Here is a 144,179-nt window from a genome sequence, read left to right as displayed (position 1 = left end):
TGATCAAAGATATATACAGCATACACGGCACGTAACATAATACTCACAGCAACAGCATATACACAGGAGAGAAGGAAGAATACATTTTAACACTGGACTTATATACATTATACACCAAAAAGAGATGTTATTTTCATTACAGGAGACTGGAACGCCAAGGTGGGTAGTCAAATGACACCTGGAATTACAGGTAAGCATGGTCTAGGAGAACAAAATGAAGCGGGACACAGGCTGATAGAATTTTGCCAGGACAACTCACTGTGCATAACAAACACTCTCTTCCAACAACCTAAAAGACGGCTTTATACATGGACTTCACCAGATGGCTGACACCGAAATCAGATTGACTACATCCTTTGCAGACAAAGGTGGCGGACATCTATACAGACGGTAAAAACAAGACCTGGAGCTGACTGTAGTTCAGATCACGAACTTCTTATTGCACAATTTAGAATCAAACTAAAGAGAATAGGGAAGATCCACAGATCAGTTAGATATGAGCTCACTAATATTCCTAATGAATATGCAGTGGAAGTGAAGAATAGATTTAAGGGACTAGATTTAGTAGATAGGGTCCCGGAAGAACTATGGACAGAAGTTTGCAACATTGTCCAAGAGGTGGCAACAAAAAACATCCCAAAGAAAAAGAAAACCAAGAAGGCAAGATGGCTGTCTGCTGAGACACTGGAAGGAGCCCAAGAAAGAAGGAAAGCAAAAGGCAGTGATACGGTGAGATATGCCCAATTAAATGCAAAATTCCAGAGGTTAGCCAGAATAGATAAGGAATTATTTTAAACAAGCAATGTGCGGAAGTGGAAGAAGACAATAGAATAGGAAGGACAAGAGACCTCTTCCAGAAAATTAGAAACATCGGAGGTAAATTCCAGGCAAAAATGGGTATGATCAAAAACAAAGATGGCAAGGACCTAACAGAAACAGAAGAGATCAAGAAAAGGTGGCAAGAATATACGGAAGATCTGTATAGGAAGGATAATAATATTGGGGATAGCTCAGACGGTGTGGTCAGTGAGTTAGAGCCAGACATCCTGAAGAGTGAGGTTGAATGGGCCTTAAGAAGCATTGCTAATAACAAGGCAGCAGGAGACGACGGTATCCCAGCTGAACTGTTTAAAATATTGTAAGATGATGCTGTCAAGGTGATGCATGCCATATGCCAGCAAATTTGGAAAACACAAGGATAGCCATCAGACTGGAAAAAAATCAACTTATATCCCCATACCAAAAAAGGGAAACACTAAAGAATGTTCCAACTATCATACAGTGGCACTTATTTCACATGCCAGCAAGGGAATGCTCAAGATCCCGCAAGGTAGACTCCAGCAATTCATGGAGCAAGAATTGCCAGATGTACAAGCTGGGTTTAGAAAAGGCAGAGGAACTAGAGACCAAATTGCCAATATCCGCTGGATAATGGAGAAAGCCAGGGAGTTCCAGAAAAACATCTATTTCTGTTTTATTGACTATTCTAAAGCCTTTGACTGTGTGGATCATAACAAACTGTGGCAAGTTCTTGGTGGTATGGGGATACCAAGTCATCTTGTCTGCCTCCTGAGGAATCTGTATAACGAACAAGTAGCAACGGTAAGAACAGACCACGGAACAACGGACTGGTTTAAGATTGGGAAAAGAGTACATCAGGGTTATATACTCTCACCTTACCTATTCAACTTGTATGCAGAACACATCATGCGACGTGCTGGGCTGGACGAATCCAAGACTGGAGTTAAAATCGCAGGAAGAAACATAAACAATCTCAGATATGTAGATGACACCACATTGATGGCTGAAAGCGCAGAGGAGCTGAGGAGCCTTATGACGAAGGTGAAAGAAGAAAGTGCAAAAGCTGGGTTGTAGTTAAACCTCAAAAAAACCAAGATTATGGCAACCAGCTTGACTGATAACTGGCAAATAGAGGGAGAAAACGTGGAGGCAGTGACAGACTTTGTATTTCTGGGCGCAAAGGTTACTGCAGACACTGACTGCAGCCAGGAAATCAGAAGACGTTTACTTCTTGGAAGGAGAGCAATGACAAATCTTGATAAAATAGTTAAGAGCAGAGACACCACACTGACAACAAAGGTCTGCATAGTTAAAGCAATGGTATTCCCCATAGTAACCTATGGCTGCGAGAGCTGGACCATAAGGAAAGCTGAGCGAAGGAAGATAGATGCTTTTGAACTGTGGTGTTGGAGGAAAATTCTGAGAGTGCCATGGACTGCAAGAAGATCAAACCAGTCCATACTCCAGGAAATAAAGCCAGAGTGCTCACTTGAGGGAATGGTATTAAAGGCAAAACTGAAGTACTTTGGCCACATAATGAGAAGACAGGATACACTGGAGAAGAGGCTGATGCTAGGGAAAGTGGAAGGCAAAAGGAAGAGGGGCCGACCAAAGGCAAGATGGATGATATTCTGGAGGTGACAGACTTGACCTTGGGGGAGCTAGAGGTGGCGACAGCCGACAGAAAGCTCTGGCGTGGGCTGGTCCATGAAGTCACAAAGAGTCGGAAGCGACTGAATCCCGGACACCCCTTCATTTACATTTAGTCAACAGTTTTAACATTGTACAGACATTGTACCATTCAGACATTTCTCCCTGAAACCTAATGTTTCACACAACTCTGAATGCCTCACCATCCCTAATGGTTTTGTGAATAAATCTGCAACATTGTTCTTTGTTTCGCAGTACACCAATTTAATGGATTTATTGTTTATATGTTCCTTGACGTTTTGATATTTGATGGCAACATGTTTAGTTCTGGTTTTGAACATATCAGACTTTGCCAGAGCAATACACGATTGGGAATCACAATGAACAGGAACTGGCAAAGAAAAAGAAATTTCAAAATCCTTTAGTAGCTGTAAAAACCACGTTAATTCACTACAGAGCTCCGCTTCACATGAGGAAGTGGAAATAAAAGCTTGTTTCCTGGCTCTCCAGGTGATTAAAGATTTGCCATGCAACACTACTAGCCCTGTTGTTGATTTGCAATCGTCAATGCAGCCTGCCCAATCACTATCTGAGAAACACTGAATTTCTTCATTTTGCTCTGCTGACAAGGTTAGACAATAATCCTGAGTCCCCTTTAAATATCTTAGCACCCGCTTGATAGCCTGCCAAGCTGGCACGGTTGGTGCTGCAACAAACCTGCAAAGGATTGAAATTGTGTTTGCAATATCTGGGCGCATCCAAAAAGCTAAATAAAGCATCTTAAAAGACCAAGATAAATAGTTACTGTCCGTTAACTGCTCCATGGGAACATTCGTACTCATCTGGACTTGTGCCATCTTCCTGAGCTGAATTCCAACCTTCACTCCGCTTAACTCTTCCACGTTCTCCTCTGCCTTTATATTAAAGGAACACTCAGTTTGTATAGCTAGACAGAGTCTCTGAACAGGGTTTTTTTCTAAGCTGACAGAAAAGCTCTTTAATGAATATCATACTAAAGTATAAATTGTAAAATGTTTTACTGACCCATTTTTATTCTACTTTATAAGTCTCATGCCTATAAAAGATGAAATAAATCTCCAATACAGATATATATTTGAAATTGACAAAGTTACAAAAGGCTCTACAAAATATTCAAAGGATAAACATATTCTCTCTCTCTCAATTTAATATTTCTGTGGCTACTGTTTGGGGCAGGACATATGTAGCAGTATTTCCTGTTGATCATCACAAGACTGAAATATGATATTATGGCAATGTTCTTCAAACTTTTAATCATGTTCCTGTTCTAAACTTTCTCGCTTTCTTTCTTATGCCCACCTAATACCTTCAACCCCACACCCATCTAGCTTCTTCATTATCCTCTCTCCTTCTTCTCCCTACCCCAGGAGTGGGCAACTTGTGGCGATACACATGTCTTGGCCTACAACAACCATGATCCCTCACCATTGGCAATGATGGCTAGAACCAATGGAAGTTGTAGGCCCAAAACAACTGGAAGGCTACAAATTGACCAGCACTGGCCTAGCCCCTTTAAGGGATTTGTTGGGGTACAATGAATGTGTGGGGTGGGGACATGGTGGCAGGCTCCACTCCCAAGCCCCAGCTTATTCACATACATTAATTCTGCAGGGAGCCTCTTATGTGTACTAGAAGGAGGGCTTTCTCCGCTGTAGCACCCCAGTTGTGGAATGAGCTCCCCAGAGAGGTCCGCATGGCACCTACAATGTATTGCTTTCGTCGCCAGCTGAAGACCTTTTTATTCTCTCAGTATTTTAATACTTAATTTTAACTTAAATTTAAATTTTATTGTTCTAACTCTGTATTTTAATCTTATATCAATTTCTGCTGCATGGTTTTATCCTGGTTGTGCTTTTTATATTGTATTTTGTAATTGTGCTTTTAACCTGTTGGTTGTTTTATTGTGGTTTTAATTTTTGTGAACCGCCCAGAGAGCTTCGGCTATTGGGCGGTATAAAATGTAATAAATAAATAAATAAATAAATAAATAAATAAATAAATAAATGTGTACAGCTGTTAAAACTTCTTATCTACCACCAAAAGATATCCTCCTCACTCCCACATTGTCTAGTTCTCATTGTTTTCTCCATAACATCTAGTGAAACACACTGTGTGACATGACTCAGTGTGAGACATGACATCATCAAAGCTGTGAGTTTGCATGTGAGTGTGCATTTATTGACTGGCTAAACAGCTGAACTACTTTAGTATTTGCTTAAGCTCTCTGCTTCAGCTGTTTTCCATTCACTGCATAAGTTACATTGTGCAAATGGATTACACTTGTCATAGTATCACAGCTGATTCTTGGCTAGATGACAGCAAAAGGCTTTTACAATTACTCATGGCATAGTTTAAAACACACCAAGCTTGGGGATTTACTAACACATCTTGACAAATACCTAGCGCTTGTCTGGAGCGTTGAGTCTTACTAAACAAACATGACTGATTATTAATGAAGCAACTAATTACATTTTATCAGCTATGTTTATCAGCCATTTCTTCTCAGTTGAAGCATAAGCCTATTTCACATGGCCTTCCAACCATGTACACCAGGCCTGGGCAATGTCTGACAGTGCGAGGCAGCACTGACTCCCTGTACCCCACCGGCCTTCCCTGCCCACCCACCCCAAATTTGCCACTGAAATTCAGTGGCAGAGGATGGGAAAGCAGCAATATTTCTTGAGGATCAGTAGGGATGTTTGAATCAGCAAATCCCGAACTTGACAAAATTCTCTGAATTTCATCCCAAAGCTCATTCCGATCCGAGTCTTTGTCAAGTGCGAAGTTTGCTTTTTTCTTTTTGCATAATTTTTTCTTTTCTTTATTAAACTCTATTTAACAAAGCAGTTAAAAAAGTTAAATATATATAAACATACAAGTGCATGTTTTATACACATTTTTTTAATAATAATAAAAATCAATTGTGCATATCTTTGAAATGTATGCGTTCTTCTCCCTTTGATTAAAGTGTATTTGTGTGGATTTTTCAAAAGTATGTATTTTTTCTTGAACCTTGTTCAAATGTACCCATGCTGTCAAACACATTTTGCTTGGTCAACAGCACATTGCAAGCTTTGAAATGTACAGACTTCGACCACAGATTGTGTCTGAATCCACGTTCAAACTGGAAGGTGTGGCTGGGCATGGTTACAGGTGCTGATTTTAAAATACTGTCCTATTCTAAAATTTTGCTTCTTCCCAAGTAAATGTATTTCGCATCAGGGCAGGAGAAACAAACTCTTTTATTCCTGCAGTCATGACGGCCACACATTTTTAGAGAGTTTTTAATTTTATTTATTTATTTTTTCAATTTATATCCACCTATATACAAAATATTTTATGTGGCAAAACTGCACATGCTCAAAGTATTTCCTTCTCTCCCCCTTTTCCCCCTTCAAAATCAGGGTTGGCAAACAGTTTTGTTGTTGTGTTTTTGCTCTAGCGTATCAAGCATATAGAAGCAGTTGTAAAGCATGGAATGATTGTAGGAAGGGGCAAAGAGGAATGGTATGCTTCGTGACTGAAGTGACACACATGGCACAGGGGCATAAGACCATTAAGTCTAAATCTACCTCACTGTCCCACTGCGTAGGAGATGAATGTTCACTTGGAGACACATCGCTCATCCTTTCAAGAACCGAATCTGGATGTACCTTTACTGGGCCTGTCCATTTGTATGTAGCAGATCGCTGTTGGACCATTTGGGAATTCTTGATCTTATCTGGGCTATTCAGTAACCTGAACTGGCTGCACTCAATTCTGTGGTTTTAAGTGTCACTAACTTCAGTATAGCTAAGAAAAAGATTTATTCCACTACCACCCCTCCACACACACAGGGTTTCCCAGCTCTTTTGCATGACTGGATGTGAATGGTTTGACAAGTCACAGGAAACTTTAAGCTGCAATCCTATGTGTACTTTACTGGGAATAAGTCCCATTGAACCCCATGTATAGGATTGTGTTGCTAAAGTAAAAACAGGAGGAAATATTTACATCCCCTCTGGGGCATCTTTGGAGGTAAGGCTTTTTTTAAAAAAAAAATTGATAGGAAAAAGCAAAGACAATCTAGTACATCATGTACTTCTTTTCTTTAAAAAGTGCCATCTCAAAACTGAAAATCTAGGGGTCACCTTCCTGACTGCTGGCCAGTAAGAGAGTTCTCCTAGTACAGATTTTTCAAAGTTTATTTCCTCTGGCTAGATGAATCTGTGAGATTTCAATTGGAACTAGGCATGCTGTGATGTCTCCCTGTCTGCTTTCTGATTCATGTTATTAGCCAATCTAATTGGGACAAATATTCGACATTATCACTGACTGCTTTAGATTTATCTTGATTTATTGCCTAGGACACTGAAAAAGGCAAATGTCCATGTAGCTTTCTATGTAACCTAAATTTAGAGTTCTTTTGTGTCAGCATAGAGGAATGTAAAGAAAGTCTAGTCTGTATGTTTTTTAAAAATGATGTTCTGGGGGGGGGGTTGGTAGAGAATGTTTCTCCTGTCACTACTGTCACCTCACTGCCACCATGATTTTATATTTGCTAAAAAGAATAAAATTAATAAGAGCTCCAATCCAGAGAAATCTTCTCATGCTAAACTCTTACTGAAATTAATAAAACGTTAGTTGTGATTAACGTGTCTCAATTAAATTCAATGGGGGTTACACACAACTAACTTCTGCTGCATTTGAGACATCTCTCTTGGATGGCCAATTTGGATGGCTTTCAAAGAGGAGAAGACAAATTCATGGAATATAAGGCTCTCAATGGCTACTAGCCATGTTGGCTGCATCTGACCTTCAGGATCAGAGGTAGTATGCTTTTATATATCAATTGCTGGGGAACATGAATGGGAGGGTGCTACTGCAGTCATGTCCTACTTGTTGACTTCCCATAGGCCGCGGATTGTGCACTGTGTAACCAGAATGCTGGACTGGGCCATTGGCTTGATTCAGCATGGCTCTTTTTATTTTCACTTCCTAATGCTTCCATTAAAATGAAAAATGAAATCTATTTTCCTGATGCTGGTCCACTGGTAACAACTCCCAATTGTAATTGTGTTGCACTTGTGCCGCACAATGGCATTTGGATGAAAATAGCAGGGAAAGAGAAATGAAGCATAATCCTAAACCAGTTCAATGCCTCACTGATGAGCTTTTGGCTGAGCCTAGAGATAAGCATACCTCCAAAGTGAAAATTCAAAGGAAACCAGGATTGTGGCTTGCAAACATGGCATCTAGTTTCTTGGATGCTGCGTTAGCTAAAGGGAGAAATCTATGTTCCCAGGTTATTCATTGCTTCAGAATGCTTGGTGTGCTAATCATTGGTTTCATTTCGCAGTGAAGATATATGACCCGTTCACAAAGAGACAGGCTTTTTGCTCACAATTGGAGCCTACTGTTTGAATCTGGCAACAAAGACAAAGATAATAGAAATGAACAACTCTCTGGGCGGTTTTTTGTGAACCGCCCAGAGAGCTCCGGCGGTAAAGAAATGTAATAAATATAAATAAATAAATAAACTACATCTAGATACATGGAAGCTTCCAATTCTGTGATTTCAAAATGTAGTGGTGAATTGGAAGAACAGTAATACAGAGAGGGAGAGAGGGAGGAGGAAGAGGAAGAGGAAGAGGAAGAGGAAGAGAAGATGACATAGAATTTTTGTGCAACTGCATTTAGTGCAACCTGTGCTATCCATGCTGACCTTGCTGTTCCCTGAATGTGCTGTTTGGAGGTAATTAGCACTGGGATCAGTTCAATTTCTATGTCTTGTAGGTGGTGGATGTGACTAATATCTTTCTCCCCCACTTAATCACAATTTACTCAACAAATGCATGGACACATAATTGCTATTAACTGATCACCCACCATCACATCATGTTCATTTCTTTCAAAAATAGGCCAAAACAAATTTGCAAAACACAGCCTTTAAAATGTAATAAAAAACTACTCTGCCCAAAGCTTAAAATGTTAATAAGCAATCCATACAAACTTCATAAAAGGATGACTAGACATCGTTATTCAGATCAATCAATCAAATCTGAGCATATTTTAGCCAGCAAACGGTCATAAGTTCATACCCCTAGGTGTGGCCCACTGCTAAAGAAATCCATCTTTTGTAGGCTTCTCCAATGGTCAAAATCTTTCAGTAATTGAAAGAGCTGTTAGTTTACATCAGTGGATGTACTGACATTCAAGTAGCCTTTCAAAGTCCAAATGTCTGATAAAGATAAATGTGACAGTTATCAAATTTTGAAAGTACACAGAGGCTAAGTAAAAACCTCTTTGCTTTGGGCAAAGACCCGACAACTGTCAAATTAAATAATTACAAAAGTCTACAACGTTTCAATTAAATTTATAATCACAGACCACTATCAAAGAAACATCCCATTCTTTAAAAAAAATTTTTTTAAACTCTCATCCACCTAATTTGATGTGGTTTTGTAATCAGAGACACAAACCATTGAAGCTTTTGATTGAAGTTTATCCAGTTTGGTTCCAGCTCAGGCTGCAAAGGGTCTGTAACTGTAGTTCCAATATGGATGGGGAAGGGGATTCATGCCTTCCATTTATATTGCCAAATAGTGATCCACTACAGCAAATAAATTACTATTTGACCATATATATTGCAGCCATATTGCAGAGTTAAAGGTCCCCTATGCCTGGGTCCCAATCCAGATAGGGACCTTGTACTTACTCTAGATTAAAAAATGAAAAGTAATGTGTGTTTTGACCCTGTCTGCAATCAGTACTAACACCTTCAGTTTGACATATTGATTCATTATATGTATGGAATCAAACTTGAAATCTCTCCTTACAGAGTTCCCTTCTTCCCTACTCATGTTGGAAATGGAACGTGATGTTGAAAAGCCTAATCTACACCAAGCAGGGTATTGCAGAATGAAAGTGGTTTTTAAAAAACAGGCGCCACACTACAGTTCTATAGTGGTATTGAAATGCACTGACAACAGTTGGGGTCCATTGACACATACCATATCCTGCTATATCCTGCTTGGTGTGGCTCCTGCCTTTTATAAACCACTTTCATTCTGCAATACCCTGCTTGGTGTAGATTAGGCCTAGATTTTTTTACTGTAGTTGGAAGTGTTTTAATGCTGCATTTTAATGCTGTTTTTTAATGTTGCCTTTTTAATATTGTATTTTAATATTTGTTGTGAACCACTATGGGATTTTATTATATTCAGCGATAAAGCCCTCCTTGAACCCCACTGTATTAGATCATTACCAGCCACTCTCCAATACTCTATTTTTGGGCAAGGTATTGGAGCATGTGGTAGCCTCCCAACTCCAGGGATTCCTGGATGAGATGGATTCTCTAGCTCCATTTCAATCTGGCTTCAGGCCTGGTTATGGGACAGAAACAGCTTTGGTCGCCTTGGTGGATGATCTTCGCCGGGAACTGGACAGGTGGAGTGTGTCCCTGCTGGTTCTGCTGGACCTCTCAGTGGCGTTCGATACCATCGACTATGGTATCCTTCTGGGCCGCCTTGCTGGGATGAGACTTGGAGGCACTGTTTTACAGTGGCTCCATACCCTCCTGGAGGGGCAGACCCAGAAGGTGGTGCCTGGGGACCCCAGTTTTACTCCTTGGCCATTGGCCTGTGAAGTCCCTCAGGGTTCTGTTTTGTCCCCCATGCTATTTAACATATACATGAAACCATTGAGAGAGGTCATCCGGAGTTTTGGGGTGCGGTGCCACCAGTATGCTGATGACACCCAACTCTACTACTCCTTTCCACCCAATTCCAAGGAAGTGGTTTCTGTGCTAAATCGGTGTCTGTTGGCAGTAATGGATTGGATGAGGGCGAACAAATTGAAGCTTAACCCATACAAGGCAGAGGTGTTCCTGGTCAGCCAAAAGGCAAATCAGGGAATAGGGATTCAGATTGTGCTGGATGGGGTTACACTAGGGTGACCATATGAAAAGGAAGACAGGGCTCCTGTATCTTTAACAGTTGTATTGAAAAGGGCATTTCAGCAGGTGTCATTTGTATGCATGTCGCACCTGGTGAAATTTCTTCTTCATCACAACAGTTAAAGCTGCAGGAGCTATACTGCAGCTATACTGTGACCAGATTTAAAAGAGGGCAGGGCACCTGCACCTTTAGCTGTTGTGATGAAGAGGAAATTTCCCCAGATTCTCCATATATACAAATGACACTGGCTGAAATGCCCTTTTCAATACAACTGTTAAAGATACAGGAGCCCTGTCCTCCTTTTCATATGGTCACCCTAGGTTACACTCCCCCTGAAGACACAGGTCCGCAGATTGGGTGTACTTCAGGATTCAGCCCCGAGCCTGGATGCCCAGGTTTTGGCGGTGGCCAGGAGTGCATTTGCACAGTTAAAGCTAGTGTGCCAGCTGCACCCATTCCTAGAGATGTCGGACCTGGCCACGGTGACATATGCCTTAGTTACATCCCGATTGGATTACTGTAACACGCGCTACATGGGGCTGCCTTTAACGAGTGTTTGGAAACTTCAGCTGGTTCAAACAACTGCAGCCAGATTGGTAACCAGGGCTGATTACAGGGAGCATACAAATCCCCTGTTAAAACAGCTCCACCGCCTTCCAGTCTGTTTCCGGGCACAATTCAAAGTGTTGGTTATGACCCATAAAGCCCTATATGGCTCGGTTCCAGGTTATCTGAAAGACCGTATTCTCACTTATGAGCCTGGCCATCCTTTGAGATCTTCTGGAGAATCCCTTCTTTCAGTCCCACCATCTTCACAGCCGCGCCTGGTGGGAACATAGGAGAAGGCCTTCTCGGTGGCTGCTCCAGTGCTCTGGAACTCTTTTCCTGGGGAAGCTAAACTGGCTCCCTCCTTGATGTGCTTTCGGAAGCAGACAAAAACATATTTGTTCTGGCAGGCCTTTGGCAAATAATCTGGGCCTCCATCTATGCAAAGGACTTTTAAAATTGTCATGTATTTTAACTGTTTAATGTTTTAATATTGTAATGTATTTAATATATTTTTAATTTTTTTAAATACTATTTTATTGATTTTCAAGTAAGGACAAATACAATAAACACACAGAGTAAAAGAAAACACTCAACAACAATATAAATGTTCCCACAGCACCACTATAAAAAAGCATGGGTGTTCATTCCTTCAATAAGCACTTGGTACAGAAAAAGATGCAGGTTAAGTTAGAACCTCTGACCAAAAGGATTCCTGAGTCATTGGGGGTCTAGGTTCGCCAGGATTCATATTAATAAATGTGAAAAAGTCCAACCAGTTTTCCACAAATGTGTCTGATGTTATTTCTCCTCTTGCTAACCTGCTATGTTGTGCCAATTTATCATTTAAAGCTAGTTTCCAAATCTTATCAAACCGGAGTTGATGGTCAAAAGGTCTGTCGCTTTTCCAGAATTGGGCAAATTCCCACCTGGCTGCAACCAGTAAATGGGTGACCAAGGCTTTGGGAATAATGCTTCTATTAGCATTCCTAAAAATAGAAAGTAGAGCCAGCGCTGGATCAGTTTCTACTTCAACATGAATAATGTTTGTAATGGTTTGGAAAACCCTTGACCAAAAAGTTTTGACCTGTTGACATTCCCTCCAAAGATGAATATAAGTGCCAGGAACTGAGCAACCACGCCAACAGAGCGGGGATATATTACCACTAATATGGTTCAGTCTAACAGGGGTGATATACCACCTGTGAGTGATTTTCAGAGTGAGCTTTTTAACTTTTGCTGATATTGTTTTATAGGGTGCTGATTGCCATAAGCTTTTCCATTGACCTTCCGTGAAACTGGTGCACAGATCATGTTCCCAAATCATTTTTAACCCTCCCTTATCTGGGAATTGACAATTCAACATCATGTGATATATATCAGAAGCTCCCCCTTTAACCTTTCTAGAATAAGTCAGGCAAGCTTTCTCAAATATAGTAAGCGAGTGTTGAGGCAACTACTCAAAATAATTAGAAACGAGACAGCAATCCCGTGGGTGTCAATTGAAAGCGCCCCCTGCATCCCTATGATCAGGGCAATCCCATTCCTTCCAATACTGAAAAAACATATTCAAACAATAACCCGTTTTTGAAAGCAAATTTAAAGGTATGGGCAAAGTGGGCAAAATGGTTTGCACCATCCCCTTCCCCCCCTAACCCCGATTTTAGACCACCCCCGATTCAGAGATCAATTTAAGTATAGGCAATTTGCAGGTTGGGAAGAAAAAGGTTTTTTCCATATTCGTGATATCTTTATGCAAGGAAAAATCATATCAATGCAACAATTAGAGGCAAAACTGAGCCCACTCCCTTGTACCTGGCTCCAAAAAATGCAAATAGTCTCTTTTGCAAATGCTCTATATTAATTCCATAATATATTTTTAATTTTTGTATATTTCTTTTCATAGGTTTTAAAATGTATATGTTTTAAATTTTGTAAGGCTACCTTGGGGCCCAGTATTGGGCAAAAGGCGGGATACAAATTTATTATTATTATTATTATTATTATTATTATTATTATTATTATTATTATTATTATTATACAATGGCACAAACAAATAAATAAATAAAATATATACAATCTTATTCAGGACCAAAATTTTAAAATTTTGGATGTGGAAGAAACTGAAAATGACAGATCCATTCACTCTGCTGTCCAGGTGCTAGCTGTTGATGGACAACTTCAAGATCCTGCTGCTGTCCCTTCTGGTGGTGGTGGTGGTAGTGGTGATTTCATTTCTATACCACCCAGTACCCTATTTCTATACCACCCAATGATCAGTTTTCAACAATTCATAAAATAATAAAGTGCAACTTAAAATACATCATTAAATACAGCATAAAAATACGTATATAAAATTTAAAACAATTTAGACAGCTAAAAACAGTCTCAGTAAAATACCAGGCCCGTTTAGATTACTAGCATAAATGTGTCTCCTTTAGAAGAGGACACCTGGACACCCTAGAATCCCTGCCTGGAACTTCCCAGGCCCATCCCTGTTGAAGAGCATTATACAGAACTCTGGGCCAACCCATAACCTATAAGTCCTCCCACACATTGGTCTTATTTTATGTGCTGCTTATTCAGATCTGTTGTGGCTCTAGTGAAGCCAGTGTGTATTACTACAATAGGAGTTCTTGGCCAACAGTGTTTTCTAAACTGGGACCTATTTATTTATTTAATTAATTCGTGCATCTGTTCCAGTTCAATTCAACAGAGCTTTCAGATAATAGTTCTAGTTTTGTCTATGTTCAGAAAAAAAAAGGCTTGTTCTGTTTTTAGGTTAAGGTTTAGTTTGCCTTCTTATTTGTAATGTGATATAAGAAAATTTGTGATTTTCTCCACATAGCAAAATCCATTTCTTAAATGGTTGTCTGCATCTTACTGTTTGTGAAGCCCAAATGACTGATAAGTTTGTTGAACTTGATATCTGTGCAAAAGAAATAATTTCGTGTGAATGGCCTCTGATAGCTGGATCATCCAGGGAATAATTATTGCAATGTGTTTCGGTTGTGACAATTTAGTCTCTTTTCTTTGTACTTATCGTCTTTAGTGTTGATTTTTATGTCATTATTTTGCATGGTGACTGCTTCTGGGATATAAATACAGTATACAACTAGATCCTTAATGCATTAATTTTCATTCATATCATTAATCGGAATTCAGCTCATTGGGAATGTTTTTCTATATTAAGAATATGCACTACCACACTAATAAAATGGTTTGACTTATACACCAAGGAGCTGAAGCTAAAATACATAGATGTGAACTTGGGAAAATCCTGACACAAGTGGAAAGTGGCAAAAGCAAATTACCTTTAGGCCATTCCAATTAGATTTGTGCAGAATCAATGGTTGGATACAGTCCTATACAAAATTAGTAGTTGGATACATGTTTCATTATAGAACAAAACCATAGGTCTATGCTGTAGCAGGGAAGGGAAAACTGCACATATAAGTTCATGCTATCTCATCCTCAACAGATGTCATAGTTGTTGGTAAAGCAACATATCACTGAACAAATATTTAAAAATAAGTGCCTTTTTAAAATCAAATAACTCCTTTGGTTTGCTCTGCTTTGTGAATATAAGAGGGAATCCCAAAATATGGTTGTGCATACCTTCTTGTGTTCCTGATTGATCCTGGATTCCTCATTGATGGACTGCACCACATGTCAGTATAAACTCTGTAAACTGCAGTAACATTTTCTTTGAAGCTCTGATCATCAGAACACTTAAGACGTCAAGGGGGCTGTCTATATGCAGGGAAAACCCCGCAGTGGTTGCAGATCTATGCTGTATCAGTTACATGACACAGGTGCAGCTTTGCAGCCACCATGAAGCTTTCCCTGACACTTTCAATCAAAGCAACATCAGTGAGTCTCTTCTACTATCTGATTTTGCTCCGGGGGCTATCCAGGGATGGTGCTTGGTGGAAAGCGAGTGATGATTGGTCATCTTCCACCAGGAAGAATGGTTGCTCAGAAACCCTGCACTCCCTCTTCGGCATCAGGATTACCCAACACCACTCCTAGAGAGGGAAATCACAGAGTTTCAGAGGGAGGTGGTGCCAATCCAGCACTGTCAAGACAGCCCCAAGCAAGCCAGGAAGTTGTATTGTAGATTTCATCCCTTGTCAAGTGCTGCTGTTGGACTATTTTCATTCATTACAGAAAATGCCAAACTTGTGAATCAGCTAATGTAAATGTAGGCTACAGAGACACCAATGCAAAGTACAAATAATTTGTGCCAGCTATAAATAGTGTACTCACCTATAAATCAACAATTTTCTTGGGGAAAGATGTGGAAGCTATGGTTCTTTATTTTTCAAGTGTATATAATGACATTCTAGGCTCTCAACAGATTAAATTATCAGGAAAGATAGTCTCCCTTCTGTATATTTTGTAAATGGGGGGGGATGTTAAATGTGCATGTGCCATTCACAGCTGACACAAGACATATGTATTACTTTGTTGTCTGTACTCAAGTACAAAATGCATTGTAAAAATGACCTTGAGTCCATATTGATTAAAGCTTCAGATGATACCTTTATGACTTGGATCATGGATCTAAAGTTGCTCATAAAATATATTTGAGCTCTCATGTGCTCTTCCTGCACCACCTCCATCCATTAGTACTTAGCCTATATAGCTGTTCAACACAGCTGGTTTTATTTTGGTGTCCATAAGTATCAGAATAAACCAACTACTCTGTGTAAACCAACACTGCCATCTCATTAGAAGTACCAGCATGAGAATACATGTATAGTAACTATTTTACTATGGTCTTGGGGATTCTTGCACATTTTTTAAACACACACAAATGTATCAGCCATGATGCTTTGGGGAACACTATGTGACTTACTTTCCAGTTATCAGTTCTCAATGTATCCTCTGTTTGAAGTGTTGCCCAGCACAACTCCAGTTTAAGATAAAGAACCGTATGGAGAGAGAGGAGAACCTTGAAGTTGTCCATCAACAGCTAGGACTGGGACAGTTAAGCAGGCACACATGTCATCTGATCACAGTCTTCCCCACTATGGTTAGACGTATTGCATTTCTATTTCAATTATAATAATTATTTCTAAATCTACATCTATACAAATAAGTTAACACATATAGATTTCATGCAAATCTTTGTCATCTTTTGTGTGTGATTTATTCTTTTTGTGTGTGTTATATAAGTAGCCTTCCTACAATAGGAATTTGTGTCGATTAAAGATAATGGGGAGAGTAGCTGCAATGGCTCACAGAAAGAAGTGTGATCTTTGCTGTCTATAACTGCGGGAAAAGCGATGGTCCTAATCTTGACCCTAAATGTTATGTGTTTCCCATAAAACCAAATGGTCAGTTCATGCACGCAGAAGCTGGAGATCCTATACATGTAGTGTGGAAGTGGATCTTTATGCCGCCGCCACCCCCACCCCCTATGCACAAACACCGTGTAGGATAATTTATGGATAATAAATGTAATTAAGCAAATCTCCTGTCATCTTGACAAGCTCCTACTTCCTGACTATATGTGGGTCCGTAGAGAAGTGGGGGCGGGGTGGTTGGATTCTGACAAGGACTCTCATTTTACTCTTAACACAGTTACCTTATAAACAGATGATCAGAGACTATATTTTAAGCATTTATTAAAAACAAGTAAGTGTATTTAAGACAATTATAGAAAGAAATTGATATGGTATTTGTTGACAATACTTACAAATTAACTCCTAACAGAAGTGTTCAGGGTTTCTGCCCTCCTCCAAAGACAGTGTGTGATGTAAGGCAGTGGAAACTGGTGGTTCTGGTGTCAGTAGGGTGGTGAATCCACTACTCTGTGTTTCAGTCAGAACTCTAATGGAGCTGTACAAGGTGTGGAAGTTAGAACTCTTTTAGAGTTGTGACTGAAACCTGGAATCGATTGACCACCCCATCTGCCTCCACTGCTGTAAGGGACTGAAGTTAGGCATCACACACACACACACACTATTACCATCTTTGTTTTTTTCAACTGACATTCAACATTCTATGGGTACTGAGCATGCTCAGTCCTCATTGTGTTGTTTGGAGGATCCCTCCCCTTGAAGTGATGGTTGTTGTATAATGAAAACATCTGCAAACCTCAGGGCTTCCCTGAGCATGCTGAAGCTTCCTTCTTGTTTCCCAGGGGTGAGGGCATTTCAGCTCCAGTGTGTAGAGAAGTGGGGGTGGGGTGGTTGGATTCTGACAAGGACTCTCATTTTACTCTTAACACAGTTACCTTATAAACAGATGATCATAGACTATATTTTAAGCATTTATTAAAAACAAGTATGTGTATTTAAGACAATTATAGAAAGAAATTGATATGGTATTTGTTGACAATACTTACAGCAGGGGGAAAAACAAGACAAAGAACAGTGCATACATCACCAATTCAGATTTCTGCTAGCAGAGATTACTCCCTGCCAGGAACAACCCCTTTACTAGTATCTTCCCTTTACTTTTATAGTTTACACTTGAACATGATATGTGTTGTGATTGCTTACTGTACTCTGCTTGGTACTGTGCTCTTTTAATTGTGCCTTTACATATTAATACTTGATGGTGTTTTATTTGCTTCTACAGTTCTACAGAATTTTCTCACTTTGTTCTTTTTTGATCTGTCTGGAGTATGAATCTTATTGGGCAAGAAATTTTCTTGTAATGTTCTCTTTTCCCCAGGAGCCCGTCTACACTTGTCTAGATGAAACGTAACAAGTTGGCAGAGATGACGTCAGCAGTCACGTGATGCTGTTGTTGTTACATTTCTTCTGACTATTAAAACCGTTCCACTTTCTGTTAAAATCGTTTTAAAACTAACAATGTGCCCCAACCTTTCGTTGTATTCAATGCCGTCTTTCAAAGTCATGTCTCGTGACCATGGTCTTTGCTTCCTGATTAGGACAAGTGAGGGCTTTTCTAGGGGAGAGAGAGCTGGCACAACGCGACAAGGGGGAGGGGGAGGGAGGGCGGTGAAAGAGGGGACAGAGGCTTAATTTTTTAAAAAAACTGCTTATCTTTCAGGGCGCACGTGGCCCCTTTAAGACGCTGCAGGGCTTCCCTCGTCCCTACGCGTCGCCCCGCCTCCCTGCCGGCTTATCCCGGCAGGTCTAGCTCAGAGTCACCGGAAGAAGGAGGTTTACTTCAGAGCCGGTATGAAGAACGTTCTAAATAAGAGTGTGCCGGGGTAAAACAATAGAAGAAAAGGTATTTCGATTGACTGGGATCAAGTTGCATTTTGTAACGTAGCAAGGGAGGACGCAACAATGCACTTAAACAACGGTGTAATGAATAGTGTAGCTCCTGCCCAGGCCAAGCTGGGGAAAGCAAACTTTGGTTCAGACAGATATTTTAGCTATGCCTCTTTGATATGTCTGATATAACCCTTGCCTCAAAACTGCCTACAACAGTATATCTGAATCAATGAGAGCCTAGACAATATGCAGATAGATCCATCTGTATAAGTGTATAAATCTCCTCAATCTATCCCATCCCTCCTCCTGAAAAGTGTGTGTGTGTGTGTGTGTGTGTGTGTGTGTGTGTGGTGTAAGGCTTATTACTCAAGATCGGCCAGATCAATTTTCTTCATTTTTGTTTTAAACTGAAGCTTGAGCAGTGTAGATGTGCAGAAAAAATTGAAAATTCAAAGAAGTTCAAAGCTCAAGCTTTAATTGCAATTAATTTCCTCCACATGAAACAGGAAGGGCAGCCCCTCTGTCAGCAGGATGACAGACAGCCTTTTTTGGCTAGTAACAGTGGTGTGAAGGTAGGCCTCAGGTGCAGCTGCACGATTCGGCTATCCTCGCCAGTGGAAAGAGGAAGAGGATTGAGGAAGCCAATCAGGGCATGTAAGAGAGGTAAGGGGCCAGGCCGCATGCAAATTTTGGAGGGAAAATTCACTACACATGAGCCACATTTGCATTATTCATGAGACTCTCTGTGGTGAGAGGACTAATGGGCTGGCAACATGGGCTTTACATCATACACCTCTCATTTTACCTCTTGTTCATGATAGATGTATACACAGGTCTGCTACTCCATTGTACCTACAGGATCACAGCTGGTAAGCAAGTGAAGTGCACATTAGAAATAAACAATAAATTATCTAGCATTTACTACTAATAGAGCAATTCCAGTGGATAATACTATCATGGGAACATCTCCAGCTTACCATTACTATTTCAAATACAATAATTGTTTATTCATAAACAGAACAGATATTTTAAAGCTGCATTGTGGAAGTTAATTGTAGAAACTGGATGACTTTCAATTATACAGACCAATGATAGCATGGCAGCCATTATATAAATCAAGAGTAAGGATAAAACTGAGGACTTTAGCTGCTTCACTGGTTTTTATTGCAATATTAAATGACAATGTGAAACCTTATAGAGCAAAGCAAATTAAGAACTTATTGGAAAAATGCAATTGGAAGAGCTCTTTCCCCTTGAAGGTACATTGGCAAGCATAATGTCTTCCTAGACTTTATAGCAGTAAAACAGACGTGATGATATGGCTGTACTCAAACATGTTTAAATTTAATTTCTTTTTATCTGCACAAACAAACATTGCTGGTGAAGAGTTTAGAATTATGTTATATGATGGTAGACGTTGTACTGAAGATGAAAAATACAAGGACACCTTGATTCTTGTTCACATAGAACTATTTCCAAATGAGTTTCCATAACAACAAAAAGAAAGCACAGCTTTGAGAGAGCAAAATAGCTTAATTCAATTGCAAAAACTTATTTCAACCCAAGCATGGCTTCAAATAAGCTATTTTTCTAGAGTTACCTTTATCCTATTTATTTGTTACACTGTTATCCACCTTTCCAAAGTAGAGTATATGGTCCTCCTTATCTCCATTTTATCCTCACAAAACCCTGTGAGGTAAGCTAGGCTGAGTCAGTTACTGACCCAAAGTCACCCACTGAGCTTCATGGCTGAGTAGGGTCTAGAACCAGGGTCTCCTGAGACCCAGTCCAACATTCTAGCCACTATACCATTACATGTATGTAGGACTGCCTTTTAAAGTGCTATCATTAGCAAAGATGGATTTACCTCAGTAACATAAAATAAAAGTTTATTATTTACAAAATGTTGTTTCAGTGTTAATTACCTAGATGATTAATAATTAACCTAAGGCTGCCTCTCTACCCTAAATCCTCCCTCCCCAATTAAGATGGTGCTTCACCAAACGCCAAACCCTAAATTCCTCAAAACTCACTGCCAAAACAGAAAATACCTCCTTTGATATCACTCACTCCAGGTAGAACCAAACCAGCCAATCACACACAAGCCCCCTCCTGCCCACAGTTAATCCTTTCTTACCTGTATATACAGTTCCTCCAAAACTAAATACTTCCACAGAGCCTCTAGGTTACTGGAACTGGGCTGTTTGACCATATTACGCCTGTGCTTTGCCAGCTGCAAAGCTATCCCAATGGGTTTTAAAGTGATGATTTTAACCTTTAAAGTCCTAAATGGCTTGGGACCATGTTACCTGAAAGGCAGCCTTCTTCCATATGTAATATCTACCTAAACCTTTTTCTCAGAGGCCCTACTCCAAGATCCCTGCCAAATGATTCTTAGGAGGAGAAGCCTCCGATATTGGCTTCTCACAGACAGATGAAGATCTGTCCATAGAAGCACCCTCTTGATATCCCAAATTCCTCAAAAGAAAGCTTGGTTCCTTCATGCTATGTGTGGGAGGAGCTAACAGCCTCTAGGAAGACCTAGTCCTATGAGTCTCAGCCTGACTTTGCCAATTGTTGAACAATTTACCAGCTGAGGTCTGGCTTCTAGCCCAGTCCTACTTGGAGGTCTCCACTCATTGCTTTCCTTAAGTATCTGATCTTGGCTTTATCTGACTAAGCTTCTGGACTCTTTCCCATGCTGACTATCCTGGAATTCAGCCCTTGCTATATCTGACTTTATCTATTGGATCTGAAACCTTGGTTGCTAATCATCTCCTTAGGAAACTGGTTGAAGAAGTACCCTAAAGTGGGACTTCAAGGAGGCTGGAGCCAGGATGCAACTGAGGCAAGGACATAGCCTGGTGAGCAGAAAGCACAGGAGACACATCTTCTGTCACAGGCCCATGCTAGGTAGATCAGAGCACCTTAGGTGACAGTTTGGAAGTTCTTGACAAGCTGAAGCAGAAATTGGAAGCACAAGATAATTCTAAAACTGTTTCAAGTAGGAAAGCCCCTTGTTCTCTGTTTTAGTGCAGTTCATAGAAATGAGATTTGGTGAACAAGTGCTATATGCCAATGTATTAGCACCCTAGGGTGGATCTACACTGTTGCTTATGTTTTTTCCTACCACTGGAAATGTTATAATTTGAGTCATATTTTAACGTCACAGGGCACACTCATGAAATGTTGCATTGCTTACCTTTCACTTTGCCATGAATCATTCAGTAGAGCAGGAAACACAGTATCTTTACCCGCTGTTTCTTGGTTTTTCTCTCCGTCACTTGCGTCTTTGCTCCACCCACTTCGTGATCTCCTGGCTTCCCAAAGTTACCCACAAAAACCAGCAGTGGCAGCATTGAAGGAAATGAGGGAACGGAAAACCCAGCCTGTCTCTTTAATAATACTTCCCACCGTCTCTGTCTCTCCCCCCACCCTCCACCCCTCCTTCCTCTGGCACTGTAATATCTCATAATGTTTATTGAGAAACTATCAAGTGTTCCTCTAAAGCATGGGTTCTCAACAAGGGGGGAATTGGGACCACTATTCAGCAAAGTATGATGTCCTGTAGATTATGTCTTCCTACATATGTTATTAAAAACATCCCAGAAAAGTGTCCTCTGCAAAAGCCAGGCCTTTGCTCTCTTTTCCCTCCCTCCCATTCAATCCTAGAAGTCTCAAGCTTCCCATTTAAAGGGGCAACACAAAGCATGGGAGCTAAATAGTAAAGTTATTTACTATAAATAGTTTTATAGTAAAACTCTACTATAAAAATAATCCAAATAAACTAATATAGTAAAAAAATAAAAGATTTTCAATATTATATGCATATTATTTGGAATGCACCTTTTGAGTTAGACTATGATTCGGAAGTGACTGAACGAATAAACAACAAATCTTGGGAAGGGGGGAACTATATTCTGAACAATGGTGAAAGGGGGAATGGAACCACTGCTCTAAAGAGAGGATCTCTCACAATTAGCAGCAGCGGTACCTCGGAGTCAATCAAATAATGAGGGTCAGGGAGTCGACCCAGCCTGTCTCTTTAATTTTTTTAAATAAATAAATATTTTTGTGAACTGCCCAGAGAGCTTCGGCTATTGGGTGGTATAAAAATGTAATAAATAAATAAATAAATTGTTTTTCTAAAATAGATTCATCGGGAAAGTCATGATAGCCCATCCAAAGATACAAAAGATACAACAGGAAAGTGGGTTCCTGCAACAGAAATCCAAATAGGCACATAACTACAATACTATAAAAATGACACTTTTTGGGGGGGCGGAGCTTGGCAGCCTGAGCGATGGCGGGTTTCTTTTGAGGCTCTGAACGGCGCTTGCCGGAAAAGGCAATTATCTCTCTTCTAATGGGCATAAATCTTTGAGCAACCGACAGAAAATGATTATAAAACCAACAGGAGCTGGGAAAGTGGAGAAATTTGAAGAAGGGAGGTGAGACGAACTATGATTAATGCAATGTCTGTCTAAACGGCAACTCTATCAAAAGCGAAAGTAAAGTAAACGCTGACTCTGACGCAGTTTAAAAAGAAGGAATTTACGCTTGCTGGACATTGATTTGTGTTATAACCTTTCATCTTTATCTCACATGGGAACGATTGAAATGCTGGCTTTCTAAGGTGAAAGTGGTTGATTGGATTTATTGGCGTGGCGAGAAGGGGGGTGAAGGGGCGAAAAAAGCTGCATTTGGCATTCGGTGAGGGAGATGTGGGATGCTGAGAGACTGTGAATGATTAAATCTGATCCCCTCTAGTGAATGCTGTTGTGAATTGGATATTTCCCCCCTCCTCGTGAAGAAGGAGCTGTGAGTGCTACATAATAGAGAAGCCAGCATAAGTTGCTAAGGAAGAGAGTTGGACTCTAAGATTTATGCCCTACCCAGAAGGGACCCATGCCCAACGTTAAAAAAAAAGATCAAAAGTTGGGAAAAGCTTAATATACCAAAAAAGAAACCTTCAAATCATAATTTGGCTTACCTCTCCTTCCTGGAAAGTACAGCCCCTGGAGTTGAACAGGAAGAGGAAGATATAGACCCAGTCTCTTTGGATACAATACCAAATAAAGAAAAAAACATGGCTGAAGGGGGAAAAGAAAGTGGTAGTAACCCTCCCTCTTTAATGGAAATCAAGGCTATTATAGCAGAAAATAACATTATTATTTTTTAAAAAATGGATCAGCATATGAGTGAATTCAGAAAACAAATGCGTACTATTGCGGATAAAGCGATGGAAAATTCGGATAAGATCAAAGAGATAGAGGCTAAAGCGGATCTGGACCAGAAGAAACAAGAGGCTTTCGAAAAATCAATTAATATACAATTTAAAGAATGGGAATTGCGTTTGATTGCCTTGGAAGATCAATCTCGTAGATCTTCGCTTCGAATAAAGCAGCTGAAGGAGACGCAAGGAGAAGATCTTAGAGAAATTATCGTGAACTGGTTCAAGGAGCTGATGCCTGACATACCAATAGATGGATCGGATCTGGACCGAGTCCACCGTGTGGGGGGGCAAAACTACAAAGGGACTAGAGACATATTGGTGAAATTTGGTAACTATTACAAAAAAGAGCAAATTATGAAAGAATTGAGATCTAAGGTTCAGATACAGTGTAAAGGCAAACCAGTGCAAATTTACAATGATCTTTCTCAACACACATTAAATTGGAGACGTAGTCTTAAACCAATAACGGAAACATTAATGAAGAATAAAATTCCTTATGCATGGGGTTACCCGGTTTTTTTAAGATTTACATATGGGAGGAGGGAACACAGAGTAACCTCATTGGATCAAGGTAAAGATTTGCTGAAGAGGCTGGGTCTGGATGGGGAAGCAGATGGGGCTGGAGTGGGTGGGGGAGGGAATGAGGCTGGGACATCTGGAGAGTAAGAGAATTGTTAATTATGTTTGGAGATAATTGCAAATAGAAATGCTAATATAGAAACCTGCCGGCCAGGCACAGCACTGCCTCCCCCTCCCCCTTTAAAGTAGATGGCTGGAGTACTAGACTCACGGGGATATGGGGGGGATTAGAGTGGGGGGGTGGGGAGGGGGGGAAGGTAGGGGAGGAGGGGCTGGGGTAGGAGGGTGGGGGTTTTATGTATGGAGTTTGTGTTTTTATGTAAGCAAGTTTGAATTGCTGAGCACAAGGGATCGGAAGAGATTTCAAAAGGGTGATTATGGATAAAAAGATAAAGGTATCAACACTCAATGTTAAAGGTTTAGGGGCAGTCGTGAAAAGGAAGAGAATAGAACAAATGCTTAATAAAGAGGGATCAGATATTATAATGATCCAAGAGACACACCAAGGCTCCGAGAATTCGAATATGATAAAATTAAAGTGGTTAGCCTATTATGAAAAGTCATTAGGGACATCAAAAAAAAATGGAGTGGCCACTTTGATTTCAAAAAAAAGTGGGTTTACATTAGAAGAGGCAAAAAAGGATGATAAGGGTAGATATCTTATGTTAAAAGGTAAAATTGAGGGAAAGGTCTATACTTTGATTAATGTTTATGCCCCAAATGAGAGGCATAGAGAGTTTTTTATAAAGTTGTTTAAAGAAATAGAAGAATTTAAGGAGGGGTATGCTATATTAGCTGGGGATTTTAATATGGTTATGGATAATAAATGGGACAGGTCAAATCCCACTAATGCTGAAAAGAGGAACAATATGACTATATTGAATAAATTAGTAAAAGAAAATGATTATTTAGATTCGTGGCGTTTACTTAACGGGAATAGGCCTGGATTTTCATACTTTTCCCCAGTTCATCATACATACTCCAGGATAGATCATATATTTGTTTCAAAAGACTTTGCAACGAGGATTTGTAAAATGGAAATGGGGGTAATAAAAGTAACTGATCATGCCTTGTTAAGTTTAGAATTTACAGTTAAGAAAGATTATAAAGAGGCATATAGATGGAAGTTGAACACAAAGATATTGAAATACAATAAAATAGTAGATAAAATTTGGAAGGAACTGTCGGAGTCATGGGAAATTAATGAAAAAGGAGGAACAGCTGGGTCAGTCATTTGGGACACCATGAAGGCTGTAGCAAGAGGAATCTGTATTAGAGAAACATGTAGGTTAAAAAGACAACAACGTGCAGAACAGGAAAAGTTAGAGATAGAAATTAAAAACTTGGAGGAAAGATATTGGCGAAGTAAAGATAAATATAAATTAGTGGAAATACAAGCTAAGAAGAAACAATTAGAAAACTTAAATATAGAAGAGATTCAAAAGAATTTAATGTATATGAAAAGGGAATATTTTGAAAATAGTGATAAGAACTCGAGGTTGCTTGCCAAGCTCACACAAAAAGAAAAAGGGAGGAATGGGATAGAAACGTTGAAAGATAGCCGAGGGAATTATTGTCATGCAATGAAAGCTAAAATAAAAAATTTTCAGGAATTTTATCAGGAATTGTACAAGGGTAAAGAAATTCAACAAGAAAAGGTGGAGGAGTATATTGGAAGGTTTATAAAGAAGGAAATAAAATCAGAATATAAGGAGTTAATGGAGTCAGTAATAACTCAAAGAGAAGTTGAAGAGGTTATTGATAAGTTAAAAGTGGGTAAATCACCAGGAGCAGATGGTTTGGGTCCAGAATATTATAAGGTCTTCAAAGATTGTTTAGTTCCAAAATTAATGGAACTTTATAATAGGATATTATCAGGAGAGAAGATACCTGAATCATGGGAACATTCAGTGATAATTCTGATCCCAAAACCAGATAAAGACTTGACTAATCCCGATTCTTATAGACCTATTTCTTTAATAAATCAGGATGCTAAAATTTTTACATCTATTATGGCCAAACGACTAAATAAATTTTTGGCAGAATATATAGGAGCAGATCAATGTGGGTTTGTGGTAGGAAGGCATATGCATAATTTAGTGGGTAGAGTTTTAAATGTAATAAATGTAATAAAAAAAGCAAATATTAAGGCAGGTATTATGGCATTAGATATTTTTAAAGCTTTTGATTGTGTGAGCTGGCAGGCACTAAAGAGTATTATAGATAAATTGGGATTTGGAAATAAATTTAAAAATGTAATAGAACAGCTATATTCCCAAAATACGGCGGTAGTGGTGGTAAATGACGGACTTACTGAAAAGATACGACTAGCCAGAGGAACAAGACAAGGATGTCCGCTCTCGCCGGTCCTTTTTGTAATGGTTATGGAAGTTTTGGCGAAGGCACTAAGGGAGGATAAAGAGTTAGAAGGAATTGGAGAGGTAAGGGAAATAAAGCTAAACATGTTTGCGGATGATACTTTATTGACCATTAAGAATCCATTAAGAAAATTAGAAAGAATTAAATATCAGTTGAGGGAATTTGAGGAAATTACAGGGTTAAAAATAAATTGGTCTAAATCAGAGATGATGTTGTTTAACTATACTAAGAAGGAAGAAAAGGATTGGGAATTTAAGGGAATGGAATTGAAAGTTAAGAACGAGATTAAATATTTGGGAATTAAAATTACAAAAAATCTAGAGAATTTAGAAAGGGAAAATTTAACGAGGTTAAAGAAGGAGGTACTAGAGAAATTGGAGAAATATAAAAGATTAAATTTATCTTGGTTTGGGAGAATAGCTTTGATAAAAATGAAGATATTAGCTAAAATTAATTTTGTATTTAGGATGTTACCTATAAAAATATCAGAAACCGAGATAAAAAGTTGGCAAAATATTATTAATAAATATTGTAATGGAGAAAAGAGAGCAAGAGTGAATAAAAATAATTGGTACCTAAGCCAAAAAAAGGGGGGAATGGGTCTCCCAAACATAAAATTATACTACGTAGCAAATAGATTAAGACATGTTGTAGAAGCAATTATGGGAGTAGGAGATTTATATTGGATGGAAGAAAAAATCATAAGTAAGGTAGAGATGAATTTGGAGAATGTTTTTTTTAAAGATGGAGGAAGAAAGTGGGTTGGAAGTATAGATAATCCACTCCTGAGGACTCAATGGGAAATTTGGAGTAAATTTAAAGGGAAGCTGCTTCCGAGCAACTCTCCCTTAGCACCGATAATAATGTTAAAGAATTTCCCAGAGGATCTAAAGGGCAGATTATGTAAAATATTAAAAGAGAAAAATAAAATAAAATTGAAGGATTGGGTAAGAGATATTAAAACAAGAGAGGATATGGAAAATTTGTTAAAGGAGAAGAAGCTATCTTGGCTAGAATATGGTCAATTAGAACAATGGAATAAAAAGTGGATTAAAGATAATAGAATGTGCAGAAAGATGACGAGGTTTGAAGAATTAGTAGTAAGTAAGGAGAAAGGAAAAGGAGGTAGTATAGCTTCAAAAGGATTAATGAGTGAAATATATAAAATATTGCTAGAGAAGGAGTTTAGAGAGAATACAGAGAAAATGGTTTGGGAATCAGATTTGAAGATACAAATAGGGCGACAGAGCTGGGAGGGACTATGGAAACAAAGAGTGTTGAGAAGTTTATCAGTAAGAATAAAGGAGAATTATTTTAAAATTTTATGGAGGTGGTACCTAACGCCGGTTAGATTGAATAAGATAAGTGATCAACACTCAGCAAATTGTTGGAGAGGATGTGGGGAAAAAGGAACGTATTTACATATGTGGTGGCAATGCAAATATGTACAAAGATTATGGAAGATGGTGTTCTCAGAAATTGAAGAAATAGTGGGAATGAAAATAGAACAAACACCAAAAATAGCATTGCTGTCACTATTTGAAGATATAAAGTGTGGAAAAGGAACTATAGAGCTGATATCGAGTTTGTTGGTTGCAGCACGATTGATGATAGCTAGGAACTGGAAGATCCAAGGGGAATATTCTATTGAGGAATGGTATAAAGTAGTATGGGACATAGCCATTAATGATAAACTGACATGCAATATTAAGTGGAGAAAAGGCGTAACTAAAATAAATGAGTTCGAAGGAATTTGGAAACAGTTCCTAGTGTTCATGTTTACTAAGGGAAGTGGGAAACCACCAGCAGAAGAAACGATTAGATTTTGGACTCAAGAATGATCCCGAGGTGGGGGGTGCACTTTTATGTTAAGAATGAAGATGTTGTAGTGTGATAAGGCATATGTAATAGTTTTTGATATTTGTACTCAACAATTATTCAATATGTATGCAGCAGATATTTGATGTATTTTTTTTCTTATTGTGTTTGTTTCAGTTATATTTTGGAAATGTTTATCTATGTTTATATAGTGTTGAAAATGAATAAAAATTATTATATAAAAAAAATGACACTTTTTGATTTTGATGCACCAACAACAGTTGGTTTAGGTGCCAACAGGAAGTATAGGAAGGAACACGATTGGCTGAACATCAACTTTTGAGATATCACTGAAAGAGAACAATAACGAAGTAAGGGGGCACATACGATGTCGTACAATGCTATTAGAAGGTAATCATGTAAGAAGGAAGGAAATACAATAGAAGGAAGGAAAATACAACAGTGAAAAAATGGTAAAAAGTTAATGTCATGTGACTCAATAAGTTATCGTAACCCTTACTTAATGTTTTAAACCATAAGTGTAGATCCTGCCCCAGTGATACAACTCACAGTTCCTGGAATCTCTGTGCAAACTGATAGGATCTCATAAAATGCTCCAAAATGCATTCTGTTTGGGTTGAGGAAATTGCAGTCGTTTATAATACTCTTGGGGTGGATCTGCCAAAGTTATTTAAAGGTCAAGAAGAAAGAACCTCTTCCATTCACTCTGGGGTTTTCATCAGAAGCTAAGCGATTACAGTGGGAAAAGATGGATTAAATGTCCTCAAATTAAAAGCAATTGTACCAAAAGTGAAGCAGGTAGGCAGGGAGAACCATTCCCTACTAGTCTTTTCCATCCAGGTCTATTAACATGAGTCTCAGCAACCCCAGGCATGTCTCTCTTTGTGGGAATAGAGACCTGAAACCCTTAATGTCACCATTTCTGTGATTTGACCTCTTTTATGTTAATAGCCTAAACTGCAGCAATAATCAGGCAATAATTGTGTGATGAAGAGCTAATGACTCTAGTTTCATTTTCCCCCTCCTTTTTTATTGTCCTTCAAAATAGAAAAAAGGACTTGCTTTTAAAGAAGATATCCAAGAGATACATGTTCTTATGAAGCCTGACTGAGAGAGAGAAATAAGGAATTGTTAAGTGCTTCCCATTTTCCTAAATGGCGAGAAGTCCAAGGACCATGTTCAGGGTTTAGTTTTAGTTGGATGATTGAGAGCACTGGAGAGAAGACTCATGGCATTTATTTGGGCAAGTAGGACTTGCAATAAAATGCTGCAGTGTATCATTAACTCCTAACAGAAGTGTTCAGGGTTTCTGCCCTCCTCCAAAGACAGTGTGTGATGTAAGGCAGTGGAAACTGGTGGTTCTGGTGTCAGTAGGGTGGTGAATCCACTACTCTGTGTTTCAGTCAGAACTCTAATGGAGCTGTACAAGGTGTGGAAGTTAGAACTCTTTTAGAGTTGTGACTGAAACCTGGAATCGATTGACCACCCCATCTGCCTCCACTGCTGTAAGGGACTGAAGTTAGGCATCACACACACACACACTATTACCATCTTTGTTTTTTTCAACTGACATTCAACATTCTATGGGTACTGAGCATGCTCAGTCCTCATTGTGTTGTTTGGAGGATCCCTCCCCTTGAAGTGATGGTTGTTGTATAATGAAAACATCTGCAAACCTCAGGGCTTCCCTGAGCATGCTGAAGCTTCCTTCTTGTTTCCCAGGGGTGAGGGCATTTCAGCTCCAGTGTGTCTACCAGATGTATGTAGATCAGGACGGGTCTGCCACCATAGTCTTGCCTTATACAATTAGGACCAGTATCTGCACTGCATTCTGAGCTTTCCACCAGATGAATCATGAAGGCAAGAGGCAAGTGTTGCTTTGTATTAGGGGAAGGGGTCATGGCTCAATGGGTAGACCACCTGCTTTGCATGCAGAATGTCCCTGGTTCAATCCCTGGCATCTCTAGGTAGGGCTGGGGAAATTCCTGCCTGAAACCCTGGAGAATGGCTGTCAACAATACTGTTCTAGATGGACAAAGGGTCTGACTCAGGCCTTTGCTAGACCTAGGGGAAACCCTGGGGAGAGGAGGTAGACCTCGCGTTATGAATAACGTGAGATCTCACCCTTGTTTACACGCGAGGCGCGACAATCTCAAGAAGTGAGCCCACACCTTCTGTGGTCCCGGGCACCCGGGAATGCAAAAAAACCAGGCCCAAAAGGCTAGCCTATATCTCAGGGCCAGGCAGGGTTGATCCCTGCCTGAGCTCGGGATCCCCTATCTGGATGCACAGGAGCAATCCCAGGTATCAGCCCGGGACATAGGCTGGTCTAGCAAGGCCTCAGTCTGAGGCTGCTTCCACCAGGTTCAATCCCTGGTGTCTCCAGGTAAGGCTAGGAAGGAATCCTGCCTGAAACCATGGAGAGTTGCTGCCAGTCAGTGTTGACAATACTGGACTAGATGGACCAAGAGTCTGAGGCAGCTTATGTTCTTTTGATATCAGAGCTTTTTCATTTCTCTTCTGTCAGAGGGTTTCATTATGAGACAAAACATAGTCTTTTGTATCTATAGTCCCTATACTCAGTAATTTTTCAAGTTGATTTTTTTTATATAAAGGGAATTTGCATTGCTTGTTATGGTTGTTTGGAAGATAGCTGATTAAGCTATCTACCCACTTACATTTAACCCAGTCAAGGATGCTGCTTTTCCATTGACAAAGATGGAAAAGCTACCCAATCAATTACTGAATAGTGTGTGCATTCAAAACTAACTGTAATAAAGTATTCCAGAGATGTTTGGTGTATTTCTTAGTCCTGTGAGGGAATTTCTGAAACATAGTAAATTTGAGCATGGACAAGTAACTCCAGATGAGACAACCCATCTTAGAAAGGGTTCATATTTTGTTGCCATTGCTTTACTTAACTGAAGATATTTCAAAGGCCTTACACCAAAGAAGAATACTACAACTAAATAATTAAATAAATAACCCCAGTAGACGTATAATCCATATCATTAGAATTTGAGCAACATGCAAAACCTAAATTCCTTTTAGTAAGTGAATTATGAAATCACCACCTGAATAACTTCATAAAGTTCACATCCTATGTGTACTGTTAACCCATCTTCACCCCCTCACCCCTAGATATTGAGCAACAGTGATTTCACCTGTTACTGTGATGTGTCTGTGGCTGGCTATGCTGAGGAAATGAGGAGCCATTAAAAATGATAATAGAATAAAATGTGCAGTGAAAAGTCCAAGGAAGCCATCAATAAAAGGGAAGAAAGCAATTGCTAAAGACAAGCCACTCTAAATGTGGCTTTTATAGCTAGGGGGCAGAAAATTGAGCAAGAAGTTTGCAAACAATTGAATTTATAGTAATAGAATGTAAACATATTGCAGCCCGCAGTGCAAAGTGCTGAACAGATGCAAGAGAAGATCAGTACACCAATACCTGTTGGAAATGTATGTTTTCTTGTTAAGTCTTCATACTGGGAATTTATATGGTTAGATTCTCAGGTCTGATGTATTATCTTGTAGTGCCAGGGGGCTCACCTGTACTGGCAGAAGGTTAAAGATGGGACGAAAGTTCCCTTCAGATGGCCGTGTTTGGGAGTGAAGATTAAGTGTGTACTCAATTGAACCTTTGATGCTCCTTTTTTAAAAGAAGAAGAAGAAGAAGCTGTGCTAGTCTTCAGTGGCATTTTCTTCAAAGGGCCGTGGTGCCTTTGCACTGTTAAACTTTGCACTGTTTTATTGCACTGTGAGTTTTCACAGATGAAAGTCTACTTTACTAGATGCAAGAAGTAAATGGAGAAGATTGCCTGTGTGCACAGTGGAGATGATGATGGTGGATAACAGCCTACATGGAATTTATGTCCCATGTAATTCTGGGAGTTTGTTATTGAAATCCATCTCTTGAAAAGTAATGCATATTTATTTATTTATTAGATTTATATTCCGCCCCATAGCCAAAGCTCTCTGGGTGGTTTACAAAAGTTAAAAACAGTGAACATATCAAGTATTATGTGTAGTACATGTTATGCAAGGCTTGTAATCTATGGGTTGGACCCAGACTTAGTCATACTTAAGGTAGACCCACTAAAATCAATGGGTCCTAAACTAGTCGTAATTAATTTAAGGCAACTTGATTTCAATGGGTCTATTCAATGGATTTGGACTCAGTCATACTTTAGACTGAGTCTGAATCCAACCCAACGTGTAGAACATATCATGTCAAAGTGTAGGTGGACTAATTCTCATTTCAGTCTATCTGTGGGGAGTTAAACAGCCACACAGTTATCCTTCCTTGACGTAACTCTAGACGTGAAATGTTTCTCCACGTATCACAAAAAGGAAATTAATGTTGCCCTCCAGGTTAATGGTCATGATGCTCAGTGAATTTTAGAACCAAGCAATGTTAAAATCTGCACACAATGGTGGGGGGGAATCGTAGGCAGACTGATGCAACCATCTCAGGCTGCTGGTTTGTGATGACATGAAAAGGCAGCAGTTTATTAGTTTTTATTTTGTTGTTGTGTTTCCACACCGAGTAGAGGTGATTGTGGGATTTTCTGCCTCAGGTGCCAAAATAATTTGGCCAGCCTTGGCTACTAGGCAATTTAGCTGCTAGGCGCCTTATTTTATTTGTTACATTTATATGTACCGCCCCATAGCCGAAGCTCTCTGGGTGATGTGTGTGGTGATGGGGGGACCATTTCTGTTCTGCCTCAGGCAGGAAAGTGACTTGGGCTGACCCTGTCTGAGGGCAAAGATGACACGATCCTGTGGGAAACAGGATTGCAGCTAGCCAAGAAGAAATTAAAAGGGATAAGAGATCTTAAAGACAAGAAAGAAAGAGATAAAAGAGTAGAATTTGTAAACTATAATCAACACTGTGGGCAGACAGAGAGGAAATCTGCTATACAAATAAATACATGCCCTCCTCCTGATCTTTCTAAACCTCCACAGTTTCCCCTGCTTTTAAGGTCTGACCAAACTTCCTCAACACAATTCTTAATTTTCTTGACAGCATTTCAGCTTTGACATACTGCCCAGGGCTCTTATTTCTTCCCTAAAGCATCCACCATTTTCTGGTCTACCTGGCAAGGTACTACTACTATTATGGCCATACTGGCTGAGAATGATGGGAATTGTGATCTGGAGGTTGGGGAAGGCAGGATCAAATGCTTCAGTCCTTCAAATCTATTAAAACATAACACCTACATTGTTACAAAATTATTTTTTCCTATGGTGATAATATTACTAATTTAATCATTGTGCTTTCATACATATAGACCCTTGCTCAGTTCTGTCTGCTATTTGAGAATGTAATACCAGTAGCATTCCGCAGGGTTTCTGAGGCAATTGACTGAAATAAAAAGACCATTTCGTACCCATTCTATGAAAATTCTTTTAGATGTAAATTGTCCCTTCATCATGAGCTATCTAGCAAGAGTGTTTCTATTCCAGGGCAACTGCCAACACGCTACATCGAAATGAAGTCCCTGGGAATTATGAGAAACAACTCCTCAGGGTTACAGAGCCATCAGTATGCAGGCAAGATGGGGCTTCATCACACTTACCATCGCTTACTCATAATATACTTCCTTTGCTTCTCTGATACTTCCTCGGAAAGGAAGGGAATGAGTTACAATGGCTTGAACCCCCTATACACTTACCTGGGAATGAGTTATATTGAATTCAGTGGGGCTTACCTCTGAGTAGACATGCATAAGATTGTGCTGTGATGCTCTCTGTAGAGAGAATCTTAGCCCCCGTCTTGACTGCATGGGAAGGAACACAAGTGAGGACTTTCCACCACAGCAGCCACTGAGCTGAGCACCAGAAGGTATAGGGGAGGAACAAGGCAGCCAGAGGAGGATGAGGGTGCCTGAACCACCTCTCCTCCCTCTGACTTCCCTCTGGCTGCCCGTTCCACCCACCCACCCCTTTTTTATTAACTGTATCTGTGCAGCTTCGCAGGTACAGATAAAACAAAATCAAGGAGGGAGGAATGGGCCCGGTTCCTCTCCTGCCCACTCCCCATTTTTTATTATTATTTACCACAGAGGTATTGGAGGTCCACCTCTTTCCCTGTCCAGCCGATGGCAACCAATCAGGGCGTGCCATTGACTGTGATATGCCTCCGCAGACAAAAAAAAGTCTGAATCCAGATTTCATGGGGCCATGCTCATGGTGGATCATATTTCTTCTTCTAACCTGAAAAGGAAATTTGGAATTAGTTTGTAAGAGAATGCACTGCTGTTGACTTAGAATGCCATCCCACAGGACTGACACTCCTTAAATGGAGAGCTTAGAGCCATCCATCCATCCTAAGAGCTGCTGGCAAGGACCTTGTAATGTGGGAGGGATGGCAGAAGCATTTAGCCTCTCCATCCTCTGTGCTGTTTTTGCTAGATGAGCCACTGAGAGCATCTACTTCACCTACCTTGCTTTGAGTGGGGACAGGAGCTGGGAGACTGGTGGATCTGGTGGATCCATGGCCTCTCCCCTTCCCCACCCTTCGCTCCATCCTCAAGACATCCATTTCCTCCCTTCCCAAGGTCATGCTACCGGCCTCAGGAGAGGAAGCCTTGTTTGGATTTCCCCCTCTGGGGTTGCAGCATTGTCTATGGCCTTGGCCCTTTAGATGCTGTCTGTGAGCCATATGATTTCCCTCTTAAAAGATCTTTCATTTACTTATTTTTAAATGGGTGAGGAGGCTGATTACGTTTGCACTGAACATCTTTTGAGATGGATAGAGGTAGAAATCAGCTTGGGCCTTAAGGCTGTTGTCATATTTCACACCTCAGCTCTCCCATGGCTTGCCATTTTATTTGGCTAAGCCTTCCCAATTATTATTTCTCTGATTGTCTGTTCTTTTCCTTGTGCCCACTGGGTCTCTTCCATCCATTCATCAGACTTGTATTCATGTGTTCATTTCCATACAAAGCAAGGCAGGTGCCCAATCCATCTGTTAGACCAATTTAAAATGCTTTCTTCTAAGAACCCCAGTAGCATAATCCAGTATTTTATGTGTGACATGATTAACTATCCATAACATGTGGCCCTTATAAATGGGTAAGCAGTGGCCCGGCCCTGTTTTATTTTCCAGGTGGAATCTGGACAGAAGATATATTAGTCAACCTTACTTAACAATTTTTAATAGAAAAAAAAAGTAGTATGACAGCATTTATAATGATTTCCTGCTCGGAAGTTCTACAGGCCATTTGATTTGCATGCAGCATTATCATTTCCTCTCTCTCTCTCTCCACCACCCTTTGGCAAGGCTTTCCACACCTTCATTTATCAAACAGAGAAGCTTCCCATAAGTCACTTGAAGATACATGGACCTTGAAGGCACAAGACATACACTGCATATGAAATTGACCCCATTGTTTAGGGCTCCGATGAGAAAACGAGTCTTGCCTATTCCATTTCCAACATTAAGGTGGATTCCATCTATTTGCTCAGTAAGTTATGCACTCACTTCATAAAGCGTGAAGTTTTGAGTGTGCAAATGGCTCATGTTGCTTGGAATTTCTAGGAAGAAAGGAGAAGACCTTTTTTCAAGGACTCATTTCCACTTGAGTATTTGGTAGTTAGATGCACACTATCTTGTTCTAGAGATGGACAAATCAATGGTGCAACGACACTTAGAATACTGTGTACAGTTCTGGTCACCACACCTAAGAAAAGATACTATACAGCTGGAAAAGGTGCAGAAAAGGGCAACTAAAATGATTAAGGGGCTGGAGCATCTCCCCTATGAGGGAAGGTTACAACAGCTGGGATTGTTTAGCTTGGAAAAAAGGAGGCCAAGGGGAGACATGACAGAGGTGTACAAAATTATGCATGATGTGGAGAATGTGGATAGGGAGACATTTTTCTCCCTCTCATGAAATACTAGAACCCGGGGTCATCCCATGATGCTGATTGGTGGGAGATTCAGGACAGATAAAAGGAAGTACTTCTTCACACAGCGCATAGTTAAATTATGGCATTCACTACCACAAAATGTAGTGATGGCCACCAATTTGAATGGCTTTAAAAGGTGGTTGGATAAATTCCTGGAGGAGAAGGCTATCAATGGCTACTAGCCCTGTTAGTTATGTACTACCTCCAGTATCTGAGGCAGTAAGCCTGTGTGCATCAGCTGCTGGAGAACATGGGTGGGAAGGTGTCGGTGCCTGTTTACACCTCCCTGTGCCTGTTTGCATTCTCTTTCCCTCCTTATTGTTTACTACAACTTTATTAGATTGTAAGCCTATGCGGCAGGGTCTTGCTATTTACTGTGTAATCTGTACAGCACCATGTACATTGATGGTGCTATATAAATAAATAAATAATAATAATAATAATTGTTGCACCATGTCCTGCTTGTCCATCCATGGCTAATGACTGGTTGGCCACTGTGTGAACAGAGTGCTGCACTAGGTGGACCCTCGGTCTGATCCAGCAGGACTCTTCTTATGTTCTTACATTCTTAAATCCATAATTTTCAGTTTCTCTCCATTTCTCATTTCCCCAACCTTTAATTTCTTCTATCCAATTTCTGTGTCACTATAAGACTTTAAAAAGAAGTCTGCAGGGGAGTTTGTGCACATTTTCATATGCATTTATCCTAATATACATTTTTGTATGCTTCGTTGCCAAATACACATATTGTTATTTTTATTTTGGAAAATGTTTTCTCTTGAATAATGCTTTTTGAATTAGTCTTTCACTAACGGAAACATTTTCAAGTCCACAGTTCCCTAATATATGCATTTTGCATGCATTTTTTGTTTGGAGAACTGCAATGCAAAATTAGGGAAGGTGCAAATATACCAAAGGGTTGGTTTTGCATATTGATTTGGGAATTGGGTCAATTTGTCTCAAAATGAGAACTAAACCAAATTCTCCCTGATCCCTACCTTGCTATTGGCAATATCTAAACTGCAAAATTACAATAATAAGGTGCTATGGAAAGGACATGGCTCAGAGGTAGAGTTCGTGATTTACAAAGGGTCCCAATTTTTAAGTCCTGGCATCTTGAGGTAGCAGAGTTAGCCAAAAAAACACACCCCACAGCATCATAATCATCCTCTGCCTGAAGTCTTGGATAATTACCACCAGTCAGAGTAGAGTAGACAGTGCCAGATTTAGGAACAAGCCAAGTAAGCCATGGCTTAATGCCTCTAAATATGCTGGAGATAACTAAGATGTAAGATAACTAAGATGAAATTGCTTTGGCTTAAATATGTTGGAACGTCTAGTGTGACTTACAGCAGAGTTGCCTTATATAGAGAAAGAGTGGTGACACAGCCTTTAGTACTGGTGGCAATAAGCGCAAACTAGAGCCAGTTTAAAAGAAGTTCAAATCAACTTACTTTAGGAGTGCTTTTATACACATCTTCAGAAAAGGGTATCTAACACTATTTAACTACAAACACCCCATAATGGTGCATGGTACCCTTTCATTACCTTTCCTGTTATAATGTACTACACCTTTTTCTCTTTATTTTTATGGTATGGGAACTCTGAATCTTGATATGGCTTAGGGCCTCAGCATGCCTTAATCTGTCCCTGAGAATAGACAATGCCAGATGAGATGAAAGTGCCAAAGCCATTAATATGTTGATAGTACTCATCTATCTTTTCATCTGACAGAGATCTTGCAGTCTCTGTATGTATTCAGGATTTGGCTAAAAATAGGCAAAACTGAGGTAACAATAAAATCAACACCAAGCCCTGGAACATGGAACAGATGGAGTGGGGGTTTGTATCACTCAGTGCATTGTAACAATGCACTTTACCTCTAGCATTGCAAAGAAAAATAGTGTGGATTCTTGCTTCAGTCACCATTGCATTGTGGGAAGGATAAAGAATGCTGAGCTGTTTTCAGTCCCACTATCTTCTTTGGTCAGTAATTTAGTCAGTACTCCAACATAGGCCCTTTCTATACCATTCAGGTGTAGAGGGAGGGAGGTGTAGAGGGAGGGAGGGGGGCAATTCTTCCGGGATCGCCCTGGTGTCCAAATGGCCAGCGCGAAGTCCAGGAAGGGAGGAGGGACATCATGTGAGTGGAGGCAGCCATTTTTTAAAATGTTACAAGAGCTATAGCACACTCACACTCCAGCAAAAGGTACATGAGAAAAAATCCCACTCCCCCACCCACCCCCGATTTCTCCCAGCCTGGCTTCTTCCATCTACTGATCCCCGCTACTCACTGGGAGGAGGGAAGAAGCCAGGTAGCCACACGCCTCCCGCTGTCGCGGGATGATCCCAAGACCGCAGGCGGAATCAGGTTTTCCCAGGGATTATTTATCCCTGAGAAAATGTGTGCTCGTATCCCCTGCCCTCGGAAGTCCCTGTGCATCATTTGGATGCACAGGGACTTGGCTGTGACCAGCCCAGATTTTCAGGTTGGTATAGAAATGGCCATAGAAAAGGGCAGGCCAGCATGTCCCTTTCACTGGTTGGGGAGGCTTACAGTGCCTTTATGTCTTTTTAACATTAAAAAACTCCTCCCCATTTTACTGCCTTGATAACAGTAATAAGCGTTGTCATACAAAATATGCCCATTGACCACTTGTGTTAATAATTGACTTAATGAGGATCTAACTGGCAATAGCTGGTCCTGAAGAACTTAATTGAGAGGTCTGTGTTTATAAGCTGCCTTGAGAGTCCTAATCTTCCATACCAGAATCACCAAGTAAAGATTGATTTTGGTCTCTGGAAATGAAATAATCTCCTGAGCCCACTCTTGGCTGCTTCTCAGAGTACATCACACTTGGGGGCCTGGCTACTAAAGCCAGACAAAACACCTTATTTGTGTCTGAATATGCATTGCCTACTTGAGCTTGCTAGCAAAAGTCAAGCAAATCAATGGCCCTCCCTTAGGCCTGGTTCACAGTATTGTTGAAGCAACTACAAAGGGCTGAAAAAAATAATAATTAGTAGGGTTCTAAAATGCCTTCACTTGGTATTTTGACAAGGGCAGACATAAGATATCCAGCCAGTACCAGAAAGAGAGAGAGAGAGAATTTCAGGTGGCAGCAACCTGTTAGTTTGTTTCATAAAATCTGCAGCAAAATAATCCTACCTAGTGAGCAAACCAAACCCCAGGTAGGAATGTGTAAATCTGCAAAACTCGGGCTTGTTGAGGTCTTCCAATTTCCATCTCGAAGTTTGTTCCAACTTGGGTCTGTATCGGACTGTGAGATAAATATTTTTCACACCAAGTGCTTTCCATTCCAAATCACCCCTTTCAAACATGCTTTATAGGGAAGAAATAGCTCATTGGGCATTTCTTAAATTGAGGGCAGATAACAGGAAGTACTTCTTCAGACAGTGCAATTCATTTTTGCCAGCAGTACTAATGGCCACTACTGTGAATGGCTGTGGATTGGACAAATTTCTGGCGAAGAAGGTTATCAATGGCTTCTAGAGGTGTGCACTCTGCACCGAAAATCCATGGGTCCAACGGACCTCCGACAAACCTCTGCAGTGCGGTTAGAAGATCATTCAGAGTCTTGAATGGATCCGTAGGTAATATAAAGGTTTTTAGACAATGAGAGGGCTTGTTTCATGTTAATGGACAACTAACTGAACACTTCCATATTAAGAAGATGCTGAGGGGTGAGGGAGGGTAGTTTTGAGATTGACACCTGTGGCTAACCAATAGCCGCAGTCTCTTCCTGTCCCTCACCTCCAATCACAGTGCTTAGGGGGAGGGATTGCAAATGATATCCATTTTTCCCCACCCTGGAACTCATTCATTTGTTAGCTCATGGAGTCCAAGTTCCACTCCCCATATGCACTTCATCTTTTCTCAAGAGAGCTTGCAGAACTTTCAGAAACTAACCTTCTACAAAAATCAAAGTCCCCCATGTGTGTCGACTTGGTACCAAATGTTTAAATTATGGGAGCTGTGTCTGAACTAGAATGAAACTATAACCAATGTAGTGGATCGGGGCTGTTTAGGAGGCTCTGGATCAGCCTCCGAGGTGGATCGGGGGGGTCTATATTTACAATGGCATTATCAGGGGAAACTTTTTAAATGATTAAAAAAAGATCCACATTAGATCATAAACTTATCTCTTTATTACTACCTTTTGTTTTGAGGTAGATATGCTACAGACCAATCACATCTATACTAAAATCCTGAATTTTTGAATTATTTTCTATAGGGCAGCAATGACTTCTGCATTAATAAATGAACACACACACACACACCAAAAAACAAGGCTTTAAATGAATCAGGAGGTTTCTTTCCCAGACAACGGGTGTGGCATTCTAGCTTTTTTCTAGTTTGGTTCCCTAAATGTCAGTCCCAGATATGATCACTCATTGGCTAAAACATTAAAAGAAAGGAGCAGACTCATTTCTAAAACAAACAAACAAAAACCACAATAGACAGCATAGCGCCTGCATCTTTTGCCTGATCTCAAGTTCTGCAAGTGCTAGAGAGACTTGCTTAAAAACAGACGCACATCAAAGCTAAAAATCTGTGCCAGTTAATGGTGCAAATGGGCACCAGGTGGCATGGCTAGCCTAGAATCGGGTTGAAACCTGGCCAACCTAGCAGAATGGCAATCATATGAAAAGGTGAAATACCATGCAAGCCCCAGGAGCAGTTTTCCTTTAAACTGCTTTTACTCCAAATTTTCTTTAACTGGGTTTTTTTTTTAAAAAAAAAATCATTGGTACTAAATAAATATTTAGCAGAAGCAGCACTATAATATGTAATGGTGTTCACTTGTTCCCATCTCTGTTAAATCCACTTCTGTTTGTTAGTTGCATGGATTGAACATGCTGTTCTTACACAATTTAAATCTACTATTCATGAGTTAGGCACTAGATGAGCCAAAAGTAACGTCTTTGAATTTAAGGGCTCAAAGAATCACTATTATCTCAGATCTTTCACTCCCCAGGAAATCATTATATGAAAGCAGCACAGGAAGTTGCCCGTGATGTTCAAATATCAGAGTGGGATGTGAGGGTACTGCTCAAATTTAATAAAAATACTTTTTTAAAAAACGCACTTCTAGTTTTCTCACAAGCTTTGCTGGGAGTGTAAAAACATTATGTTTTTAATTCCATGATCTGTGTGCTGAGTGACTGGTCGGTTCAATTAGTCTGCAAAATTGAGCAAATTTACCCATGGTATTTTCATTGAAATCAGTAAAGTTAGCAAGTTATGAATCTGGTTAAGGACTCTTTTGCTGAAACCGATTGGGCTATTATGTGCCACATTACCGTTGTAAATCCTCCCCCACCCTTCTTAATAAGCTCGTTGTAATGGTTTCTATCCATTATAGAAATCACATTTACAGCTTCATCTATCCTTTCAAGAAATAGAATATACGCTAATGGCTGCTGCTGCTGCTGCTTGTACAGTGGTTTTTAAAAAGCTATTCTCTCTGGTTTGCATGGTGACATTCCCTGTAGAGTGATTACATGTGAAACATATGATTTCAGTTTGAAAATTAGCATAGCAATCTTAAATATGGGTGGGAGGGGTGAGTAGTGAAGTGGTAGATGATCTGTCACTTCTAAACCTAAGAATTTCAATATGTTGTGATTGTGATTTTAATATTGTATTGGTTTTATATGCTCTTTTAACTATTTTTATGTATTATATTATATTTAATGTTGTTCTCCACCTTGATCCAGAGGGAGAGGCGGGAAATAAATAAATACATTATTGTTGTTGTTGTTGTTGTTGTTGTTGTCAGGGCAGTTTCCTGTTGTTGTTGTTGTTTCAAATTTCCCCCTGCATTGGTTTCAACTGGGGAGGATTAGCTAGTCCACACTGCCATAGTTCAGGGGCTTGATGCTAGAGCCTCTTAGGAGTACAAAGGGGCTTTTGAATCAAGTGGATCCAGTGGATCAAAGGGGCTTTGAATCAAGCGGATTTGCCTCCATCCACCTCCAGAACACCCTATTTCAGGGATTACCAGTATTGCAAACCCCACCAGCAGTAGAATTACCAGTATTGGGAGCGGGGCCAATCGTCCCGTTAGACGGGGTGAATCCTCAGCTGCAGGCAATGGAGTGGGAGCAGCAAATTGCTCCAGGAATGATCCCCTCAGAACCAGGCATTTTAGACTGGCATGTCTTGATGACGGCACATTGGCACCACGATCCCTCGATCCCCCACATATGCATTCCGTGCGGGAAGGAGCGCAAGTGCAGAGTTTGCTGGAAGGAGCCGCCGCCACCCTGTGTAACCACACCCACCCATCATTGCACAGGTTCTGGGGTGTGTCTGTCCCCCCCACCCAGCTTTAAAAGTTTTTTCTTTTCTTTTTTGGCATTTATGTGGCTCTCCAGCATGGCGTCCTTCTGCCATGTCTGCCATGTCGGAGGGGTGCAGAGGCATTCTTTTATGGGTGGCTCACATCGCACCAGCCCCCTCTCCCATCTCTTTTCCCTGCCTGCCAGCGGCTCGCATGGCCAAATGTCCCCCAATTTCTTTCCATTTAAAAAAAAGACTGAGAGAACAACACAAGGGGAAATGAAGGAGGGGGATGTGTGCTTGTGTCCCTTGCCTGTCCAGCCAATGGTCACCAATCAGGGGTTCCCATCGGCTGGGGCATGCCTCTACTGAAGGCAACAGACGGTAGATGCCATCATTGCCTCACTCCAAGTGGGAAAAGTCATGGTAAGTACACAGCTTTTTAAAAATCGCAGCAGGAGGGGAATGCCCTGGGAAGGCTCCATGATGGTGGCTGCATCGTGTAACTGACCCCATTGCAAACACCTCGTCAAGATGTACGGGTGTCTCTGTGAAGAGCCACAGTGGCTGCTTTGGCCAGCCAATGCAGCTTTCAGAGAGCTTGCCTTCTGGTTTGTTCTAAGCAGAGTGAGCCTGAGGGAGGGTTGGGGTTGCCGTGCCACCTCTCCTCCAGCTTCAGGTGGTGGAAGAGCTTGTGCTGCCACTGACTGGGGTCCTCATGGATGATAAGGCTATCGGTTGCTACGAGTCCTGATGGTGATATATTGCTTCCATATCAGAGGCAATATTCCTATGTACACCACTTGCTGGGAACATGAGCTGGAGGGTGCTGTTGCACTCATGTCCTACTCATGGGTTTCTCCCAGGCAGTGGTTGGCCACTGTGTAAACAGAATGCAGGATGAGGTGGACCCTTGGTCTGATCCAGCACGGCTCTTCTGATGTCCTCTCCACTGGACAGGCCCACTTCCAAAAACTAGTGGGGCTCCTCTGTGCCAGGAGAGGGGTGTTCCAGCTGCATCCCAACCCACCCAGTGTATCTGCAGCTTTGGATTGCTCTGTAGAGCTATTTCTTTATTTGCAGCTAGACTGGGGCGGAAACCCATTTAATATTTCTTTAACTCCTAATGTTGCATTTCTCCAGCACTTTTGTTTTCTTTCTTTTTTAAAGGAAGTCTTGCAAGTTGCTGCTTTCAAAATCCAATTACAGAAGCGGACTGAAATTAATTTACTGTATCATTGATTTTTCAAGGGGCAGGAGGTGGCTGCAACAATTTGGAACAATTAAATAATTATAATCTTCCATGTTGCCTAAACAACAATAATATATAAAGTGATGGGCGATTGAAAATCTGAAAATCAATTACTAATCTACTAACTCACATTGGGCAGGCTTCTGCAGTTGCACCTTTTTTTTCTAAAAAGAATGGGGAATAGCAGGGGTTGATGTAAAATGGTTGTAAATGCTAACATTGGACTTACAAAGTCACTGCAATAGAAATAGAAATTGCAGCCATTTTCTTTTCTTTTGCTGCACTGAAGGATCATTTAATTTTTGAATGTATGTTGTCACACCCTAGCAGCACTCTAAAATGCTATGTAAATGTTTAAAACAATGCTGAAAAGTGCCATCTTAAAGACTGACGAATACTGTAAATTGTAGCATAAACATTTGCGAGTCCATTTTGTCACCATATTCCAGCAAAACAAAATGTCTCATAGGGAGATTCGAGTGTGAAATTGTTGAGCTGGAATTCATTAGAAGATGTGGCACTGGGGAACTTGAACTCTATTATGGGAGTGACTAGCTCAAGATATTGTACCTTGACAATATTTTAACTCTTCTTTTAGGCTTTTAATTGCAATGTTTTATGGTTGTATAAGCTGCATTTTGTTTAATTTTATCCATCTTCTGAATGTTTTATGTGTTGATTTTAAATTGTGATCTTTGTTCAAAATATGTAAGCCTTTTACTGTTTTAATTATTGATATTGTTTTTATCTTGCAATGGTCCTTGGACCCAAGCAATAAAGTACTGATTTGGACATTAACGGTTGTATAGAAAAGGGGATTTCAGCAGGTGTCATTTTTATATGTGCAGCACCTGGTGAAATTTCCTCTTCATCGCAACAAGTTAAAACTGCAGGAGCCCTGCCCTTTTTTGTATCTGTTCACTCTAGGGCCTCATCTACACCAAGCAGGATATTCCACTTTGAAAGCAGGATGAAAGCAGTATATAAAAGGCAGGAGCCACACTATTGCTTCACAGTGGTATTGAAGTGCACTGACAACTGTTGGGGCCCATTGAAACATACCATATACCGCTTTCATACCACTTTCATAGTGTTATACCCTGCTTGGTGTAGATGAGCCCTGGGTATATTAGACCAGATCCCCTGCAGTCAACAGTGCCCTCCAAGATCCCCTATGGAACAGTGGGATCTTCTGCTAGATCTCATGAATGGAAGGACTCCTTTAGCTCACGGAATCATAGAATAGTAAGAGTTGGAAGGGGCCTATAAGTCCTGTCAGGAATTGACTTTAGCAGAGATTTAAGCAGTAACACAGCAGCTTCAGCGTTTGATTCTTCTGTATGGTTACTGAGCTCTGTCCCTCAGAGAAGAAAATATACTCACAACACGTAGGGTTTTCTTCAGTAAAGATTTTACTGAGGCATAACATCTTCTGTACCAAATTATCCAGCATACAAAATATCGCCATCCAGCATCCACCCACACCACCATTACATCTGTACAACTTTATATACATTTTCATACAAGGTATTGCACACAGTTTCATCAGCCAATTATTCAATTAATAGTTGAGTCAGGAGGCCTTGACATTTTTCAGTCCAGTAATGATGTGTAACACCTGTAGAGAATCGAGGATCCAAAGTCCAAAGATTGTGCAAAAGTCCATTTTTTCTTCTTCCAGGCTTTAACCCTCTGTAGGTAAATTTTCCAACCCGGACAAGTCCAACCCCCTGATCCAAGCAGGAATCCATCTTAAAGTAGTTAGAACCTAAGCCATGGTGGGATGGGGCATAGAGGGCTGCTGCAGCGAGGAAGAGATGGGCGGGGGGGGGGGGGGGAGAGACTTACAATCCTTCCATGAACTTCTGTAAGTTAACATACAAAAAATATTGGGCATCTCCACCCTTCTCAGAAGTCACACACACACACACACAGAGAGAGAGAGAGAGAGAGAGAGAGATCCCATGTTGCTCAGGACAGCCCTCTATCCCTCCAGAGGTAGAGTGCTCTCCTGAGAGTGTCTTTCCAGGAGCTGAAGGCAATTGCAAAGGGAAAAGGGGAGGATGGGGAACTTCCCCTCCATGAACTTCCTTAACTTATCTTACAGTTCCAATCCAATAGCTGTATTATAAGACAGGGTTGGGGACCCATTTTTGTCTCAAGGGCCAACTTAACAAGCACTTCAGAGGGCACATGTCAGTTGTTGGCGGGGCCACCCCCATGGCAGGGATCAGGCCCTGACATGTTTGCCAAGGCCAGTCACACACAAACACATAATACATTCACACAAGTACTTCCACTCACATACACACACCATGAGCTTCACCCACCACTGTCTTCTCCAATAAAGATGGCGGGGCAGGTTCAGTCATCTCCCAACTAAACCAGCAACTCGAGAAGCAGCTCCTCAAGTCTAGAGTTAGCTTCTCCCACCGCTCACCCATTTCAGAATGGGAAATGTGATGAACAGGCCAGTGTCTCAAGGTGTTACTCCTGGAAGGTGTTGGTCCAGTCTGGAGCTCTCTATACTCTCCCCTCCCCTTTCTCAATTGAGAAGAGATGAGTGGGGAGCAGAGCTCACTGAGCCATGGCATTTCTCAGCCACCTGACATTCACAGGACTATCAATTGGGGGGGGGGGGTATTCATTGAAAGCATAAAATGAGTAGATCTGATTTTTTCCCCTGCCCATTGGGAGGAAATTTCAGTCAAGAAACCACGAAAGAGGTCTTGCTACCTGTCTGACCAACGTCACCTGAAATGGTAGGTGCATCTGCATGAGGCCAGCTTTCCTAATCTCAAAGACCAACATAGACATTTCATGATCCAACTACATGATGATGTAGCTGCTGCTTGGATGAGGCGATCCACCTAGAAACATCATTTGAACTGACCTAAGCCTGCCTCTTCCTGTTGGATTTCACAGGCTGGATGATGAATAAAACCCCTTCCCAAATGCAAGGAACTGTAGGCCAAAATTAGTTGTTATGTCTTTGCGTTTGGGCTTTTAAAGCAACATAGTGTCCCCACTAAACAACTGAAGAAAACTGGTTGGAAATAAATTGCTAGAGAAAAAGAAAGCAGAGCTCCTTTCTTGCTTACTACGAAGTCTCGCAGTTGTCTGGGCTTGACAAGTTATGATGATTAATGAACTGGAGAGTGTTCAGAGAACCTCCATAAAAAGTCTAGAAGGGGCTGAAATGCAAGATGTCGGAGGAAAAATGGAATTAAGTGGCTAATTTTAGTCCAAGCAAAAGAAGACGGGTGAACTGTTGTCAGCATGTTCAAGAATGCATTAAAAACACAATGGCAGCCATTTGTTTCATCTGATCATCGTGAGGATCAAGTAAAGGGGTTACTAAGAGGAATAATATCCATACAAATCTGAGGTGTACAAGGGATTCCCATTGGAGACTACAGCAAACAATGCCTTGCAAGTGCTCAGGCAGAGCCCTGCGACTATCCAACATAAGTGACAAGGAACTCTACTTCACAACGCCTCTTTGCTGCTAAACCCCACAGTTTCACTGCTGCGGGGTGGTAGCGGTTAATCCCCATTGCAGGGGCAGCAGGGGCTTTCCAGCAGCCAGGGCTCTTCAATGTTTTTATTAATGATTTGGTCGAGGAGGTGCAGGGAACCCTTATCAAATTTGTAGACGACACAAAATTGGGTGGGATAGCTAATACCCTGGAAGACAGAAACAAACTTCAAAGTGATCTTGATAGGCTGGAGCACTGAGCTGAAAACAACAGGATGAAATTTAATAGGGATAAATGTCAAGTTTAAATCTAGGGAAAAGAAACCAAATGCACAGTTACAAGATGGGGGATACTTGGCTCAGCAATACTATAAACGAGAAGGATCTTGGAATTGTTGTAGATCGCAAGCTGAATATGAGCCAACAGTGTGATGTGGCTGCAAAAAAAAAGCAAATGCTATTTTGGGCTGCATTAACAGAAGTATAGCTTCCAAATCACATAAGGTACTGCCCTGGTTAGGCCTCATCTTGAGTATTGCGTCCAGTTCTGGGCACCACACTTCAAGAAGGATGCAGGCAAGCTGGAGTGTGTTCAGAGGAGGGCAACGAGGATGCTCAGGGGTCTGGAAACAAAGCCCTATGAGGAGAGACTGAAAGAACTGGGCATGTTTACTCTGGAGAAGAGAAGATTGAGGGGAAACATGATAGCACTCTTCAAATACTTGAAAGGTTGTCACACAGAGGAGGGCCAGGATCTCTTCTCAGTCATCCCAGAGTGCAAGACTTGGAATTATGGGCTCAAGTTACAGGGAGCCAGATTCCGGCTGGACATCAGAAAAAACTTCCTGACTGTTAGAGCAGTATGGCAATGGAACCAATTACCTAGGGAGGTAGTGGGCTCTCCCACCATAGAAGCATTCAAGAGGCAGCTGGACAACCATCTGTCAGGGATGCTTTGAGGTAGATTCCTGCTTTGAGCAGGGGGTTGGACTCGATGACCCTTCCAACTCTACTATTCTATGATTCTATTTGGTTTGTCAGTGTCATGATCAGGCCTGTTCCCCTTAGTGTGTTTCAGGCTCTCAATAGGAATCAGATTGTGAATTAGAACTAGACAGATACCAGTCTCCACAGGAAGTGGGGGAGGAGATTTTCCCAGGCTCTTCACCAGCCAGGGAGGAATCTCCCCCAGACTTTATCAGTGAAAACAACTCAGAGTCTGTGAGATCTCAGCAATCCTCAGAGGGGGAAGGGACTTCTGAGTTGACCGATCCCAGAGTCTGCTGCAGAGTAAAACAGACAGAGCTAAAAAAAAAAAAAAGTAAGAGATAATCAGCTCACCTAGTTTCTCACCAAAGGCTTCTTCAGAGAGAGCCCAGGAAAAGACCTTCCCTTTTGTTGAAAGGACAATTGTCTCACTTAGTTCGCATAGTTTTTGCCTAGAACAACGTTCTTAGTTTTTAAACTCTCTTCAGGTGGGAAGATATGTTTATTTGCTGAATAAAGTTTTATGGATAACTTGGCAGACTTATTTATTGTCTCACAGTGCAGCGGGAGGGCTTGGAAACATGACAGCCAGGCCCTCCCTCTGCTTAGCTTCCAGTGACCAATCAGCGGTTGCCATCCGCCCTGGAATGCCTCCGTCTCAATGCCAGAGTGAAGTCACAAGGCAGATGGGCCATGGTGATGTCACTTCAAAGAAAAAATTCAGGGTAAGTCCATGACTTTTTTTAACATGCAGCTTTGGGGGAAAGCCCTGTGGTGGCTGCGAGTGGGCGGCTAAATCATATAACTGCCGCAGTGCCACCGTGCAGCCACCACAGGGCAAAGAAGACAAATAGACAGCCCCTAGCAAGCCTATTTATAGATCGTGGCCAGTGGCTCTACTTCAGCTATTAAATTTATTTATTACATTTTTATACAGCCCAATAGCCGAAGCTCTCTGGGCGGTTCACAAAAATTAAAACCAGCATAAAACAACCAACAGGTTAAAAACACAAATACAAAATACAGTATAAAAAGCAGTATAAAATTTCATGTTAGCAACTTGCTCACAAGTGCAGATGTCAAGTAGTTTGGTGTTTTCAGTGGCATCAAAGGGGGAAATCATTATCCTGATAGGACACATCCACTGGTCTGCACAAGAGTTAAGCATTTTCAGAATGCCTGGCTTGCACTCCAAGCCTTTAGAAATGCAAACAGAAGTTTGCAAACATTAAGTGGTTCTAACTGTTTGAATCTGTGAGTCATGTAATTTTTTTTTTTTAAAAAAAAAATATTATTGCTGATCTTGGTGAATGACATGGGTCTTAGTTTCCTTCCTACAGGAAAGAAAGATTCTGCCAGTTGTTCTCTACTTTGTGGTCGCTCTGACGAAAAAAGACACGGAGAAGCTTTGATTAGGGAGGAAGTAAGGATGTTTGCTTTATGTCTTATTTGTTTGTCTTCTGCTTTGATTCAAAGTCTGTGTCTGTAATTTCCAAGGGTGTGGGAGAAATTTTAGCATTTGCTTTTATTATTATTGTTGTTGTTGTTGTTGTTGCGTTTATATCCTGCCTTTTTTCTTCCAAGGAACCCAAAGTACATAATCCTCCTCTCTATGTTATCCTCACAACAACAACCCTACGAGGTAGATTGGGCTGAGAGTCTGCGACTGGCCCAAAGTCACCCAGTGGGTTTCCATGGTCGAGTGGGGACTAGAACCCAGATCTCCCAACTCCCAGTCCAACATTCTAGCCACCACACCACACATTTGCATTTGACTCTTAATCCTCAATGTTGGCTTTTAAAATGTAGCAGAATTTTCTCATATATATATTAGGGATGTGCTCCGCTTCTAATCAGACCGGCGAATTAGAAGCAGAGCGGGGGGCTTCGCCTGCCCTTAAGGCGGAGGCGAAGAGGATTGGGGGGCCGGTGGAGCGTGGCGAAGAGGATCGAGGTGAAGGCGGATCCTTCGCCTCGATCCAGAGCTCCGCCGGAAAGGTAAGTGGGGTTTACCGGGCCCTGCCACTGTCGCTGTCGCCCATGCGGTGACAGCGGCAGGGCCCGGTAAACCCCCCCTCCTCTCCCTTACCTGCGTCCATCCGCGGTCCGTCGGCTTCTTCAATTGAGCCCGCGGTTCCACCAGGAAGTCTAGGCCGCACTTGCCTAGAAATTTTCGGATCGGCTCGCTGGGCGGAGTGGGGGGTCTATGCACACCCCATATATATATATATATATATATATATATATATATATATATATATATATGCTTGAGTTCCGCTATTGATTCCTGATATATATTTTTTAATGTACAGAATAGTTTCCCCCATCTCTTTTGGTAATTAGACATTCAGGTTCCAAGGCCTCACATATGAAAACCTTTACTCTGTGAGACAAACTGCTGCTGTAGCAGGGGGTTGGACTCGATGGCCTTATAGGACCCTTCCAACTCTACTATTCCCTGATTCTATGATGCACAGTTGATGCTGAGAAATACGGGTGGGACACTTGGTGAAGCCATGGCCAACTAAGGATTTGAAACTGTCCAGAGAGCTTCGGCTATTGGGCAGTATAAAAATGCAATAAATAAATAAATAAGACCCCCCCACTCCCAAGTCCAAGTAGGGTGGCCATTGCCAGAAAGAGGTTATGGATCACCAAAAGAAGGGCAAAGAGGTCACTTATTTGCATATGCTAATTTATATGTATGGATGGAAATGTAGAAATAATTATTATATTTTAAATAGAAATACAGCACATCTCACCATAGCAAGGGATACTGTGGCCAGTGACCGATGTACCTTGTTTTGTCAAGGGCTGTTCATGCGCCTTTAGATGGTTCTTTATCTTTACACTGGACTTGGGTTGGAGAGCTCTTCAAATTGAGGATGCGTTCAAAATAGAGGACAGTCCTCTGGCAGCCCTTCAAATGGAGGACTGTCTTCTGTAGGAAAGGACATATAGCCACTCTAAGGCCAAGACCAACACTAAAACCGCTGAACACATGTGAATCTAGTCTCGATATTGTCCTTTCAGGGTGCAATCCTATGCCAAGTTTCATCTCTTTATCTTTAAAAATGAGGGAGCTGTAAGCATTTGATGAATTTCCATTGACTAGAGCGGTTATCTGAAAATGGGCGGTTCTCCAACGGGTAATCCAATGGGGCAGAGTAAGGAGAGTCACTCTGAAATCAGGGCAGAGAATCGCCTCAATGGAGCTCTGGCTCGAATTTCGAGGCAAAGAAGACCCACTTTGCACACCCCTAGTGGTTACTATGTATTTGGATGAAGGATTATCTAATATATGTATGGACCATCATCATCTATTACATTTCTATACTGCTCAATAGCCAAAGCATTCTGGGCAGTTTACAAAAATTTAAACATATTTTAAAAAGTATTATAAAATCATTTCCATACAAACATATAAACAAACAGCACACAGAGGGACACGCATATATCTAAAACAATTTTCAACCATCAACAAAAATAAACATCCAGGACCTGTTTAAAATTTCATGAGTTGCTGCCAAATGCCTGGCAACGAAAAGATAGCAACATTGGCACCAAGTGGGCCTCACTGGGGAGATCATTCCACAATTGGGGGGCCACCACTGAGAAGTCCTCCCTTTTTGGTACCTTCTGAGTCTCTCTCAGAGGAGGCACCCAGAGATGAGCCTTAAATTATGTATGTAGTTGATATGTGTTGAATGAGGGGGAGGAGGGTCAAAGATTTTTTTTCCTGTTGTAATCTTGAAGGAACTTAATAAAAATGTAAGTAGTAAAATAAACTAAAATGTAGCTTACTAACTCTTAGTGCTGCAGGAAAACAAAATAGGACAGAGTAGGAATATGTGGCATTTTAAAATCAACCACAATAATAATAATAATAATAATAATAATAATAATAATAATTAATTTAGTTTATCGTTTAATGGCATTCCTGCTTCAAAGTGTCCCCTCCTTTCTCTCCCCACCCCTGACTTCCTCTCTCCAGTGAGGAGTTCTGCTTCCTTCAAGCCATATTTAGAGGACACCCGTCTGCAAGGGATTCATTTCTCGCCTCTAGCAGAAACAGCTCTCGTACCAAGTTCTCTGAAAAGGCTCTCTTTGTGAATAATTGAAACTGTCCCTAGAGTTGAAGATTTCTTTTTACTCTGGGACTGCCTGCACTCCTGTGTTCTTCTCAGTCGCGGCTTAATTGTAATTGTGAAAGAAAAATTGTATTGCAATTGATGTGGTGGTGGTTATTATTATTATTATTATTATTATTATTATTATTATTATTATTATTATTATTATTATTATTTATGTCCCCTGAGGAGGAGGGATAATGGACTGGACTGGTGTGCCTTCTCTTGAAAAAGCTTTTTCCTTTTTTTTTAATCATTCAGAATGCCTTCTCTGGAAGTAAAAGCATCAATAGAAGATAATTGAAGAAGCCCCGTCGCCATCCTCCAAGTGTGGACAAAGTTAATGTGTACCAGGAGATTTCTTTTCCATCTTGATACATTTGAAACTTGCAGATGAGATTGTAGCGCCACCTACTGACAGCTCTTCAATTCTGCTCTCTGGAGAGTGGTAGCAACAAGGACTGTAAATTCCAAAGGTATGATGATTTTTTTGAAAAGGTGTTATTATTACAGCATCTTCCTCGCCCCACCCCCGGCCAAGAATCCAGCTACAGTGATTCGATACAGTGATTCTTTATTGACTGTAAACTATACAAATGGATTGCAAAACCTACGAAAAGGCAATACCTTTGTTAGGTCCAAAATGCTAATAATGTGAAAACAAACATTACCCCAACCGTTTCATAAGGACTTTAAATAGAAAATTGGGAGTGTATATAGAATTCATTTGCCTGTTTGGAATATAAATATTGGATAATGCCAACTTAATCATGTGTATCTTGGGATTTGGCTATGAACCCCTGTCTTTCCCAAAGCACAATGTTCAAGTACCTCCTAAATCGATGGGTTGAAGCAGGAACCTGCTCTTTATCTAGATAGAGCCTTTTTATTTATATTTTCAATTTTGAGAAGTTGTTTCCATGAACTGCACAAAGCTCTTTTGTGATCTTCCCCTTGCAACTATCCTGCCTTCTGAATCTGCGGTAGTGTATGCTTTCTAGGATAGCCTGAAAGCCAAAGCTCAGTCATTATCAGGCCAATTTCTTACATGTCTTCCAAACAGAATCCTCAAAGTGGTTGCTGGGCTGTATTCAGGCAGGATGAATTACCTGGTCAGCGTCACCTAAGATACAACCTAGCCTCTAGTCTCTGCCCTCTCTTCTCCCGCATTAGGAGAACTGTACTGCAGGCCTGTGTCTAGAACACTGCCATGGAGTTGTATATAACCCTGTTTAATACACCACTTCTGTTACCAATACCTGTGTGGAGCCTAGTAGAGGTTCAACAGACAGCTCATGGGTCAATGGTCAATGCCAACTATTTAACCTTCTAAGTTACTCTTTGCATCAATTACTTTGAAACTATCAGTGCAGACTCCTGGGGAGCAATGTGGTGAAAAGGCAGAGGAACAATGTGTAGGCCGGTAAGAGCAAAGCTTTGTGCGCCATCATCCTGCAGAACTGAAACTTGGGCAAGAGCTGCACTACTGCTTTATGGCGATATTGATGTGCACTGACTACTGTCGGGGCCCAGGACACATTCTATATGCCGTTTTCAAACCACTTTCAAAGTGTTATATCCTGCTTGGTGTAGATCTGCCCCAGAGAGGGAACTTCTCCCTAAGTGGTACTGAAGGGTTACTGCAACGTTGTGCTGTAGTAACCTCCCCCTGCTCTGGCTTTTCTAGTGAAGAGATACTGACTGTATATTACTTACATGAATGGGCAAGGGGTGTGGGAGGGCCAAGCTGTGGAGCTGTGCCTCTACCCATGTACCCAATGACACATGGTGCTTACTGGCCTTGCCCCAACCATTTGCACGTTTGAGTGGATGTCCAAGGCAGGAAAGCACCTTGGATAACTCCTTTAGAGTTCTGACAGAAACCCAGATCTGATTCACTGCCCCATGAAATCGGAGCCACAGTTCTCCACTGGTGACTACTGTTCAGGCCCTTGACCCTTTTTTATCCTCCATGCAACTAACATGATTAAACCAGGTTTCTGAAAGTGACACTTGCAACATTATGGTGGTGGGAGATTTGTGGGTGAGGGAGGGGACTTTTCAAAGATTACCTTCAAAGAAACAATGTCTGTTGCGGACCCATCAGTTCCGCAAGATTGTTCCTTGAGGCATCCTTGCCCAGACGTTGCGTCGTGTGAAGGGAATGTGGTGTTAGGTAATATATCCATGTATCTAGTACTCTCTCTTTTAAAGCTGTCTATCTTACCGAGGGGAGACATTGCTACACTTCCACAAATATTACAAGAGAGCATTTGGGGCATGAGCAAGCCAAGTTTTGCATTCAAGTTTTGCATTCAAGATTTCACTATTTTTCCCTGCTAGGACCTCAGATGTAAATAACGACTAATCCTGCACACCTGAACATGAGCAGGATAAATTAAGTTACACAGACAAGTAGGAATCTCTTGTCTTATCTTCACTGACTTGTACATTCCCAGTGGTATGACACGTGTCAGCAAACATGGTCTTCCAAAAGCCCATGCAGTTGAATAATGGCTGTTAGCATGCCTGAGGATAGGACCTCATGACCTAGGAACTCTGGAGGACTACGGAGCGACCCTCTTGTGCTCGTGGCATATATCAGGCTGTGCTTGCGCTGTCGTGTCCAATTGTGATGAATAGTTATAGGATCAATGAAACTGCTACTGTGCAATTTTTCTAATGTGTCACACAGATAGCTATATATACTGACCTCTTGCTCCTTTTTCTCCTCTTCCAGTCAAATGGGGGTGGGGAGGGGAGGGGAGTTCTGGAGGAAACTATGCTGAAAACAAAGCCGTGTGCCTATAAAATTCCACCCAGCAGCATGGGAGTTATTTCAATCATTAACACCCCAATTTTTTCCTCCCATGCCATTCCCTTCCTTCTTCCCTTTCACTTTAATTCACACTCAAAGGTGCTATTTCAGATTTTGGTAGGGTACGGCAAGAAGCAGCAAAGTCTAGATGAAAAGAGGCCTAAACCCTGAGCTTTTTCTGGCTGCTTCTTATGGTCAAGCGGCTGTTGCCCAGGATGGCTACATGTCCCTCTTTCAGAGAGGACCAGCTTCTATTTGGAGGATCTATCCTCTGTCCTATCCAACTCCAGCTTAAAGAACTGTTGTCCATCAATAGTTAGCACCTGGACAGGGATCTACTCTAGTGCTTTAAAGCGCTTTAAAGCCCAGGACACACTGCATATACAGTTTTCAAAACGTTTTCAAAGTGCTTCAAAGTGCTTTAAAAGCAGTAGTGTAGATCCCCCTAGGGTTGAACAGGTAGGCAAGTAAAAAACAAGCCAAAGGCAAGGGTGGAACCTGGCACTTTAATAAACCTTTTACTAATAATATTATTGTAGAAGATTCTTTGGTTCCGCCCTTGCCTTTGGCTTATTTTTTACTCCCCTACAGGTTTTCCTTCTTTTCGCACTTGTTGAACAGGTAGGCACACAGGTCACCTGGGCACACTCTTCCACCATATGGTGAGACTTACTGTATTTCTATTTAAATTATAATGATTATTTTTAAATTTGACTCTGTACATATAAATTAGCCTATGCAGAGTTTATGCAAATTGTGGCCTTTATTTTGTCCTCTTTTTTTGGTGATGTATTTCTTCTTTCGGGGCAATGCATAGGTGGCCACCTTGCTGTTGCAGAATTAATATTTTTTGTAAATTTAGTAAATACCAGCGACAGAGGGATTAAGAACAGAAGAACAGAAGAAGAGCCCTGCTGGATCAGACTAAGAATCCATCTAGTCCAGCACTCTGTTCACACAGTGGCCAACCAGCTGTCAACCAGGGACCCACAAGCAGGACATGGGTGCAACAACACCCTTCACCCATGTTCCCCAGCAACTGGTGTATATATGTAGCTTACTACCTTGGATACTGGAGGTAGCATACTGATCTGGTTAGAGGGCATGACAGGAGGAGAGAGGATTTGACCCTTTGTCCACACCATGGTTCCATTCTGGATTGTCCCCTCTCTCCCTCCCCATCATGGCTGCTACTTACTAAACAAAAAACCAGTTATGCAACTGCCCGTTACATGCGTATCTTGTAGTTTGGCCTGGAGAAGATTTCATTACTTTCTGAAACTTCATCATGCTTAACATTTCATATAGAGCACTGTTTAAAGCACTTCACATACATCAGTATTCCTTCCAACAATCCTATAAGAATTTGACCCTTCAACCAGACCATGGTCAAGAACATAAGAAGAACCCTGCTGGATGAAACCAAAGATCTCTCTAGTCCAAGGCCTTAGCTAGACCTACCTTCTATCCCACGACGAAGGAGGAAAGATCTCATGTTGTGATTAATGCGAGATCTCTCCCCCATTTACACATAAGGCGCGATGACCTCAGGAGGAGAGGTGTTGCGCCCACCATTTTTTTAAAATAAGATGGAGCACACGAATGGTTGTGCGCAGAGATAAGGTTTTTTTTAATTGTAACAATTTACCCGCTCCCCACCCCCACCCCTGATGGGCGCAGTGCTCATGAGGAGTGCTGCGCCCCGTGTGCAGCTCCTGGCACATGTTCCGCGGTCAAGCTGAGAAGCTGCGGCAATGAACCATACATTCAGCGGTCTTGAGCTCATCCTGGGACCACGGAAAAAGCGGGCCCAAAGTGGAGGGTGAGATCCCGGGGCAAGGGAGGGATCATCCCTCCCTGATCCTGGGATCCCTGTGTGTCATGTGGATGCACAGGGACGATCCCGGGGTTCACCATGGGATTTCGCCTGGTCTAGCTAAGGCCCAAGTTTCTGCAGTGGCTAACCAGATGCCTATGGGAAGGTTATAGACAGGACATGAGGATAACGGCCCTCTCCTGCTGTTGTTCCCCCATGACTAGTATTCAGAGGCATACTGTGTCTGTTCCTGGAGGGTGCATACAGCCATCATGACTAGTAACTTTATCCTCCAGAAATTTGCCTAAACCCCCCTCTAAAGCAATCTAAGTTGGTAGCCATCAGCACATCTGGTGGAAGTGAATTCCATAGTTTAACTAGGCACTATCAGTAGGAATCACTTTGTACCGCATGGGTGGGCAGGGGAGCAAGGCCTGAAAGAGAGTGCCTATAAGGCTGCCTACTAGATTCGTGTCTTGAGGCAAGAGTTGAACCCAGGGCCTTTATAGGTTGTGCTCTTAACCACTAGATTATACCCTCATCTCTAGATCCAGATGTCTCATTATAAAGAGGAAAAGGCACAGATAGTTAGTTACTATAACCTGATCTGTTGCTAAATAGCATGTGCATTTTTAGGACCATAGGTCACACCGTCACTTCTCAGGTAATACTGTAAAACATTTTACATAGAACTGAAAACTCAAGCTGAATGTGAAGCCGTTGTTTGACACTAGGGGCAAGTTACGGTAAATGGCATGTGTATATATTATATATATATATTTAAAAAACACCAGCAACAGACATTGGTTTCCTGTAAGCATACGTTTCCTCTTCAGTAACATGAAAAAGAAACTATGAAAAAGTATTACCCGCTATATAAAGAGAAGAATCCTTCTGTTGCATATCTGACTGCAGGAAACAGAACACTGGGACGTCTTTTGAGAGGGGGACGACGAATGTATGGTGATTTTTTATTTTACTTTATTAAAATCCTTTCTCTGCAGCGATGATGGCGATACGAAGGCTGTTCTTTGCACATCATTTGTTCATCCTAACACACTTCATCAGTGGTAAGTTAGTTTTCTTCCCACAGAGATATTCCTGTTATGATAGTAAAGCTGTTATATTTTTTAGCTGAGTGTTAGAACCAAAGTGTGGTTGTGACTGCATCCTTGTATTTCTTGGGGCCTTCTGTCTGGTCACAGATGGATACAAAGTGCTGGATTCGGGCAGCCATCCCCAACTCTGTGTCCTACAGATGTTTTGGACTATACCTCTGATCAGCCCCAATCTGGGCTGGTGAGAGTTGCAGTACAAAATATCTGGACTAGACAGGGTTTTTTGGTCCATTCTATCCAGCAATTCTTATGATTCTTACACAGAAACAAATGGATTCATTTCCAAAGGGAGTCTTCTTCTTTTTTAATAACTATGGGATTAAAGATTCTTAAATAATAATGTTCATATTTAAAGGAAAAAATGGATTGTTTATTTGGCACTTCCAAGAATTTAGACTTTTCCCTGAACCATGTAACATTTGTATGTTACGGAATGTAACATTTTTTATAAAGAATATTAATTGTAGAACCTTGATAATGAATTTTTATAGTGATTTTTCACAGGACAGACACATACGCACTCACATACAAAATCCAAATATAGTTCACTGGAGTTTGAGCAGGAGAATTTCCTAATAGGATGTGCCCAAAGTCAATGCAAGCAAAGCCTTTATGATGCTGCAGTAGTTCAAACTGCTGATGCTCCCTAAGCACTCATGCATTGATACAGCAAATCTCATGGGTGGACTTAACCCTACCAGATAATGTAAGCAGCTGAGTCTCTGTATGGGATGACAAATCTAAATGCAGACCAAATAGTCAAACTTTAGTCAGCCATGCTTAACCACTTTGGCCTGATGATAGACCCTTCACGACAACTTGAAAGATTACAGACACTCAGGAGTTGTGACACGTCTTGGGATAAAAGAGCTATTAATAAAACTTAAGTATTAAAATATTTATTCCTAAGTCCCTGTTGATGTTACACTTTGATCTTCATGCATGCTCTTAACGAATAATTCTCAGGAAGAATTTCCTGTGTAGAGTTCTGTCAAATGTGAAGCAGTTTCCTGAATGGGAGATGCTGAACTAAGTACATCTCTCCTTTGAGGTCCCTGGCCTGTTTATACTCTTCTTTATTCCCCATTAGAGAAATAATGTGCTGTTCTTCTTCATTTAAGATTTTCCCTGAAGGAGCATTCACTCAGCAAGCTCTCTGGGCACCTGAGGCTAGGGATGCTGGCGAAATCCACAATGGACTCAAATGGATCAGGATTTCTTGCAATCCTGTCTGCGGATTCTGTGCTGGACTGGCATCTTTGGACCAGGCAGATTCTGCAGACATGCGGCTTTTCTTCCAATTTCTAGTTTCTGAAATTTAGAGCATTGTGAGTGTTTTTTGTTTGTTTGTTTTGTTTTGGGTTTTTTTAGAATGAAGTCTCGCATGTTGATGCACTTCCTCAAATATCCATAAAAGGACCTGGGGTCCTTTCAGGGGCAATCCAGTAAGTTCGCTGATTGCAAAATTGCCTGCATCTTTCAAAGACGGAGAGAATGACGCAGGCAATCTCCCAGCCTGCAGACTTACTGGAATGCTCATGAAAGGACCCCAAGCCCTTTAATGGATATTCCGAGAAGTGCCCCAACACAGAATACTCCATTCTAACAAAGAAAAAGAAAAGAAAATCCACTCACAATGCTCTCTATGTACCAGTAAGCACAATACTCTTCACATACACAACAAAATTATATTTTTCACGGTAGTAAAGATATAATCTGAATCCACAGCAGACTGGAAAACCCAACCCAATCTGTGGACCAGATTAAATATAATCCTAGCATCCCTACCTGAAGCGGGAAAGAACATGTGCTGCTGCTGCATTGCCAGCTGCGTGGCTCTCGAAGAGAGAAGCGACGGGCAGGCAGCGGATCCAGAGAGCCCTGCTGGCTGTTCTCTCGCTGTGGCAAATTGCCTGGCACGAGAGTAGCAGGCAGGGCTTTCTAGAGCACATGCTAGAGGCAGCTGGGCAGTAATGGCAGTAGGGGCCCTGTGGGGAGGTATGGCACCAGTCTCTTGCTGATGTGGGCCACTCCCCTTGCTTCGTGGAGGGCCAGCCCTGCATTCACACAATGTTTTGAGGCCAGGATAACTAGATTTTAGGCCCTATCCTGTGGGCCACTGCACCAAAGTGACCCAGGATGAGGCTATTTCTGTTCTGATCTCTCTCCTTTGTAACTCATTCCCCAGAGGGTCACCTGGGGCTCATCTACACCAAGCAGGATATTGCACTATGAAAGCGGTATATAAAAGGCAGGAGTCAGACTACTGCTTTATAGCGGTATTGAAGTGCACTGCAGGACCTACGCTACTGCTTTATAGTGGTACTGAAGTGCACTGACAACTGTTGGGGCCCAGTGACACATACCATATACTGCTTTTATACCGCTTCCATAGTGTTATATCCTGCTTGATATAGTTGTGTCACGGGCCCCAACACTTGTCAATGCACTTCAGTACCACTATAAAGCAGTAGTGTGGCTCCTGCCTTTTATATACTGCTTTCATACCACTTTCATAGTGGAATATCCTGCTGGTGTAGATGAGCTCTTAGTCATCTATACCTGCAGGATACTCTTAGGCCACAGCTAGACCTAAGGTTTATCCTGGGATCATCCAGTGTTCACCCCTGTCTGAGCACTGGATCCCCTGTGTGTCACCTAGATGAACAGGTTTGACCCCTGGACGATCCAGAGATAAACCTTAGGTCTAGCTATGGCCCTAGTGTCATCACTGTAACCTTTGGGGGTTTAATCTGGCTTTTTCAAAGTTCTCCTTTTGCTGTCTTTGTTTTATTGTGCTTATTTTTGTTGATGCTTTTTTTAAAAAAAAAAGTCATTGCTTTTTTCAAGCATTAACCAATGTCAAACATTTAAATATCTGAAAAGTGGTATCTACATGTTTAAAATAAAATAGCTGCGTGCATGTCCAAGCTGTTTCCTTCACGCTGCCACAGGCCTAAAGGTTCGTGTAAAACATGGCTGTTCCTGCCAGACATACTGCGAGCAAAACCCAAAAATAGATTTTTATACTCAGGGTGCTTTCAGATTAGGGTTTTGTTGTGCAGCCATGCTGCCTCATTCATGGCATTCATGTTGTCTTCAATATATAAGCCTCCTGCGTTTTCCTACCACGTCATCCATCTTTTATTTTTTGCCAGAAAAAAATATCTGTGAAGAAAGAAAAGATGGAACAGCTGCTCAGTGCCTTTTGATGGTGAGCACTAGGAGCCCTCCATCTGGAAGCAACTTCAATTGCAAATTCTCCAAGTGGCTGCAATTGGAGCTTAGTTCAGACATTCACCTGAATGTGCAAGGGCTTAAAGTGTGCACTTGTCCTGGGCAGTACATGCTGGCAGGAACATTGGCCCTGCCTCCCTCAGTTCAGACCTTGCTGTGTTGAACTGGCAAAGTCTGAAAGCAGTTTAACTCGTGTTCGCTTGAACGTGAAGCAGACCTCTCAGTGCAATCAGGAACCCTGGGGTAGTATCCAATGTTAGTCCTACTTGGAGTAGATCCAATGAAATGAATGGGACTTAAGTAAGTGGTGACTAACTTGAGTCTCATTCATTTCAATGGGTCTACTCTGTGTAGGACTAACATTGGGTACTACCACTGGTAAAGAACCTTGATTGAGTATATAAACAGCTGACCCAAGTTGACCTTAGAACGTACTTGGCAACCAGCTTGGATTTTAAATGACTTCTTGAGCTAATGGCAGTGCAGAGAAAAGTTAGCCCAGGCTAACAAAAAACATTGGCAATAATAAAAATGAGCCCTCAGTGAACACAGAAAATAATGTAAGTCAGTAACATATTGTTAACTGTTCATGTAAACATCATCATCACTTCCTTTTTCTATATTTTACCATGTTCTTTGATTTGGATTTGGAGTGAGTTTTAGGAGGGAAGGATACTTATTTCTAGTTGAGGGACCATTTTTAGAATATATTTAAGGTAGGGTGACCATATGAAAAGGAAGACAGGGCCCCTGTATCTTTAACAGTTGTATTGAAAAGGGAATTTCAGCAGGTGTCATTTGTATATATGCGGAACCTGGTGAAATTTCCTCTTTATCACACCAGTTAAAGCTGCAGGTGCCATGCCCTCTTTTAAATCTGGTCACTCTAGTATAGCTCCTGCACCTTTAACTGCTGTGATGAAGAGGGAATTTCACCAGGTTCCCCTTATATACAAATGACACCAGCTGAAATTCTGTTTTTCACACATTCCATACATTTCCCTAAATAAGAGTATAATAGCATCATATTCCTTATTCCTACTTTGGTGAAACTTGGGAGATATTACACTTCTTCTAAAGATACTATTGTTATTATTATTTATTTATTTATTTTATGAATAACTTCCGACTGTGAAAAGCAGTCTTAAAGGAACTTACATACACAGTGCAGAAATCCATGATTAATATAACGACTGCTCAGGGAGAGAAAAACAATACACTATGAAAAGTCTTCATCTACAAATACTAAAAAAATACTTCTAAACTATTTTTAAAGTTAGTTATTCTTAATGCCCATTGAAATCAACAGGAAAGGATAATCTGAAATAACTTTATTTCAATGCAGCTTATACACAACTAACTTTCTCTGGTTGGAGCTGACGTTTAATACATCTTGAATTCTTTATTCTGTTCAAATGAGAAATAATAAAAAAGATAGAGGGGTAGAGCAATCGCTAGAATATGCAAAAATGACTGTGTGTCTGTTTTGTTTGGCTTGTAGCCCAGTCTGAAATCACCATTAAGAATGAGAAAACAGTCTATGCTTTGCCTGGTGACGATGTGACTCTAACCTGCAGCATCCTGAAAGGAAAGGGAATCCATATAACGCAAACTCAGTGGTCAAAGGTTGTCGATGGTCCATCAAGAAGGCTGGCTGTTTATAACCCTCGGTATGGTATAAAATATCCTGAAATGGCTTACAACTATTCTGTAAGCTTCAGGGATGGCCCCCACAATTGCCTGGGAGACTTCAACCAGCCCTCCAATCACAGTGATTCTACTGCAAACTATAAGGAATGTAAGCAGTGGATTCTGCAGCTGAGGAGTGTTAGTCTGGAACAGTCTGGCTTATATGAGTGCAGCTTCACTGCATTTCCAACTGGAACAAGCAGCTCAGAAATCAATCTTGTTGTTAAGAAGAGTGGTAAGTAGTAGTGGAAACATTACTTTTTAAATCATCATCATCATCATCGTTTACTTTATATGCCACTTTTCCACAAAAAGTGCCCTAAGTGGGACACCAATATATCAAACAATAATAAAAAACCCTCCCTCATTTCATTAAAGCTAATATAACATTTCAAGTTAATGACAAAATAGGCAAAAATCAAACTTTACACCCCAATATCCATTATTATTTATTAGTAATGCACAAACCAGAGCCAAATAAAGTAAGAGGTTCGCTAAATGAGCAATTTATAGCATGATCATGACTGGCCTTTCACTGATGTTTGTGGGTCATTTTAAGGATGCCGTGAACCTCCAGCACATGTGGCTGGGCGTCATGGTTTGTCCCAGCTCCTTGCGACTCTGCGCCTTTTAAAAAAATGACTTACCTTTTGTGCACAAGCACTCGTGTGCCCCTGTCTCTTTAAAAAAAAAAATGGCGGGCGCAACACCTCTCCTTCTGAGGACCTTGTGCACCATGGGTGAACAAAGGGGGCAATCTCGCAATAAAAATATCACGGGATCTTCACCCCGTCATGCTAGGCTGCTAGGTCTATCTGAGGTCCTGGTATCCTCCAGATATTTTGGATAACAACTCCCATCAGCCCCAGCCAGCATGGCCAATGTTCAGGTATTATGGGAGTTGCCTTTGAAGGGCATCTGCAGTTCCAGTGGAAATGAAAGGCGTTTTAAGATATACTTCTTCCTGGTGCTGCTAAGTTTATCTCTTTCAAGCTTTGCTCTTTGGTCCTTGCTGAAGTGTGACTGCGATGCCAACACTATCAGTGCCATTGAAACAGGACAAAAGTCAGATAACTACTGTTCACAGTCCATTTATTTGATACATCCTCTCTGCCATATAACAGTACTAAGCCCTGTTCTCTGCTGCAGGAAACAGGGCTTAGAGAGGATATTTTGAAAAATCATTAGCACAAACAGACATTGAAGAACATGCTCTGAAACCAAGTTGGAGGATGAGGGATATTAGTCATGAAGAAAACATAACTCCACATCAAAGTAAAACAAGTCCATCTGGAAGGAAGCGATCCACCCCAAATCACTGGGGAGTGATAACTGGCAGACATAAAGGACCAAAGCAAAGGGAATGAGTGTTACTATAGAATTGGATCAAAGGAAAGCAAAATAAAATAGTTGATGCAGCATTGGGAGAATTTGGAGAACCACTTGGAGGACTGTAAAGTATTTGAGCTATTTAACCAACCTCTTCCTGACCTTAACTTAAACCATCTGGTCTGTATTCTTCTGTCATTGTCTTCTTGGGATGTTTACTTGTTTACTAGACTATTCGCCGGCTTTTCTCAACAAACATTAACCTTGTTGTTCGGAGGTAATGCTAAACCATAGTTTGGCACTATAGGATTCAGCCTTGGTGAGCCTCGGACATGACAGCAAACCACAGTTAGTTGAAAACAGGAAGCAAATGTTTCTGTCCTCCTCCTTGCAGCCCAGGCTCATTCTCATAGCACTAAAAGTAGGGTTTAGCATTGCATTTGAACAAGGCCATTGTGGTGCAATGCTGTATCACTACCAAAAAAGGAAGGGTCACTCAGATCTAGCAGTATTGGCTCCAGGTTTTGGAGGAAACTTGGGCAAAATACCCTCAATGGGCTCCCTACCTCATTGAGTCTACCTTTTCACCACGCTTGCAACCTAGTGTTCTTGCTCCTCATCCTCGGTCTCCTCATTGCTACCACTTGCTGTTTGGCAGGCAGTGAGTATGTAGGCATATTCACTGCCTTTCATCTACTGCTTCTATTGATCACTCCCACCATTGTCTGGGCAGGTGAACAAGCGGATTGCAAGGGTGTGAAAAGGTAGAGCAAATCCAGGGGGTCTTGTCAGTGGGCCCCTGCTAGGGTCTTGGCTGCTGGCAGATGCCCAACCATGCCTACCTTTGATGCCAGTCCTGTGATCTAGGGTAGCCAGGTGTCCTACTTTGCAGAGAATGGTCCTCTAAGGGCTCTCAGAGGACAGTACTCTATTTGTGCGGCTGTTCCGTCCAAATCCAGTTTACAGATAAAGAACCCCAAGAAGGGAGAGACAGCAGGGGCCTTGAAGTTGCCCATCAACATCTGACATGCCCAAAGCACTTGGTCCTTAGAAACATCCAGAGCATTGGGGTAGAGAATGGGCACCACCCTTGTCTCCGTTGGAGCCTTGATAAAATAGGGCTGTAAGAAATCTGGTTGCTATTTCCTGCACTTGATATTTTGGTAGCTGTTTACAAGTTGGATTGTTTGCTAATGCCTTAATGCATCGGTTTATTTGGCTCTGGGGTACACTTTCCTGTTAAATAATAATTTATATTGTGTTGTAATTGTTGATATTTACCATTTTGTAATTAATTTGAAACATTATAATATTAGCTTTAGTGGAATGAATTTTAGGGCTGTTTATTGTTGTAATGATGTACTATTGCAATTAATGTATTAGTATGTATTCCTGTTTTTGTATTGCTCTTACATTGTGAGTCACTTGGGGCACATTTTCTGGAAAAGTGGCATACAAATTAAATTAATTTTTTTAAAAAATGGTCACAGTCTTCCCTGTAATAGTGAAATGTGTTCTATTTCCATAATTCTTTCTAAATATACATCTCTCTATATTTATATATCAATTAGAACATGCAAATTGTATGCAAATCAGTGCCCTTTCCCCCCTCTTTGTGTGATTTGTCTCTTTTGGGGGGCATCCTACTCTGACCCTTTGGGCACAGAGCAAGGTGTTCTCCCCTCACACCCATGCCTACCCACCCCCTCCAATGCACAGAAACCTGGAAAGTGTTCTGCTTCCATTTTGGTGGCTACTGTGCAGGAGATGAAATCAAGTCCACTAGAGAGAAGATGTATTTATTCATTTATTTAGATAAACATTTCAGAAATTGATGTCTCAATAAAGCACAGATCCAGTGACATCTCCTTATATACTGTCCTATTTGGATCATTTTCTCTCACATATTCCACTCAATATATTCAGAATTGGAATGTACATGCTAGGTGTGAAATGCTTGTGGAATATCGTCAGCACCATCTAAGCCAGCAAAGCAGGGAAATTCTACTTTGAAATGTACTGTATGCAGTGTTTTAAAACTGTTCTTTCTTTCTTCTATGTGATAGAAGATGACAAGAGTTCTGTGGTAGAAGCATTACTAAACCAGAAACTGGAAATCCCATGCTTTAAAGGTGTGCCTCTTGTAAATGCTGCTTTGAAATGGCTTGTGGTAAGTGACATTTTGTCAGACAATGGAAAGGGGGGGGGGAAGCTGTATCTCATCATTCTCCCAAGCTGGGGCCCTCCAGATGTGTTGGACTACAACTCCCAGAATCCCCCAACCAACACATCTGGAGGTCTCTGTGTTTGAGAAGGCTGCTATATGTTCTCACATAAATAGTAACATTTGGCTTGAACTGTGGGACTTAAGATCCAAAAGAAGAACTTGATGAAAGGGGATGCCTCTAGTACCAGTTTCACAATGCAAATTGTTGCCAGCCATGAGAGTAAAGAAACTGAAATAACAATGTAGCACTACCAGACACATTAGATCATTGGATGTGCAATAAAGATATTGAGTACTGTCAAGATTGTCTGCTGTTCAGCATTTACTCTGACTTAACTATGAGAAGCCTGAGTTCACATATCCCAGCCTGGACACAGTCCAGCAAGGTAGTCTCTGCAGCGGAAGAAAGGTGAACTGTAGAACCAGTTACATGAGCATCTTGGAAAATTGACAGCTTTTCATGACATGAAATTTCATGGACTACTACACCCATTGTAATGATGTTTTGTGTTACAGCAGACAGTGCGGGCTTTGTTTTCCTTAGCCTCACATAATAGGCAGAGATACACATAGCTCCGTCCCACAAGCATTTTATTGCACGCTCATTACTGGGCACTCACGGAGTTTGCTCAGGTCCCTCACATGACGTTGTCTGCCTCCCGCGCACCTTCCACCCATTCTTGCCTTCCTTGCATGACCAAAAAACTCTCCACAAAGTCCGATGTATTTTTAAACATGGAATTGCTGCTCTCTCCTGCTGTGTGCATGAGAAACAGCGCCATTAGAACAGCAGGCTCAGTGGGCCTCGTGCTTGTTGGGTACTTCCTCTTTTGAAAGAGGAAGTAACTGAGGAATGAAAACACAAACAGAGAAGGAACGGAATGGAAGGTGTTCCCCCACCCCGGGTGCAATGGAGCTCACAGTGAGCACATCCCAGGAGCCATTACGTCTGTGCAGATGAGTGCATAATTTACCACCATACTTTGTTAAACGTAAGACTTTTCATTATATCGTTTCTGTTGGCTTGTGTGATCCACCTACTTGTGTGATCCCAGGGAGGCTTCAAGCTTATGTTCACTTACCTGGAAGCAAGTCATAAGAAAATACGAAAAGTTTAATAGGACATAAGAAAAGTCCTATTAAACTAAATGAGTCTTGATTCTAAATAGACACGAATAAGTTCACACTGTTAATATGTGTAGTATTTTTGTTAAATAGTAGCTGCGGGGGTGGGGGGATTAGGTATGTGGGGAGGGGAATTGGCTCTTTCCCAGGTATCTACTTTACATAGTGTTGGCTACTAGGCCTTTGGTAGGTAATCCCCTCTCCCAAAACAGACCGTAAAGTTTCAAATAAGAAAGTTTAGAAGTTACTAAAGAAAAATATCAATAGGAAAAAGATTGAAAATCTAAATGAATGCACACACATCATATGAGCAATAAGGTAATAAAACAACCCAGGATAAACACACCCAATTATCCTAAGCAGACTATGTACCTGTATTATCCTGATTCCTTATTTAAAGAATATATTTCTGCCATTGGTCTAGCTCTCTCAATCAGTTCTCCAATACCAGCAACTCTGGGCTCATCTACACCAAGCAGGATATTCCACTATGAAAGCGGTATATAAAAGGCAGGAGCCACACTACTGCTTGAAGTGTACTGACAACTGTTGGGGCCCATTGACACATACTATATACTGCTTTCATACCACTATATCCTGCTTGGTGTGTCTCCTGCCTTTTATATACCGCTTTCATAGTGCAATATCCTGCTTGGTGTAGATGAGCCTTCTGGCTATTTTCTTATTTCTAGGGCTCTGGCCTTCTTTCTTTCCTTTCCTGCCTGCCTTTCTGCCTCTCTGCCCTGGATTTTATTTTCTAAAAATATTTTTCTCTCTCTTCTTAGCTTTAACCAATCAGGAAGATAGTTCCTTTTTCATTTCTACCAACTGATATCCTGTTTCCAAAGTTAAAACTTTTTTTCTTCCTTTCACCTCCTGTTGAACTTGTGCTCTCTGAGCTAATCTCCTGATTGCTGTAATCTAAACTCAACTTTTGATGTCTAAACTATTAACCTTTGGGCTGAAACTGTCTAATACACCCCCCTAAAAAAATTAACCCCATAATATTGTACAACCAATTAAATATATATATATATATATATATATATATATATATATATATATATATATATTAAAAAGGAGGATAGCTCTGTTCCTTCACCCTTGGCTTGTCACATCCCATTTTCACAGCAGGTCAGCCAGCTGTTGTTCTTGTGTTATGAAGGGGAAAATATGTTAAACAAGTTCAGTAGCTGTGGTTCACCCATACAAATGTAACTGTTTTTATGCAAATAGTGGGCAGCACCATTATCTTCTGTTGTGTTGATTCAAAAAGAAAGAAAGGGTGGGGGGACTCATTAGGCTATTAAATGTGTTCACTGGCACAACTCTCATTTTCAGCAGAAAGAAAATGGAAATGAAGAAATACTTATAAGTAAACAGCCCTACTACCTTCATGGGTATAGAATCAATCCCACAAAAGACAGCAAAAGAATCTGGATGAATTCAGACAACATGTTAATTATTTCACCTGTATCAATTGTTGATGATGGCAAGAAGTTTGTCTGCTCTGTTGTCTACCACTCTGGGAGAATCCAGAAGAGCACCACTGAAGTCAAAGTATTTGGTGAGAAGGAGCAATTCTTGTATTACTAGTAATGGGGGAAGTTAATCAATATTATAAAGCATTTAATAGTCTTCTTAAAACATTACTTTATAACAATAAGTCGAATGTCATAAGTGCTCAGAAGACATACATGTTTTAGGCTACCCATAAGCTGATGTCCATGCTCAATATATTGTATTGGGAAAAGTCTCAGGAAGCTGTATGTCAGGGGCAGGCAACAATTATGCATGGAGACCCCTTCACATAGATTATGCACGAGGGGGGTTGGACAATATGTTGTGCGTTTTCTGAACTTTCCAATTCTCATGCATGATCTTACCAATACAAAAGTGAGAAGTAATCCCTACAAAAAAGTAAGAATGAATAATTGTGGGGTTTAAAAGAAAGTCTTTCCATTGAAGAGCTGAGCTTTTAAAACAAATTTTCTAAACCTGTTGTTAACCATGAGCCTTACGTATCACAACTGAAGTGTAAGAATTATAAAATCAAATTGTCAGTCATGGTCTTCTTTAGTGGCTTAAATACAGAGAATAGTGACCTGGTTCTTGCAAAGTTCAGTCACATCCAGGCTTGCTTGCATTCATCCATACTGGTGCTCCAAAGGAAAACATACCATTTTCCAAGTCACGTGCTCTAACAAGAAAGGCTCGCCTGGTACCCACTACAATAGGCTACAATCCTATATACATTTACCTAGGAGTAAGTCTCACTGAGTGCAATGGAGCTTACCTCTGAGTAAAAATGTATACAATTGCACTGTTAATGCCTATTTAATGCCAGGATAAGACATTTTCTCATGCCCTTTTAACATGTTGTCATTATTTTATTGATTATGGTTTTATCTTTAGTGGGCTGGTTTTAGCCCTTCACATGATTCATTGACTTTTACAAATGCTGGTATTTGTTTTACTCTTTTATGCTGGATTTGGGTATTATGGTTAATTGTTTTTTATTGTTTTAATTTTGCTTTATCTAGTTCATCACTTAGAGAATTGTATTCTATAGTTACTAATAAATATCACAAATAAATACTGTGGTTAAGGTACATCCCTCCTCCTCCAACTGTGCTGTCTAAAACTCATCATATGAATATATATATATATATATATATATATATATATATATATATATATTGAAGCCTTATGAAGCATATATTCTACTTACTGGGTTCTTAATATGGATTCATATGAGTCAGGCTACATTTAGTTAAATGCAAGCCCATAGATGCAAACATGATTCTAATGATACATTTTGTGTACAACCTGTGCATGTTTAGACAGAAAAAAGCCCTACAAGTCCCAGCATTCCACAGCCAGACTTAACAATGTAAGATGTATTTGAACTGAAACACAAAGTCTTTGCTCTGAGCCCTATACATGTGTACTCAGGAATAAGACCCATTTTGTCCAATGTTCCTGCCCAGTAAGCCAGCTGCCTTCACTGAAAAATTATGACAGTATAGTATGGGTTTCTGAGACCTCAAATGTACATATTAATTTGGCAAAGGATCAGGTTGACTAAAATTGCAGCCACTGGGTTACATCCAGATATAATCATATTTTTGTAAACTGCCCAAAGAGCTATGGAACGCTATATAAATTTAATAAATAAATAAATATTTAGAGTAAACCCATTGCAATCAATGGGACTTGAGTAAGTTTGGATCCCACCCATTCTGCTCATGGTACTTGTAAAACTACCACTTTCTCCCCTTTTTTATTCTGGAAAAGAATTTAGAGCCTTTGTTCAAAGCCAGTAGATAATTACCTTACCTTAGAGGAGGTTACCCGTTTCATCTCTGCATGAATTACTGCTCTGGATTGGTCTCCTTCCAAAAGAGCATTTCCAGAATAGTGACTCATTCAAAAACACAGAAGGTGGGCTCCATTGATAGTAGGTAATAAATGCTGCTATATACTTGGAAGTAAACCTTTCTGAACGCAATTCACTGGGGGCAGGAGCAGTATGCCTCCATTGTCAGAAGTCTCACTGCTGGAACAATATGTTGGAACTTTGAAGATGCCATTTTAATGCTGTTAAGATGAATGGATGTCAAGCAGAGAATTTCTATTACCCAGCATTCTACTTTAGAAGCTCAGGAGTTATTTGCGAGCCCAGTTCACAAAATGCAGTGGAGATATTTTATTTTTTTTTGCGTGGGAGGGGGGACAGATTTGACATGGGGGGAGAAATATTTGTCCTGCACTGCCAGAAATTAAACAAAACAGAAGGCAAAGTGAGGTGAGGTGAAGTGGAGAGTTCCTTTTTTGTATAACTAACATAGAAATAGCTTTTGAGTTTCTATATTGGCCATGGATTCTCTTTACTATTGTTCATGGTACAGGGACTGCACTGCAATCCGCTGCGTCTTAATTGTATAAATAGATTTTCTACGGGAGGGGAGGGAGTCAGTGAATGAAGTCTGACCAATGGTGTGAGTGAAAGCATTGCCTGCCATTTAAAGCTTCAGAAAATGCTACTTTCTCTTGGCTCAACTTTGCAGCGTCACAGTAACATTTGACATAATCCCAAATCCTGTGAAGAATCTGATGACCTCCATATGTGCCAGGGCTTCTTCTCATTCTCTTCAATGACAGGAACATTGGTTTATGATTATCCAGATGGTTTTAATAGTTTCAGTATCCTCCTCCACTCATGCGTTGGAATCCTCTGTGCTAAACTGTCATCTGGACCTGAGATGGGGTGCTCTGAGGTTAGCTTCATCAACTGCACGTCCAATCTGGACTTACAGAAGGTCACTGCTGATAGGAAAGAAGCCTGCCAGACACTCTGTGAGCTGGCCCTCACATTTTGAAACTAGTGAAAAAAGGGCAAAACCTAGCCCATCTTTTCTCAGCCTGGTGCTTTCTAGATGTTTTGGTCTTCAACGAACATCAGCCCTAGCTAGCATGGCCATTGGCCAATAGTCAAGAATTTTCAGAGTTTTTGCCCGAAGTACCTGAACAGCACCTGGTTGGGGAGGCTCATCTATCCCTACAAGGCAACAATAGGGACTGAAAACTACTGGCATGACTAAGTACCACAAAATATGTACTTAATAAGTAGGGGATACTGAGCTATATATCACTAGGGTCTAATCTACACCAAGCAGGATATTGCACTATGAAAGTGGTATGAAAGGGGTATATAAAAGGCAGGAGTCACAGTACAACTTTATAGTGGTATTGAAGTACACTGACAACTGTTGGGGCCCATTGACACAGACCATATACCACTTACATGCCGCTTTCATAGTGCAATATCCTGCTTGGTGTAGATTAGGCCTAGTACTGCTCTTGAGAAGTGAACTTTAGATATGCACAGCCTGATCTTTGCATGTGATTTGTAAAATAGACCATTTTTTGCTGTGCAAGAAATGAGTAGTGCAGAACTTATACTGCTACCCAATTAATTGAAATGTGTGTTTTCTTTTGGTCCTCAAGTGAAACCTGAAATTTCTGTTGCTTTCCTCGCAAGTTTCCAAGGAGAGGTGAGTGAATTTACACATATGAATGTCTGTGTTTCTGTACAGTTATCTCTTTCCAATCATCCAATCAAATGGGGGGGGGATATTGTTTGGTCAGGGACAAACAGCAACTGAAACTGAATTTGGCATATATTTTTAAAGCTTTGAATTGCCCAGGCAGAATTTTCAGCTGGTAAATATGTGTCCTTCAACTGCTATTCTGATTCTTTGAAGGACAGGAACCAAAATGCAGAAACCTTATTATCTTTTAAGTACTGTGTACTTGTACGTAAACCTGAGAGTTTCAGCTATAGGTTGCCTCATAAATTGAATGAATGAGTATCATAATGGCAGAAGGAACACCAAACTATAATGGTAAATTTTGCTATACATCACTTCAACGTACCCTTGGCTTTGATTCACAGATAACCTTTTTCAGGGTTTACCTTCAAAATTCTCTGAAGACGCCATTTTGCCCTAGGCTCATGTGTTGTTTTATTGGTAATAAGTGCCACTCAGAAGCCAGCCATACATTTAATATGCAGGTGCTATATGCGGGGCAATAGCCCCTCACTTTGAGAAATAGTGGGGCAATCAAAAAAAATAATTTCAAGGGAAGGAAGCCTTGGGATGCTTCCAAAACTCAGAATAATTCCTAAAAGAAGGATTTTATGGATTTGTGCTCTGTTTCTGATAGATATGGGCTATGCCCACTAGTTGTCCCTTTTAGTTTGGGGCCTGTCTTGATGAGGGGTTTGCCCCGGGGTGGATTCAGTGTGGCGGCAGGTCATCTAGTTGACGCAGCCGCCATCCCGAAGCCATGCAGGGGCAAACGTCCTAAACTCCATTCCAAAAAAGTCGGGCACTTACCCTGACTTTTTTGGACCCGGAAGCATGCCACAGCTGATGGCAACCGCTGATTGGTCACCATTGGCTGGAGGAGGGCAGGTTTGGGTACATCGTGTCCTTCTTTTCCTGTCCCTCTGGCTGCCCCTTTCCTTCCCTTCTACTTTATTTTTTTATCTATAAATGCAATCTTTCACGTCTATAGATAGAAAATAAATAAATAAATAAATAAATGAGAGGGGGAGAGGAGCAAGGGGGGAGGAAGAGAGGGACCCTCACTGCCCCATTCCTCTCTCACCCCCAGTTTTTATTTCTTATCTATAAATGCAACCCTTCACATCTATAGATAAACAACAACAACCAACAGGGTGTGGGTTTGGGTGTGGAAAGAATGGGGGCAGCAAGAGGGAGGTCCGAGGGAGGAGAGCCAGTTTGCATCCCCGTTTTCCTCCACCTCTCGCTGCCCGGTTCCTCTCCCCCTGTTTGTTTGTTTTATCTATAGATCAATATGTCCCAGACTAAAATGAACACTTCATACAAATTCTTGATTTTATTTGGCCAAATTCTGATCAGAGCATATGATGGAAGCATTCTCTTAAGTTAGCTGTGCTTGAAAACGGGGACCCATATTCTAAATGCCTACTTTAGTCACCTAAGGAGGAGTATCACACATATTGTTATTCATGTAGACAAGAAGTCTATATGAACGCTCTCATTCTCTTTTTCCCCTCAGTTTTTTTCTACCCACAGAGAAAAATAAAACAAAATATTTATATGGTCAACGGGGGGGGGGGGGGAGGGTTGTAAAAATGATGGTTCATTTGAACTACCCCAAATTGCTGGAAATTATAAGTCTATATCTCTATTTTGTACCTTAGAAACCACATTAACTTTAAACCCTCAGTTGATAAAATATTCCACAGTCATAAATATGTATTTTAAGGTAACAACTTCCTTAATAGCTCATCTCTGTCTAGGCAGTTTAGCATTTTGCTCTACATGCATCAAGAATAAGGCTCTTGTGAGCTACTGGCTGTGTTCTCATCTCAAGCGCTGTCAACAGGGGACCAAACCACATCCGCCATGCTATTAGACAAGCCGCGTGTGAGACAAAGCCACAGCTAAGATCATGATTTCCTTCATTCTCTGAACTATTTCAGTGCAAATATTTTTGTTGCTTCATCACACATGTAGAAAGTGTTCAGGGTGATTATGGGAGGAGGATCAAACCCTGAATGTTTTTTGAGAAGTTTTACTTATTTACCTTGAAGTATTGAAATATTCTTCCTTTTACTATTTATGGATGGATGCATGCATGCATGTATTTCTTTATATAGCACCATCAGTATTTCTGGCCTTTACAAGTAGAAGAGGACAAGTTTGACACAGAGGAAACAGCAGAAAAGGGGGAGGAAACTGGGATAAATAAATACTGTAATCATGTGAAATTATTTCAGAGTTGCATTAAAGATTAAGGTATCAACTATATCTTTTCCCCCCTTTTTCATACATTTGGAAGGGGCCTGGTTTTATTGGGACACCCACCCATCTACATGGAGGGGGAAAGTGTAATCCTTTGCTCCCCAGCTGCAATTTTACCAATAATCCCTAACCCCACCCCCACAAACAGCTATTGGGTTTAGGGAAAAAAGGCACCCTAAGCTTCACAACTGGATATATGACAGAGAAATTGAGAGGGAAATCACAGTTAGTGAGAGAATTAAGCCATCCTTTCCCATGTGGGGGGGGTCCCAATAAAAACAGACACACACACCCCAAATTGTTAAAAAAAGAAAAAGGTGGGGAGATGTAGCTGCTAGTTACATCTTTAATATCTTTAATGTAACATGTAGTTTGACTCTTAGATACACTTATTTGGCTTATTCAGGATGCAATCCTATACAATCCTACAACTCCCAGAATTCCCCAGCCAGCCCTTATAGGCTTAGTTACAGCGGGGCACAAGAATGAGGAGGTTGTGCCAGAGAGCGTCATCACACAGGGAAAAATCGCATTTGCTTACCGTCACTTTTCCAACCATGCATTTGTCCCTCATTACTTCCTCTTTTGAAAGAGGAAGTAAACAATTTGCTTGTGGCCCGTTCAGTGGGCTGTTTTGATCCCGCTGCTTCTCCTGCACACAGCAGGAGATAGAGGCAACTTCTGTATTTAAAAATAAGTCGGACTTACTAGGGTGTTTATTCGATGCATGAAGGAGGCTAGAAGGGGCGGGAGGTGCACGGGACGCAGATGATGTTGTGAGAGGGACTCATAAAAATCCATGCATGCCCAGTAATGAGCGTGCAATAAAACACTAGTCTGATAGAGCTCAAAGACATTATCCTAATCACGCATAATGGAGCTATATTTTCCCTACTCTCCTGCAAGGAGGAATTGTTTTCCATACTTTTATTTTTTCACCAGCAATACCAGAAAAGCCAGTGGTTGTGGTCTTCACCTTTTATGCAACATAAAATTGTCTTTTCCCTGTGTTTTCATTTTTTTGTTCTAATTTGGTAAAGATGCTGGCACCTTAAAGTGCATTTCTAGGCACTACTTTCCAGAACAATGGAACTTTTACTATGCTTAGTGGGGAATTATATGCAGGTGCATTTTCTACATATTTCCCCACATTAATACCCAGCACTTTATCTGAACCCAGACTCAGTTTAAAAAATAAAAAGAAAAAAAGCCTCCAATTATTCCAATGAAGATTTCTTTCTGTTTTTAATCTCCCTGCAAGGGGTGGGGGTGGGTGAGGCAGAATTTCAGGATGAAACAGGTGGGAGAAAAGCTTAAATCCTCCTCTCCTGAAATGCCATGATCCCAATCCGAATTGGGGCCAGACAAGCTTTTATTTATTTATAACACGTCTATACCTCCCAATAGGTGAAGCTATCTATATGAGAGTAAATTAAAATTAAAGGAATGTTTAGATAGGCCTCCAGTGATGTATGTTTTGAAAAAAAATCTTCCCCTCTTAAGAGGCTCAAGGACTGAATGAATCAAAGATAAAACTTGGACAATACGAATGAATATAATGATCATTAATAAAAGTAGCATTACACATTGTGGAAAAAAAGAAAATGCATCACTGAAAGAAGAGGATAGGCTTGCATAAAAAATGACATGCTGATTTTTATATGTATAGATAGCCATTTAGAAATAATTACTAAAATAAAAATAAAAATGCAATATAACTCACCACAGTAGGGAAGACTGTGACCAGGGCAGGATCTACACTACTACTTTAAAACTGTTAATAGAGTCAAACAACTACTGAGCTTTAAAATAACACACACACACACACACACACACACACACATACACCAAAAAAACCTATTGAGTTTGATTTCCTTTAATTTTCTAACAGGCTAATTTTACTTGTGTGATAAGGAAGGCGTTTGCAAAGCCAAACCTTCTGTGGTTCGTGGATGGAAAGATTCTGAAGGACAACTATGAAGGTATTACAAATGTTGTCCAAATGGCATTGCAAATATGCACTTTTAAAATGTATTTGGGGTGCACGTTTAGACAGAAAAAAAAGTCTTACAATTCTCAGCATTTCCCAGTCAACCGTGTTTATTTTTTATTATTTATTTATTTAGAATATTTATATACCGCTCCCCATTGAAAAATTTCAGAGCGGTGTACAAGATAAAATGAAAATAATAACAGAATAAAACAGTTAAAACAAAATTTAAAAGAAGCAAAAACAGAAATCCAAGGCTGCATATTAAAGAAAGGCTTCTTGGAATAAAGATGTTTTCAGGAGGCGCCGAAAGGAGTACAAGGTTGGCACCTGCCTGACCTCCAGAGGCAGGGAGTTCCACAGGAGGGGCGCCACCACGCTGAAGGGGGAAAGCCCCCAAACTCCCAGCATTCCCCCAGCCAGCCATGTTTAGACAGAAAAAAAGTCCTACCTTTTCCAGCATTCCCCGGGCAGAGTTGTAGGACTTTTTCCCATCTAAACATAGGATTGTGCCTTGATTTAATTAATTAATACTGCACCTTTCTGCCAGGAAATGGGACTCAAGGAGGCTATAAAATGGCACTCAAAATATCTGGCTATAACACATGAACACAGTATAGTTAGGAGTGGGAGAATTTAAGAATTTCTGGGAGATTCAGCCAGTGTTGTGTAACGGCTGAAGTGTTGGACTGGGAGTCAGGAGATCTGGGTTCTAGTCCTCACTCGGCCATGGAAGCTCACTGGGTGACTTTGGGCCAGCCACAGCCTCTCAGCCCAACCTACCTCACAGGGTTGTTGTTTGAGGATAGATATGGGGAGGAGAAGGATTAGGTATGCCGCCTTGGGTTCTTTGTGTGGGGGCAGGGAAGGCAGCATATAAATGCAATAATAAATAAATAAAATTTTATCATAAACAAGTTAAGGAGAATACAGTGAAAACAACCATTAAACAGCTTCCATGTTCTGGAATACCCTATAACAGGAGTAGGGAACCTACGTCCCCGTAACTGTTGTTGGACTTCAACTCCCATCAGCCCCATCCAGAATGACCAAGAGTGAAGGGTGCCAGTTGTAGTCCAACAACATCTGGAGGCTACTAGTTCCCCAGCCCTCTTCGAGAATAAAGGCATGTTTCATCAACCTGCCTAACATTGCAATCCTATGCATGTTTAGACAGAAAAAAATGCCTACAACTCCCAGCAGCCCCAGCTAACTGGCTAGGGTGCACTGAGAGTTGCAGGCATTTGTTCTGTCTAAACATGCATAAGGTTGTGCCCCAAATTTCTTTGTTTTTTGCCCTCCTGTCATCATCGCTTTTAGTTAATAAGCATGTGCGTGTGTTTTTAAAATATTTATTTACTTATGAAATAGAGATAAATAAAGCATCTGTGTCTTTTTAATGCAATTACTGTAACTGTTAAGATGCTTTATACATAATACATTTGATTACATTATTTTTATTATTAAACTAAGAGCGGATGAAGTTTTCTATGGCCCTTATTTTCAGGGGGTGGGGGTGGGGCATGGCTATTTTTATAGAAGACGATATGGCAAAAAGACAGATGACCTGTCTGTGTTTTCCCCCCCACAAAGGAATATTCATTGCAAATGAAGATACAGAATTTGCAGGAGGTTTTTATGAGATGAGATCACTGTTGACAATACAGAGTACAACTCAGCCATCCACTCCTCAGGCTCTCAAATGCATGACTGTCTATCCTTTCCCTGGAAATGAAACCCGGAATATTTCATCTGAAGAAATCGTTCTTTCTGATGCTGGTAAGATGGCTATCTGAAATCCAAAGGATGCATCATGTACATGAGCTTGGTCTAATTTGGCACACTGGGACAATATGAAGTCTACAGAAAGAAGAGGGGGTGAAACCCCACTTTGTTCCATAAGCAACTGCATGCATGTTGTTGAGGTATGAGTTCAGTTGTGTTAAGGAAATATTTGAACATAGAATCATAGAATAGCAGAGTTGGAAGGGGCCTATAAGGCGATCGATTCCAACCCCTTGCTCAATGCAGGAATCCACCTTAAAGCATACCTGAAAGATGGCTGTCCAGCTGCATCTTTAAGGTCTCTAGTACGGGAGAGCCCACAACCACCCAAGGTAATTGGTTCCATTGTCATACTGCTCTAACAGTTAGGAATTTTTTCCTAATATCCAGGCGGAATCTGGCTTCCTGTGTCCCATTATTCCGTGTCCTGCACTCTGGGAGGATCGAGAAGAGATCCTGGCTCTCTTCTGTGTGACAACCTTTCAAGTACTTGAAGAGTGCTATCATGTCTCCTCTCAGTCTTCTCTTCTCCAGGCTAAACATGCCCAGTTCTTTCAGTCTCTCCTCACAGGGCTTTGTTTCCCTGATCATCCTCATTGCCCTCCTCTGAACATGCTACATGCTGGTATAGATTCAGCACTAATGCATATTCAGCAGGCAATGTATTCCTTTTCCTATGGGTAACTGCCAGATCTACACCTTAAACAGACATTGACTGTCTTCAGATGGGGGAAATCACATTTCCTTACCATTGCATACTGTCACTCTTGCTTCCTGCAAGTTACATGGGGAAAGAGACCAGAGACCACATGATCAATGGGAACATCGCCCTCTAGTGGCTATTTTATAATGCAACTTTCCTGCACATTGCAGGAAATACAGTCTTGTTTTTTTTTAAAAAAATGGCTTTTCTGTGGATTAATTTACAACACTAAGGACTTAGCTAGACCTAAGGTTTATCCCGGGATCGTCCCAGGGTCATCCCTGCCTGCTCCCGGGATATCCTGTGTGTCATTTACATGAACAGGGATGATCCCGGGATGATCCCAGGATAAACCTTAGCTAAGGCTTAAAACTGGGGGAAAGAGCAAGAGACATACAAGAGGATCACTGCATTGGCAAAATGACCCGCAAAGATCCATGAGTGACCAGTTGCGAGCATACGATAAAATGCTCATCTGAAGAAACTCCTTATCTGCATCCAGTTTGAGGCAGGTTTGACATGCATCTTATCTTCTGTATAGTGCCCAGAAAAATAGAACTAGGTCCACAGCTTCATAGGCCCAAAATAGGCTTGACAGCTCCAGCTTGGAATGCAGATCTTAACCTAAGCCAGATCTACACCAAGCAGGATCTGACACTTTGAAAATGGTTTGAAAACTATATGGAGTGTGTCCTGGGCCCCAACAGTTGTCACTGCCGTTATAAACCATTTTAAAGCAGTAGTGTAGATCCTGCCGTAATCTCTTAAAACTAAAGAATCATGTATTCGACTCTTTTCAAACCTCGTCCAACCGCTTCATTCACAGCCTCTCTGGAACCTCTTCGCCTGGAAGGTTGAGCACACATTACTGGAGTACAGTCACCAGCAATGATTCTGCCGAAAACACTCTTCCCCCATGTTAAACCATTTCCACCTGGCCCATAAAGAAATTAGTCACCACATGACTTGTCCCTATTACAACGTGTTGGATCCAGACTAAGTTAGTTGACCTTAGGTCACCCTGAAATCATAGTTATCATCTCATCCCATATGTTTTTAGAGTCTGTTGGACTGGAAGAGAAGATGGATGGTCTCTCCAACAATTTATCAATGTATTCACTAGAGAAGCTGAGTGTGTTATCCCAATCCATAATGCTGAAGCCACAGAAGCCAAAAGCCAAAAAAGGAAGGAACTTAGGTCACACTGAAATCAATAGAAGTTAGTCATGATGACTTATCATTAGTCCCATGCTTTTGAATGTATACTAGCCAGGTTCAATTAACTTAGCCTGGATCTACCTCATTATGAGTTTCCATGTCCACCCGATGGGCTCTGGAGAAGGCAGGGGAAAACACCCATTGGACCATATGTTTGTGCTGATTTCCAATGAGGCTACTATCTCCAGCTATCTGCCAGTGGTATTTTCCATTATAATCCACTGGCTAGTGCACAGATAAATGCACACTTAGTCCAAGAACGGAACTGTAACTTTGGGTGCTTCCAGACAGACAATTTCTAGTGCTACTGGTCAAAAGCACTATATCATTATGTTGCCTTTCCAGATTTCTTGTGTTCAGAAAAAAGATGGAAGAAACAGAGGGGGGACACATGGCAGGTGTTGGCAAATGGGAAATGATGGCATCTGGATCCATCATAAAATTCCTTGGTTCCTAAGCACCGTTCACATGGTGAGAGAAAACCTGCTGCCTATTTCCAAAATAATATCTCATTTCCTGTTTGGTCCATGTGAATTATCCTGCTGTCTGAGTGTCTCACAAATACAAGAAAAGCCAGCAAACCTGTCTGATTTTTATTTCAATTGGTTTAATATTTTCACAGTGTTAATTAGAGCAGATTTGTTACTTCACTGTATACTCCTTTCTATGTCACCTATAACAACAAAGTGTTTCTGCATGTCTTCCATTGTATTCTCATCTTAAACATTGGCATCATCAGCATATTAGCCTGTGATGTCACTGATGAAAAGTAATGTTTATTATTTATTTATTTTATTGCATAGCTGAAGCTCTCTTAGTGATATTGCATTGGTTGGCACTGTACCAAGAATCAGATCAGACTTACAGATGCTATGATTTTGTCCGTAAGTTATTATTGGATAGTTCACCCAATGGTTATTTTCAACAGGGTATCCAACAACATCTTTGATATTCTCTGAATTCATTAGTCAAGTTGCTACAGTTTCGGATTTCCCCACAGAAAGTAAGTTACATATCTGGTTATTTATTTCTATGGAATATTTCTTCTGCACTTTTCTCAAAACCTGGACAAGAAATCACATAAGTGCCAGCTTTGAAAGAGAATGTGGTGATGGTAGAGCATTCTGTCAACTCCGATGACCATATGTTGTTTGCTTTTCTAATTAAAACCAGAAAGTTAAAGCTCTAAACTCCCAATCAGGAAAAATGGAGTGGGCAACAGTAATTAAGTACAACAATAATCAAGGTCACGTTTTTATGGCATTGAGTCTTGAGCTATTACTGGATAGATTGCACATTACGTTTAAGGCAATGGTTACTTTAATTTCAACTGGGTGAAATCCTGGACTTTGGAATCCTTAACATCCATGAGTCAAGTTCCTTCAGTTTCGGATTTCCCCACAGAAAATGAGTTCTGTTTATTCATATGAAACAATGTCTTTGCTTTTCTCAGAAATTCATTTACAATTCATCATCAAAAATGCATCCAAAATATTAACTATACTCTAATCTTGCTCTTACAGCATTAGCATTATTAGAATGGTGCAAATGGAAAGGATCTGACCATGTCTGCTATTTCTGGGGAAAACTTCCAAAAGTGTGCAAGGAATCGGGCAGTTTGACACCCTCTCTGCACCTATGCTGAGTAGAATCCAGCTCCCTTTTCAAATCCTAAAAGGAAAGGCTTGCAGCTCAGTGGCAGAACACAGACACTGCAAACAGAAGGTCCCAGACAGGTTTAGTCCCCAGCATCTCCAGATAGCAGGGAAAGTCCCCTGCATGAAACCCTGGAGAGCCGTTGCCAGTCTGTTAGACAATATTGAGCTGGATGGACCAATGGTCTGACTCAGCCTGAGCCATGGTGGGGAAACTTTTTCAACATGAGGGCAGAATTCCATTTAGGAATTTGTTTTTAACTATGCATATATTTATTGTTTTATACTGTGTGCTATTATCTGTATGCCGCTCTGAGATCTTAATGATATAGGGCACGATATAAATGTTTTAAATAAATAAATAAGCTCTCGGGGCTGCATTCCAGGGGTGGGAGGAGCCAGAGGCAAAGGGGTGGCTCCAAAACTCCACACACACACACACACACACACACACACACACAAAACCATGTCAGCAAATGTTCGCTTAAGGCCCTTACTGCCAGTAAGGAAACCTTAGGGGAGGCATTTCAACCTTCTAGAATGGGAGAAAACTGCACAAAATCCAGGAAACCACGACACAGATGGTGGTTATGGGAAAGTTTGTGGGGCCAGATGGTGGGGCCATTTGGAGAAACTCAAGAGGGCTGGATTTAGCCCCCAGGGCTGAGGTCTCCTGATCTAAGGCTATTTCCTATGTTACAGTTTGAGGAATATCTTCTTCCTACCTCCAGACACTGAAGAATTATCAAGCATGGTGCTACCCTTGTGCAAGGGATCTCTCTCAAGTAGTATCCCTCAGGACTGTGTATATAAGGAAAGAGGACTAATCCAAGTCCAGTGTTATCACTGTCGCCGCCACTATCTTACTTTGCCACCTTCTCCTATCTTCTTAGATTACCACCCACTGTCCTTCATATGGTCAGCTTGGCTATTCCAGGAAGGAAAGGAAAGAGGGGGACATGGAGCGGCATGGGGATTATGAACCTTGCATGTGATTTTTTTTTCTAATCCCTCCACGTCTACATGCACACACAGCCAACCTAGATTGATTTTATGTCATCTTGGAGCTTTCTGTCCAAGCCAAAGGATAGGCCCTGGTGATGGCTGCAGCAAGTTCTATTGTATTTTCAGGTTTATTCTGTCTCTCCAAAGAAAAGAAAGGGGGGGAAGCATAATTCATATTCCCTCCTTTATTTTCTCTTTGTTTCCCCTTCTGGACAGGTTAAAGACTTGGGAAAAGGCCTCCCTTCTTCTGTTAGCAGCACATTTTGCCAGTTGTACCAATCCTCCTATATACACATTTAAGTCCACAACGTAAGATAAACAGACAAAAGACATGAACACACTGGCAAGGATGTGAGTTCATGATTGAAGTGTTGTAGCCGAAAGGAAATGCAATTTGAGATGATACTTATAATATTCCCCAAATCCGTTTCCCTTGGGACTCATTGCACACAAGTGAAATTACATTAGGAGCTGCAGTGGTCCAGATGGAGTACACAGTCAGCTGTTTCCCGAACATTTGTCTTGAGCTGGCTCAGATTTCCTTGTAGGAGAGAGACAGCATATCATAATGATGGGATTTAATACCTGACAAAGGAGACCAATCTGCTCTTCTTTCCTTTCTTTTTTAGTTCAGGTTCAGCTACTCTGGGCTTGTTTCTTTGTGCTGCATTTAGCTTTCTGTGTTGTTTATCAAACTAACCTTTTAGCAACATTTCTACAGCTCCTTCATTAATGTCACTCAAAATGTGATCACTGGCATCAGCGAGATCTCAAAATGCTGTGCTGTCTACTTCTTCTTTTTTAAAAAATAGGAACCTGAAAATAAATCCAACTCATTTCAAGTTCAATCTCTTTTCGAATTCACATAGTGGAGACTTTTTTCTTTGTTTTACCCCCACAGGTGGGAGTGGAGAGATTTCAGGGGGAAATGTTGATGGGAATTATTTAGTATTGATGCCTCCCATTAAAAAGGCAGTTAGCAGAAATAAACAAAAGACAGAACAGAATGAACATTTACCACCACTCCCACATGTACACAAGGCTAAAAAGGAGACAGCACCCTTTTTTAGTGAAGGAAACATAAAATACTTTACTCACAATATTCTTGAATAAAAATGCAGGTGCAGCATATAGTTTCAAACAAGTGTTTGTTTGGTCTGTTTTGTGTTCTATAACACTGTCAGAGAGCCAACATAACTGCAGGAGGTCAGAGAGAGGGGGAAGGAAGCGTGGAGCAAACCCAACAAATCACGGGAAACCACACTATAGGCTATAGAGATCCTAACGCTAGCTGTGGCCTAACTTCCCATGAATTAACTTAACTGCAATACTGCCCCCTTCCAGTAACTTGCAGATGAGGTTGCAATATCCCCAACAAATGTTGCGGAAAAGGTTTAACCCTCTCCCCAACATTTAAAGAAGTTTTCATGTCTTTAACCTTGTTTAAATGGGGCCTTTTCAGCCAGTCAGGCACCCATGACATCTCTAGTCACCACTATTTGCCTCAGTTCCTCAGGCTCCCTTCCTGAAATATCAGTTCAGGCACAAGTGTCTGCCCTATGTCTTCTGCAGTGAAGACCAATGCGAAGCGTTCATTCAGCTTCTCTTCAATCTCCTTGTCCTTCTTCATTTAACTCCATTGTCATCCAACAGTCCAACTGCCTAGATGGTTTTCAGCTTCTGATATATCTAAAGAATTCTTTATTAATGGTCTTGATACTGTTAGCGATATGCTCTTCAAAATGCTTTTTGCATCTCTTATTGTCTGCTTGCATCATCTTTGTGCAAGCTTGTGCTCCATTTTGCTTTTCCATTTGGGCAAGACTTCCATTTTCTGAAGGAAGCCCTCTTTTCTCTAATAGCTCCCTTGACACTGCTCATTAACCATGCCAATAACCTCTTGGACTTGGTGCTACCTTTCCTAACCTGTGGTATATATTTAAGTTGAGCTTCTATTATTGTGGTTTCACAATATTGTGGTGTGTGCATCTTTTCCCATGGCACTTAGGCCTGGTTGACTGGCTATCATGTTCTACCATATACTTGTGGTTTATTTTCTCCCTTTCTATATTTAGCCAATCAAAAACATTTTCATCTTCATTCCCTTAGGTTGATTTAACCCAAACTGGATGCTTCCCAGCTCCTGTCAGCTTTCCCCAGGTTTTAGTTTAAAAACTGCTCTGCCACCTTTTTTATGTTTGCAAGTCCTTCTTTTGTCACCAACGATTGGCATAGCTCAGCATGAATATCTGTCCTGTTTGTGGAATATAGCCAGTATTAGATTAGACAAGGCAATCAACTTGCTGTGGTGTTGTGCATTCACACTGGAGCAACTATAAAGCTCTGGACCGTAGTTACGGTTCATAAAATGTCATATTGGTTGTATAGTGGTTTTGCTACTCTTTCTAAAACATCCCCTGCCCAAAGCAATAATACAGCAGTAACTTCCCTTTGCCCTTTTCTTTTCACTGTAAATGTTTTCCATTCAACTCTTCTCAGTGATAATTCAAGAGACAGCTGTTCAGTGCTGAGCTTCCATAAGAAAATCCTTTGTGTGCATAGCACTAAGAGACACTTTGACGCTGAGTGTTAATCGCTGGATGTCTCTTCTTCTCAAGCTTACAGCCCATGTCAAAGAGCTGATTTCTGATCCAGATAGATGTCAAGAATGATTTACCTGTTCCCAGAGAAATGACGGAAATAAGGCTTTTGAATCAATAAAGAAACTGCTCTTTTTATTTGCCTGGGCTTGAACATCTGACAACGTTTTGAAATAGTTGACTTTTTTTATTTTTAGTTATTGAGTAGCTGAAGAATTGGAAAAAGATTTCATGAGAGAAATGTGCTGTCTCTCTCCCTTCAAAACATGGACTTAGTAAAATTAGGCTAAGAGCAGTAGTATAGTGGTAAATTTTGATGTATATTCCTCATAGCCATAACCCCACAGAGAGGCGAAAAATGAAAGGCTCTGTATTAACCCATATCAAGCAGTCCAGTACTAGTAGTTTTTATGTCTACCAGGAGAAGGTCTTTTGTACAACAGGGAACAGTATTTGGGGCCAATTTGCACATAACGCCAAGCCAACATGGATTAATTTTCCCATGTGTTTATACTCCGTGCCAGCTGACATTTTTTAAATGCACACTGCAGTGCACCACAACTTCTCCTTACATGTGAACCAGCCAGTGTGAGTTGTTAACAAACCACCTACAACCCTAAAACAGGCCATGGGTTTGGCATGTTTCGTTCACGAGACCAACTACCCACCCTGACTGGGTTCGCACATCAAGACAAACCACAGCATGCCCCTGCCACAGATTGCATTTTTAAAATGGCATCTAGCACCGCGCCAACAAGCCCTGTGGGGCAATTAAGGCAAAAAAACTTACTGGGGCTTTCTGCTTTCAGTTTCTTTGTGGGATTGCGATGGGCGCCTTTACATGGTGGACACATGGTTTCAATCCGTCCCTCCCTGACATATATGGAAAGGAATGGGTGTGTGTGAGAGAGAAGAGTCTTGTTTTCATTGCTCAACTTGTGCCAAACTTTTTCCTCACAGCCCCCAGGAAATCTACGATCCCCATTCCCCTCATCCCATCCCATGCCCCAAATATAGGTGAGCAAGCTGGAAGCTCCCTCCTTGCCATTGCATAACTCTCTTAGATTTTTGGGGAAGGGTTAAAAACAGCCATCCAGACAGGTGGGCAACAGCATTTACTTTGAGAAAGCAAAGCTGCTTTCTTGCTCACTCTTGCTAGTTCTAGCTGGACTGACTCTGTGTGGATCATGCCTACGACTGAGAAACATTCTCAAACATTTACATGGGGGAGACATGGTTTGAATCAAGGAAAGTCCTTCCTCAGCAAGTTCATAGTTCATTATGTCACTACGATGGCATTATACACTGCCAATATAGCACCATTAACTTTAATTACAGTTTATCTCTGATCTTTTTGAAAGTGGGATAAAGTGGGAACTTGTAGGAGATGTCCTGGAGGTTGCCAAGATCATGTAATGGACCCCAAAATGTCCGTGATTGACCAATCATGGGCATGAAATAAATCACTCATGTAGAGACTAAGGCCTTTGCTAGACTCTGCATCCTATTGTCTTACCTAATATAATAAATTATATATATATATATATATATATATATATATATATATATATATATTATAATGGAGGGAGGAAGCAGCAGCCAGGCACCTCTCCACCGTGCCTGGGTCCAGCTCCAGCTGAGAGACCCCTCCCTCCTGCTACCAACTGTCACTGCAGAGGCCACCAGTGAGGGAGGAAGCAGCAACCAGGCACCTCTCCATCGTGCCTGGGTCCAGCTCCAGCTGAGAGCCCCCTCCCTCCTACTACCAACTGTCTCTGCAGAGGCCACCAGTGAGGGAGGAAGCAGCAACCAGGCACCTCTCCATCGTGCCTGGGTCCAGCTCCAGCTGAGAGACCCCTACCTCCTGCTACCAACTATCTCTGGAGAGGCCACCAGTGAGGGAGGAAGCAGCAGCCAGGCACCTCTCCACCGTGCCTGGGTCCAGCTCCAGCTGAGAGACCCCTCCCTCCTGCTACCAACTGTCTCTGTAGAGGCCACCAGTGAGGGAGGAAGCAGCAGCCAGGCACCTCTCCTCCGTGCCTGGGTCCAGCTCAAGCTGAGAGCCCCCTCCCTCCTGCTGTCAACTGTCACTGCTGAACTTTGCAACTAAGATTGTAGTGCCTGAATTTGCTTTCCTTTTCCCCCTCCTCCTCCTCCCTCCCAATCCCCTTTCCTTTTGTGTCATGTCTTTTAGATTGTAAGCCTGTGGGGAGGGACTGTCAAGAAATACTTTTGTAAGCCGCCATGAGAGCCTTTTTTGGCTGAATGGCGGCATAAAAATCCTTAAATAAAATAAATAAATAAAAATATCCCGAGCTGATACCCAGGATTGCCCCTGTGCATCCAGATGATGCACAGGGGATTCCGGGCTCAGGGAGGGATCAACCCTCCCTGGCCCCTGGATATAGTGTACTCCTTTAAGCCCGACTTTTCTCACAGTCTCGGGCTGAGCCTTAGACCACGAGTGTGTAGCCCATTCCACGGCTTTTCCCGGCTCCGTGCAATTACTCGTGTGTAGCCAGGAGAAGCCACGCATGGGGTGCAACGCTCCCCAGGAGTGCTGCACCCATCAGGGGCAGGGTGGGGGGAGTGAAGTTTTTTTAAAAAAACTTACCTTTCGTTGTTCGTGCACTCCTGCGCAGCCGGCCCTTTAAATCTATAAAAAAAAAAAAATGGCGGACGCGCTGGGTCTTTCCTTTGCTCGTCACGCCTGACGTGTAGATTAGGGCAACAGATAGTTGCATCGCGGGCTCTTCCCTCCTCTCGCCCGGATTTTAAGGTAGCTCTAGCAAAGGCCTAAGTGTCAAGTAGGCAATGCTACAGCAGCAGAGCTCTCTATTTCCTTCTAACACATACACACCTTTTGTTGTCCATCCCATGGACACTAAATAGGGCTACCAGTGCCAGATCTTTGCTAGCCACAGCTCTATCAGAGAGTGGCCAGATTAAAATAATTGTGTTTTTGCTGCTGCCTGGAAAAGGCCCTCACTTGTTGTTCTGGGAAGAATCTAACCAATGACCCAAGGGTTAATCTCTTCTATTCACAATTACGCTTCTCTTAACACAATCATTTCCTGCATCTAACTTGTTTAGCTGGCTGTTGCTCTTTCTGGCTGTGGATGCTTGCTTTACTTACAAGCTGTGAAAAACTATTCCCTGTGGCAAGTCATTCTGTTTGTAATGGTTCACACAAATAACACACACAATTAGGATCAAACAAACCAATATTGATTGGTCATTCCCAAACCGCTTCTGACACACGTTTCTGAAGGTTAGACGTTCTGAATGAAACACAGGGTGAATGTTTTGTTTTCCCACAAGAATGCCTTTCCCCCCACTTCTTCACCCATAGGTTGGCCACAGCCAATCGGTAGAAAAGAAATTATGTTTGTGCATTTGTCCCCCATTGTGAGGCCCATGACCCCTATTCTCTTGCTAAACCAGGACGGGGAGGGGTATGTACAAGTTTCAGTTGAGATGTTACAGCAGACATCTAGGAAGAGAATGAATCAATCCCAGAGATGTCGTTTTCCCTGATGTCTCCATAATGTCTGAAGTTGTTCTGAGAAAAAAAGGATATTTCAGATTTGGGACAAGGATAAAATGTGATATTTTCAGTTCAAATACAAACTTCTGCTTGTAAGCATTACAGAAAAGCTGAATGTATTCTAGCATTTCCAGTCAACATGCAACTAGTGTGTGTGCATCTCTCTCTCTCTCTCTCTCTCACACACACACACACACTCACACACACACACACACACACACACACACACACACCATTAAAACCTTCATGTATCTACTCAGATTCCATGGTGTTGACAACATCATTACAAATGTATGGTCTGTTTTCTGCAACTCAAGATCTTGTGGACTGGAGAAACCAAAGATTGCATCTAGAGCAGGAGCACACAACCGTTTTGACACAGGCTCACACACACACATGTGCTCACACATCAGCAGTTTTGATACGAATTGCACTTTCTTTGCTGCTAGCAAGGTCTGTATGAGATGTGCCTGAGGATCTAAGAGAGAGGGAGAAAGAGACCAGAGAAATTGGTGGGGAGAAGTCAGGGCACTCCTGACCTAGAGAGCTGCAAGTTCAAAAGTTGTATGCAGGCTACCTCTGAGCTGTGGCCATTCCTTAAGAAGCAGGTCTTCGCGAATGAATGAGCTGGCATCGCAAAGTATCTCAAAACGTGTGAAGATGCAGAAGCAATGAACTGGCAAGAAGGAAAGGGACAGTGGGAGCAGAACAGTGGAAAATTCAGCAGCAGAGCGTCCTAAAAGCATTTTCCAAATCCTGCTGGAACACAAAGCCATGTACCTCTTCTGCCATAGTGAGCTATCAGAAAGGAATTGCAGCTGAAAGAAGGGACTCAATCCTTCAGCCCACTTGCTACATGCATGTTCGTCATTTGGTTTCTCTGCACTTGCTTACTGCACATTTGATTGATGTACATTTGATGGCTGGTAGCTAAAAGTGTGCCCTGCCTCCATGGAAAGCTATTGCATTTGAGTTGGTATAAGTAATACGAATGGCATTGTATCCATGATGCTCCATTTACATATACAGTAATCCTATGATGTTGCAGTCATCAGCTGATAAACATGCAGTTGTGAACTAGCTCACTTTAACCAAATGTATTCTTTCCATGCAACATCTTTAAAGTACTTCTCATGTTTTTGCTGATTGCAGGGCTGAGTGGACTTAATTTTAAGCATTTTACCTGTCAAGGTTAAGTAAAACCTATGCTATGATTTCACAATTCTGTTCAGAGAAGGTGACCCAACATTTTCTAAAACCGTACAGTTATGTGAATTGACTTCAGGAAATGGTTTGTCTTTACACAGAACTGAAGGAGTCTACTACCCCCAAAACCTCCATCCATGTAACCCACCTCTATGAGAGCACAACAACACCACATCGTAAGTGTTCAGCATGACTTGAAATTGATTATTTTGGAAATGTAATGAGCATGTGGGAAATGGTAGATATACCAAGAACTATTCCACCATCCATATTTGCTTTTTTTTTTAATCTAACCTTTCATTTATAACATAGGAAGGATTATTATCTATATGTTGGTGATGATTATTAAAAATCTTTTAGTATCTTTTCCCTGCTTTTTACAAGACATTGAATTTCTCTCCTTTAAAATGAAAGGAATAATTTTTTTCCCTATCTTAGCAGCAGTCTCTTCACGATAAGGGCTATAGTTCAGAGGTTCACTAACCCAAGGCCCCACGTTCAGTTCCCATTGTTTCTGGCAACAGGAAAGGAAAGCCAATAAAAGGCCTCCCAGGCCTTTTTCATGAGTAATGAATACACATAGAACCTTTGCCAGTCCAAAGTTTGTATTTTTGCATTGCTGCTGTTTTTATCTTGGTTGTGCTTTTATATTATATTTTATATTATGGTTTTATACTGTTGTTTTATACTTTGAATGGTCTTAATTTTGTGAACCGCCCAGAGAGCTTTGGCTATTGGGTGGTATAGAAATGCAATAAATAAATAAATAAATAAATAAATAAATATTTATTTCATTTCTATACCGCCCAATAGCCGAAGCTCTCTGGGCGGTTCACAAAAATTAAAACCATGAAGAGCATAATAAAACAACCAACAATTTAAAAACACAAATACAAAATACAATATAAAAAGCATGATATGTGCTTGTACAGTTAAGGCAGCTGGCTTTTTCAGGGTTGGAGCTGAAAGATCAAGGAGATGGTGTATAATGAGCACAATATGTTACCTTAGAGAATGTCAAAAAGACCTTAAAAGACCAAAAAGCTAGCACAAATGAAAGATAAGTCAGACTATTTAACTTACAATTTCTATGTTTTTGGTGCATCAGTGTATTTAAGTGCCTTAAACCAAATGGTTTTTTTTAACCTAGAATGTAATAAAGTATAATATTGTTGGTTTTGTGTGATTCATTTTAATTTAATTTTGTTTTAGTTGTTAGCCACCTTGGGTACTTTTCAAAGTGGATATACTGTACATGGTGCAAATGTAATAAATATCATGGTGCTTTTGTTAAAATAAAATCAGAATACTAAAATCAAGTCAGTAGAATGTATCATGTGTGTGGTTTGTTTGTTTTTAAGGAAATCTATCCACCAAAAGAGAGGCTGAACTATCCACCCTGACTAGTCGCGATAATTCACCTACTACAAAGGGCTGGTTTAATACTACCGGACCGGGTAAGTCATGGTTTCTCTTTCAGATCTGTCTTCATGTAAACATTTCATTTTGGCCCTGATCTGGAAGTCTTTCCATACACTTTCAGAAAAGATGGCTGGTGCTTCTGGCTTTGACAACATTGATGTCTTTGGTGGGGGCGGGAGGTGAGGTTTAGGTAGGCGGTGCCCGTAATCAGGTTTCACCTAAAAAGAAACTCCATGATCAACATTGTCAAATCAAATGACCCTTTCTATGCATACACCCAATGTGTGGAGGGGAAGAGCAGATGGCCCTGTGACCCTATGCTCAATGTATGTGTCTTCAGCTCCATGTTTGAAATAGGAGCCAGTATGTGTGTAGCTGTTCATGCTGTGCTGTTGACCCAATGTGTGATCAAGATCCCCAGTCAAGCACTATGCACAGTCTGAGCCTATGTGCATACATCTGTACATGCATGGGCTACACTTTCAAAGGCCGCACTGGACGTATGAACATCAGAAGGTGATGCCAGTGGAGTGCAGGATACTGAGTTGGGGCAACAGACTGTCCTGCCCACTCCACACATTGGAAGGGGTCATTCGAACATCCCTCGTGCTAATCATTTACTTAGTAATATGTGCCTGATGCAGGAACAGCAGGTGCTACTTAGGGGTTTCTCTACCTGCAGTACTCTTTTGGGTATGAGAGAGAGAGATGGAAAGCAAGTGAGAGAACATACAGAAGATCTGTGCATAGATAATATATATCATGGTGCTATTGTTTAAAAAAATCAGAATACTAAAATCAAGTAGGTAAAATTTATCATGTGTGTGGTTGGTTTGTTTTTAAGGAAATCTATCCACCAAAAGAGAGGCTGAACTAACAACATGGACTAGTCGTGATAATTCACCTACTAGAAAGGGCTGGTTTAATACTACCGGACCTGGTAAGTCATGGTTTCTCTTTCAGATCTGTCTTCATGTAAACATTTCATTTTGGCCCAGATCTTCTTGTAAACATTTCATTTTGGCACTTTGACAACATTGATGTCTTTGATGGGGGTGGGAGGTGAGGTTGAGGTAGGGGTGCCTGTAAGCAGGTTTCCCCTAAAAAGAAACTCCATGATCAACATTGTCAAATCAAATGACCCTTTCTATGTATATGCCCAATGTGTGGAGGGGGAGGAGCAGGTGGGCCCTCAGTCTGAGCCTATGTACATACATCTGTGCATGCAAGGGCTACCCTTTCAAATGTCACACTGGTCATGTGAACATCTGAAAGTGATGCCAGTTGGAGTGTACAATATTGGGCCTGGGGCCAACAGACTGTCCTCCTGCCAACTCTACACATTGGAACGGGTCATTTGAACATCCAGTTGCAATCTCTGCAGTCCTCCAAGAGGCCCTATGCTTTCAAAGGCTACATGGATTAACATATGGATTGATGTGCAACCTAGGACTAGGCCATACAATAATTGTACAAACAAACAGCCCTAATTTTTCCTCAGGCATAGCTCCATTTTGAGAAATATATCATGTGCATCAATCAAACAACAGATCTGGGCCTCATCTACACCAAGCAGGATATTGCACTATGAAAGCGGTATATAAAAGGCAGGAGCCACACTACTGCTTTATAGCAGTATTGAAGTGCACTGACAACTGTTGGGGCCCGTTGACACATACCATATACCATTTTCATACTGCTATATCCTGCTTGGTGTGTCTCCTGCCTTTTATATACTGCTTTCATAATGCAATATCCTGCTTGGTGTAGATGAAGCCCTGGTTGGTAGGTGTCCATTTCCTTCATCATAGTTACTCTTCTTTCCAGCTGCTGTGAGCAGGAACCGCTGTCTGCTCGGATCAGCTCCTTCACACAATTTGCTTCTCTCTGTGTATGACTACCAGGGACAGTTTACATACAGGAGAATGGTTTATTGTTTTATGAATTGTGGTAACTGGTGATCTCTGTGTTTACCTCAGGTACAGCAATGAATCCAAAACATATGCACTTCCCTTGGCCTGCCATTGTAGCGGCCCTGCTTCTCTTTTGCACAATCTTAATCATTTTGGGAGTCAGAAAATGGCGTCATTATCAAAAGGAAATGTAAGTACTTGCCCCCCCCCCCACTGCATTCTACATTCAAACACTAAGGGCAGTATCCAATGATGACAGTCCAGCTGTGCCAATCATGTTACGCTAGTAAGAACAATAGCTTCATAGTACAACCCAGGGAACTAGAGCAATGAGAAGGTAGTGTTTCATATGTCTTGTTCAAATGTTCACTTGAATCCATGAGGGTTTAAAGTGGGTAGGGGGTCAGGGGGGTTGTGCATGCTGTCGTCGTCCCCATACATCTCCAGGCACACTGGTCCTGCCCCTCTCATTTCAACTTTACCATGTTGAATCAGCAAAACCTGAGAGGGAGTTCTACTCACACTCAAACCAACTTCTACTCGTGATCAAAGTAATTCAACACAGCGAGGTCTGAACTGAGGGGGGCGGGGCCAGCATACCTAGAGACGTAGGGGGTGGGGCCAGCATGCTTTGCCCCAACTCTCTACCCATTTTAAGCCCTGACACGTTCAGGTGAACATCTGAACATAGCTACAGTGCAACTTGGGAAGCCGAAAGCACCACTTCCAGATTGGGAGAAATCAGCGGAGCAATAGTTTTGGCTAGTTGCTGGTTGCATTAGCCAACACTAGCTTCTCATTATGCAAGTAACTGTTCCCGCTATCACAGCAACAGCATTGGATACTACCCTAAGTGTACTTCTGGGACATAAATCCCACTGAAAGCAATGGGATTTGTTTCCAACCAGTGGTGGTGGCTCCGATGTCAGTGGGGTGGTAAATCCTCTCCAGGTTTCACTCAAAACCAGTGAGAACTCTAAAGGAGCTATCCAATCATACCTGGTTGGATAACTGGGTCTGACTCACACCTGGAATGGGTTCACTGCCCCATCGACATGAGAGCCACCAGCCTCCATTATTTCCAATTAATACGTTTAGGAAGGGGTGCAGCATGGCATTCTTGAAATTACTGCTGCTCCGCCCCATTGACTTCAGTGGGGCATAAGACATTTTTCTGCTCGAGGCAAAAGGCAAGATGGTGCCCTGTGCTCATTCCATGCATGTACAAAAGCTGGCTGGGTTGGCAGTTGAACCTTGCTTCCACACTAGTGATGGGATAGTGCCCTTCACCACACTTGAAGCAGCAGGCTTGTTTAGGAGGTCCAGGAAGGATGTGTGGCAGTCACAGTTCTGCCCTCCAATGGAAGGGAACGGTTAAAGAATTCCAGGAGGAACAGCCAGGAGATTGCCACTGCTGCCCTCAAGCATCTGCCGCCTGAGGCCATCACCTCACTTTGCCTTATGATAGGACTGGTCCTGAGTGGGGCTTACGCCGCTGAAGTGTATTTGTAGCAATTTGTGTAGTGCAAGGGATCACATTCCAATGAAAAACTGGAAGACAAAATAAGTCATGTTGGATAAGCCCCCAGCTAATTTTCTCAGACATCCTCAAAAACCTGCATTCTTATTGAACATGGCAAATGAGAACAAAGTTCCTTTCCCTTCTGGCATCCCCATTGACATCTACAGTATTATATACACGCATACACATAATTAAGTCTGAAGCATCATATATGCAGTTCCAACTCCTGTCAAATATAATGAAGTTTTAACATTTCATATAAAATAGATTGTCAGGTTATTTGAAAATACAGGTGGAAACGTGAAATGCACAGTCATTCCAATCTAGCAAGGGTGATGCACCCAGTTCTCATTGAATTGGCTGGATCTGTCTCTTGCAGTGCATGGGGGGAAGCACATCCACACGGACACCCTGGAAGGGACTGTGCCTGACTATAGCGAGGTTGGGGGTTAGTGAGATCACTTAGACATTATTTTATATAGTTCAGTCAGTGGAGGCTGGTGGCTCCAATGTCAGTGAGGCAGTGAATCCGCTCCGGGTTTCAGTCAGAACTCTAAAGGAGATATCCAAGGCATGGATGGCTAGGGAATGCTGGGAGTCATAGGACTCTTTTCCTAACTAAATGTACGTAGGGCTGTGCCTTTAACCAAATAACGTGCCAAAGGAATTGGCTGCACAGTCATGCCCTTGTTATTTCACACCGTAGAACAACTGAAGTCAATGGAGTCAGGTGCGCATAACTGCTGGCAAAGAACGTGGCCATTGGATGTCATCAGCACTGGTCATTCAAATGTATGCTTATTGGGGAAATAATTTTGCATTCATGGAAGGACTAATTGGTACAAATCATGAATAATATATGAAAAAGAAGATCGCAATTATTAGTAATAGTGGCTGCAATAACAGTATTACTTTTTATTCCTGCTCTTCTACCAAGAAGCTCCGGGTGCCATACATGGTCCTTCCTGTGATATAAGTTACTGGCATGGTGGATCAATCTGTATGAGAAATGAAGAAAGAGGACTTTGCTTTTTAATTTTGTTACCTTTTCCACTGTTTTATTAAATGTGTTCTATTTGCTCTTTCTTTTTAGCATGAACAGACCACCGTCGTTCAAGCCGCCTCCACCTCCAATTAAATACACCTCTATGCAAGGATCTGATAGAATTTACCCATCTTGCAGTGAACTGGAAAATCTGTAATGGGCCGGAAGTGTTTGGAGTTCTTTGATTGTGCAACCTTTACTATTGATTGCAGGAGTTCTCTGGCAGTGACCCATGTTCCAATTTACCCTGTTTCACCCTGTGTTGAGGCTAGGAGCATGGTAGTCCTAAGTACACTTACCCAGGGCAATTTACCCTCTGCAGTCAACTGACACCCAGAAGTCAAACATATTGCAAGTTATACTCAACCTGAGTTGTGTCATCAATAAGGAATTAAAGTTGTGCATCTGTCATGCAAATATAAATCCTTTATGTCTTAGAAGGCATGACAATGTATGTGATTTTCAGTTACTCTCAGGAGTATATTTTCCCCTATCTTTCTTCCAGTATTTTTTTACTAGATGGCCAGCTTCTGTATTCTCAAGAATATTTGGAGCTCAATGTGCGGTGTTATCCCAGCAAAGGTCTGGAAAAAGGCGGAGGGTTTATATACCTGTGTCTCAACTGCAATTGGGTCTGCTGCTGCTGCTGCTTCATAGGCTACAACTGGGTGTTCCTCCTCATAAGTAGACTTCCAGCATGGATTTAACCCAGAAAATAACACACAGCAATACACGAGCAGCATGAAATGAATGGCAATCGTGACACAGGAAGTAAAATGTAAACCAGGGTATGCATGCTTTCCCCATTAACTCTACTTTATCTGGATTCAGTACATATATGGGGGGAGGTCACCCTAAGGCTTAGAAATATGATGGCTGTACACCTGAAAAATTCTGACATCAGAATACAAACAAAATTATTGCCAACTGGTTTCCAAATCTCCTTACATCTAAGCTTGTATCATTAGCCAATGATGGAGGTATACTTTCCTCAAGCCACTGTTTGCCTCATGGTGTGGAAAATATCTTAATGATACATTCTACCAGTTTCCAGAGAGGTGGGGTGTTACTCTGTTGAAGCCAAAGCAGCAAAGAGTCTTGTGGTGCCTTAAAAATGTAAGAAATTTATTATGGCCTATGTTTTCATGGGCCATTTCATCAGAGGCATTAGTTGGAGATTTATTTTTATTGCTGCTTTCATGTACTTTAAAATTATTGTCTCATACTGTATTAATTGAATTATTTTACACTTTTATTTAATTTTTTATAAACTGCCTTGTGTATATTTTCAAAGGTGATCTAGAAATAGTGTCAGTAATCAATCAATAAATATATACTTGTAGTCGCCACTTAGCACCAGGAGGTGGCTCTATAGTTTTAAATATTCTCTTGTTTGGGAAATATATAATTCATATATATTATATAGGCAAAACCTAGACTATTAATAGCTTGCTAAATTAAATAGAGCTAAGTAGGCTGAGTAGGTAAACTGGGTTTACACTTTAAAGTTGTTGTTGTTTTTTTAAAAAATGTATGTATTTAATCAAAATGTGAACAATATCCCTAACTTTTCTGAATTTAGAATACAAATAAAACTTGCTGAATGCTTTCCAAATTTCATGATTGCTAAGCCTACCTCATGTTCTTGAGATGCTATTTTAAAAAATATATTTACAAAATATTAATGGTTTTTCTGAACAAGTTTAGAAATTCATTTTCAAGGAAGTGTGGAATAAAATTTAATTTTGTAGCTGGCTGCCAGATTAATTTCCATCATATAATTTAAGTAACAGTGTTTTCCTCAAGTCATATGTATACTGGATAAAGCTCAGATTACTAACATTTTCAAAAAATAAAGGGGATTGTGTCTTGTATCAGGGCATGTAAATACTACACAGTGCTCAAATTACAGGAGAGCAGAGGACCTAGGGTGACCACTTATGCATTGCTTAAAAAGAGGGAAAACATCATCATAAAAGAGGACACTGGTTTGCATAAAATTGCTTATGCTAATTTATAGCAAGAGATTCTCATTTAGCAGTAACTACTATAATTTCAATAGAAAAACAATATATATCAACACAATGGGGAAAATTGTGACCAGGTGATCAGTGTACCTGCCTGCTCAGTCTACTGTCCAGGTGCTAACTGTTTAAGGACAACTCCAAGGCTCTGATACTCTCTACCTTCTGATGGTTCTTTATTTTTCAACCAAGTCTGGACTGGAGAGCCCTTTAAATAGAGGATGCGTTCAAATTCCTGAAGGATCGTTTCCTCTCATATGTACCTGCCCAGACCCTAAGCTTGTCCTTAGTGCTCCTTTTCCAGGAGCTCCTGCCAAAGGAAGTGAGGTGGGAGGCCACCAAGAAGAGGGCCTCTTCTGCACCCCAATTATGGAAGGAACTCACCTGGCACCTACATTGAGCTCTTTCTGATGCCAGGTGAAGCCCTTTCTCTGTTCCCAGGCATTTTAGTCTTTTAGCTTTATTGTTTTAGATTTCTTGTTATATTTTAAATCTCTGCATTGCTGCTATGTTTTATTCTGGTTTTTACTTAATTTTATATTGTCGTTTTATACTTTAAAATGTTACATTGTATTTTATGCTGTATTGTACGGTTTAAATTGTTGTGAACTGCCCAGAGAGCTTTAGCCATTGGGCAGTATAGAAATGTAGTAAATAAATAAATAAAGGACTGTCCAGTGACAGCCCTTCAAACAGAGAACTGTCCTCTGTAAAGTGGGGCACATAGCCAACTTAAGAGAAAGGCCACACACACATTTTGCAATGGCTCATTGTTGGCAACTGTTTTAGAAACCTGCTGGTGTCGGACATGATTTGGGGGAGTGAAGAGGATTTCCTTAAGTGCCCCCCCCCGTGTTCCCACAGTTTAATCCAGTTTTAACTGTCAGGGTTTCCTTCCCCAAGGCCTCTGGAAATTGAAGCTATGATATGGAGATGGAAATCTCTGACAGAAAAAAACTTTACAGTGTAAACTCTTCAGGTGGGCTCACTTGGTAGGGAGATAAAAGGGGTGGGGCCAAAATATTAAAAATACTAGTATGTTTTAGCTTCTAGTAAGAGAGCTTTAGGAAAGGCACTTCAAATTTTTAGAGCATCTCTACATTAAGGAAAATCCCAAACACTTGCATAAGAACATAATAAGTGCCATGCTGGATCAGACCAAAGGTCCATCTAGTCCAGTATTCTGTTCACACAGTGGCCAACCAGACATCGGCCAGGGACCAACAAGGCAGGACATGGTGCAACAGCACCCTCCCACCCATGTTCCCCAGCAACTGGTGCATACAGGCTTACTGCCTCAAATGCCAGAGATAGCACACAACCATCAGGACTAGTAGCCATTGATAGCCTTTGCCTCCAGGAATTAATCCAACCTCCTTTTAAAGCCATCCAAATTGGTGGCCATCACTACATCCTGTGGTAGTGAGTTCCATAATTTAACTATGCACTGTGTGAAGAAGTACTTCCTTTTATTTGTCCTGGATCACCCACCAATCAGCTTCATGGGATGACCCTGGGTTTTAGTATTTTGAGAGAGGGAGAAAAATGTCTCCCTATCCACATTCTCGATACCATGCATAATTTTGTACACCTCTATCATGTCTCCCCTTAGCCTCCTTTTTTCAAACCTAAACAATCCCAGTTAATGTAACCTTCCCACATAGGGGAGATACTCCAACCCTTTAATCATTTTAGTTGCCCCTTTCTGCACTTTTTCCAGCTCTACAATATCCTTTTTTAGGTGTGGTAACCAGAACTGTACACACAGTATTCTAAATGTGGTCACGCCATAGATTTGTATAAGGGCAGTATGATACTGGCCGTTTTATTCTCAATTCCTTTTCTTATAATGCCTAACATGGAGTTTGCCTTCTTTACAGCGGCCACACACTGGGTGGATATTTTCATCGAGCTGTCCACCACAATCCCAAGACCATTACTACTTCTTCTGGGGTCTTTCTTTGTTGACTATGGCTCCTTTAGATGGCAACCAACAGCGCCCCTGTGATTTGTAATTGAAAAACTTCCCTCTTGGCAATGCTCCATAAAGTTAAATGAAACACCACCATCTACTGGCCCATGATATCCTGCGATAATTTTAAATAGTGCATTACCTCTGATTTTTTTAAAAGCAAAATTACAGAGGAAGGCGTGAAAGACATCCTGGAGGTTGATGGCATCATGTAAAGGACCACAATTTTTTGTGAGTGGCCAATCATGAGAGTTCTTAGAACGGGGGCGGGGAGGAACTGCATCAAAGCTGGGAAAACACTAAACCATCAATGATCTGAGAAAAGAGCTTGGGGACAGATGTGATGAGACTCCCATAGGGCCAGATGTGGCCCCAAGGCCTGAGGTTCTGCAACCCTGTTTTACACCCTCACAAAACTACAGTGTCCCCAGGTTCCTTGCAAAAAGTCACGAAGCATTTTGGCAACACAACTAGTAATATAAAGCTGTTTCATGCCCTGCTGTGCACTTCCCAGAAGCTTCTGGCTGGCCACTGTTGGAAACAGGAGACTGATCTAGAAACCATTGCTCTCATCTGATCCATGGACTGGAAATCATTTGTCGCTACAACCAAACATTTGCAATACTTACATGATAGAAATTCCCTAGAGCAGGACCATGGAATTAAAATACCAGCTTGATTTTCTACAGAGGTATATTTCCCGCAGATAACTAAGTACTGATTGCTCTTCCCCTTACATGGTTCCCAAAGGGTTTATTTGCAGTGAGTCAAGAGGTTTGCTAAGAAGCTTTACAGTCAATACTTCTGGTTTAATTGTGTCTACACAATTCAACCAAAAGCACTGAGTGTAGAATGTATTTCTAAACTGCAGAAATACATTCAAAATCAGGCAAAAACATTGTAATCAACATAAGACCCTTAAGTTCTCATTTTATAATACTTTCCACTAAATCCAATGCGCTTTGAATGAAGTCCTTCTTTTACATCCTGTATGGGAATCTTGGCCTAGGCAAAAAGTGCTTCTGCCCTGGTAAATTGGGACACCTGTTTTTCTTGACCTCCCCACACTGCCCCACGTAACCCCCTCCCATACCTCCTGAAAAGCTGCTTCTGAAGGATGGGAGACCCTCTGGAACAAAGTGCACGATTGTGTGGAGGGCTGCAGTTGGTAGCATAAATCAGCATAAATCTGAAGGCCCAACTTGCGTGAGTGGGAAGCACTTTCCACAGAGAAAAATCTACCATTGGATACAGCCCTATATAGGCTGGTTCTGTTGTTGACCTTAGAAGAGTACTTTTACAATCCAATTCAGTAGTGAGTGGTTTCTTTTATTTGTTTATTACATTTATATCCCACCTTTTTTCCTCCAAGGAACCAAAGGCAGCATACCTAATCCTTCTCCCCATTTCTATCCTCACAACAACAACCCTGTGAGGTAGGTTGAGCTGTGACTGGCCCAAAGTCACCCAGTGAGCTCCCATGGCCGAGTGGAGCTAGAACCCAGATCTCCCAACTTCCAGTCCAACACTCTAATCATTACACCACACTAGAGTGATGGTGGCCTTGGTGTCGCTGAAGTGAGAAACCTGTGCCTGGGCGGTTCCACTTCAGACTGTAGGTGGAGGCTCACGTAATGCATACTCTGTCATAAAATAATTGCCACTGTAGTTTGCATCAAACTAGGATTAGGCAGCAGTGAATTGCCAAATGAGAGGAAAAGTGGGATGGCATGGGATCGAGGGTCCCCCACATACCTTCTTAAATCATATAACTTCAAGCTATGGTTTGGCATTATGTCTGCATGCAATCTAGTGTGTTTGCTACACTTATTAGATGCCTTTCATCCTGGACTGATTGTGGAATCATTATGAAGTCTTGGCTGAGAAAAGACTTGAATCCTTCATTCAGGCCTAATGTGCTACTCACTGCACCACACTGGTTCTCCCGTATGTTTGAAATGAAACTGAGAGGGATATGCTTGTCAAAAGTTGAAATCAATCTGTGTCTGGGCTTAGGGAAGGTAAGAATATAAGAGGATCTATGCTGGATCAGACCAAAGGTCCATCCAGTCCAGCATTCTGTTCACATAGTGGCCGACCAGCTGTTGACAAGAAACCCACAAGCAGGACATGACTGCAACAATGCCCTCCTGCCCATGTTCCCCAGCAACTGGTGTACATAGGCATACTTCCTATGATACTGGAGATAGCATATAGCCATCAGGACTAGTAAACACTGATAGCCTTCTCCTCCTAGAATTTGTTTAACCCCCTTTTAACCCTACCCAAATTGGTGGCCATAATTTCATCTTGTGGTAGTGAATTCCATAGCTTAACTATGTGCTGTGTGAAGAAGTATTTCATTTTATCTGTCCTGAATCTCCCACCAATCAGCTTCATGGGATGACCCCATTGGGTTCTAGTAGTGTTTGCCTTTAGCCCCACCCACCACTGGAATGTGGCCCCTGAGAGCTTCTCTGACATGGAATTTGGCCCCCAGGATGAAAGAGGTTCTGCTGTCTACTGCAGACGATCTCAAGATAAATGGACCATTGGGATGATGTAGTATAAGGCAGCTCCCTACGTTTCAGTGGGGCATAGCTTCCCTTCCTGCATCTGCCAGCGTGTTGTGTGTGAGCTATGAAAACAGAATCATTTGGGGAGGGACAAACAGTGCTCAGACATCGGGCTCACTTTGCTTTTGCGTGGTATGTGTCTCGCCAAGCCCTGTTGCATCCTGGCCAACATTTCTTCTAAAGCCACACTTTGGGTCCTGCAAAGCGAGTTGTGCAGAAGCTCTGGTTTTTTGAACTGCATAGTTATGGATTGGCTGTGGATTAATGGATCCCGGCACCTGCTCCTGCTCCAGGCATTTCTGCTGTCCTCTGATTGACCTCCATCGCACTAAAAGCAAAGTGCCACAGTGGAGCAGCCCAGCCAATAAATGGGGTTGACAATGCACTGTGTTGAACCATAGATTCTAGTGACAGAAGTGGTATGTGAGCATTTGCTTGTATTTCATGATACAACTCAATGAGGTGTTTGTTTTTAAGAGGGTCCTGTGCATGAAGGGCTGTCAGGTTGAAACCTGGTTGAAAGATAAAGTACCATAAGAAGGAAAGGAGAGCAAGAAGGGCTTTGAAGTTGCCCATCAACATTTAGTACCTGCACAACATTTTTGTGAACTGCCCAGACTGCTTCGGCTATTGAAGGGGGGGGGGGTATATAAATGAAATAAAAAACTGAAATAAATAAATAAACAGCTGAATGAGATATCTGACTGGACAACAACTGAATGGCCACAGTCTTCCCCCACTATGATCAGATATATTCTATTTCCATTTGAATTATAGTAATTATTTCTAAATTTACATATTGGCATATGCAAATATTGTAAGGACATAAGAAGAGCCATGCTGGATCAGACCAAAGGTGCATTTAGTCTAATATTCTGTTCATAAGGTGGCCAACCAGTGGCCCACAGAAAACCCACAAGCAGGACATGAGTGCAACAGCACCCTCCTGCCCATGTTCCCCAGCAACTGGAGGTAGCATATGGTCATCAGGACTAGTAGCCATTGATAGCCTTCTTCTCCAGGAACTCATCCAATCCGCTTTTAAAGCTTTCCATATTGGTGGCCATCATTACATTTCATGGAAAAAGAATTCCATAGTTTACACTGTGTAAAGAAGTACTTCCTCTTATCTGTCCTGAGTTTCTCACCAATCACCTTCATGAGATGAGTTGTAGTATTATGAGAGAGGGAGAAAAATCTTGCCCTATCCATTTTCTCCACACCATGCATAATTTTGTACATCTTTAGTATGTATATCCCCCTCTCTAGTTGTTTCTTTTCTAAGGGAATCTGTGTCCTGTTTTTGGCAATACATATCCTCTTTTGGGGTAATGACTAAGTGGTGATCCTAATCAGAGTCATGGTAGCCCATCAACTCTTTTAGATGCTAAACCAGTGGAGATGCTCAGGAGCATTTAATCCTCTCCTCGTGGACCATTTCCCTCCTCAAATTTGCCTTCCGAGTGGATTTTTCATGTTCTAGAAGCAGCCATCAGGATCTATTACACATATTCACATGTAACCAGTAGTTTGGGCCACAGTCCCATGAACTTAAATGCCTTTCCTTTCAACGGTGAAACTGTGGCTAAAAACTGTTTGGGAAGACATTTTCATTACTTGCTAGTTCTTGAACATGGTAGCTGAGCTCATGTTGGCTGCCTGTATATTTAGTTACACAGGGTCATTGTTTTTTATGTGTTATTACTGTATTGGCTTTGCATTAGAACACATTTCAGTTTTAAAAAATATGGGTGCCTTAAGCTAAAGTGCTCTTCAACTTTTCTTATGTCAGTGTAATATAGCCTGTGGTATATGTATATGACACTTGCTAGCCTACTCAGTCCCTGCCTCCAGCTCATCGTTCTCATATTACATTTGATGAGGATGTATAGAAATCAGTACAAATGAAAATGTGGGGGCAGACATTAAGAATAAGTCATCAAGACTATGACATTAAGAAAGCCATAATGCAATAATTTATTCCACTGATGTACTGACAGCTGGTACAGAAGGAGGAAGTTGTGTGGAACTGGGAGAGACATAAACAGCCTGACTCGGTAGGACTTAAATAGCATGCCGTTAGACGCAGGGGATTCTTTTTGATGCCTGGCGGGTGAGATTTCATCTGAACAACAGCTGACATCCTACTGCATGCCTGACATTGTCTGCACTTGTACGCTCAAACCCCACCGCCATTCCATACACACACACACACTCATTTCCCATTCCAGTTTTTTCTTGGCAGAACCTCTTCTTTTTTCAGAAGTGCCTTCTTGAAGGAGGGTTTAATTAATTAATTAATTAATTAATTACATTTATATACCACCCCATAGCCGAAGCTCTCTGAATGGTTAATTGAGTATGTTCTTATTTGGAACCAACCTTCTTCCACATCAGAGCTCTTCCTTTCATTGGTTTGACTATATGTGCACTCAGCAATGGTGCAGACCTGATAACCCCTCCAGATCTTAGCTTATCACAGTAACAATAATGTAACATGGGGTGCTTTATTTGCCAGGAAACTCATTGGCTTTTAGATTAAAATCACCGATGGTCTCATTTAAATAAGCACTTGAGAAGTAGACTCCTGAAGTGTAACAAAAATTAATAAGAAAATGTGAAGTGGCATTCTCCCCCCCCCCCCCACACACACACATTTTTAATTTAAAGACGTAAGTAAAAAGGATTTATTAGAGCTGATCCAAACCAATTCAGTTTTTCATGAGCGTCTTCAGTGCTCTTTGCAAAAAAGAAAGAAAAGAAATTACATTCATTTATAGTAAAGTACATCACTTATCCTCAATGAGGCCATCATATACTGTAACTAAATCTGATTAGCGATGCAGAGGTGCCCCATATCATCATCCCACTCCTGGCAGGATCAACTCTGTGACATTCATGGTACTCATCTAGGAAAGGGGGAAAAGGAGCCATTAAGATGAAAAATAGTGCTATGCCAAAAATTTCTCCCAAATTTTTTGACCAATATCATTTAATTTGATAGAAAAGAAAGTGCTTTCGAAAAGAAATTCAAAGGAGAAGAAATCTTAGAGAAATTCTCATGGGTTTAGATCAGGGTTCTTGTGCTTACCTTACTTATGATGTGGCTGAGGAGTGTGTGTGAGTGTCCTGTCTTTCATTGTACAGTCATCCCTCTGGCAGCCTGTAGCCTCCTTGGCTTCCCACATTTCCCAGCAAGGGAAAGACATCGTGAATGTATTCCTCCCACAGGGCCTTTTCAGATCAGGAAGTGTGGGCAGCCTGGGAAACTGTGGAGCAATGGAGAGATGTGCAAGTGAAAGCAAAAAATAAGACTGTGCCCTCAGCCACCTCACAGTCAAAAACACCAGCAATGCACATTCAGAAAGAAATATAAAATGCCCTGAAAATGACGCAGAAAAATGGAAGGCGCCTTTCATGGGAAAAGAAAACGTTCAGGAAATTCCTGAGATGTTCATTTTCTTACCCCCTAGAAATAAAAGGACACTTTTCATAGTTTTCTCCATATTTTCTTCACCATTATTTTTTTGTGGTGGCTGCTTTCCCTTCTTCACCCCCTGCCATGCCCTGGAATGATGCTAGCTATGTGGGATATTGTGCAAAATGGGGGGCAGCCTGCCAACACAGTTGATGCTGTTGCCACTTGCAGTGGCAATGCAGAAAAACTAAAAACCCATAGGGAGAAAAGCAAGAAGCTGTTCTACAACCCTTGCTACCTGTGAGAAATGGTTGGAGAATTTCTCCTTCCCCTGGAGAAATTTTGAAAAAATATTTCCCACACACACAATTTATCTACCCAGAAATAGGGTGGAGAATATTGAGAGGCCATCTGTGCGCAGCTCTAGTGAAAAATGCCACATAAGGCTGCACTCCTATGGTCTCTGGGTGGATGGCAGTACCAGCAAACATGGGGTATGCCAGGGCCATGCTAAGTTGATCGGGAAAGCCAGAGAAGCTTTGGATCTGCTGGATCCAGTGCCCTCCCCATATCCCCCAACACACACAACCCCCAAAACAGGAGACCAAGGGCTTTGCTAAACGAGGGGTTAGCCCGGGCTGATAGCCGGGATAGCCCCTGTGTGTCCAGATGACGCACAGGGGATCCTGGGTTTAGGCAGGGGTCAACCCTCCCTTGCCCTGGGGTAATGGGCTGCACTTGTAGCCTGGTATTTCCGCAGCCCCAGGCTGAACCTGGGACCGCGGAAGGTCTAGACTGTTCTAGTGCGTAGCCAGGAGAAGCTGCGCACGGGGCAGGGAGAGAGATTGCGGCCAGGGGGGAGATCGTGGCCGGGGGAGGTCACGGCCAAGGGGGAGCAGGGAAACCCTTTTAAAAACAACAACAAAAAAAAAAACCTTACCTTTGGCGCTCCTGCACTCCTGTGCACCCAGCCCTTTTAAAAAAATGGTGGACGCAACAGGGCTTTCCTTTAGCCTGTCGCGTCTGACGTGTGGATTAGAGCAACAGCCCGCACTAGCTGCAGCACGGGCTCTCCCCTCCACACACCCGGATTTTAAGGTAGGTCTGCCAACGCTGAAGCTGACATACTTATTTTTCCTCCAGTCCCCTTCCCATATTCCACCTCAGCCTTGGCTAATGCCTCCTGTGCCACCTTTGGGCTTCTCTGTAAATAACAGCATTGGGCCAAAACAGTGGCATGTGTTTCTTTGTTGTTGCTTGTTTGAATTTGTATTACTCGCATGAAAATGTAATCAAATATTTTATTAAAAATAAATTAAAAATTAAAATAACAAGGATGGAAAAGGAAAATATTTGAACAACTGAAATGTTTGGGAAGGAAACTTTCTACTCCATTGAAATTGTTGCTTTAAAGCTCAAACAGGAAGATATTCAGTTCAGGAAGATATGCTATTACTGAGAACTTTTCTATGCATGTGATTTATTGCACACTTGTGATTGGTCAGTCAGGGACATTAGCAGGTCCTTTGCAGAACATTGACAATCTCCAAGATGTCTCCTGTGGTCCCCCCCCCCGCCCCGCCCCTATCCCGCTTTCAAAAAGATCGGAGATAATGCAAAAAAGGACGTTATTCAGCTGTGTGAAATGCCAGAGTATAACTATAATGACAGTGCCATCTAGTGACTGTAAATGCCCTCAATTCAAAGCACATGTTTGCCATGTAAAGAGGTCCATCATAACCTTGCAAAGTAATCGAAAGTGGAAAGCAAACCAGCGTTCCTGGCATGGGTTTCTGTAATATGTAATATATGAAGCAAACCTTGATTCATTTAGAGTGGTGGAATTCACAGGGTACAGTAGCATAGTGACCGTAGAAGTCCATTGCAGGTTGACCTCCCTCATACAACTCTATTTCAAGGTGATGGTTCAAAATTGGTTATGTGAATCCTTTCTTAACTCCTAGTGTTACAGTACTGCCACAGGATCCAGCTCTGAAACAAGCATCCTCCCTTGTCTGTACAGTGGGCATGGCAATCATTCATGCCTCAGTGAAAATAAAACCCTCAGATGTTTTGGCAAAGCACGCGTACCCTTCAGTCTGCAGAAACTGGGCTTCCTTCCAAAGCGTTGTGTCTATCATTTAGTTGAAAAATGACCCTCTGCGATCAGATTGCTGAATTAGGAATGTGAGAGATTTTCTGGAGGTGACTAGTAAACCATATAATACATCTAATGATGAAAAAAGTAATATCTCAAATGTTATGAGTATGAGTTACAGCCATTGTAGAATTCTTCAGGCACCCCAGAATACAATAGGGATTATATATATATATATATATATATATATATATATATATATATATATATATATATAAAGAAAGGAACCTCTTGTGCAAGCACTGAGTCATTACTGACTCTTGGAGGGATGCCAGCTTTCGCTGACGTTTTCTTGGAAGGCCTTATAGCGGGGTGGTTTGCCGTTGCCTTCCCCGGCCGTTATTACCTTTCCCCCAGCTCATTGGGTACTCATTTTACTGACCTTGGGAGGATGGAAGGCTGAGTCGACCCGAGCTGGCTGCCTGAAACCAGCTTCCGCTGGGATCGAACTCAGGCCGTGGGGAGAGTTTCAGCTGCAGAAACTGCTGCTTTACCGCTCTGCGCCACACGAGGCTCTCTCTCTCTCTCTCTCTCTCTCTCTATATATATATATATATTATGAATTCTCTGAATGCTTCCATGAGGTTAATGAAGTAATGGCTTCCCTACAAATTCAGGAGATAAATCATTGTTGATGCTGCAGTGTGATGCTCTTTGCGTAGATCTGAATCTATGAAAATTTGGGTTTATATTCAATGAGGAGCAATTCTGTTGTCGTATAAATGGGGGCCAGAAAGGGATTAGTGAGTCACAGAGTCAGTGAGCAGCATTCTGATGTCTTGTCCCCTTGTTGGGATCCTTTGACTATAGTGAAGAATAAAGGAAACCCGAAGGGTGTCATCACACTGCCTTATATCAAGTGAGATTATTGGTCCATCTAGCCCAGTGCTGTCAACACTGACTGGCAGCAGCTTGCCAGGGTTTCAGGCAGGACTTTTTCCAGCCCTACCTGGAAAGGGTGGAGATTGAACCTAGGACCATCTTCACAGAAAGCAGGTGCTCTACCACTGAGCCAGAGCCCTACCTCAGTGTTTCCGAGGCCAAAATATGTTATCCCATGTGATTTATATACATACTATTTCCATATATACAATGTTGCTATAAGGGCTGCTAATTTTGCTAGTTTATTTTATTACATCAGAAAAACTGAGATGCAACTGAGTGTAGCAGTTCAGTGTTTGATTCAAAGCAAACATGCAGCCACAGACACTAAAACATTTCAAAGGGGTTCCATTTAGTATGTGGCTTTACTTATCCTGCTACAATCTGAGCTACTTTGCAGAAAAGAAGTAAAAGCATGTTATTAAAGCTTTCAAAATAACTAGGACAACTGAAACGAGATTATTGAAAAGGCTTAAAAGAAGAAGAAATGGTTCCTTCACATTTGTGTCATCTGTTTTTATAATTATATGCTATGGTGAAATAAAATAAAAATTCAAATATATATTTTTGCCCAATGATATTTTTTTTTACTCCTTTAAAAATTAAACATCTCTACAATGTACACAAAGGCAACTTCAGTATTATTGTGGATATTCCTGTACTTTTCTGTGGAAACAATTCTTGGCTAACAAATGTTGAGATGGTTAGTTGAATACTGAAGAAATGTAAGATAATATAACATCATAACTGAAGATGAGAAGAAGCTATCTGTATATAAAGATACAAACACACACAGCTCCTGTGGTACCTTAGAGCAAACATATCCATTGTGACATAAGCTTTTGTAGACTAGAACCAATTTCATCCAACATTTGCACACTAGATTGATCTGTACATTTTTCTTTTCTTTTCTTTTGCAAAGCTTCCAAACAAATTAACAGCACAACACTATGCATATCTACTCAAAATGTCAACACTGACTGGCTGAGGCTCTCCTGGGTTTCATAGAATCATAGAATAGCAGAGTTGGAAGGGACCTACAAGGCCATGGAGTCCAACCCCCTGCTCAATGCAGGAATCCACCCTAAAGCATACCTGACAGATGGTTGCCCAGCTGCCTCTTGAAGGCCTCTAGTGTATTTCCTCCCCTACCTGGAGTATTGAACCTCAGGCTTTCTGCATGCAAAGCAGATATAAGAACTCTGTCTCTCATAATAATAGAATCTAAGGTCATTCCATTAAGCTGAGTGTTGGGTGATTCAGGACAGATACAAGGAAGTCTATAATTAAACAATGGAATTTGCTATCACTAGACATAGTTATTGCCACCAATTTGGAGATTAGACAAATTCTTGGAGGAGAAAGCTATCAATGGCTACTAGTCATGATGGCTGTATGCTACCTCCAGTATCAGAGGCACTGATACAACAATTAGTGGGGAACATGGATGGGAAGGTGCTGTTGCACTCCTGTCTTGCTTGTGGAATTCCTGTGGGCAGCTGGCTGGGCACTGTGTTAACAGAATGCGGGACTAGATGGACACTTGGTCTGATTCAGCAGGGCTCCTCTTGTGTTCTTATGTTCTATCACTGAGCGATGCCCCCTGCCTACCAATAAAGCAAGGAATGGCTCCTGAAAGGAATTTGAATGGACCACAGGAATTGAAATGAAACGAGATGGTTTATATCACTCTTTTTGTTCTGTTACTTTAAGAGCTTGATCAGATGAGCGTTTTATTGTACACTCGTTACTGGGCACTCAAAGATTTTCAGGGGTCCCTCTCATGGTGTCGTCTGCCTCCCACCCCTTGTAGCCTTCTTTGCACCACAAAATATCACCCCAGTAAGTCTGACTTATTTTTAAAGACGGAAGTTACCGCTATCTCCTACTGTGTGCAAGAGGAGCAGCGGGATGAAAACAGCCCACTGAACGGGCCACCTGCACATTATTTACTTCCTCTTTCAGAGGAGGAAGTAATGGATGCAGGCGGAGAAGTGACAATCACAATTTTCCTGTGGGATGACACTAAATGTTAATTCTGATGTTTGTTGCCCATGGTCTTTCACTTTAGGACATCACATCCCTAGGAATCATTCAGAACACACCTTTATAACAGAAAGGTCTTATTAGCAGACTACATTGTTTTACTGTATCATATATATATATATTCCACCTGGTGATCTAACGCGTACTGATGAGAAGGTCGCTGCGTCCCTTTCCTTCTTTCTGTCCCCCTTTCCCTCACCCCGCCTTCCTAGCTCAACCTGTCGCCACAAAAACCAAACGCCGTTTCAAGATGCCTAAGGAACCCGGGAGTTTCGGGAACAAAAAGAGGCCAATTAGAACGCAGCCGGCCTTCCACCAATGGGCGCCCGAGAACGGTCCGGCAATACCACCGCGCCGTCCGGCAGCCCTGGCACGCGAGGAACGAGGCTCTGCCCTCCCTGCCTGCCTGCCTGCCGCGCCGCGCAGCCAATCAGCGCGCGGAGACGCGGCCGGAGCGATGTTTTCTGCGGACGCCCGGCGCCGCGCGGGCGCGCGCCCTGGCCCCCTGCACCGAGGTCCCCGGGCTGGTTCGGCGGCAAGGCGGGGCTCTGATTGCTTTTGCCTGCCAGGTGCGCACGGGGACCAAGTCGCTGTTACATAAGCGGAGACGGAGGCGCGCCGGCTATTGGAGCTCACGGGAAGGCGGCCGAACTGGCTGGCTGGCGGAGGGAGGTCAGGTGTCCTCAGGAGGCTCCTCTTGCCAGGAGGAGTTTAACCCAGTGAGAGAGCCCGGGCAGCCGGCGGGGAGGGATTAGCGCCTGAGACAGCGCAGGGCAAGGCGGCAAGAGCCGCCGCCGCCGCCGGGTTGGTCTTTTGGAGCATGGCAGAAAAGGAGCCTCGGGCGGCGCTGGCGGCAGTTCTCCCAACGCGCTGCAGGTGGACAACTCCCGGGAGGAGCCGCCGCCGCCGCCGCTGCTGACTCCCGAGAAAGGCAGCTGCTTGGCGGGCCGGAGCCGCCTCAGGAGGAGCAGGAAGGTTGCCGGCGAGCGTCTGTGTGTGTGTGTGAGAGAGAGGGACGATGGCGGCAGAAGGCAGCAACGCGGACTGGATGGGCTCGCTGCCGGGCGCCCTCAGCGGCCTGCCTCTATCCCACCTGGCCATCCCAGGTAATTGAACGGGCGACCTCCGCTGCTCGACTCGCGTTCTGGGGGTGTCTTGACAACGGCCTACGTCTGAATCCTGTCAGCAGGGTTAGGCAACCAGGGGTCGTATCCAATGGCAGCCCTACGTAGAGTGGAACGACTGAAGTGAATGGGATTTACGTTAGTGACGGCTAATTTAAGCCCCATTCATTTCAATGGGCCTACTTTATGTAGGACTTACGTTGGGTTAAGTCCTACATAACGCTGGTGCCTGCTACATGTTTTGGACTACCGCTAGAATTGTAGATGGCCTCCAGATGTAATTCTCATAATCCCTGACCATGGGTTATGCTGTTTGGGGCACATTGGAATTGTACGCCAAAACATTGCAGGGGGGCCTTGGATCACCTATTTCAGCTGTAGATTAATAGTGTGTATATAATGTATACTGATGTAGGGTAAGCTCCATTGGACCCAATGATACCACCAGGGGTAGAATTCAGGAGGGTTACTTAGTTGTTTTACAAGTTAGATCTGGCCTATCTAGTTAATTCTCTGAGCAGTGCTCAGTCTTTAACCATTTACTTGTTTTGGTTAACAAATCAAATAGAAATATTTAGAAAATTCTATTTTATCCATGTATGCCATCTGCAAAATGGGTACACTTTTGTAGCTTGGCTTCTAAAAACAAGGTAGAAAAATGTATTTGTATTACATATGCTTAATTCCTTGATAAGATGCTACATATATGCATGCTAATATGTTTTTTTGATTTGATGTGCAATTTGTGGATGAGATCATGTGCCTGGGTTATTGGCTGTGCACATGTTTCTAGTTCCTGTTTCATGCTTGTAGACTAGTCAGTCCTGGTCTGGACATGGGCTGATTGGTGGTGGCGGCCTGTTGGATCTGGATTTAAGCATATGGAACTGGGCTGGTGGAAACAAACTTCTCTGCCCCCCTCCAATGGCAGCCCCTCCAGACCCCTGAAAATTCTACACAGAGGGTCAAGGGACTCTGCTGAATGGGGTGAGCTGAATATGGGGGGAGGGAACCCCTAAAAATTAGTGGAGGCACCTTTTGTGAGTGGAGCTCTTCTGACAACAGAAGGCAAATCCCGGTTCCAACCTCATATGTGGCAGACCTACTTTCTTCTTAAGTTAGAATTCCACCCCTGAATGAAGGACTTACATCCAATATGGAAGGTCCCTGGTTTGAAAGTTGCCTTTACCACTCACTACGTAGCCTTTAGCAGCCACTCTTCCTTTCCAGTGCTCCCTTTCATATGCAATATGAGGGATAATAATATTGTGTTACCTTGCAGGGCTGCACCAGGATAACGTGCTATACACATGGGAACATAGGGAGCTGCCTTATACTGAGTCAGACCATTAGTCCATCAAGCCCAATACAGTCAACACTGACTGGCAGCTATTTGCTGTTCTGTTGTGTTGATATTCACAACAGAAAACTAATTTAAAAAAAACCACCCAACACCACTGACTGGCAGCAACTCTCCAGGGTTTCAGGCAGTAGTTTTTCTAGCCTTAACATTGTGACACTGAGGATTGAACTTTGGACCTTCTGCATGGAAAACAAGCCCTCTACTGCTGAGCCCCTCCCCAATCACATGTTTTATTATATTATAATTATTCATGGGTGGAAATCAACTTCGGACCATGTTAGGATTTCTTTGATGTTAATGAGTTTTAGGATTCTATTATTGTTTTTATATATTTACACAACCATGGGAACAACCATTGGAAAGCAGTTTATACATTTTGTAAATAAAACATTTTGGAACACTGTTGTTTTTCTAATGTATTACATTTGGGAAAGACCATTTGGGTGTGTGTGTGTGTGTGCCCCAAATATAAAATATGAGAATGAAACTGTATTTAATGGATTTTCATCAATGCTTATAGGTGTGTGGGGTATGGTATCACGGAATACCAATTTGCGGCATAATCTTTGAGTTTTTGTAAATCTGGATACTTCCCATTTTAAAGAAGCAAGAAAAAGATAAAATAGAAAGTGAAGATAGCCTGCAGAGTGGTAGCTTCATGCTTAATTAGAAGAGGTGGAACATAGGGAGCAGTTTGGTATAGTGGCTAAAGTGTTGGACTGGGAGTCGGGAGATCCTGGTTCTAGTCCCTTCTCAGCCATGGAAACCCAATGGGTGACTTTGGGCCTGTCACAGACTCTCAGCCAATCCTACTCCACAGGGTTGTTGTTGTGAGGATAAAACGGAGAGGAGGAGGATTGTGTATGCCGCATTGGGTTCCTTGGAGGAAAAAAGGGGGGATATAAATGTATCAATAAATAAAAATAAAATAAATAAAAATAAATAAAAAATAAACCAAGTCAAACGATTGGTCTGTTGTGCCCAGTATTGTCAACACTGACTGGCAGCAGCTCTCCGTGGTTTCAAATCAGAGGGTTTTTTCCCCAGTTCTATGCAGAGATGCCAGGGATTGAACCTAGGACCTTCTGCATGCAAAACATTTGCTCTACCACTGAGATACAGCTCTTTCCCCAGTGTTTCTATGATTAGATGTTTCATCACTGGCAGTTTATCTTATCAAGAAGTGCAGAGATGTGAAATTTGGGGAAACTAATTGGTCTAATTCAGACAATACTCTTCTCCAATTGCTCCCTTGTGTATGGTGATGGAGCAAGGTCTAACCTTCCTTCCTGGCCCACCCTACATATCTTTCCTGCCTCCTGGACCACCAGATGTGCACATGCAGGGATAATGTTTGAACAGAGCATACACCGCCCAGAGAGCTTCGGTTATTGGGTGGTATAAAAATGCAATAAATAAATAAATACACAGTGCAATAAATACCCCATATACAAAGCTGGTAGTTGATCATTAGAACTTGTTCTATGTGTGTTGGAATATATGTGCCCACACAGAGATCATAACCAAGGAATGGGGAACCTCTTTCAGCCTGAGGGTGAATGCAATTTCAGAGAAGCTCTCAGGGACCACATTCTGGTGGTGAGGTGGGGGGGGGTTTAAGGCAAAGGGGACAGCGGCAAAGGCAAAAGAGGCAGGGCCAAAAATACCAGTGTATTGGAGCTTTAGGGTGCAATCCTATGCGTGTTTAGACAGAAAAACATCCTACAAGCACTCAACATTTCCCATCCAGCTATGTAGGATTTTTTTGTGCCTCTGAACATGCATAGGAGTGTGTACTAAAGACCTTATGGCCAATATCTAAGCCTTAGGAGAGGCATTTCAACTTTTTTAGAATGGGGGGAAAACTTCACAAAAGTTGGTTGGGGGAAAGGGTGGGACCAGGGGAACACACTATGTTCCCCTGAGTTTCTGCTCATTAAATAGCTCTCAAATTCCCTAATGAAAGTCAAAGGCATTTGAAATCCAGTTTGTCCCTTCTGTGAAAGATTTGAGGATACTAATTCTTTCGGCCACTGCCAAAAACTGAAAGAGCCAAGCTTTTCTCCGAAGGGGATTCCTGTGACCTAACATTTTGATACTGAACTGAATTCAAATCTCATAGACGTGTGCAACAAAACAGAGTATATGTCTGTGTTGCAAGTGAGGCGGGGAGGGGTGTGTGTACAGGTATTTATATATATATATATATTCACTTACATATGGATACTGTATGATAAATTCCACTGTCCAGTGCCTGTAGAGGTGTGTTAGAGTGTTACTTCTCCATCACTTAAAATAAACCAAAGGATTGTTGAGCAATATGGTAAATGAGGCAGGCTAACCAGGATAAAATGTTCAGTACCATCTCCGGCTTTAGGGTGTAAGCTGATCGCCAGCTGAGGTCAAGCAACATTCCCTACCACAGCCTACATTGATAGTGTATTACTGCAAATATAGGTTCATTATTGTGGAGTGGTGACCTTTTCTCAGAAACATCCATCGTTGGTTTCCACTAGGGACAGGATACCAGACTGCATGAATCATTGTTCTGCTGTAGTAGTGCTTCTGTCTGGTCATCTGGCAAATCCACAGTCAGGCACGAGATGGCATTTGGCTTGTCATGCTTTTCATTTGCAGGTCGCTTAACTAACTGGGAATGTGGATGTTCAGCAGAACCACTGCTTTGGTCTTGCTTCTGAAGATATTTATGAACCTATGTATGCCCTGTTGGGTTATTACAGTAGCTAGTACAACTGCTTCACCAAATGTCTGTTCATAATCACTTCATATGTTTCTTTAGTGTGGGATGTCTCCCTACAAAACCTAATATGTACCATTAACGACTTTTGTGAGTGGACAGAGATGGAAGCTTGCTTTGAATTTATGGTTCAATCACTTTTTCAAGATGCAGGTACTGCTTAGTTCTTTTTCGAAGAAGTCTCCACATCCAAAATTGAGAGTAAAAATTGATGTCGTGTGTGTGTGTGTTTATCATCTAGCTCCTCCAGCTATAAGAGGAAAACGTACTTGGAAGAACCTGTGAATGCTATTGATGGAGTGGAATGAGGAGAGAGAAGAAGAGCTGAGTATAGAATAAACCAATTAGAATAAACCTTCCCACCTTTTTCAAGCATCTATTTATATTTAACAGTTAATTCAACAAAAACAATAACATTTTAAGTACTTGATAAACAAAGTGATGTGAGTATCAATTTCTGAAAAATGTAAACTTAAAAAAAAACCTTTCCCCAAAGCACTCTTAATTAACTTAGCTGCCAATGAAAGCATTTTAATGCAGGCAGGATATATTCCCTGTTGTTGTTATTGGAGATGTTTCTCAGACTGTTCAGCACAGCTGAAAGCAGGTGTGGCTTGCCTTTAGTTATAAATGCTTACGTTGTGCCACGTGTAGTAATACTGATAATGATTAATGGTCAAATGTTTTCTACTGCTTATACTAGTCATTGCACTGGTGTTTCTTAATAAAAGATAATGTGGGATCTAAATTATCTGCCTCGAAGGTGTCCTGGGAATGAAACTGACAAGAAATTGACAGGCCTTTTATTTTAAGGTTACTGACGCAAGTCCAAGGACTTGGTCTTTAAAATCTATAGTTAATCAATAATAATAATAATAATAGAAGCATACCTTAAAGGCACAGCACATGTCAGACTATGCTAACAAAAATAACCAAACAATATTTTAATGGACATGTAGTATATTGTTTGAAGCTAATGTCTGTTTTGCTCACTTACCATTGCCACTATATGACAAATGTATATATCTATTACTCACAATTGAATTATAAGCAATTCTTATTGGTTCTTCTCTCCCACACTCACCTACCTGGAAATTAATAGTATCCAATATTTGGCTTTGGCTTTTCCTCCAATAAGCATAGCATATCAGTTAACTGCCATCTTCACCCTGTGGGGAAGAAGATGCGAGGGAGACTGGAGAAGGCAGGCACCATCAGAGCCTGCTTCAGTTGGACCAAACCCCCCCCCCCCCAGGGCTAACTGCCATCTTCAGCCTGTGGGGAAGAAGATGCGAGGGAGACTGGAGCAGGCAGGCACCATCAGAGCCTGCTTCAGTTGGAACCCCACCCCACCCCATGGCTAACATCTTCACCTTGTGGGGAAGAAGGAGCTGTTGGTTTGCCCCTCCATTGGGAGATGAGAGGACGGAGCAGGGCCTTCCCACCAGCCTAAGCAGTCTCCTTAATTTCTTTTTATTTTCTCCCTCTTCCCTCCCCATACACTTTTCCTTGTGTGTCATGTCTTCTTTTAGAATGTAAGCCTGAGGGTAGGGACTGTCTTCTTTATTGATACATTGTAAGCCACTCCGAGAGCCTTTTGGCTGAGGTGCGGGATAAAAATACTCTAAATAAAAATAAAAATAAAATAAATCTGTGATACTGTGCCATGGTAAGGTACATTGTGTACTATACAGTCTTCATAGTATATAATGAGCAAGATAAATTGCAGCATACACACTAAGTAAGTAGCTTGTTTTATAGTTTGTTTTTTTAAAGCTGCTTCAACTCTTTAGTACAGATGCAACAATTTGTCTTGTCTACGTTGTAATATGAAGATATTATAGTACCATTGCACAATGGGAATGAATCATGGTACATGTGGGAGGGATACATCAAACATGACTTATTTTCCTAAGCCATAGCTATGTATCCATAAAACATCATGTGTTTTGGTTAATATATGTACAGAGTAAAGCAGGTGTGTAGAACCTTGGGCCTGGAGGACAAATCTGGCCCACCAGAAGTCCCAGTCAGGCATTCCAGGATTCTCCAGATGGTCCTAGTGCCTTTCCACCAACTTCCATTTTTGGGGTGTTATTTATTTATTACATTCACACCTCTGGTGTGAAGATTGGGGAATTTTGGAATTAGAATTCTCTGTGACCTGTAAATATGAAATATTAATAAAATGTTAAAGACAAGGAAAAGTGAAATCTGACATCATAAATTGATCTAAGTTTTAAAATTTATCTTAAGAGTATCTAAATGGTACCTGCTGTCATGTGAACAGTCTTGTCATGGTTGACTGATTTACAGAACAGCCTTTATGAGATGATGTGCTTTGACACAGCAGTTACGGATCCTTGATGACCCAATTATCTGGTTTATTAAGTAGTCATTCAAGTGTCACTTTTGAGATGACCAAAGGTTTGAAAGTTTGATAGTTGTGTGCTGAGTGCCTAGATATTTGTTAAACTGTATCATTATATGGACACTAATTCTCTTAATTTTCCAAGCCTTAAATATCATGAGCATGTGTCTAGATAGCTTTATAACACTATATTAAGCTATATGTTACAGGAAGGCACATGGGATTATGTGATGGTGCACACAAGCTTTCTGTAATTTAGGTACAAGTCTAGGAAGATGCTGAGAAATATTGGTGAATTGTTGATTTAATGATTTGCCTACACTAGAACTTTAAGATATTCTAACTCTTTTTCAAACAATTAACTGGGGCAAACAGGGCTGGAAAAAGTATTTTTGATTTCTGGGAACTAGCATGACATTTATAGTAGGCCTATGCAAATCAAAATAAATTTAAATCTCTGGCTTCCCAGAACCCTAACCCTAACCCTGGAGGGGTCCACGTGACTTCTGCAGGTGCCCCGCAGCCGCCTGCTTCCACGGCACCTGAGGAAGTCACGTGGACCCCTCCAGGTTCAATAAAGTCTTCCAGGTTGCTGCGGCAGGGGGCGATCGTCCTGGGAAGCCAGCGAACATCCTGGGAAGCCAGCGATTGTGCAGAGAAGCCGGTGATCATGTGGAGGAGCTGGCAATGGTGGCAGTGAATTCATGTATTCCCTCTTTTCTTGGGCCATGGTAAGTACAGCCCTCCGAGGCACTGTATGTTGGTAGTTGTAGTCTGTATGGGAGCCTAGGCCTGTGAGAGAACATGGCGGATCTGTCATAAAATAGGCTCCTTGATTCGGATTTCCGAATCTGAGGCCCAAGGCTTGCACTGGCCTAATTTATAGGAACTGGCCCTTAATATTCAACTTCATAGACACCAGCTTGTTTATGTTTTCTTTCCATAAACAACCCAGAGTTTCCAGAGTTGCATATCACAAAACCACTCAGGAAAGGGGGCATTCCTAGGTTGTAAATTGAAAGTGGAAATGGCTCACGGATGGCTTGCACATTCTGACCGGCCCCACAATTCCTGGGTTATACAACCCAGGAATTGCCTCTGTGGCATGCAACTGTTACCCAGAGGACCTTTTCTTCTGCTGCCCCCGGAATGGCCTGCCGGAGGAGATTCGTCAACCTGACAGTCTTTTAGAGTTTAAAAAAGCAATAAAGACTGATCTATTCCAGCAGGCCTATCCAGTGAAATTTTAGAATGTTTTAAGGGTGTTTTAATCACGTGTGGTATGTTTTTAATCACTTTTTAATGTGTATTTTATATCATGTTTTTATACTGTTTGTTTTATACTTTGAATGGTTTTATTTTTTGTGAACCACCCAGGGAGCTTTGGCTATTGGGCGGTATAAAAATGCAATAAATAAATAAATAAATAAATAAACTGGGTCAATGTTTTTGTGTGTGTTCACTTTCCCCTATTATGCACACTTTTGGTGCACATTTTTCATTTGTAAACTGCATCATAAGATTCAGAGAGGAGCGATTATTGCCGTTCCCATTCTGTGTAAGTTTGGGAGGAGCAAATTTAGTAAGTTTATAATAAAATGCGCAATGAACAAATTTCTCACCCATCACTAATTCTGAGTAGAAATGTTTGCATTGAACTGTACGCCGCCCTGAGATCTTATTGATATAGGGCGGGAGATAAATGTTTTAAATAAATAAATAAATATAACAATTTTGAATGGCCTAAACCAGTAAAATTTCCTTTGGTCAAATGCTTTTTAAATCGTGGGTTTTCTTGCATTGGTTTAATCAGGCGATCCTGATTTGACAGAAGTATAATCTCTTCTTGGGGCCCTCTCATTTGAATTTTAAATTTGCCTTTTAATAATATGCTGCTTTTAATAACATATTAGTTTTAAATGTTTTAATTAGTTATATGATGTTTGCATTCATGTTGTACCCAACCTCAATCCAGAGGGAGAGGCAGGTAACAAATAATTTTTATTATTTTTATTATTATTATTATTATTATTATTATTATTATTATTATTATCATAGCTCTTTACACTTTACAGAAACATGAATAAAGCCTAGTAAATTAATTGGGGGAAGTGGTGGAAGAGGTGTGTTGCATGAAGGCAAAAACATCAGGTGTTCCATGCAATTTAATCAAAATAAATTTTAATCAGTACAGACTAGTCTAAATTCTAATAAGTTGTATCGGAACTGCTGTTGTCCAAATGTAATAACATTCCATTAAAGCCTATGTAATTGCTTAATTACATGATTGCTCAGCTAGAATACTATAGACAGCGCTCAGTTCATGTGGCTTTTGGTCCACTAATACCCAACCCCCTCCCTGGAACTGTTTCTCCAGTATTAGGAATAACTTCAGGGAAATGATGATATGCCTCTTGATTCCTTTAATCGCTGTGGCATCTGTTGAACTGTCTCTTTTTCTTTACTCCCCCTTCCCCCACCCCCGTAGATAATGATTTCACTGGAGTTTGACACACTTTCTATGGGCATAGGCTCAGCCGTTTCTCTTCACAGCATGCACTGCCCTTCTGCTGCAGTCTCTCCCTGAGCACTTAGTGAAATCATGATTAAACCTCTTCTTGAATCTTAGCTCCCAAAGAAGGAAGCTAGCAGATGGTCACTTGGAGATTTGTGCAGACATGTTTTCTGATTTCTATGAACATCCAGAGGGGCAGCCATGTTAGTCTGCTGCACCCTCTTCTGATTTATATAATATTTCTTTTCATTAATAGTACATATATTTTTCTGGACACTATGTAAGGGGCTTTAGTTTTTACCAGGGTGATTCTACATTGGCTTTGGGCTAATGTTTCACCTCATGGACAGTATCCAATGATTCCAGGACACTAATGCAATGGGGGAGTTAGTGCCTGGTGGTGCAACCCTAAACTTTTATTTATTTATTTATATAGCACCAACAATGTACATGGTGCTGTACATAGTAAAAGAATAAAACAGCAACACCCTGCCACATAGACTTACATTCTAATAAAATCATAATAAAACAATAAGAGGTAAAAGAATGCACCAAATAGGCTCAGGAGTCAATAAAACTAACAGTGTAAAGTAAAAGCAGAGTCAAGTTCTAAAAGATGTAGAAAAAAGAAAAGTTTTCAATTGAGCTTTAAAAACAATAATTGAATGTGTTCCGCAAATGCTCTGGAAGAGAATTCTAGGCATAAAGGGCAGCGATAGAAAATGGATGAAGCCGAGTAAGAGAAGTAGAGACCCTTGGGTGGGTAAGAAACATAAAACATACAGCTATCCCAAACACATTTTGACCAACAGGGTCTTCTTCAGTGGGATGAATTTTTTACAGCATTCTAGCCTCAAATACAAAAGATTTTGATTAACTCAGTGATTCCATTTGGACCATAACTTCCAAAGTGTAACTGAAGTATCCATAAATCGAATCCTTAGTCAGCACAAGCTTTCAGAAAGGCACTGCCTCCAAAACATATACACGGCAGGCTTGCCATGAGTTGAAATGTGTTTGGGATAGCTGTGTGTTTTATGTTTGTGGACTATTTAGTTTGTATTTCAATTTTATTTATTTGCAGTCCTTTTTTGCCGGAAAGAAAGCTCCTCTGTATATCATACTTCCCTTTGCATAGAGGCTTGCATCATGGTGTCACAACCTTTGTAGATAATGGGGAGGAGAAACATTTCCTGATGGCCTCCTCTTTTGCATGAGGTGTGTAAAGGCAACATATCCTTCAACCTGCCCTTTGTACTCTGTGAATGTAAATACGGAGATCCAGATCTCATCTCCTCACCATGTGTGTGTTGCATTTTGTTCAGTACTGATGGGATAATCAGGGACTGACATTAAAAGGCATTGCCCATTATAGGCTAACAACTATGTGGATCTCCTTCAATCAGATTATGTAAGTCTCTTCTGAGATAGCTAGTAGGATATGTTAGCATCCAGCAACTATAATTATTGATACCATTCACTAGCTGGAACAAATCAATCTTTATCCTCCATTGCATAACACAGGCTGTTTCCAAGCTTCATAGGTGGAGTATTTTTTAAAAAATCCATACGCAAAAAGAAGCGTAATATGACAATAAGATTCTCTAGATATCACCTGGAAAAGGACCACAACTCAGTGGCAGAGCACATCCTTCACATGCAAAAGGTCCCAGGTTCAATCCATTTCCAGATAAGATTGGAAAAGTCATTGCTGGAGACATTACTGAGCTAGATGGACTAATAGCCTGACTTAGTATAATGCAGTTTAGATGCAACTCTTAGGGTGCAACCCTATGCGATGACCATAAGCTCAGAGGCTTACGGACATCCTATACTGGATGGGAGGAGTGATGGAGGTGATCTTCATATCCCCAGTAGATGAGGGCGAGGGGGGTCGCAGCACTGTTTCCAACTTTGGATCTTGGAATCCAAACTATTCTATAGTTCTTAAGACTCTGCCTAGGTCTCAGCAATTTCCTTGAGCAGGCAAACTTCTAGTGGCAGCAGTAATAGGGTGACCATATGAAAAGGAGGACAGGGCTCTTGTATCTTTAACAGTTGCATGGAAAAGGGAATTTCAGCAGGTGTCATTTGTATATATGGGGAACCTGGGGAAATTTCCTCTTCATCTCTACATTTAAAGCTGCAGGTACCCTGCCCTCTTTTAAATCTGGTCACTCTAGCATAGCTCCTGTAGCTTTAACTGTTGTGATGAAGATGGAATTTCACCAGGTTTTCCATATATACAAATAAAACCTCCTGAAATTCCATTTTTATGCAACTGTTAAAGATACAGGAGCCCTGTCCTCCTTTTCATATGGTCACCCTAAGCAGTAACAAGGAGGAAGTGCCATCAGTGAGTTCTTCATGTATTTTTCAGCATCAGTGCCTCCAAGATTCCCTTGTTGGTCAATGCTGCCTAGAGTATCTTATACTCCCTTAAGCATTCTGAGTTAGCGGGGAGAAGCTAGAATGTGGTTAGGAAAAGCTTGCAGTGGAGAGGCGCTGATGGGAAAATGTACATTGATTAGACAAGCGTGACATATTTGAAGTGTGCGCTCACTGCTAATTTTCCACTGCCCCAAGATAAGATATCACTGAAATTGCACTGCACCTTGATAATTTTTCAACAGAAAAGCAGGTGAAGGGGAATCCATGCTAAGTGTTAATTTTAAGGCTAAGATGAACCTATTCAGACGACACGCTAAATCACAGTGGTTGAGCATCTTGAGCTAAACATTATCACTTAGTGTGTCATGTGAACCATTCCCAACCATGCTGGTTACATAGCCACGGCTTAAGCATACTCACTAACCATTTGCTGCAAAAGGGTTAGTGGACTAACTATCGCTTAGCGTGTCATCTGAACAGACCCAGTGTTGAATAAAAGGAAGGCGCCTTTTAATATTATATCACAGATGTCAGAGGTTGGCTTTTATTCTGTGTTTTCCCTCCCAATTCTGAAAGGCATAAGGTAAAGGCCCTGCATCTCAGTGAAGACGTTTTGGAAGTCTAAAACACCTTTTGTCATTTTGGGGAGGGGTCTGTGAGCAACACACCCACTTGAGCAGGGGTTCAGTTGAGATATGCTCGTGGGACATAGTTTACATTATACTGCTACTATTCATAGAGATGAATGTACAAAGGATTGCATGAGAACTGGTTGTAAAATCTTTGGTGTAGTTAAAGTTCCAGTATGGGATCTTATCTCACTGCAAACCCACTTTTTGTAGTTCCATCAAACTAGAAAGTATGCAGATGATTACTTCAGCAATACTGAGTTATTGGACAGCAGCAGTTTTACAGTAACATGGAAACTCCATGAAGGCCAATCTGGAACAGTCTGATGAAGAGATTCTCTGAATTAGAGCAAAGGCAGCTAAGCTGGGCCATCTGTTTCCTTAGAGGTCATGTCCATGAGAAAACACAGAGATCTAAAACTAGAGAAAAGACCCCACCCCCACCCACCCCCAAAACCCACTGACTTTAATTCCTGCAACAGCATGATTATGAGTCCACAAGACATTGCCCTTGCAGTTCAAATAAAATAATTATACTTAAATATGAATGCTAGCTAATCAAGCTTTCTAAGAGTGTATTGAGTAGGTTTGTGCATAAGTTCTTACTGCAGGGATTGCCTCCGAAGAAGCTGATACTGGCTTCTGCAAACTGAATTTAAGTGATGGCATACTGAAAGCAAAATTCAGCAAGTGCATGTTACTTGCTCGGCATGTGCTGGATGTAACTGGGAGATGAGATGAGCACCATTTTTCACATGGCGATCATGCACTGAAATGGCCACAAGAACAGGGCCTAAAATAGCAAAACTGCAGAGCATTCAAGTGCTTTGAAGTATGAGGGCAGAAGAATCTTTACTTCCCTCGAGTGGGGAAGAATCTCCTCCATCCTAAATTCAGTAAATTCCCTATAAGAAACCAAGTGCCACTGTATAAGATTAAAGCTTTCCCCTAAAAAGAATAAGTTATTAATGGCTTTGCTGGATCTGATAAGGCCTTTAATAGAACTCTATGAAATGAGCATGCTTGTCAAGTTAGTTCAATTGTGCCAATCATTTGTCAGCATAATATTTACAGCCTCTAACCCCTAGCAAAAAGAGCTGGCCAGTTATCGTGTATGTGAAAGCTGGTTTTAAGATGCTAATCTGCCCTGTTAATGACCTGAATTCTCAAGCCCCATGAGCTTTTGCTAGGTACATTTCCAACTAGGTCAACTTTACTTCTGTGCTAGCACATTGCAAAGCTCGCAGACAGGAATTCAGGAAATAACACAAAGCTACATTTTATTTAAGTGACCTGAGTTAGTTTTTAATGACGTTTTTCAGTGGAACATCAATTATGAACAAATGAAGATATTTTCCAGACTGAGTCCCCACCCTTTATTTCTAGCTTATGGTGTTTTAAAAGTGCATGGTGTTGTTGTGAAATCACAGTTGCATATTAAGTAGGGTAGCCCCCTAGGATCAAAATAACTTTCATTCCAAGGTTGTTACCACACAGGACTGACAAAGTTTTCTGATGTTAGACAAGTTGTCCCTCCTGTATAGTAGTGCCCGTTCTGCTTCTGAAGCAAATGTGTTGAAAATAATCTATTGCAGGCTTGTCCAAATTGTAGTGTGCATGTGAATTGGGACATCATAATGAGTTCATTACATAGCTTTAGAAAAACACAGGAAACAATGAGTGTTGAGAAATATGTCTGTGAAGATAAAAGAAAATTATTACAAGCTTGTCTGGAGGTGGTACCTAACCCCTGTAAAATAAAATAAAATAAATAAGATGAATTCAGCAACATGCTGGAGAGGTTGTCAAGAGAAAGGAACATATTTACATATGTGGTGGGAATGTGAATTTGTACAAAAATTATGGAAAATGGTGTTTAAAGAGATAAAAAAAAATTAGGAATGGAGATTGAAGAGACACCTATAGTGGCATTGTTATCAGTGTATGGAGAATTGAATTGTAATCAAGAGACAAAAGAATTGATAACGAATTTGTTAACAGCAGCCAGATTAATGATATCTAGGAACTGGAAGGTTCAAGGGAATTGTCATATAGAAGATTGGTACAAAGAAATATGGGATATTGCTATTAATGATAAACTAACATGTAACATAAAAGTTAGAAGAGGATGATAAAAACGAATGATTTTGAAGGAATATGGAAACAGTTTTTAGAATTTGTATTATTAAAGGGGAGAGGGAAAACACCCCCAGAAGAAGTAATGAGATTTTGGAAATATGAATAAGATTCCATGGTTGGAGGGAGCACATTTATGTTAATTATGATTATGTTAGGAGAATTAAGTTAGAATATATGTTTAACAAATTGTTTACTTTGTATTATTATGTATTACGTGGTATTGTTTTACATTGTATTGTTGTATAAATAATAATAATAATAATAATACAAAAACACAGGAATAATTTCTGAGGATGCTGTAGATACATGCCTTTGCCTTTTAACATTTTGGCTGCATGGTGGGAACAGAGGAGCCTGTGAAGAGAAGCAGGAAGTGGAATGGGCATTGTGATATGTTTCCTGGACTGATGGGGAAGGAAAAGAAGTTATTTATTTATTTATTTATTTATTTAAGTATTTTTATGCCGCCATTCAGCCAAAAAAGGCTCTCATGGCGGCTTACAAAAGTATTTCTTGACAGTCCCTGCCCACAGGCTTACAATCTAAAAGACATGTATGGCACAAACTGCAGGAAGGCTGAAGCAACTATCCCAAAGGCCTCGTGTGTGGAATCCTATGCATGTATAGACGGGGAGAAAACCTCCTACAACTCTCAGCATGGCTGACCGGGACATACTGGGAGTTTTAGGACATTTTTAGACAGATTGTGTCCTAAGTAAAGCATTTTAACAAATGTGTCAGATTTGTAATTACTGTATATTATTATTATTATTATTATTATTATTATTATTATTATTTGACTGTCAGTCTGCATGAGGCACTAGAATCAGCTGACTCTAAAAAGCTTCTGTGGATTTAAATTTCACTTCCTCCCCTCCCCCAGTGTAATGAATTAGGTAGATTACACATAGAAAAACCTAGATACGTGTAACGGATTAGTCTCGCTTCACACTGGAGGTACTTAGAGTCATAGCAAGGGCCTGGAAATCTTGGTACTTAACTGTGTGCTCTGATTGGTAGCTAATACTGTTTCATTCCATTATCATTGATCATATTATATGTATATAACTATAGTGTTGTGGACGGGTAGTGATAGTGAATCTGAATTTACATTGAACCCATTCAGCAGGAACTTTTTTCTTCGTGTTAAAATGATTGAGCTGTGGCACTAAATGATAAGATAAAAAATGCATCTACACAGTAACTTTCTGTAATAAAATGAATGGCGTCTTGGGATAAATGAAAATTTATGTGGGTATATGTCCTCTAGCTTTTCCTCAAAGTATTCAGGTTTTGTCATAGAGATGACGAAATATCAGAATAAATCCATATTAATTACCCCCCTGTAGCTGTGCATTGCCTCTCTCTTTTATTTTCGACTATACTTGTGGTTATAAGGCAAAAATCTATTTAGCAAAGAAGCTGTGGTTTAATTTTTATTGGAACCTCATGACTCACCCAATTGGCCAAGTAGAGTCTTCTAAAGTAATTAAAGAAACGCCCATGAAATAGTATTCCTATTAGCTTGACTCCTATTCCTGGCAAATTGCATGTAAATGAATGGCATAAAACATCATGCTTTAGTGAGACAGTGCTATACATTAGTTTATATTGTGGTATGGTACTTTAGCACTTCCTAATGAGTAATTTGGAAAGTGAGGCTTAGAAGATGCTATTTTGCACGTGGAATGGTTTAGAAATTGGCACCAAAGAGCTATAATTAATGGGAAGAGGTTAGAATTGGTCTTCCACTGGGTCTGTCTTAAAAGCTTTGAAGGAAAGTCTACACAAGCTTCTTCCAAGAATGCTTTTTAGGTACAGAGAATTTAATTCAACTCAACCTTGGTGCAGGATGTGCTGTTGAGTCTGTTGAGTCCACTCCTATGGCATGATAAGTGATTCATTAGTTATATGACTTGAAATATGCAAATAGACAGTGGCCCTCAGTACTGGATAGGTTCCTTACCATTAATATGTTGCATTTTGAGCACACGTGTACATTAATGACTTTTGTGCATTTTCTTGAATGCATTAGTTATGAACCACCACTGGTTTAGCACCCCCTGGATGACTAATTCCCATTATTTGGGGTTTTCTTTTTCACAGGGTCTCAACCCAGCTGACTGTCACAATATTCAGTCTTGCAAAGCTTCTTATTTGTTTATGTCTTTAGGCTAAAGAAGCTTTTACCGCTGCAATCTGTACTTTTGTTCAGTTTCTGAGGGTCAAATGTGTGAAATGAATTGTATATCTGAAGAATCCATTTTTACAAATTCATATATTTTAAAAATGCACTGAACAAAGAAGTTAGTAGAGCATAATCTTTCATGACGCTGATCATTGCTGGCATTCTCAGAATGTGGCCCACTGATATTTAACTTGTACAGACCTTGGGCATCCAGGTGGATTCAATAGCCCTTGCAAGCTAATCCGTTTAAGACCTTAATCTCATTTGCAGTTCAAACTGGGCATGCCAGGAAACATGTTGTTTTTGAAGAGTATGCACATGAGGTGGATACCAAAAAAAGCAAGTGCCATGTGACTGATAACTCTCTGTAGATGGAAGAACCTTCATAGGTTTTAGCTGATACAAGTTTATTTAAAAAAATAGGAAACGGCTGCTGCTGCTGAATATATATTTGAGGTCAGTGTAAGTATTACTTCTTGCTAGCATGAGCTCTCTAACAGTTGTTGCACATTCTGCTGCCCCTTACGCCTGGAATGCTCTTCCAGAACGCTTGAGAACTACAAACTCAATCACAGCTTTCAAAACTCAGCTAAAAACCTTTCTGTTCCCTATAGCTTTTAAATATTGAGTTTGTTCTGACTCTATACTGTTTAGCTTCACCCTACCCAGTGCCTGTTTACACTTCCCTGTGCCTGTTTGCATTCTCTTTCCCTCCTTATTGTTTACTACAACTTTATTAGATTGTAAGCCTATGCGGCAGGGTCTTGCTATTTACTGTGTAATCTGTACAGCACCATGTACATTGATGGTGCTATATAAATTATTATTATTATTATTATTATTATTAATAATAATAATAATAATAATAATAATAATAGTTGTTAGGTAATATCTATATATTTTTTAAAACAAAGGGGACAATAGTTTGGTTCTGACAACTGTGTAGAAGGCCCAGGGAGGTCATTTCCCTATGGATCTACATCTAACTATCTTTAGAGAGAGTAGAGAATTTCCAGGAATTCAACACTACCTTGCTTGGGGCTTTGTTGGTTCCCCTTGAAAGCAGATCACTGGGGGCTTTTTATAAGATCTGGTTTATTCACAAATATAGAGGTTGAGCACAGGTGGAGGCAGAGCTTTACCATTCCAACAAATAGGGTGGAAAATCCATTGGTTCCCAGTCAGATCTCCAGTACCCCAAGGTGCTGTTACTTTTCAGAATTCAAAAACCAGCATTCTGGCTCTGTATGACCCAAACTGCTCCCTGTTCTTCACATAGACAACAGATTACAACATTCCTTATCTGGGAGTGGGAAAGAAAGGCATCTCCTGTCAAACTGGTTTGACCACATTAGCAGACACTTGCCCAACCTCAGTTTTGTATGACTGGGAACTAATTGCAAAGTTGGAAGGCACCCATCTAACCCCAGTCTCATAACAATGGGCGAGTTCTCACATTATGACAAGCCAACCTGAAAACAAACCATGATGTTTAATCCATCAGTAAACCACGCTACTACCATTAGACAATCTTGTGTCCTTGGTTTGCTATGGTTTGTTTCACCTTTGGTTCTCCTGCCTACTTCTGGCACATATTCCAGTGTCCTTTTATTTTATTTATTTATTGTTGCATTTCTATCCCGCCTTTTTTCCTCCAAGGAACGCAAGGCGGTGTACATAATTCTGCTCCTCTCCATTTTATCCTCACAACAGCAAATCTGTGAGGTAGGCTGTGACTGGCCCAAGTTACCCACTAGGTTTTCATGGCCGAGTGGGAACTGGAACCCGGATCTCCCAACTCCCAGTCCAACACTTTAGCCACTAGACCACACTGGTGAAGTGCTTTGTCAAATCTGTTCCATCTGCATTTTACGGATTGTCAGGCATCTTTCTTTTCTTTTTTTTACTTCCCAAAATTGTACGCAAATTTATTCATATCAGAACATCCCCCCCCCCCAAAAAAATAGGCTAAACCATGAACATGCAGATTTTGTGGGGATTTGCACCTTTAAACTTTTTCCCCACTTTTGGGGAGATTTGTGCAAACTCATATTAACTAATGTGCATTAGTTAATGTGCATTTGCACAGAAGCACATTAGTTAATGTACATTTGTGCAAATCTCACCAAAAGTTTTTTTAAAAAAGTTTTGAAAAGCACAACCCCACCCCACCCCGGAAACACCCCCTGCATTTTCACACTTTACCCTATGGGGGGGGAAATCTTTGTTTCCCCCCCATACAACTAAATATGTGTTCAATTCCGGAAAATAATAAAAGAAAATGGACTGCAAATTTGGGGGAAATTTACATAAATTTCACAGTCAGTCAGTGCTCAGTTTGCACAATTCTCCTGTTCACACAGACCAAGCATCAATCACACACACAAATGAGAATTGGGCACACAGGTGTTGCCACACTGACGCACAGCTAGTGAGACTGCAAGACATCAAGGGAAGTGGTCAGGTTCTCTGCCGCTCTTGCCTAGCATCTCTGTACATTGATGGTGCTATATAAATAAATAAACAAATAAATAAATAAATAAATAAATAAATAATACCCTCTTTGGTACAAGCCATTGTACCAGCTTCTCACATCATGACAAGCTACTCTGAAAACAAGCCACCCTGAACAACAAGCCATGTTCTCAGGCTTGTGTGTGGTTAACAAACCATGCTGAAACTATAGTGCCAGCTTCAGATATCACAGCAAACTTTTTTTGAAACAAACAACACCAAGAGTCCACCATGGGTTGTTGTGTGAACCAGGTCAATATGTGTTTTCCACCTTTCCATAACAGGTTCTGCCTGCAAAAAAAGATTGCTTATTACTCTCTAACATTGCAGTATAGGAATTTATTGTTAGATGTCCCAGACCCTAATATATTGCTAACTACTTTTAGAGGAATGTGTCTTTGAGAGTGAAACATGATACACAAGGTTTTGTTTACATGTTTTGCTGTGGATGGGGGAGAATCCATCAATGGCAAACTGAGAATGTGTGTTTCTTTTCTTTTTGTGAATATGTCCACTTTCTTTTAATGAACACACACAAGAGCTGGTCAGTTGCTCACCTCCTTAGGTGACCCTTTCAGCAAATTTGCTTAGAGGAAAAGCTGGCAAACGTTTGGAAAGTGCGAGAGAAGGAAAAGGGGAATGTCTCATTCAAGGTTTGGAGCATCTGGTTTTTTAAAAAATCTGGGTTCCAGAAATGTAACTCAAAAAACAAACAAATGCCATTATCATCTAAGGCTCGCCTGGCACCAACATTGTTATCTTTTTGGCGCCAGGGCAAGACTTTTCTCTTCTCCCAGGCATTTTAACATTTTAACAGCATTTAACAACATTAAGTATGTTTTTAATGGACCCCAGAATTGTTGTTTTTAAATGGATACTGTTGTTTTTATACTGTTGATTTTAGGTTTCTGATGGTTTTTTAAAATTTTGTATACTTTTTAATGTTTATCATTTTTAACTGTTGTAAACTGCCCAGAAAGCTTCAGCTATGGGGCAGTATATAAATGTAATAAATAAAATAAAATAAATAAATAAATGCACAGTGTGAAATTCCTCTGCTGGATCATGTAGTTGTTGTGTAGGATTTTTTAAAATTATTTGTACCATTGATGTATTTTTTTGTATTACGTTTTAGTGAATTTGATCTGTGGCTCTTTTCGTTTTTAGCATCTATTACTATCTTTTTAAAATTTATTTGAATGATTTTAGCCAGCTTGGGCATTTGCTATGGAAAGGCTGGGTATAAATGTTTTAATAAAAAAGGAGGCCGTGGCTACACCTAGTGGTCTAGCACGACGGAGGGGGAAGGAACTCACAATTTTATGATCGAGAGATCTCCCCCTCTCTATACACAACATCCTGGGACAAGGAGGATCTCACATCTGACATTTTGTTTTTGTTTTTAAAGGGGAAGGAGTGCTCAACCGGTCAAGCATAAAACGTGTTTGTTTGTTTTTACAAAAAAAACCTTCTGCTCCCCCCACCCTGCTCCCTAGGAGCTCTGTGCCCTGTGCGGGGTTCCTGGCTCCTTGCGGTTACTCGCAAGGAGCCGGGACGAAACTACGACGCCCGGCTACATGTCCTGCGGTCTCAGGATCATCCCGAGACCACGGGGGAAAAGTGGGATTAAAGGCTATGCCAATATCCCAAGGCAAGGGAGGGGTCGTCCCTGCCTGCTCCCGGGATCCCCTGTGTGTCATGTGGATGCACAGGGATCATCCCGGGGCGACCCTCAAGATATCGGCAGGTCTAGCCACGGCTCTTGGTTCCCTTCATGTTGAACCAAATTCATCCTACCCTTTCTTCATCTGGTTTTCCAACAAGATGAATTGGCCCTAAGACTAATACGAGAAGAACAGGAATGGAATCCTGATTTCCAAAATCTGCTGCCATAAAGAAACCCAATAAATTCAAAGCTGTAAGATTAAAATAGTGTTGCCTTTCTTCTTTATAGGGTCACATGATTCCTTCAGCTACTGGGTTGATGAGAAATCTCCTGTGGGGCCAGATCAAGCTACAGCGATCAAACGGATAGCTAAAATTTCTTTGGTGAAGAAGCTAATGAAGAAATGGTCAGTGACACAAAACCTAACATTCAAGGAGCAGCTTGAAGGTGGAATCCGCTACTTTGACCTCCGTGTATCTTCCAAACCAGGTGAACCAGGACAGGAAATCTACTTCATACATGGCTTGTTTGGAATCAAAGTATGGGATGGACTGATGGAGATAAACACCTTCCTAACACATCACCCTAAGGAAGTAATCTTCCTGGATTTCAACCACTTTTATGCTATGGATAACAACCATCATGCGTACCTGATTAGCAGGATCCAAGAGGTATTTGAATCAAGACTCTGCACAAAGGAATGTGTAGAAAGTGTGACATTGCAAAGCCTCTGGGAACAGGAGCAGCAGGTAGGGAAACGCTTCTCTTTTACTGGATTTGGGACCCAATTTCCCAACACACATAATCAGTCTACTGTAATGCATGGCCTTAATGTGTATCAAATGAGCAACAACTGAGTGGCTGTATGCTTGATTTCTGTTTTAGATAAATGGCTTTAATGTGTCTGCTACTCTTCTGAAAGTGTGCCATTTGCGTACCATGTCCTGTGGAATTTAAGCTTGAAAATCTTTCTTCCTGCAATAGTTCCTTTTTTCATGAGATACTGCCATCTCTTACTCCTTCAAGGCAAAGTGCATATGAAGGACAGATATATGTAGCTGTCACTTTTTAGACATGTACTTTATAAACATTTCATAGATATGATTATGAATCTGCCTTCATTTGTACATACAGCTTATTCAGGTTCATATCCAAACCAGGAGACTTAAACATTAGGGGTGTGCACGGACCCGCTTGCTCGCCTGCCCCCCCACTTGCCATGTCCGATGCCCCCTCCGCGCCCCTCCCCCGGCCTTGATCTCCCCACTCTGGCTCTGCTCTTCCTCCCATCTCTCCTGCTGGGTCCGCTCTTCCCCCCCCAGCCCCCATCTCTACCCCCCCCCCGCGATTCCCCCCCAGCCCGATGGGCACAGCAATCCTATGGAGCGCTGTGCCCAGTGCATGGCTTCTCCCAGCTACTCACAAGTAAGCTGCGTAGCCGGGGAAAAGTTGTGGAACCAGCTAGACCTTCCGCAGCCCCGGGTTCAGCCCGGGGCTGCGGAAATACTGGGCCACAAGCGGATCCGGTTATCCCAGGTCAAGGGAGGGTTTAGCCCGGGCTGACCCCGGGATCCCCTGTGCGTCATCTGGACGCACAGGGGTGAGCCCGGGTATCAGCCCGGGCTAAACCCTCATCTAGCAATGGCCCCAAACTGCAAGTAAAAGCATATGTTTCTACCATTGATGAGCTTGTATTAATCACTTATCCCTCAGCTTTCTCTCTCACCTGTAGAATATGGGCGTCATTTTGGTGTATTTGATCAGGTCTTTATGCAGCTCTGCTGAACAGTTTTAGAGTTTGGTCTTAGAATCCCTGATCTGTAGAAAGTTGAATGTAGATTTGTACTTGGATATGCAGACTCATGGCAGGGTGGTGGTGGTGGAATAATTATGCAGCAAATAATTGCCTCTGCCGTGTGAGTCACCATTTTGCATCTGTCTTTGCCCCCACCCTCCAAAAAACACTATTTTGCATTTGTCTCTGGTTGTTGGATCTCTGGATTCTTGTAAAAAATGAAATAGATTCCACGAGTGTGAAGTCTGTCCATGCCTGCTCTAGGTGAGCTCTGAGCTTTTACTAAGATTTGGATTAAAACCTTCCCAGCTCATACTTTTAACCCCTGTGCTTATAACCTCCATGCTAGACTGTTTCATATAAATGCTGGCCTGTTTCACACATAGTTTGTTTATCCATGGTTTGTTGCCCTACCCAGAGTTTGTATGGCAGACTATTGCACAAACCATGGTTTATTTTCTCAACCCCTGACTTGTTTGTTTCCCTCCTCCTTTGCCCGCTCTCCACCTGTGTCCCAAATGTCTTCACGGCATTTCAGTAATGGCATGTAGAGCAGCTGATGTTTTTTACTAGTCTTGACTGCCACCTCTATAGCCTGGCAAAACAATCTATGAACAACCCACAGTTCTGGTTCACAAATAATGACAACCCAAAAAACACAGAGTTCATAACCTGCCATGAGGTCTCTTTCTAGTTTTTTTGAGTTTAACAAACTATGGTTTGTTGCCAACCAGGCCAAGTAACACCAATTGAATTGCTCTCCTATCATCCCCTTGGCCAATATATAGAGAGTGATTTTAGTGTAGGTAGTAGGAATATAACTGAAAAAAGAACAGTTTGGGGAAGTGGTTTCTCATGAACTCTCTCTTTTCAGGTTCTCATTTTCTACCACCATCCTCTCTTTGATGTATACCCCTTTCTGTGGCCGGGGAATAAAATGCCAGCACCATGGGCAAACACAACCAATGTACATAAACTGCTGCAGTTCTTAGAGACCACCCTGGGGGAGCGAACAAAACATGGAACTTTTCATGTTTCTCAAGCTATTCTCACACCGAGGGTCAAAACTATTGCACGGAATCTCATCCGTGGCCTGAAAAACACACTTGTTCACAGGTAAGTGCCCAATTTAGCTTTCTCTGGGAACCTGTTGATTTGCTGTTATTATTATTACTTGACAATGCATATAATAATAACCAAGGAACATTGGCTATACCTCGTGCCCAAATGCTTATAAACTGATTAAACAAATTAGTCTATAAATTGACTGAGGGTGCAATACTCTGCTCCCTGGGAGGACATAGGAAACTGTGACTATCCCCCTCCATGAATGGAGGTCGGCTGAAGATCCCTCTCATTGGCCAGAGACAGAAATCTCTGCCATTATGGCTGTGCTGCCAGCAGTGTTTTACAGGTGATGCCTCGGACCGGCAATAGTCTGTTCTACCTATGGAAGGGAAAACAGCAACATAGTGTACCCACACTCCTTTTTCTGCTGCCACCAGATGGAAATCTCACATTTTTCTCTGTCCCTCTGGCCGCTTCTATCAAACCATCAGAGTCTCAGTTATCTACCTTAGGAATGGTGGGGGTTGGTGTTAGAAGTGGGGTGGAGATCCCCAAAACTACAAGAAGACTCCACAAAGCTTCCAATAACAATGTTTACATTTTACTAAAGGAAAACTGAATAGGAAAACGTTTTAAAATTTGAATGGATATAGACATGTACAGCAGACACAAAAACCATGTGAGCGATAGGGTAACAAAACAGCCAGTAATCCAACTCACCTAGCTAGACAGTGTCCCTATTTTATCCGAGATCTTTATCCAATCAATATCTTATTGTCATTGGTCCAGTTTTCTCAATCATTTTTTCCATTTACAGCAGCTGTGACTCCTTATTTCCTCTGGGCTTCCTTCCTTCCTTTTTTCTTTCTTGCTGTCTTTTACCTTTTCTCTCCTCCTCCTCCTCCTCCTCCTCTTCTTCTTTCTCTGCCTTACACTTTTATCTGTTAAAATTCTTTTCTCTCTCACACACACAAACCCTAACTAATCAAGAGGGTAGTTTCTTGTTCATTTCTTCAATCTACACCAAGCTACTCATCTACACCAAGCAGATATTCCACTACAAAAGTGGTATGAAAGTGGTATATAAAAGGCAGGAGCCACACTACTGCTTTGTAGTGGTATTGAAGTGCACTGACAACTGTTGGGGCCCACTGACACATACTATATACTGCTTTCATACCACTTTCATAGTATTATATCCTGCTTGGTGTAGATGTGTCCTGGGCCCCAACAGTTGGGGTTTACCACTATAAAGCAGTAGTGTAGATCCTACAGTGCACTTCAATACTGCTTTAAAGTAGTAGTGTGGCTCCTGCCTTTTATATACCACTTTCATACTGCTTTCATAGTGGAATATCCTGCTTGATGAGCCCTCAGTTTTTACTTTGTGAGTTAATACCATTTTTTCTGTCTGTCTCCCTCATGAATAATTTTCCTTATTTACTTATAAATAAAGAACTCAGGACTAATTCCCATTGAATTCAATGAGGCTTACTTCTAAGGAGGTGTGTTTAGGATGGGAACCTTAATAAACTGAAATGAAGTCGAACTTAATTTTCTGAAATTTATCCCTGTTTACTCCTTCTCCACCCCCCCCCCCACACACACCTGCATAATCTTAAATCTGGGGGTAGGGGGGCTATCTTTTACCAAATAAGAGAAGTCCATAGAGAATATTGTCCCTAAAGAAAAGTCGATCATTTATTTATTCATCAATTTAATTTTTATGTTTCATTATCACACAATAGCTGAACCTCTCTGAGCATTTCACAACAATTAAAATAATTTTGCATCAATTTTGTTTAGAAATTGAATCTGATCAAGTTGCTTCACTATCAAAGCTAAAATCTGTCAAGGTATACTGATGGTGACAGAGGTTCCAGCTCTGTGCCAAAATGCCTTGTTTTATTTTACTGAAATAGGTGCACTTAAACTTAACTGGCTGTGTTCTACTTGTGCGCTCAGACAAAAGGTGTTACTGCAGGAAGCTGCTGCCACCTACAGACCAAAATAAGTAATGTAGCTCCCTTTTCTCCTGAACATGTTACATACTTATGGATAGATGACGGTAACAATAGTCTAGTGATCGCTTTCATTTTATTCCTTAATTAACTTATAAAACTTAAGATAACCAATTAATACTTTAATTGATCACAGCAGTTAATCTATGGGAGCTTATGGTGACCATATGAAAAGGAGGACAGGGCTCCTGTATCTTTAATAGTTGAATAGAAAAGGGAATTTCATAGAATCATAGAATAATAGAGTTGGAAGGGGTCTATAAGTCCATCAAGTCCAACCCCCTGCTCAATGCAGGAATCCACCCTAAAGCGTACCTATAGAATCAGCAGGTGTCATTTGAATGCATGCAGCACCTGGTGAAATTCCCTCTTCATCACCACAGCTACAGCTGCAGGAGTCCTGCCATCTTTTATATCTGGTCACTCTAGAGTGATGAAGAGGGAATTTCACCAGGAGCTGCACACGTACAGATGACACCTGCTGAAATTCCCATTTCTATACAACTGTTAAAGATACAGGAGCCCTGTCCTCCTTTCCATATGGTCACCCTATTAGAGCTTACAATGCCAGTTGTATTAGTGTATCAAGTAACTAACTATAGTTGTAACAACTAGACATATGCTTAATTTTAAAAGCAAAATTATACATAGATTTTTGAATATTCAATATAGAAATGTCATTCTCTTTACCACCATGATGCTCCACTGTTGTTTTCCAAAGTTGTTTTGCTTCACAACAGCTTTCCCCAACCTGGTGTTCTTTAGATGTATTGGGATATGCTATAACTGGAGAGCACTAAATTGGTGTTCTACAGTAATAAGACACTAGAAGGTGCTAACGTGCTGTTTTCCCTTTCTCATGAGCAAATGTGCTTGAGATAATTGATCTTAAGTCTTACAAAACTGTGTATTGTGTTTAATAACAAAAATGGTTTTTTTTAAAAAAAAAAAGCAATTAGGGGTTATCACCCTCATCCCAGTCACAAGTGATATAAAAATATGTTTTTACAAAGAGCAAAAATTGCGTACTCTTTCTACTGGCCAAGTATAATTTCTTTGGCTTAGCTTTTTGTTCTGTAATTCCTCATTCTCACCCTCCTACGGTCTGGATGAAAATTGCTGGCTGAAAATGTGCCTATAAATGCAAGCCAAATGTGTACATTATGGCCCAAATAACGTTTAGCTTGCATGGAAGGAGGTTTTGAGGAGTAGGAGGGAGGTACAAGTGCATGTTGAACTTTTGTAAGCCATAGCTGCAAAACTTGCTAATAGATAGAACTTAGTTGTACAGCCTCTTTAATAGAGAATTAGGGTGGTTCCAGACAAGCAGTATGTGCTGTTACCACTCAGAAGTCATGGTGCAGCTATTCTGTCTTTTTCTCCTTAACGAGGAGTGCTGATCTTCCTTTAGACCAGGGGTGGTTAACATGCAGCCTGTGAGCTGAATGCAGCCCCCACCAACTTTTTTTTTTGTGGCCCTCCACCAGTCACCAAAATTCAGTGACACTGCAGTGACAAGAGTCTGAATAGGGAACAAAGACCCGAGAGCACCCTGTTCCATGAGCTCCACTCCACTTACAGAACTCTGGATCCAAGCTAGTGTGATCTTTAATTAAATAGAATGTTATATTCATAATGTCCAGTGTTTGTTGTTTATTCGTTCAGTTGTTTCCGACTCTTCGTGACTTCATGGACCAGCTGACGCCAGAGCTTTCTGTTGGCCGTTGCCACCCCCAGCTCCCCCAAGGTCAAGTCTGTCACCTCCAGAATATCATCCATCCATCTTGCCCTTGGTCGGCCCCTCTTCCTTTTGCCTTCCATTATGTACAGGATGCAATGTGCTTCATGTGCTTAATGAAGGATTACGTTACATTTTCCCTTTCTTTTCCCTTTAGAAATCTTCCTCTGATTCTGAACTGGGTGAAGTCACAGAAACCAGGCAGCATGGGCGTTAACATCATTACATCAGACTTTGTGGAGCTAGTTGACTTTGCAGCTACCGTAATTGCATTAAATGACCTCCTTTTAGAAGAGAATAAATCCTGACTTTTTGGAATTTTTTTTTCCATTTCATCCAAAGTTTACTTTGCCTCAGTTTTAACGTGGAAAGATCATCCAGCCATATCAATAACTTTATTTCAAGACTCCAGTCTCCACACACCAATTTTGCTCTTTTACACAGTATGGAAGCATAAAATCACACATGCTGACTTGACTGCACAGTTCTGAGTGGTCCTATGCAGCCTGGCTTTCTGCACATATGGCTGTTCCGCGTACATCTGCTGAAATACAGGATGTGATGCTGGCTGGCCGACTTGGAGGCTGGACACTTCGACACATGTAAACAATTAGCAGAGGCCTCTCCGTGGACTTGTTGAGTGTGTGCATCCTGCTGTTACAAAACCCAGGACTCCAGCTCTAAGTATAATTATTGATCTCTAAGCTCAAATTTACCAGACTAGTCAAATGATTTCCTCTCTTGGCTATGTATGTGCTGCTCTTTTCCCTTCTATTGTACTGTATGTTAAGCTACCTCGGTCACTTTTTTAAAAAACAAAAGGAAAAAGAGTATCTCTATTGTTCATTGTGACCTTTCGTAAATCTATTACTGTGTATGATTTTTCTTTTATAGTTCATTGTAAGATATAAATGTTTATATCATTTATAGCAAGTCTCCTTTTTTAAACTTGAACTTGCATTTTAATTTATTTTGATAGTTGGTAAATTCAGTGTAATGGAGGATAAAGATGGGTGCTTTTAATTGCAATAATATTTATTTTGTAAAGGTTTTGTTGCATCTTGGAGAACCACTTCTGAGAAGTGAGAGGCTATGTCAGTATAACACTGGGCCAATTCTGACATAATGTGTCAGCAGAATGTCTCACAATGGAAGATTATCAGTGAAAAATGGCATACCAGAATGCAACCTGTACATTTTGTAGGAAATGTTAATGGAATAATTCCCAAATCGAATGCCAAGTTACACTAGTGACTAGTGATTATGGCTACAATCCTATACTAATTTACCTGTAAGTCCCACTGAGCTCAATGAGAATTGTGTCTGAGTTGCACAAGATTGCAGCCTATATTAATGAATTTATGCATCTCTGTGCTTCCAGCCTCCTCTGGGAGAAGGTAATTCTGTTGTGTGTTTTGCAGCATGTGTGACTGAACCATTCAATTACTCCTCATAAAGAAATGCAACAAATTTGCTACTGTCAGAGGAGTTTGTCTGTTGCATCTTATTGCTGTTTACTTAACTCCTACCAATCCAAAAATAATCCCCAGATCAGAAGGTATGGCCTTCTCTGAGGGTGTGTAATCCTTAGTCTTGCAGTTCCTGAGAGTGAGCCTTTTCTGCTGTAAGAGTGACCCATGCATCCAATTCAATTTGGAGCCATGTATCCCAGCAGCCACCACAGCAGGAATCAGGTCATTCTGGATGCTGTAGCAAACGTGCAGCGATCTCAACCATAGAGAAAGTCCATGCTGGCTAGAGCGCTGCCAGAACCCTAATCATGGGGAACCCAACAGATGAAAAAGCCACTGTGTGACCTTTTAACCCCATTGCAGAGGGTGGCACCCAGGGGTGGTTAAAGTAGCCATTGTGGTTGAGGTTCACCCACACACAAACAACACGCTAAGCCACCATAGTTAACTCAAAAACACAAATCACTGTGGCTTAGCATGATGTCTCAACAGGCCCAATGTGTATATTCTCCTGTGGGCATTCTTCCATGGCCAAAGACCATAATGTCAAAATTGGCTCTTTGTTGGCAAAAATTTTGCTTTTTTATTGTGTGGCCCCAGGACCTAATGCAAAGAAGTATAAAATAGGGCAGAGCAGCTAGTTCAGAGAGCAAAGGTTTCTATGGGCCAGGAGGTGTGTTAAAGTCACCCCTCCAATATTTCACCCAAAGTGTTGCTAATGCTGCTGACTCTGTTGCTTTGATAACCTAATATTTAGCATAGATGCTGCTTTGTTTTCAGTTTGCATAGACATATGCATAGTATGTGATCATGTTTGTTTTTTATAATTGTGAACTTGATGATGGAAAGGGAACCATTTATTTTGCTAACTTTCTATTTCGAAGTTCCTCATTTGGCATTGATAATGTTTAGATTTATCCATTTGTATTGCATTATTTTGATGGAGCTTCAGGGGAGAAACAGGTTTGCCGAAAGGAATGTCAGCTTCAGGTCTCAGGCTTGCAAAAGAGGCAGGTGACCTCCCCATTTATTTATTTTTAAAAGCCAGGCTCCAAACCCGTTGGTTTGAGTTTTGTATCATGCCCATTCCTCATGCTATGAACCATGTCAGCGGGCGTGAACGACAAGTGAAGGCAGTATTTGCACGCCTCTGTAAAGGGCTAGCTAACACAGGTCTGTACAGAGCCTGGAATTTGTTACTGTATGAACCTACCTCAAGATGGAATCAATGGGCTTACATAGAGTTTTAAGTGATTTAAGCTCTTCAGGTGTCTTTCTTTCTTTCTTTCTTTCTTTTCCTTTCTCCGTTCCTGCTCTGCATTTATTTGAACAGAATAGTTTACTGTTTTCTTTTACTGATTTAGCAAAATGTTTTGTTTATGTTTGTGAGCATGCAGTGTAGCACTGAATACTAGGACTAAGGACATTGCTCTGATATTAAAGTGTTAGCACTGGAGGACTATGAGAATATTTGGTGGTTTTGCCATTGGCAAAGAAAAGAATTGGCGGTGATCTCGGACAAGTGCTTAGATTATGAGGTTTATTTCTAGTGAGTCCACATTAGTATGTGGAAGGAGGTGGAATTGTGAGGCTGATGGGGAACTGTTTGCTAGGGCTGTGCACCCCTTTGGCTCCTGATCCAAATTCCAAGCCGAAGTGGACTGATTTGGACTGAATCGGTCCGGAACCAAAGCGGATCGGCTCTGGACCAGAGCATTTCAGATTGGATCTGAAGTGCTTTGGAGAAATTCAGACCAATCTGGACCCCGCCGTGTGAGCCCCCTGCTCCTTACCTGGACCCATTGTGATCACCTGCAGCTGTATGGACCTCTTCAAGAGAGTCACCATTTTTAAAATGGCAACTCCCTTGAAGAGGCCTGTATGGCTGTGGGCACTAACGGCAGGTCCAGGTAAGCGGTAGGGGACTTGGGGTGGGGTAGGGTCCTGTACGGCAGGGGGCCTGGCTTGCAGATGTCCAGGGCCTGGCTTGTTGGATGTCCAAGTAATTCGGACCTCTGAATCTCACTCCGGGTCAAGGCTGATCGGGGCTGATTCAGAAGCTCCAAATTGGCCTCCGAAGTGGGTAGAGCTTTCTGTGCATAAACCTACTGTTTTCACAGTTGCGCAAGTTCTCCTGGGATAAACAACTTTTGTGCCCTGTTCAGCATCTAACTTGTTTATGCTATTCAAAAATGAATCAGAGTTTGAAAGAGTCAGACCTGAGTCAAACCTCTGCTATGCCTGTCTTTCATTTTGGGATATAATCTCTTTGGTGGAATTCACCTTTTCATAGAAATGCAGTGACTTGTGAATGAATCAAAGTAGTGTGACTGAAACTACCTGGAATTCCCTATTTATGTATGCAGAGGTAATTGCTGAGATAAGAACTGATGAGGACCTCTGATTCTTGATTGTGTATACACATATGCTTTGACGTGGAGTTAAGTTACATCAGAAATGTAGTAGTTTGCATGTTGATAGAACAGCAGCCTGTTATTAAGGTTGTATATTTATTTTATTTATTATGTATTCAGTGAAATTTGTGTTCAACCCTACCATGCAAATTAAGAGCAAAAATGTATTTTAAAATTAAAATATAAAATAAGTGAAAGAAATAAATATAAGAAACTTCCTGGCTGTTTGATTTGGCAACTAAAACACAGCCGGGTTCCTATGGTGCTGCATCACATTTAACCTTTTTTCACATGGTAAAAGTCACCACATGGCAATTCTTTCAGAATCAA

At 41.3% G+C, this 144,179-nt stretch overlaps 2 protein-coding genes across 2 annotated transcripts; both read left to right on the top strand.

Moving 5' to 3' along the window:
• The first annotated feature begins 57,919 nt into the window (after nt 1-57,919).
• Nucleotides 57,920-96,773, top strand: CD96 (CD96 molecule). The gene is made up of 13 exons (XM_063127711.1): nt 57,920-57,980; nt 62,767-63,189; nt 66,353-66,453; nt 68,977-69,202; nt 72,646-72,692; nt 76,888-76,978; nt 78,580-78,765; nt 81,621-81,695; nt 90,807-90,881; nt 92,067-92,162; nt 92,972-93,067; nt 94,107-94,230; nt 96,656-96,773. The coding sequence occupies exons 1-13, from the start codon at nt 57,920-57,922 to the stop codon at nt 96,762-96,764; spliced, it is 1,710 nt and encodes a 569-aa protein (XP_062983781.1). The 3' UTR covers nt 96,765-96,773.
• A 15,928-nt stretch (nt 96,774-112,701) lies between these two features.
• On the top strand, nt 112,702-140,806 carry PLCXD2 (phosphatidylinositol specific phospholipase C X domain containing 2). Its single transcript, XM_063127619.1, has 4 exons — nt 112,702-112,789; nt 133,630-134,090; nt 136,011-136,252; nt 140,121-140,806. The coding sequence occupies exons 1-4, from the start codon at nt 112,702-112,704 to the stop codon at nt 140,269-140,271; spliced, it is 942 nt and encodes a 313-aa protein (XP_062983689.1). The 3' UTR covers nt 140,272-140,806.
• The last annotated feature ends 3,373 nt before the right edge of the window (nt 140,807-144,179 follow it).

Source organism: Elgaria multicarinata, chromosome 5 (assembly GCF_023053635.1).
Source record: "Elgaria multicarinata webbii isolate HBS135686 ecotype San Diego chromosome 5, rElgMul1.1.pri, whole genome shotgun sequence".
In the NCBI taxonomy this organism is placed as follows: domain Eukaryota; kingdom Metazoa; phylum Chordata; class Lepidosauria; order Squamata; family Anguidae; genus Elgaria; species Elgaria multicarinata.
The sequence above is the reverse complement of the archived record's forward strand: the minus strand, read 5'-3'. Positions and strand labels throughout refer to the sequence as shown.

Bases quoted from the DNA above. Each gene is read 5' to 3' on its own strand.
- CD96 (XM_063127711.1), top strand. From the start codon at position 57,920: ATGGCGATACGAAGGCTGTTCTTTGCACATCATTTGTTCATCCTAACA. The intron at 92,163-92,971 runs GTAAGTCATGGT...TTTGTTTTTAAG, and splicing joins GTTTAATACTACCGGACCGG to GAAATCTATCCACCAAAAGA. The intron at 93,068-94,106 runs GTAAGTCATGGT...TGTTTACCTCAG, and splicing joins GTTTAATACTACCGGACCTG to GTACAGCAATGAATCCAAAA.
- PLCXD2 (XM_063127619.1), top strand. From the start codon at position 112,702: ATGGCGGCAGAAGGCAGCAACGCGGACTGGATGGGCTCGCTGCCGGGC. The intron at 112,790-133,629 runs GTAATTGAACGG...TCTTCTTTATAG, and splicing joins ATCCCACCTGGCCATCCCAG to GGTCACATGATTCCTTCAGC. The intron at 136,253-140,120 runs GTAAGTGCCCAA...TTTTCCCTTTAG, and splicing joins AAAAACACACTTGTTCACAG to AAATCTTCCTCTGATTCTGA.